This window comes from Bos taurus, chromosome 21 (genome assembly GCF_002263795.3).
Source record: "Bos taurus isolate L1 Dominette 01449 registration number 42190680 breed Hereford chromosome 21, ARS-UCD2.0, whole genome shotgun sequence".
NCBI classification, from domain to species: domain Eukaryota; kingdom Metazoa; phylum Chordata; class Mammalia; order Artiodactyla; family Bovidae; genus Bos; species Bos taurus.
In genome coordinates this window covers 44,933,932-45,076,960 of record NC_037348.1, presented here as the reverse complement: position 1 = coordinate 45,076,960, position 143,029 = coordinate 44,933,932, and the positions used below count along the sequence as shown (strand labels likewise).

The 143,029-nt window shown below is 42.6% G+C and overlaps 2 protein-coding genes, 2 long non-coding RNA genes, 12 other non-coding genes and 1 pseudogene across 20 annotated transcripts; 8 read left to right on the top strand and 9 right to left on the bottom strand.

Moving 5' to 3' along the window:
- Positions 1–9,788: 9,788 nt before the first annotated feature.
- On the bottom strand, positions 9,789–10,470 carry LOC781374 (cleavage and polyadenylation specificity factor subunit 5-like; annotated as a pseudogene).
- Positions 10,471–30,089: 19,619 nt separating this feature from the next.
- SNX6 (sorting nexin 6) lies at positions 30,090–79,100 on the top strand. Of its 3 annotated transcripts, XM_024981850.2 has the most exons (14): positions 30,090–30,121; positions 30,276–30,323; positions 41,487–41,591; positions 41,827–41,937; positions 45,009–45,130; positions 47,043–47,166; positions 54,269–54,364; positions 56,630–56,735; positions 60,312–60,387; positions 62,259–62,298; positions 68,965–69,051; positions 72,755–72,914; positions 72,997–73,082; positions 77,401–79,100. In XM_024981850.2, the coding sequence occupies exons 1-14, from the start codon at positions 30,116–30,118 to the stop codon at positions 77,452–77,454; spliced, it is 1,221 nt and encodes a 406-aa protein (XP_024837618.1). In that variant the 5' UTR covers positions 30,090–30,115; the 3' UTR covers positions 77,455–79,100.
- LOC112443347 (small nucleolar RNA U3) lies at positions 59,631–59,853 on the top strand. The gene has a single exon (XR_003031683.1). It is a non-coding gene; the product is annotated as a small nucleolar RNA U3 (small nucleolar RNA).
- TRNAW-CCA (transfer RNA tryptophan (anticodon CCA)) lies at positions 61,912–61,983 on the bottom strand. Its single transcript has one exon. It is a non-coding gene; the product is annotated as a tRNA-Trp (tRNA).
- On the top strand, positions 71,556–71,628 carry TRNAW-CCA (transfer RNA tryptophan (anticodon CCA)). Its single transcript has one exon. It is a non-coding gene; the product is annotated as a tRNA-Trp (tRNA).
- A 1,589-nt stretch (positions 79,101–80,689) lies between the features above and the next one.
- On the bottom strand, positions 80,690–80,853 carry LOC112443344 (U1 spliceosomal RNA). Its single transcript, XR_003031682.1, has one exon. It is a non-coding gene; the product is annotated as a U1 spliceosomal RNA (small nuclear RNA).
- Positions 80,854–85,289: 4,436 nt separating this feature from the next.
- Positions 85,290–95,438, bottom strand: LOC132343370 (uncharacterized). 2 transcript variants are annotated; one of them, XR_009492177.1, is made up of 3 exons: positions 94,622–95,438; positions 88,344–89,864; positions 85,290–85,670 (listed from the first exon to the last, which is right to left on the bottom strand). It is a non-coding gene; the product is annotated as an uncharacterized lncRNA (long non-coding RNA). The 2 variants fall into 2 exon arrangements; XR_009492176.1 differs by lacking the exon at positions 94,622–95,438 and adding an exon at positions 90,603–93,454.
- Positions 86,163–86,252, bottom strand: TRNAY-GUA (transfer RNA tyrosine (anticodon GUA)). Its single transcript is given in 2 exon segments — positions 86,163–86,198; positions 86,216–86,252. It is a non-coding gene; the product is annotated as a tRNA-Tyr (tRNA).
- On the top strand, positions 89,014–89,177 carry LOC112443337 (U1 spliceosomal RNA). Its single transcript, XR_003031675.1, has one exon. It is a non-coding gene; the product is annotated as a U1 spliceosomal RNA (small nuclear RNA).
- Positions 92,514–92,603, bottom strand: TRNAY-GUA (transfer RNA tyrosine (anticodon GUA)). The gene is given in 2 exon segments: positions 92,514–92,549; positions 92,567–92,603. It is a non-coding gene; the product is annotated as a tRNA-Tyr (tRNA).
- A 22-nt stretch (positions 95,439–95,460) lies between the features above and the next one.
- On the top strand, positions 95,461–95,619 carry LOC112443342 (U1 spliceosomal RNA). The gene has a single exon (XR_003031680.1). It is a non-coding gene; the product is annotated as a U1 spliceosomal RNA (small nuclear RNA).
- An 8,731-nt stretch (positions 95,620–104,350) lies between these two features.
- On the bottom strand, positions 104,351–117,869 carry LOC112443159 (uncharacterized). Its single transcript, XR_003031449.2, has 2 exons — positions 107,773–117,869; positions 104,351–105,736 (listed from the first exon to the last, which is right to left on the bottom strand). It is a non-coding gene; the product is annotated as an uncharacterized lncRNA (long non-coding RNA).
- LOC112443343 (U1 spliceosomal RNA) lies at positions 108,840–109,004 on the bottom strand. Its single transcript, XR_003031681.1, has one exon. It is a non-coding gene; the product is annotated as a U1 spliceosomal RNA (small nuclear RNA).
- On the top strand, positions 111,868–111,957 carry TRNAY-GUA (transfer RNA tyrosine (anticodon GUA)). Its single transcript is given in 2 exon segments — positions 111,868–111,904; positions 111,922–111,957. It is a non-coding gene; the product is annotated as a tRNA-Tyr (tRNA).
- LOC112443339 (U1 spliceosomal RNA) lies at positions 117,700–117,863 on the bottom strand. The gene has a single exon (XR_003031677.1). It is a non-coding gene; the product is annotated as a U1 spliceosomal RNA (small nuclear RNA).
- Positions 117,870–121,625: 3,756 nt separating the features above from the next.
- Positions 121,626–121,789, top strand: LOC112443327 (U1 spliceosomal RNA). Its single transcript, XR_003031664.1, has one exon. It is a non-coding gene; the product is annotated as a U1 spliceosomal RNA (small nuclear RNA).
- Positions 121,790–125,734: 3,945 nt separating this feature from the next.
- Positions 125,735–142,817, top strand: EAPP (E2F associated phosphoprotein). Of its 2 annotated transcripts, NM_001075800.1 has the most exon segments (6): positions 125,781–125,887; positions 128,863–129,044; positions 130,135–130,227; positions 131,519–131,636; positions 134,265–134,378; positions 139,939–142,817. In NM_001075800.1, coding segments are annotated over 6 exon segments (858 nt in total). In that variant the 5' UTR covers positions 125,781–125,813; the 3' UTR covers positions 140,216–142,817.
- The last annotated feature ends 212 nt before the right edge of the window (positions 142,818–143,029 follow it).

Below are 143,029 nucleotides of genomic sequence, written 5' to 3'. Positions count from 1 at the left end.
GAAAACCAGTAAAGGCAGGTGAAAGGAACGTCTGCTCTGTAGGCAGTTTCTTAAGACATATAACATATACACAAGTATATACGTGTATGTGCGATGCATATATATATACACACATGTGAGTGTGTATAATAATATATATGTACAAAATGTGCCCCACACAGGAGGCACTGCTGAATACAGAAGCATTCCAGGTTATTCAAGTAGGGGAGAACAAGAGAAAGTAGGATACTGACTACTAAATGTTGAAAAGAGGTTTTGAGGTGCTCTTGCTACCTAACAAGGAAATTTGTGCCAGAATAACTAGAATAAATAGAGCTTCCACAATGCACCAGCTTTGATAAGGTTGCAAAGCAGTATGAGTAATAGAGGAGAGGGAAGTGTCCTGACTCTGTTCCTGTTGTCGAGTTTCTCTGCTGTAAACTCTGCAGATACTGAATCACCAGGGAGAGGTTATTCAACCCTCTCCGCGTCTAAAATTTAACCCCATTGTACTTCAGTTTCCTGGCACAAACCTTACTGTAAAGTTGTTTGTAGGACCGTGAATGAATTTAACAGACTGTAAATTTAACCCTAAAAATATGTAACCTTATTTCCTCCAATTTAGTGTGAAAATAATCTGTGCTGCAGTTGGGAAGAAAGGGAGAAAGAAACATGTTTTCAGCCGTTTCACCTTCAAATTAAGAGCGTGATTGTTGACATGGAACATCCACCGTTCATTTAGAAACTGTTGTATTGACTACTTCTTTCCTATTCCTTGGATCTGCTCATCTGAAGGGGTGGTGCTGATGGGGATTCGAACAGCTGCACATTTCCAACATAGTATTCCCTAAATGGTGTCAAATGACTGGGAATGAAGTTTTGGTGACTGGATGATTTATTCACTTAGTCATCGTTGTTCCGTCAGGGGAAACAATAAGAGGCTTTTGTTTGTGTTTCTGAGTGTAGGGTGTGAGGGATGAAGAGAAGAGAATAGCCATATAATGAAACTTTGGTCCTTTTTCTCCCTCTCTCAAAAGAGGTCTTTATCTTCAAATTACTATAAATATATCATAAAAAGAGAACATATACTGCATTGTGGCCCCTTCTACATTGTTTTTTCATATTTTCCTGGAAAGGTTCTTTTTTTTTTCCTTCTCTATTAAAAATACTGCAAAAAATAATGCATAAATATGTTCAAATCATAAAATATTCAAACATTACAGAAATAACAGAGTGAAAAACAAACGTTTCTCTTCACTGCCCTTGCCCAACCCCCCTCTCCCAACAGTCAGCCCCTACAAAAAAAAGTTCTTTGTTTCTTTTTTTTAAACCTTATTACCCTGATTTGGGGCAGTTTCATAACAACAGACGGTATATTCAGTCAACAGGCAAATTCCAAAATACAAACAACCAGGAATCACTGAAAGTGAACCTCCCTGTGAAATATAGTCCCAGAAAGTGCCAGGGAAATTTGTGGCAGGGTGGCTGAACACACACCAGAGTCCCCGAGTGAAAAGGCTCCTGGGGCCAGAAGCATCTGCGTTTGCTTCTCCCCCCTCCGCCATTAGCTAGCTGGATGTCTTTGATCATCTTTGTTTCCCCAGCTGTAAGGTAGGCTTGACAATAGGAGTCCGAACTGAAGCTTATGGCCAGGAGACACCTAGCAAGTGCCTGACCTATGCTAGATCTTTGGCAAAAATAGTTTTCCTCCCAATTCCAGAGGAACTTTGGTGCGTCTAAAGCACATGTTGATTTCTGGTGAAATTCTAGTTTCATCTGCATGTTCGTGGGGAAGTTATAATCCTATTTGTGCACTGTTTATAAAAGGTGAAAAAAGAGCATGCTTTGTTGCCCTGCCAAACTGCTTGGAGTGCATCAGTGTTTTCACAGGTTAATTAAAGGCTGGCACAGAAATGCATCTGCACTGGACTTAGGTTCAGGCAATGGATGTGGATTCAGGCAAGAGTGTTCAGGATTATGCAATCCTGATAATCATGTGTAAGTTATCTCTGGGAATCCTGTATCATAAAAATAATTCAAAGACAAATTTGAGTAACTGGGGAACACTGATGCAAGAACATTGGATTTAATAAAAAAAATTACTTGTGTAATATTAAGACGGTTATCACCGACTCGATGGACGTGAGTTTGAGTGAACTCTGGGAGTTGGTGATGGACAGGGAGGCCTGGCCTGCTGCAATTCATGGGGTCGCCAAGAGTCGGACACGACTGAGCGACTGAACTGAACTGAACTGAAGACGGCTATTTGGGAGTTCATAGTTTTTTATTTTCTTCACACACACACACACACACACGCACGCAAAACTCAGCAGTCATCCAACAGGCAAGCTCATAATAAGGTGAAAAGTAACTTGCAGAAGGTAGAAGATAAGGCTTTTGGCAATTCTGGGGCTTTTCTGCAGTCTTTGAAGGTTAGAGTGCCCTCTACCGGTTACTTTCTAGAAAGGCAGGCAACTAATAGTCCACAGAGGACTCAAAATTTTTGGAAACATGTAAATACAATACTTAATCTCTGTATATTTCCTATTGAGTGATCCTTTTTTCTAAAGGCTTATCATCTGAAAAGGAGAAAAGTGCATTTTTTGTTCCAACTTGATTTCTTAATCAGAAATACCATATTAAGTAAATAAGTAAGCGTCAGTCGCTTAGTCATGTCCGACTCTTTGTGACCCCATGGACTGTAGCTTTCCAGGCTCCTCTGTCCATGAGATTCTGCGGGCAAGAATATAAATTTTGTCTGTTGGGTCCTAAATTTTAAAGTAATCAGCATTTCAGAAGAAAGATTAAATGGAGTAAAGTGGCCCCCAAATATTTAAAACTAGATTTTACATTAAAAATATATATTTTGTTGCTGGGTATACAGTTTCTAGTATACACTAGTCTCTCTGTACTAACTTTTCAATTTCCTGTAAATCTATGATTATTTCAAAATGAAAAGTCGGGGGAAAAAATCTAATGAGTTTACTATGCAGATTTAAATTATTTAAGTCTTTTTTGAGCTTGTTGTACTGTAATGGAAAGAAAATAACAAAGACGAAGATTTAAAATGTACATCAGTTGAAATTTTGACTTTTCTGTTCTTTTTCTTGCCCTACTCTCCTTTTCTTGCCCTACTCTTCCTGGCTACTGGCCAGGAAGGGTGGCCAGAAGCCTTAGCTGATAGTCCCTGAGGAACCTGCAAGAGGAATCTAGCCAGAACAGGTATGTGCATGCTTGTCAGGCACAGCAAACATATTGCCCATGTGAACTAGCTTACTGCTTTTCATTCATGTATTTAAAAACAGAATTCTTAGCTTGTAATGCAGTGTGACCCAGAATTCATCCACTTTTCACCCATGCATTAACTTATTCCACAGCTATTGAGCACCTATTATGTACTGCACACTATCTATATGTCATGAATACATGTTGCTTCTACCAAATAGGGGTCTAAAATTTAATCACATTCCTTTTAACATCAAAACAACACACAAACACATGCACACACCAGTCTCAGGAAAATCCTTTTTTCCTTCCCTCTGCAAAATTCCTCTGTGTTACAAATCCATGAACACCAGAGGGCTAAAACTCATGCTGGGACCCAGTCCTGCATTTAATTTGCCTACTGGTCTCTACTGGGAGTGTGGGTTGTGGGAAATCAGATTTGGACAGCTTCCACCACCCTGGAAACATTGCCTGATTGTCCCGCAACACAGATCCCTGCAATGGCTCCTAGAAAAGTGACGGGGGATTTGGTTCCCACCCAGTGTTACCGCACACAGATAAGACTTCCACGCTTTGTGACAGAAAGGGTGCCGCACTCTGTGTGTGTTCATCCCTCAGTTGTGTCCGACTCTTTGTGACCCCATGGACTGTAGCCTTCCAGGCTCCTCTGTCCCTGAAATTTCCCAGGCAAGAATACTGAAGTGGGTTGCCATTTCCTTTTCTAGGAGATCTTCCTGACCCAGGGATCGAACCTGAGTCTCCTGCATTGGCAGGCAGTTTCTTTACCACTAAACCACTAGGGAAGTCTGTTACTGTACACAGAGGGCAAAAATCCCAAACTGTTCTTTAAACACACACACACATATATCAAAGCCCACTTTTCCCTAGAGGACTGGCAGCAGGAATACCCAGTTTTGCATCCATGACCTGAGAAATCTCCAGAGCAAAGTAGCCTGTCCTTGATCTGGACTCCTCAGTCACATCCTTGGTTATCTCATTCCATGTAAAGCCTACAGCACAGCTGCCCTGGTTGGAGCAGGGCGGGGGGGGGGGGGGGGGGGGCAGTTCTGTCTCCATCTACCTATTTTTTTCTTTGCATCTCTCCCCTCCCAAGCTAGTGGACATTGAGGTACCTCTGTGAAGCTGTGGGGTTTTGTGAAATGCAAATTGAAAACTGCCGATCTATTTAAAAACTCTTACTTTATTGAAAAATGAGGCCCCAAAAGTGTTGTAAACTGCTGATCTAGAACTCAAACTGAGATCTCATTTCAAACCTCTTGCTCTTCCCGTTGCTTTGTGTTGTTTCTCTTTTATCTCTATGAAGCTTTATTTGTTGTAGGTCCCATTCCCTCTGAGCTCAGCCTTAGGTAGTTATATATTGAAAAGCAATCTCATAATTTATAATTGGATGTTTATGGCCAATAATAGCTCAGTAAATTGCTTCTATCAAGGAGTATCTGGCAAAGTCCCAGGAGAAAACAGATGGCACACTCAAATTAGGATAATTCAAGGTGGGTTTAATAAAGGTACTATTTACACAAGTACATGTAGTGTGTAAGGAGAGACCACAAGGACAGCAGTCCCAAGGGTATTCCCACTCCTACTCCCAGAAGGATGCAGCGAGTGAGCAGAATCTCTAGAGACGCATGGAGCTTGCCAGAAGAGGAGCTGTGACCTTTGGTCATGGGACCCAAGCTGCCCAAGGTGACCTTTCAGGCTTAAAGTTGGGCAGTTATAACAGCACCTCCTGGGCCTAAGAGTGGGCTCTTATCTTCCACTTGAAATGAATTGTCAGAGGAGACATAAGTGCTAACGAAGCAAGAGACTCTTGGGAAGAGGTGCCCAGGCGGAGAATAGTAAGGTAAGGGAACCCAGGAGAACTGCTCTGCCACGTGGCTCTAAGTCTCAGATTTAATGGTAATTTGGTTAGTTTCCAGTTGTCTCTGGCCAAACATTCTGACTCAGAGTCCTTCCTGGTGGCACATGGATTGCTCAACCAAGATGGATTCCAGGAGAAGGATTCTGGGAGATTGGTAGGACATGTGGGCTGGAGTCTCCTCTCTCGTTTTGACCTTTCCAGAATTCTTCCAGTTGGTGGTAGCTTGTTAGTTCCACATTCCTTACCAAGATCTCCTGCTGTAAGATAACTCATGTGAGTGTCTGGTTCCTGTGGTGCCTGACCAGGGCAGGTGGTTTCAGTCAGTGGTTCCCCAAACAGCTTCACTCTCCTCTCTTCCTCTGATCTCTCCCAGGGATCGTTGTTGGTTAAACCCAACTAGAAGTCAAAGGCTGGAGAAGGCAATGGCACCCCACTCCAGTACTCTTGCCTGGAAAATCCCATGGACGGAGGAGCCTGGTAGGCTGCAGTCCATGGGGTCGCTAAGAGTTGGACACAACTGAGCGACTTCACTTTCACTTTTCACTTTCATGCATTGGAGAAGGAAATGGCAACCCACTCCAGTGTTCTTGCCTGGAGAATCCCAGGGATGGGGGAGCCTGGTGGGCTGCTGTCTATGGGGTCGCACAGAGTCGGACACAACTGAAGCGACTTAGCAACAGCAGCAGCAGAAGTCAAAGGCTCTGAACCAGTCTGTAGGGGTCAGCCACCCTATTATAGAGCAGGCCGAAGGTGGGTGGAGAGTGAACCTAGGGGCAGTGGAAAATCTTTTACTACAAGGTGCTGAAATAAAATTCACATTTTATGGCAAGACAAGAAAAATTTTAATTTTTAAATTTAAATTTTTAAATAAAATTTTTCTTTGCCTGTTTGGGCCGTGGGCTTCTCCTTCAGTGCATGTTGTACATCTGCTTTAACCAGTTCTCTTTAGGAGATAAAATTCCTTCTTAAAGTCATAAAGGCTCACAGCTCCTTAGGAGATAACCTTCCTTCTTAACCTTGTAAAGGGCCAAGAGCCACATGTAAATCTGGATTGTGTAAACTGTCAATTGATTATAGCCCTTTGTCTTAAAGACTTATATCACTGTACTTCGACCTCTAAAGAAGGAAATATTCCTCGGAACTTTCTGAAAGATTGTTTCCCAGGTTATAATCCTCAGGTTGGCAGCAATACAATTTTCCATTTCTTTCTTAGATCTACCATTGATTAATTACTAAATTGTATGTGGCCTTTCTTGTTGACATATGTGACAAAGGTCACATACAATTTAGTAAGGGACTCTTGGAGTCATCTAATGATGATTCACTGTGATGTTGTCATTCATACTCAGAAATATGTATTTGGTCTTATCCTTGTTTCTAGCACAGAGCTCCTAAAACCCTTGGAATTTCCCAAGTGAAGAGAATGACCAAGGTGTCTTTTGTGATGGAGTGGTGACTTTCGGGCTGCACCTCAGATTGAAGGCAGTAGGCCAAGAGAACCAACCAAGTAATAAGAGGATTGGAACTTTCGGTCCCATGCTCCATTTCCAGGGAGGAGAGGAGAGCTAGAGGTTGATCAGTCACCAGTGGCCAATGATTTAATCATTCATGCCTATGTAATGAAGCTTCCGTAAAAACCCAAAAGGATGGGATTTGGAGAACTTTACATTGGTGAACCATAATGCTTTCACATACCACTGTGCTGGGCCCCAAACTCCATGGGGACAGAGAAGCTCCTTTGTTTAGGACCTCCCCCTATATATCTCTATTATCTGGCTGTTGATTCCAATCCTTTAATATCCTTTGTAATAAACCAGTAATCCAGTGAGTAAAGTGGTTTGAGTTCCCCGAGTCACTCTAGAAAATTAATCGCACCCCAAGAGGAAGTCATGGAAACCTCTAATTTCTTGCTGTTGGGTCAGAAGCACAGGTAACTGTCTGGACTTGTGATTGGCATCTGAAGTAGGGGCAGTCTTGCAGGACTGAGCCCTCAATCCGTGGGATCTGATGATGTTTGGTTAGGTGGTGTCAGAATTGAGTTGAATTTTAGGACACTCAGCTCGTGTCAGAGATTTGCTTAGTGTGGGGAAAAAACCTACCCATCAGAGTTAATGCTAGAATCATGCTTATCTAATAATGGGATCCCAGAATATGGAAAAACAAAGGAAAAGCAGTCACTGGAATGGAGCTTTCCAAGTGCCCTGAACTCTCACTACACAACCTGGAATGAACCTTACTGTGATCTGTGCTCTATATTTCTTTGAAATGATTCAAACACAGGGATGGTTTTTTTTTTTTTGGCCGTACCCACAGCTTGCAGGAACTTAGTTCTCTGGCCAGAGATTGAACCCAGGGCCACGGCAATGAAAGCACCAAGTCTTAACCACTGGACCGCCGGGGAATTCCCCATAGGGATTTTAAAAGATTCTTTTTAATTTTTATTCAACTATAGTTAATTTACAATGTTGTGTTAATTTCTGCTATATAGCAAAGGGACTCATATATATATATATATATATATATATATATGCTAAGTCGTTTCAGTCGTGTCCAACTCTGTGCGACCCGACCCCATAGACGGCAGCCCACCAGGCTCCCCCGTCCCTGGGATTCTCCAGGCAAGAACACTGGAGTGGGTTGCCATTTCCTTCTCCAATGCATGAAAGTGAAAAGTGAAAGTGAAGTCGCTCAGTCGTGTCCGACTCTTAGCGACCTCATGGACTGCAGCCTACCAGGCTCCTCCCTCCATAGGATCTTCCAGGCAAGAGTACTGGAGTATATATACACATATTTATATATATATTCTTTTTCATATTATTTTCCATTATGGTTCATCACAAGCTACTGAATATAGTTGCCTGTGCTAGATAGTAGGACTTGTTTATCCATTCTGCATATAATAGTTTGCATCTGCTAATCCCAAACTCCCAACCCATCCCTCTCCTGCCCCACCTCCCCCTTAGCAACTACAGATCTGTTCTCTATGTCTGTGAGTCTGTTTCTGTTTGATAGATAAATTCATTTGTGTCATATTTTAGATTCCACATATAAGTGATATCTTATGGTATCTCTTTCTGACTTACTTCACTTAGTATGATAGTCTCTAGGTTCATCCATGTTGCTGCAAATGGCATTATTTCATTCTGTTTATGGCTGAGTAGTATTCCATTGTGTGTATATATATATATATATATATATATATATACTACAGCTTCTTTTGCATTCGTTCTGTCAGTGAACATTTAAGTGTTTCCATGTCTTGGTTATTGTGACTAGTGCTGCTATGAACATAAAGGTCCATGTATCTTTTTAAATTATATGCCCAGGAGTAGGATTGCTGGATCATATGACAATTCTATTTTTAGCTTTTTGAAGAATCTCCATACTATTTTCCATAGTGACAGCACCAACTTACATTTCTACCAACAGTGTAGAAAGGGTCCCTTTTCTCCACACCCTCTCCAGCCTTTGTTATTTGTAGACTTTTTAATGATGGCTATTCTGACCAGTGTGAGATGGTATCTCATTGGAGTTTTGAATTTGCATTTCTCTAATGATTAGAGATGTTGAGCATCTTTTCATGTATTTGTTGGCCATCTGTATGTCTTCTTTGGAGAAATGTCTTTTTAGATCTGACCATTTTTCAACTAGGTTGCTTTGTGTTTATTTGTTTGTTAATTGATTTACATGAGCTCAAATGGGGGCTTCCCTAGTGGTTCAGATAGTAAAGAATCCGCCTGCAATGCAGGAGACCCAGGTTCAATCCCTGAGCCGCAAACATCCCCTGGAGAAGGGAATGGCAACCCACTCCAGTATTCTTGCCTGGAGAACTCTATGGACAGAGGAGTTTGGCAGGCTGCAGTCCATAGGGTCCCAAAAAGTTAGACACAACTGAGCAACTGACACTTTCACTTTTCTTTTCATGAGCTCAAACATGGTTTTTAAGCAGAAGTGTTATGTTTCTTAGGTTCACACAGGTAGCTGGGAAATCCCTAACAGTACCACTTGAGCAAAGAAAGAGAGTCTTGTTTAGGGTCAAAGCCACAACAGGTCAAGAATGGAGTCTGAGGTAAATGGAAAAAATTACTGAACTACAGATAAATGTTTGTTCAAAGTAAAAACTAGTTATTCCCAAAAGATTTCTCCAAAGTTAAAAAGAAAGCCTTAAAAAAAAAAAAAAAAAAAAAAACTTTAGGAGATTAATGTCCCTGTTTTTTCTTGGCTAATTTCTTTTCTTTTCTTTTAACAGCACAATCTAGCTTTTCATATTAATATTCATTTACTATTCAGACCACAGAAAGTAGGTGGTAATTTCAGGACTGGGAAAGAGATAATACCAAAAAAGCTCTTCCTGGACGTTTATTCTATGCTGTGTATAGCTGTGCTCACAGAGATGGCTTCTCTTACTTCTCTGTTGCTGCTGCTGCTAAGTCGCTTCAGTCGTGTCCGACTCTATGCGACCCCATAGACGGCAGCCCACCAGGCTCCCTCCTCCCTGGGATTCTCCAGGCAAGAACACTGGAGTGGGTTGCCATTTCCTTCTCCAATGCATGAAAGTGAAAATCGAAAGTGAAGTCGCTCGCTCAGTCGTGTCCGACTATTAGCGACCCCATGGACTGCAGCCTATCAGGCTCCTCCGTCCATGGGATTTGCCAGACAAGAGTACAGGAGTGGGGTGCCACTGCCTTCTCTGCTGTGCAGCAATTCAGTTGTATATAAAATTGACCCTGCTCAAAAGCTGGGGGAGACTAGAAATAATGGGTCCATATCCAGGTGCATTGTTACACAGTTCAAACAGTGGTGCAGCTACCAGCTTGTAATTTTTAGGGACTGCAAACAAGGCTTTCTCTTGAAGCTGAACCAAAAACAATTTCTTATGTTCCTTAGGTTTTGTATTATGTGCAGGAATATATGGATACTGAGGAGGTTCAAAATTTGGTCTACACCAGTTGCCAATGCAGTCATCAAAGACCCAGTCTTGCAGGACTGCATCTTGACCACCCGATATCTCTGTTATTAAGCGTTTTAGTCCTTCAACTTCATCTTCTCCTGGGTTAATAAGCTCACCACCAGGTAATTTGAAGAAGTTGTTCCCAGCTGTAGTAGTAACACATGGGGTAGCCCGTGCTCATGAACAATGAAAACCGTTTCTACAGCCCTCCTCACGCCAATTTTATCAAATTCCTTCCTCATGCGCTGAAATCTGGCTGCAACAGAGCTGTCCTCACAGAGGGGCTCTTTTGTACCAAAAAGGGAATTGGTAAGAGGGTACAGGTAGATGGTGCGCTCTAGGGTGAGGGGCTTGGTCTGCTGGATGTACTTGTTGCCGAACTGGGTGACTCCCGGGGCCAGCCATTCTGCGATCGATTGGGCGGCACCACGGCCATGATGACGAGCTTTGGCACTAGGAAAGCAGGAGGCAGGGAGGCTGCCTGTGTGGGCCGCAGTTACCTGCGTCCCACTCAGCAGCCGCCGCCCACCATTAACAAGAGAATGCCGAGGGAGGCCTTGGCTAATTTCTTAATGGGCATATGGGTAAGTTTGAATTTAAAGTAAGTCAATTTACTATTAAAACTTGATTACATCATTGATGTCTTAAAAATATTAAGTAACTTAAAAGAACATTTGAAATGAAGACTACATTTTTAGTGTTTCTTAAATAGAAAAATGCTGATGTAAGAAAAACCTTGAAGAACAAAATATTTTAAAGAACACTTAGTTTAAGGAAAATACTCACGTACTCCATCTTTCCCCCCAAGCTATGGGAAGATATTTTTATCTAGTACTTACTATATAAATCCACAAAGTGCAACTAGGTAAATACATTTATCTCAGATAAGAGTGAGACCTTCAAAAGGAGATTTCTGAGCTGAGATGGAGAAATAGCATGGGACTGACTCTTTCTTCAGCAAATAGCCAAAGCTGGGGAATCTGTACATTTGATTCTAGAAGGAAAAAAAAAAACACAGAAATCATTTTAGTCTCTATCTTTCCTGTTTCTTTTATAAACACTTCTTGATCCTGATGACAAAGAGAAATTATAATGGTGTCATCACAGTTCAGGCATACAAAAATGGAGTTCGGGAGCCATTTAGGATCTGGTCTCTAGCAGTCTCTCCATCAGTGAGAACCTGAATTTTACTAAACTATACCAGACCCAAGGACACCATCTGCCAGCTGGAACGTTATGGTCTCAGGGTCTCCCTTTGCAACTGTGTGACCATTTCAGACCCCAACCAATCCTTACTTAATAAGCACCCTGACTTCTTGGCAGTTCCAATTACAATTCTTGATAAAGGGCTCATTTAACTGACTCTAACCTTACAGTTTTTGCCTTTATAAGCCTCCCTCATTTTGTAGTATGGCGGAACACAATTCAAGTTCTCCTAGAACTTGTGTCTCCCCAGCAGCAGTGCTAACAAACCCCATATAAGCACTTTTTATTTCAATCAGGTCTCTGCTTCTGAAGTTTTCTCTAACCTCCAGCTTGATTGCCACATGGTCTCAGTCCCTACTTCCTCACTTGTGGATGGTATGATCCCTTCCTCAGTCGTGTCTGACCTTTAGTTTCTCAGTATCCACCCCCTTCATCTAACTTCTACCTCGAAGGCAGGATTATTTCTAGATGTATGTCTGACCATTTACTGCTCCACTTAGTAACCTTCAATAACTTAACCTCACCCCAATACATTCTGTATCTGTAATGAGTTATCCTAAAATGTAGTGGCTTCAAACAATAGTGATCACATATGGTCAGGAATTTGGAAAGGGCTTGGTTAGGAAATTCTTGCTTGGAATCTTTCATGAGGATACACTCAGATTTTGCCTGAGGCTGCTGTTACCAGCGGCAAGGATCTCTAGGAGCCCTCTTGAAAACTGGCTAGTACAGGTACCTAGGATAACCTCTAATCTTAAAGTGTCCTTCAAGGCCATTTATTCTTTATCATCAGGAACAAGGACCTGCCATGCAGCTCAGACAGTAATGAATCTGCCTGCAGTGTAGGAGACCTGGGTTCGATCCCTGGGTCAGGACACCTAGAGGAGGGAATGGTTACCCACTCCAGTATTCTTGCCTGGAGAATTCCATGGACACAGGAGCCTGGCGGGCTATAGTCCATATGGTCCCAAAGAGTTGGACACAACAGAGCGACTAACACTTTCACTTTCATGTCCTAGTACATTTTCAGGTTTGCTATTTCAGAAGTAGTGGGTAGGGACTTCCCTGGCGCTCCAGTGGTTAAGACTGCCCTGCAGTGCAGAGGGTGCAGGTTCAATCCCTAGTCAGGGGGCTAAGATCCTACGGGCCTTGCCGCCAAAAAAGCCAAAACATAAAGCAGAAACAGTAATGTAACAAATTCAATAAAGACTTTAAAAATGGGGGAAAAAAGAGATAAGGGGTAGTTTTTCATTCCTTTACTCCTTCTTGTTGTTCAACTGCTAAGTCATGTCCAACTCTTTGTGACCCCATGGACTGTGGCACACCAGGCTTCCCTGTCCTTCACTATCTCCTGGAGTTTGCTCAAATTCATGTCCATTGAGTGAGTGCTGCCATCCAGCCACCTCATCCTCTGTCACCCCCTTCTCTTCCATCTTTCCCAGCATCAGGGTCTTTAAAGTTGACTGAATCAGCTCTTTGCGTCAGGTGGCCAGGGTATTGGAGCTTCAGCGTCAGTCATTCCAGTGAATATTCAGGGTTGATTTCCTTTAGGATTGACTGGTTTTCTTCTAAGGAGCAAGATTCTTTTGTTATTTATTTATGTACTAACCAATACAGAATTATATCAGAATCATGTATATAAAACAGTATATATTAAGTATGTATATTTAAAGCAACATAACATACTTAATGTGTTGTTAGTCATTCAGTCATGTCTGATTCTTTATGACCCTATGGACTGTAGTCCACCAGGCTCCTCTAGCCATGGAATTAATTCTCTAGACAAGAATACTGGAGTGAGTTGCCATTCCCTTCTCCAGGGCCAGGGATCAAACCCAGGTCTTCTGCATTGCAGACAGATTCTTTACCATCTAAGCCAAGAGGGAAGCCCCTAACCTACTTAATACCTAAAGTTTAATATATTTGATAACTTAAGTATCAGTTCAGTTCAGTCGCTCAGTCCTCTCTTACTCTTTGCAACCCCATGAATCACAGCACGCCAGGCCTCCCTGTCCATCACCAACTCCCGGAGTTCACTGAGATTCACATCCATCGAGTCAGTGATGCCATCCATCCATCTCATCCTCTGTCGTCCCTTTCTCCTCTTGCCCCCAATCCCTCCCAGCATCAGAGTCTTTTCCAATGAGTCAGCTCTTCGCATGAGGTGGCCAAAGTACTGGAGTTTCAGCTTTAGCATCATTCCTTCCAAAGAAATCCCAGGGCTGATCTCCTTCAGAATGGACTGGTTGGATCTCCTTGCAGTCCAAGGGACTCTCAAGAGTCTTCTCCAACACCACAGTTCAAAAGCATCAATTCTTCGGTGCTCAGCCTTCTTCACAGTCCAACTCTCACATCCATACATGACCACAGGAAAAACCATAGCCTTGACTAGACGGACCTTTGTTGGCAAAGTAATGTCTCTGCTTTTGATGCTATCTAGGTTGGTTATCGGAGAAGGCAATGGCACCCCACTCCAGTATTTTTGCCTAGAAAATCCCATGGACGGAGGAGCCTGGTAGGCTGCAGTCCATGGGGTCGATAGAGTCAGACACGACTGAGCGACTTCACTTTCACTTTTCACTTTCATGCATTGGAGAAGGAAATGGCAACCCACTCCAGTGTTCTTGCCTGGAGAATCCCAGGGACGGGAAGCCTGGTTGGCTGCCGTCTATGGGGTCGCACAGAGTCGGACACGACTGAAGCGACACAGCAGCAGCAGCAGCAGCAGGTTGGTCATAACTTTCCTTCCAAGGAGTAAGCGTCTTTTAATTTCATGGCTGCAGTCACCATCTGCAGTGATTTTGGAGCCCCCAAAAATAAAGTCTGACACTGTTTGCATTGTTTCCCCATCTATTTTCCATGAAGTGATGGGACAGGATGCCATGATCTTCGTTTTCTGAATGTTGAGCTTTAAGCCAACTTTTTCATTCTCCTCTTTCACTTTCATCAAGAGGCTTTTGAGTTCCTCTTCACTTTCTGCTATAAGGGTGGTGTCATCTGCATATCTGAGGTTATTGATATTTCTCCCAGCAATCTTGATTCCAGCTTGTGTTTCTTCCAGTCCAGCATTTCTCATCATGTACTCTGCATATAAGTTAAATAAGCAGGGTGACAATATACAGCCTTGACGTACTCCTTTTCCTATTTGGAACCAGTCTGTTGTTCCATGTCCAGTTCTAACTGTTGCTTCCTGACCTGCATACAGATTTCTCAAGAGGCAGATCAGGTGGTCTGGTATTCCCATCTCTTAAAGAATTTCCCACAGTTTCTTGTGATCCACACAGTCAAAGGCTTTCACATAGTCAATAAAGCAGAAATAGATGTTTTTCTGGAACTCTCTTGCTTTTTCCATGATCCAGTGGATGTTGGCAATTTGATCTCTGGTTCCTCTGCCTTTTCTAAAACCAGCTTGAACATCAGGAAGTTCACGGTTCATGTATTGCTGAAGCCTGGCTTGGAGAATTTTGAGCATTACTTTACCAGCATGTGAGATGAGAGCAATTGTGTGGTAGTTTGAGCGTTCTTTGGCATTGCCTTTCTTTGGGATTGTAATGAAAACTGACCTTTTCCAGTCTTGTGGCCACTGCTGAGTTTTCCAAATTTGCTGGCATATTGAGTGTAGCACTTTCACAGCATCATCTTTCAGGATTTGAAATAGCTCAACTGGAATTCCATCACCTCCACTAGCTTTGTTCGTAGTGATGCTTTCTAAGGCCCACTTGACTTCACATTCCAGGATGTCTGGCTCTAGGTCAGTGATCACACCATTGTGATTATCTGGGTCATGAAGATCTTTTTTGTACAGTTCTTCTGTGTATTCTTGATGAGATAGGCACAGAACTCTTCTTTATTTTCTCCTATAGCACCTCCCTGGAGAAGGCAACGGCACCCCACTCCAGTACTCTTGCCTGGAAAATGCCATGGACCGAGGAGCCTGATGGGCTGAAGTCCATGGGGTCGCTAAGAGTCGGACACGACTGAAGCGACTTAGCAGCAGCAGCAGCAGCAGCATAGAACCTCCCAGCCCAATTCTTAGCATAAAGTGGATGGTCATGAAGTATTTGTTGGATTGGGTTGAATAGTACCAGGAATAAGTAACACCCCAGCCTTCTCTTTGCAGTTCCTTCTGAACTTCTGTGGAGCAGGAGACAGTATTGTGTTCCAGACACTATGCTGAGCACTTTACATGTGTTATTTCATTCAGTCTTCACACCTATCAGGATGGTGGTACTTTATTTTGCCTATTTTGTAGATAAGAAAACTAGATTTAGAGAAATTGTTCTCTGCTATTCATAGCCTCACCAAATTCTTTATATTCTGTAGTTTGAGTCAAGAAAAAGACTATTTGATTAACATTATGCCTAGTTTTGAATATACTGATTCTATCATTTCTATTTGAAAGCTTATTTTGCATGTATTTAGCAATACTATTATTGAAATAACTTTTTCTTCAGGATATAGAGGAATGTGCTATAGAAGACCTAAACAGAGAGGACAGTACTCCTTACTTCTAAGATACAGTTTTATTGTTCTCATTTTAAAGCTCCGAAATCAGGATGGATGTAACCTAATGCTGGTGTAAACATCTAATGCACTGCCTTTTTTCTTTCTCCCAAATGCTCTTGGTACACCTTAAAATCGCAGAAATACTTTATGTCAAAGACATGGCCCATGCCTCTGCTTCCTCTTGGTCTGTTAAAGAATGTGATGACAAGACATATGCTTCATAAAGCTGGGCTGACATCCTTTTGTCTTCCAGGAACTTGCTGGCTTTCTGCCAGACTTATACATTTACAGAATGCATCTGCAGAGATCAGCATTTTTAATTTTGAGAGCTTAAAGCACTTTAGAGACTCTGGTTTCTATTCTGTAGTATACAGGGGTATAATATAAACCTCTTACATGTCAAAGAAAGAACTATTGATTTTCCTGGAAAAGACCATTTTTCTCCTTATGTGATAACTTGTATTTACTTAAGGGCTATTGTCGTTATCACCGTCATCATGATGTACACGTAGTGACAGAAAAAAGTCAACACCCCAGGGTTCCTTTCGGAGTTCTAATTGTTAAAATTGAGCACATTTTAAAATTAATTATGAAGATGAAACCTTTGGGAATAACTTGGATGGCCTGGAGCCTGTAAAGAAAGAGCTAACCTGTTCTGTAGGAAATGAATGAGAATTTGAGGGATTGAGGACCAGTAAGGAAGGGAAGGATGGGGACTAAAGCAAGATGAAGGGAAACCAATGCTCAAATCTGGCCCACTTTCTGTTGTTGTGCTGAATATTGCAAAGGCTGCTGAAGAAGGGCTGCCTTAAAAAAAAATGTTCGCTAAAGTGTCATATGGGTCAACAGTGACCCCAAGAGGGACCCAGCACAACTTGGATGGAACAGGTATGGGGTGAATTCCCCATAAGAACAAATGGACCAGGAATTTTTAAGTTCAGAAATATTAAAATCCTCTTTAGGTCATTCTGCCCTGGAACATCATCTCCTCCATGGTTCTCTTCCTTTGACAATATCTGCTTACATATAACATGGATGAGTGATGTTTCAGGGTGAAGAAATTGGGGGACAAAGTTGGGGAAAAGGAGAAGAAACACTGAGTAGAAGGGCTGTAATGTTGCTGGAAGGAAGACTCAACCAGAGGACACCGAGAGAAGACTAAGCCCCAGAGTATCCTCAGAGACATGGGGGATGGGTGTTTGAACCAAACCTCATTTGAATTCCAAAGGGCTCGGGAACATCTATGGAGCTGACAGTTATATTATACAGATGTAAATATCATTTAAAAGCATTTGAGTTTTCAACAAATGGTACTGGAACAACTAGACATGCACATGCAAAAATATTAGACACAGACCTTATACCCTTCAAACATAAAAAACCCCTCAAAATGGATCATAATTTAAATATAAAATGCAAAACCATAAAACTCCTAGAGGAAAACATACATTAGTTAGTCATTGTTATCTAGTAAACCACTCCAAAATCTTTTGCCTTAGAACGACAATTTTTTTTTTTTTTTGACAATTATTATATACACAGATTTGTGGGTCAGCTGGAGTTTGGCTGATCTGGACAAGCTCAGGGCAGTGCAAGCTCATGAGAGTGGCAGAGACATATGAATACAAGTGGAAGCACAAGCAATGTCTTAGTAAAGCCTAGGCACACAGTCTGTCACTCCCACTCACACGTTATGGACCAAACCAAGTCCCATGGTCAAACTGAAAGTCAAGGGGCCAGGAAGTTCAAGGAACCACAGTAAGAGTGTGGACCCGTGGGAGGACAGCATATTAAAAAGCAGAGATATTACATTGCGACAAAAGCCTGTCTAGTCAAAGCTATGGTTTTTCCCATAGTTATGTATGAATGTGAGAGTTGGACTATAAAGAAAGCTGAGTGCCGAAGAATTGATGCTTTTCAACTGTGGTGTTGGAGAAGACTCTTGAAAGTCCCTTGGACTGCAAGATCAAGCCAGTCAATCCTAAAGGAAATCAGTGCTGAATATTCATTGGAAGGACTGATGCTGAAGCTGAAACTCCAATACTTTGGCCACCTGATGCAAAGAACTGACTCATTGTGAAAGACCCTGATGCTGGGAAAGATTGAAAGTGGGAGGAGAAGGAGACGACAGAGGATGAGATGGTTGGATGGTACCACCGACTCGATGGACATGAGTTTGAGTAAACTCTTGGAGTTGGTGATGGACAGGGAGGCCTGGCGTGCTGCAGTCCATGGGGTTGCAAAGAGTTGGACACAACTGAGCGACTGAACTGAACTGAGAGTTTTCTCCCTTATTTCACAGTCTATTTTGTGTGGTAGACAGGGAAACTCTGCTTACCCAGTCATCCAGCAACCCAGCCTCCTTGTGTTGTGTGGTTCGTTCATCTCTGTGGGCTTTATCATTCTCTCCTTTCAGCTCAAGGATATAGAAAGAGAGACAAAGTGTGTAGGATCACTGTGGTAGGCTGAGTAATGCCCCCAAGGATGTCCACATTCTCATCTCTAGTATCTGCGAATGTTGTCTTACACTGCAAAAGGGACTTTACAGATACAGTAAGGCTTTCAAATTGGGGAAATTATCCTGGATTATCTGCTGCTGCTGCAGCTAAGTCACTTCAGTCGTGTCCGACTCTGTGCGACCCCATAGACGGCAGCCCACCAGGCTCCTCTGTCCCTGGGATTCTCCAGGCAAGAACACTGGAGTGGGTTGCCATTTCCTTCTCCAATGTATGCATGCATGCTAAGTTGCTTCTGTTGTGTCCGGCTCTGTGCGACCCTATGGACAGCAGCCTGCCAGGCTCCTCTGTCCACGGGATTCTCTAGGCAAGAACACTGGAGTGGATTGCCATGTTCTTCTCCCACTGGATTATCTGGGTGCGCCCTAAATGTAACCACTCAGCAGCAGCAGCAGGGTCCTCATTTTAGAGGGAGGCAAGAAGGTCAAAGGAGAAAGAAGTAAGTAGATGTAAAGATCAGAGATTTCAAAGAGATATAAGAAAGGGATCAAGAATACAGTGGGTGGCCTCCAGGAGCTAAAAAAGGCAGAAATAGATTCCCTACTAGAACCTCCAGAATAAATGAGTCCTGCTAACACCCTGACTTTAGCTAGTAAAACTGATTTGGGAGGAATGGCCTCTAGAAATGAGAATAAATTTGTGTTGTGTTAAGTGACTAAGTTTGTGGTAATTTGTTGCAGAAGTAATAGAAAAATGATATAATTGCATAAGAGGTTTTTCAGGGGCAGACATGTGCACACCATTTTCACTCACAGCTCATTCATTCACCTTAGTCAGACAGTTACTCCCATGTTGATGGGGTCCCCGGAATGTAATCTCCTCGAATGGCTGGGGAAAAAAAGAGGGTTTGGTGAATATCTGGCCAGTCTCTTCCACAGCCTTTCATGAAAGCTTCCAAACCATGGAGCCGGCCAGTCAAACTTAGTGCCTAAAGAGCACCACATTCCTGCCTCACATCAGACCATTACAGTGACTGCAGCCTCAGTCTCGCAGTGAATCCTATCAGGGGGGATGGTGGTTTTCATCTGAATTTCTGGGAGCCTCCCATACCAAGTTTATACATCTCTGTTTAATTAAATACAAGAGGGCAAAAGAAATACCTTTAATGATTCAGAAATTAGTGTATGTTTCCAAGATGCCTTTAAAATGATGATAAACATGTTCTGACTTTCCTTTTTAGAAATTGCAAGCAAAGCAAAGGAAATTATGTAAATAGCAAGGTCAGAGAAGTGGCTAAAAATGTGGTTGTAGAACATAAAAGAGTAAATAATTCAGTACCTTTTCTGAGTCAGCGAGCAGAAAGAAAACTCAAGAGGTCGTTTGGCCCAACTCTCTGCTTCTGAGGAGACCCTGATAGAAGTCACGCCAGAAGGTGTGAGATTGCGGGTGGAGACACAAAGGTATCCTGTGTCCTACTCCCGGATCTTTAAGCATGGAGAAGATTGTATAGAACTTTCAAGGTATTGTCTGAGTCCTCATAGCTGACATACGCAATGCCAGTATCTGCTAGGTGCCTTGCCCATGGAAGACTTGCCAGCACCCAACTCAGCTGTCTTCTGACTTTGAGGAAGGCCTGAGGGTGGGGAAACTCTGGGCCTCAATCATATCCCAAGAGAAGAAAACTCACGACTTCTCTCTGCCTGGTGGGGCTGAACTGCTAGATTAACAAGGGGGCAGCCCTCTCAGCCCTAAAACTGAGCAAGAATCTCCCTACGTTAGCGTATGCCCCATGCATCTGATGCCCCATGCTTTCCAGACCTAAAGTCGGCAGAGAGGAAATCAAGACCCCTGTGACTGTCCATGCCCTCTTCTCTTCTCAGTTCCCTTTCTCTCCATCAAGGCTAAAAGGAACTGGTGATACTCTCTCCCTCTCCACTCCAGCCCCATGGCAAAGTCTTAGGAACAGGCAAGCATATTGTCAGGGAATTCCCTGGTGGTCCAGTGGTTAAGACTCTGAGTTTCCACTGCAGGGAGCAGGAGTTCAATCTCTGGTCATGGAACTAAGATCCCACCTGCTGTGCAGCCATAAAATTAAAAAAAAAAAAAAAATATATATATATATATATATCTATCTATCTTGCTTCAGCTGTTGTGGGCGCTCTATGTTATAACTACTTCCTCCTGTAAACGAGAGCAAGGGTCCACGCTTTCTTGCCCCGGGGCAGTCACCCTCTAGACTCAAGTCAGAGGTGGAAAGCTAGGGAACACAATTTAGGGATGTATTATATTCAGTGTTTTAATATTTATAGAAACAAGTCCTATTTCACCAAGAAATGACAGAGTAAGTACTCAAGTACAGTTCTGACTCAGGTCTTTGCGCTTGAAGGAGTCATTCTTTAACCTTTTTTTTTTGCTCATCATCAGCCTTACTCTATAACGTATTTCCCAGCTTTTTTTTCTTACTTTTTTATCTTTTAATTTCATATCATATGCAGCTAGGAGTTAAAAATTCCCATAATATATCTTGGAGACCATTCCATATATATTTCCCAGCTTTTAAATTCCAGTTTATTGCAATTTAGTTAATACTATTTGTGAGGATCCATTAAGGACTCCTTACTGTGCTATTGCTATGGTGGACTTATTCCTGTCCTCAAGATTTAAGTCCTTTGGGACTTCTGCTGGCTTGGGTTCTGCTGGCCCTAGTCCTGCCTTATCCCCACCCTCAACCTTGAACTTTTTCACTTTGTAAATGAACCCTTTTTGAATCTCTTAAGGAGTGTGACATCTGTTTCCTGTTAGAATCTTGACTGGTAGACAGGAAGTCTGTGACTCCACTGCTTGAACTCCAGTGGCAGATGGCTAGCTGAGTCACACGCCCTTCCAAAGCACGGAGTTGTTGCCGCTCAGCCCAGAGGTTACTGTCATTTCCCAGACCCTGTGCCTCAGGAGGGGCCTCGTGACTGAATGTGGGCAGAGGAGATGTTCCTGTTACCAGCCCTGGGCCACCAAAGCTTCCTATTTGATCCTGGTGCTTTCTCTGCCCTTGTTTAATAACATCTGAGCCTCCTGGGCAGGCGTTCCTATTTATTTTGTACCATCGATGCCTGCATTCCTTCTCAGAACCTTTTTCTTTTTTGATAAACTTTAGACTTTAGAATAATTTTAGATTTACAGAGAAGTGGCCAAGATAGTATCTTAGTCCTTTTGGGCTATTACAAAAGATAGATCCAGTGGCTTATAAACAACAGAAATTTATTTCTCACAGTTTTGGAGGCTGGGAAGTCCAAGATCAAGGCACCAGCAGATTTGGTGTCTGGTGAGGGCCTGCTTCTTACTATAGGAAGATAGTCATCTACCTACTGTAACCTTACATGGGAGAAGGGGTGTGGGGTCTCTCTAGGGCCTTGTTTATGAGGGTGCTATATGCAGATGACACCACCCTTATGGCAGAAAGTGAAGAGGAACTCAAAAGCCTCTTGATGAAAGTGAAAGTGGAGAGTGAAAAAGTTGGCTTAAAGCTCAACATTCAGAAAACGAAGATCATGGCATCTGGTCTCATCTCTTCATGGGAAATAGATGGGGAAACAGTGGAAACACTGTCAGACTTTATTTTTCTGGGCTCCAAAATCACTGCAGATGGTGACTGCAGCCATGAAATTAAAAGACGCTTACTCCTTGGAAGGAAAGTTATGACCAACCTAGATAGCATATTCAAAAAGCAGAGACATTACTTTGCCAACCAAGGTCCGTCTAGTCAAGGCTATGGTTTTTCCTGTGGTCATGTATGGATGTGAGAGTTGGACTGTGAAGAAGGCTGAGTGCTGAAGAATTGATGCTTTTGAGCTGTGGTGTTGGAGAAGACTCTTGAGAGTCCCTTGGACTGCAAGGAGATCCAACCGGTCCATTCTGAAGGAGATCAGCCCTGGGATTTCTTTGGAAGGAATGATGCTAAAGCTGAAACTCCAGTCCTTTGGCCACCTCATGCGAAGAGTTGACTCATTGGAAAAGACTCTGATGCTGGGAGGGATTGGGGGCAGGAGGAGAAGGGGATGACAGAGGATGAGATGGCTGGATGGCATCACTGACTCGATGGATGTGAGTCTGAGTGAACTCCGGGAGTTGGTGATGGTCAGGGAGGCCTGGCGTGCTGCAATTCATGGGGTCGCAACGAGTAAGACACGACTGAGTGACTGAACTGAACTGAACTGAATCCCATTCATGGGGACACTAATCACCTCCCAAAGAACCCACCTCCTAATACCATCACCGTGGGGCTCAGGATATGGATCTGGGGCATGTGAACATTCAGGCCATTGTAATAGTAGGATTCCCACATGCTGTCCACTCAGCTCTAGTTTCCTCTGACGTCATCATTTTACATTATTGCAGTACATTTGCCAAAACCAGCATTGGTACAGTATTATTAAGTAAACTCCAGAATTTATTCCGATTTTACCAGTTTTTCCATTAATATCCCTTTTTTGTTCTGGGATCTAATTCAGGATACCACATTGTCTCTCTAGTGGTTATGTCTCCTCAGCTTCCTTCAGTCTGTGACAATGTCTTGGTCTTCCCTGGTTTTCATGACTTTGACAGGTACTTTTGAGGAGAACTGGTCAGGAATTTTGTGGAATTCCAGAATAATGTTTTATACGCATAAAACAGGATTATAAAGAAAACAAACCACATTGAAATATAGGTATTGGAGTTTTTTAAAACTGTGATACAATAATTTATGTGCTTTCTCTTTTTTTAACACATTACATAACTAGATCTAGTAGCTACCTTGATTTTGAAATAGTAGTGAACATAAACATTATTTTGAGATTCTGTAACAACTGTAGTATAACATGAAAATATCTGTGAGTTGTCTTCATGGCAGTCATGGGTACTGAGATTTTTTGCCTACAGTAAAGGCTAGAGAAAATAGAGATGTAAATTTTTTCCCATCCAAGTTTACAGATTCTCTGAATTCTGTGGCCACCATGACTGTCTTAAAAGGGATGCAGAACCCCAGGATTGGAAGCCTGAGTTCCTGAATATCAATCTTCATGTAGCTGAGACTCTCAAAATAGCCCCCCGACACCCCCACCACTGCCAAATACATTTTGCCTAAGTTAGCAGTAAATCATACAGGGTTACACCATTGAAGTTTCAGGTTTATCTATTAAAGCAGTTGGCATAATCTCTAATAATATGGCTCTTAAACATTAAATTTTATTTATATGTACACTTGTATTAACTAACAATACAAAAGTACATATATTTGTATTCATTGAGACTTCTTTTCCTTACAAGTAACCAAAAGCTTAACCAAAGAAGGAGATGTTACTGGAAGAGAGCTGGAATATCTCACTGCATACAAAGGTAAGGTAAACCATCAGGCGTCTTAATGGACTGGAGTCAGAGAAGCTCTAGGAATCTCAGCAGTATTCTGGGGTGCCTGCCTCTTTTGACAGGCCCTGCCATTAATATGACTGGGCTTCCAACTCTGTTGCTGCATGTCTCGAAGACCCTTACCGAGAAGAATCTGATTGGCCCAGCCAGCTTCAGTCAGATATCCTTCTCTGGCCGAGTCATCTGTGACCAGGGAGTTACTGTCCATGACTGAAACATGGTTTTGGAGGCCCACTATCTCTTGAGTGGACAGATAGTTCTAAGCAAATGATAACAATAGCATTAAAACAAATATCTGAGCTTTTGCTGTAAGCCAGGTACTCTTCTGTGTGCTTTATAAGGATTATTTTAAACCTCTTCAACCACTTTGAGATAGGTATGTGCTATTATTTCCATTTTAATGAAGAAACCAAAGAACCAAAAAAGTATATAAAAGTGTTTGAGGCTCCATGATAATCAAATGGCAAAGGCGAGATTACACTCAGCCCATCTAACTCCAGAGTCTACATGAGCATTGCTATATTACAAAGCAAGGAAACAGGCTCAGAAAGACAACTTTCTTCACTCACAGTTATAGGATACAGGGCCAAGATTTGGACGGGGACTGTCCCCAAAGCCCATGTTCTTTGCTAACTATTCCAGGTAAAGTAGGGGTGGTGGTGGAGGCAACTTCTGGGCGCATCTTGAAGGATGGTAAGATTGGGGAGGCACAGATGAGGAGGGAAGTGAGTTCAGGCTGTGAGAACAGGGGAGGTCTTGCATTACCTGCACAGACTAAAATCTGGGCAGCTCCCCTTTCTGGGCCAGACCCAGTCTGATTCTATTCCCTACAATGAGAGGGAAAGTTCAGCACCACTAAGTGAAGGGTTCCTGGACCTGTCATTTTTTTCCTACTGAGTGCAGTGTTTAAACTGACTCCTAAAGTGGAGAACTTCATGTGTCTGGATTCTCTTGTGCCAGCTGGGGCCGAGCAACACTTCTGAAGAGACAGACAGAAGGAGGAGGAGGGCCTTGGGCTCAGCCTTTTGGAAGGATTTCTAGGCCTTTTGCTTGGGAAACTCGGAGAGTTTTCTAAATCCTGAAAGTTTCCTTTCTTGAGACTCCCATGACATAGCCATAGGCTGAGGCCAATTCACAGGATTCCTTAAACGGGGTTTAAGCCCGTTAGTCTTTGCTGGAAAAATGGTTTTTGCCCAGGTACTCTTAGATCTTAAGCAATGGGATAAGCTACTCCTAAAAAGATGAATGCAAAGAGTCAGACATGACTTAGTGACTAAACAACAACAACAAAAGATGAAAGCGGTAGGGAAGCAGCAGGTTTTCCAAGCAAGGCCTGGGATTTGTAAACATTACTCATCTTCCCTTTATGCAAAGATGCAGCTATCTTTTCACGAAACAATTCTGTGACCTTTTGGAATGTAATTCTTAAAAAAAAGACCATGTGTAGGATCCTAAAAAAGAAATTCCCCAAATCACTTCTTTCTTTCTTCTTTAAATTGAGAGATAATTCACATACCATAAAATTCACCCTTTTAAAGTATATGATTGCATGGTTTTTAGTATATTTACCTTGTGTAACCAAAACCACTAATTTTAGAACATCGTCATCACCCTAAAAATGTAACCCACATACCCTTTAGCAATCATTCCCTATTTCTCCATCCCTCAGCCGTTGGCCCGAGAAGGCAATGGCAACCCATTCCAGTACTCTTGCCTGGAAAATCCCATGGACAGAGGAGCCTGGTAGGCTACAGTCCATGGCGTCGCTAAGAGTCAGACACGACTGAGCGACTTCACTTTCACTTTTCACTTTCATGCATTGGAGAAGGAAATGGCAACCCACTCCAGTATTCTTGCCTGGAGAATCCCAGGGACAGGGGAGCCTGGTGGGAGGCCGTCTATGGGGTCGCACAGAGTCGGACACGACTGAAGCGACTTAGCAGCGGCGGCAGCAGCAGCCCTTAGCAATCACAATCTACTTTTCGAGATATATGTGTGTGAAGAGACAATCTTCAATTTATTTTCTAAACTTTCTCCTTAAAAAACACATCAATTAATATCTGGTACTTCTACAGTCCATTCTAAAGGAGATCAATCCTGGGTGTTCTTTGGAAGGAATGATGCTAAAGCTGAAACTCCAGTCCTTTGGCCACCTCATGCAAAGAGTTGACTCATTGGAAAAGACTCTGATGCTGGGAGGGATTGGGGGCAGGAGGAGAAGGGGACGACAGAGGATGAGATGGCTGGATGGCATCACTGACTCGATGGACGTGAGTCTGAGTGAACTCCGGGAGTTGGGGATGGACAGGGAGGCCTGGTGTGCTACAATTCATGGGGTCGCAAAGAGTCGGACACGACTGAGTGACTGAAATGAACTGAACTGAACTGCAATAAATGGTGTTGGGAAAACCAAATAGCCACATGCAAAAGAATGAAATTTTTTACACTATATTAAAAATTAACTCAAAATGGATTAAACACTTAAATGTAAGACCTGAGACCGTAAAACTCCTAGAAGAAAACAGATAGTAAACTTCTTAAACTTATTCTTTTATTTACTTATTTTTTGGCTGTGCTGGGTCTTAGTTGTGGCATGTGGGATTGAACCCAGGTGCCCTGCATTGGCAGGCAGATTCTTTATGACTGAGCCACCTGGGAAGCCCCTTCTTCATCTCACTTAAACAATTACTATTTCATATGTTTAAAATTTTTCTTCTAGAAAAAAAATCTTGACTTTTGTTTGACAAAATATGTTCAACCCCAATAGTCTATTTCCAGAATTTTAAAGTAACTCACTCATTATTCTCTGAAATCTTACTGTTCTTTAAAATCTTCCAATGCATGTCTTTTTTTTTTTTTGGCTGCATCATGCATGTTTGATCTTAGTTTCCTGACCAGGAATCCAGCCCACACCCCCTGCATTGAGTCTTAGCCACTCTACCACCAGGGAACTCCCCCAATGCATGCCTTTTGAAGCACACCACTGGGAAACTATTCATAATTATAACATTTTACTTTCCTGTTGAATCTGTGAAGTAATCAAATTGTGATTCAACATAATTTGCTCATGAAATTTATATAAAGTAGGTAATTTCATAGAAATCTATCAAAACAAGATGAAGATTGATTACTTGGTTTAAAGTATTAGGAAAGGGGTTAGCTTTAATATCTTCTTGATTTATTTTACAAGTAGTTGAAAAACCTGTTATGTAAACTTCTACCTTAATTTCTTTTCATATTCCTGAACTTCTATAACTGTCTTCTTGATAGTTATTAGTATCAGTTACTTATAACTCCTTTTTTTTATCATTTACAAAATATATCTTGAGACCTTTGCTCAGAAAGGAAGGCTCAGATGATAATGAACAACTTTATTTCAAGATTGGGTTCTCTATTCATGTGAGTTTTCAGCTATTGATTTTAGCTACAGTAAGTACTATATGTCTTTGTTGATCATTTTAGTTGGTTACTTATATCTTGTTTTAAAATTTTATTTTTATTTGGCTGCACCAAATCCTAGCTGTGGTATGTGAACTCTTAGTTGCAGCATCCGGGATCTAGTTCCTTGACCAGGAATCAAACACAGGCCCCCTGCACTGGGAGCTCAGATTCCTAGCCACTGGACCACAAGGAAAGCCCCAGTTCCTCATAACTTAAATCCTGCCCTTTTTTTTTTTCCCAGAACTAGTGATCTTAAAGTTTTGGCATTTGAGAATTTCAGTGTTTCTCTATAGTGTTCCTGGACTTGGCTTAAATATTGAAATTTAAAACCCTTGGTTGATGCAGAAGCATTTGAAATCATCTTATGTGGCACTTCTTGATCTTTGTCCACAAGAACACACCTGACCCTCCTACCAGTTGTGTACAAATCCTGAGCTCATTAATTGTAGCTCCTTGCTTCTGTCTCCACCTAGGAAATGTAACCTTATAGGCATTATCTTAAAACCCAAAACAAATTATTGGGAAATATTGACACATTTTATCAGCAACAAGTTACTGGGACATTCCTCCTGACATTTCATCACACTACACTGACACCACATGATGCCTCATGACTCCCAATGAAAAACATCACCCTAGTAGTTATTACATTGCACTGGAAACAAAAAACAAACAAAAAATAAAGTCACCCCCCCACCCCCCCCCCACCCCCCACCCCCACCCCCCCGCTCCCGTGTTGGAGAATAACCCTTGTTGGGGCAATAACGTAACTCTTTCTATGCCTCAATTCTTACGTATAAAATGAAACCTACAATTTCTCATGAAAATGTCTGGAAGTTTAACATTATTGTTTTGTAGAAATTCCCTGGCAGTCCAGCGGTTAGGACTGTGTGCTTTCACTGGAGAAGGTACAGGTTCAATCCCTGGTTGGGTAACTAAGATCCTGCAAGCTGCGGAACCTGACCAAAAAAAAAAACTGAAGCAAAATAAAACCCAATACTGTTTTGAGAGCTTAAATTTAATAAGATAGGATGGGAGGGCCTGGCAAAATAGGGACTCACAGGCTGAAGAGCTGAACTTTCACATAATGGAGACTTGGGAAGATTACTGAACAGGGTAGTAACATAATCACCAATATCTGTGTCTTAGGAGGAAAACTGGCAGCAGTATATATAGAATGGCAAAGAAGTTATGAGAAATATATAGAATATTTTATATATAGAATATATAGAAGTTATGAGAAATATATAGAATGGCAAGAGAAGTTTTGGCAAAGGGCCGGACAAGGGTGGGGAGAGATAAATATGGAGTTTGGGATTAACATATACACACTGCTATATATATGTGTGTGTGCGTGTATTAACGTATGCACACTGTTATCTATATAAAATAGATAAACAACAAGGACCTATTGTGCACTCATGCTCAGTCACTCAGTTGTGTACTACTCTTTGTGACCCCATGAACTCTAGCCAGTAGTCATGTATGGATGTGAGAGGTGGACTATAAAGAAAGCTGAGTGCCAAAAATTGATGCTTTTGAGCTGTGGTGTTGGAGAAGACTCTTGAGAGTCCCTTGGACTGCAAGGAGATCCAACTAGTCCATCCTAAAGGAAATCAGTCATGAATATTCATTGGAACGACTGATGCTGAAGCTGAGCCCCAATCCTTTGGCCACCTGATGCGAAGAGCTAACTCATTTGAAAAGACCCTGATGCTAGGAAAGACTGAAGGCAGGAGGAGAAGGGGACAACAGAGGATGAGATGATTGGATGGCATCACCGACTCTATGGACATGAGTTTGAGTGAACTCTGGGAGTTGGTGATGGACAAGGAGGCCTGGCATGCTGCAGTCCATGAGGTTGCAAAGAGTTGGACACAACTGAGTGACTGAACTGAACTGTAGCCCGCCAGGTTCCTCTGTCTATGGGATTTCCCAGGCAAGAATACTGGAGTAGGTTGCCATTTCCTCCTCCAGGGGATCTTCCCAACCCAGGGAACGAACCCATGTCTCCTGCATTGGCAGGCAGATTCTTTACCGGCTGAGCTACCAGGGAAGCCCGTGCTATACACTAGGGGCTCTACTTCAGTTTTTAAAAATGGTTTTTAAAAAGAGGCCAGACAGATGCTGAGGGTAATTATTGTGGAAGGGGGTTGGAAGGAGGAATGAGACCAGTTTAAGAGGTAATGGCAGATAATCAACTATACATGTAATGGGATTTGGTTACTAAATGATGTGAGGACTGAGGGAGAGGAAGGAAGGACTTGAATGGGACTTTTGAGGTTTCTGGCCTGAACATCTGAACATGCTGATGCCATAAACTGAGTGGAAACGTAGGATTGCTTGTTTGTACATGTGTGTGCACTTCTGTGTAACAGAAGTGGGGCAGGGGCTAAGGAATGGTTTTGTCTTGTTTCAAGTGCCTGTGGACACTTGTGTGGTGCTATAGAACTGGACAGGTAGAGTGGGCCTGGGGACAATTCTTGATATAAAGAAAAGGAATACTCTAGTAATGTGTACAGCTCATTTATATAGTGCTCAACTATTAGCGCACCACACCCTGCGGTAATTACCTTGCCAGCAGTAAAGCTTTATTACAGCCCCTGACCGATGACTGTATAAAGGGCCTTGGTTCCCACAACATCTACGGGCAAAATATTAATTGTGATTAATTATCGTGTGGCACCATACAAAAACTAGAAGTTTTCTTGTGGCTCCCGGAGGGCACTTGCTTGGTTTTCGCTACAGCTCTCAAGTAAAGGGAACTGGACAGCTCCCCGGGTGGCCTTCGGCCCTTCCTGGGTCTGAACCGGCCAGCCGCGAGCGGTCTCCAGACACGTGCGCCTGGGCCTGGGCGATCTCGGCCCAGGATGCGACGACCTTGGGCGGAGGGCACTGAGTCCTTCTTCCGCGCTCTCAGACCCTGGCCCCCAGCGTCTGGGCGGGAGGGGCGGGGCGGGGCGGAGTTGCTTCGAGGCCCCGCCCGCCTGCAGCCGCCGCCGCCGCCGCCGCCGGCTCCCTCCGGCCCGCGGTGCGGTGCGCGCCTGCGCTGGCCCTCGCCTCGGAGCAGCCATGATGGTGGGTGTTCGCGGCGCCGAGCCCAGGGCGCGCGGTGGGGGCGGCGGGCGCGGGGCGGGCGCGGGGGCCGCGCCGGCCGGGCACTAACGTCTCCCTTTGTGTCTCCCCTACTCCATCCTCTCCCCCGGCGCGCTGGGCCCTTCCGACCCCGCAGGAAGGCCTGGACGACGGCCCCGACTTCCTCTCGGAGGAGGACCGCGGAGTAAGTTCTGCCTCCTTCTGGCTCGCAGGACCCCCTTCCTCGCCTTGGCCCTGGGGTGGGTTACCGGAGGGGGTTCCCTTCCGCGCGGCACCCGCTCCCCGCCGCCCTCCTTTCGGTTTCCTCGCCGCACCGCGCCCCGCCCTCCTGCAGCCCTTCCTCCCTTGGGGCCGTGCGGTTCTGATTTCCCGGGGACCCGCGGCTGCCCTCGGCCCCCCGCCCGGGCTCCGACCCTCCGGTGGACTCCTTCCCCGCCCGCTCCGGGTGCAGGTGGGGAAGTGGAGGGGGAAGTCGGAGTTAGACAGTCCCCGCCCCCCGCCCCACGTTGGGGGCTATGAAACCCATTGTCAGACCTTCCTGCCCGCACCCTGAATTTCCCCTTGGGGACCTCTCGAACCCGTCTCCGCCTACCCTTCTCTCTCTCTAAAACATTGTAGTACTGGCCTGTTGTAAATTATCCTTTTGCAAGGGATTTTACAGTCGCCGGATCTTATCTCTTCTCCAGTATCCTACGAGATTTTGCAAAGTGCTGGTAGCCCACTGTACCTTTACTTTTCCTAATGTCCAAAAGACACATCTTTTGCGGAGATCCCTTGGTGGTGATTTGAGGCAAACTGCAGTTCCCTTCAGAAAGGGCCTTCAGAGCTGTGATTCCTCCCTTCCACCCTGCCCCCATTTACCTTGGCTGAAGGGTGGTAATCTCTATAGTGCCTTGTACAAGTGAGCACTTGAAAGATACTGATACATGATGATTGCAACTCAGCAGCGTTTCATGGTTCCTTCACATTTAACAGCGTGAGCTTTACTTTTCTTTTTTGCTTTTACTTATTTATCTTTGATAATGTGAGAGACACATTTGTTAGTCGGTTTTTGGCAGATGATAAAGTATTTTTATAAGATTTTATTCCTGTTTTTTTTTTAAGTAAAGATAAGGTAGTATTAACTGATGACCTTTATAAAGCTTTAACATAGAAAGATGCAAAGGGTGCAGTATACTTTTATAGATGAGGAATTAATACATTTATCTGTTTACACAAAACAGGAAAAGCAAACAGGATTTGCTCTCTTGTAAAACCTAATGTTCAGTAAAAGTATTAATTTTTTGAGTATTTATGTTGATGTGAAAAATAGAGTATTTTCTGGTGAATATTTGTGTTCCAAGCCTTATGCCTTTGATGAGATTTGCTTATCAAACTGGAACCTCTTAAGTAATGTGTCCAGAAACTTTTCATGTATTGCAGATTAAAGGCAGGGTGAGATGAAAGGCATGGGTGACCAGGAGGTTCTTACAGAACCTTGCAGATGAAAATTTTAATATGAAAATGGAAAAAACAACAACAACAACAACAAACATCACCAGGAATTTGAAAGCATTTAGAAGGTCATGATGAATATGTCTACATGTCCAGTTCTTCCTTATTTTTGTCCTGTGAGACTAGGTGAATCATAGTAATAGCCACAGCCGGACGGTGTGTTAGCACTGTGTAAGCACAGTTTCCTTATATCTTCTCATCATTCTTGTGAAGCTTTTGGTATCCCCCCTTTACACATGAGAAATCTGAACCTCAGGGAAACTAAGTAATAGTCTGAAGTCATATAGTCAGTGAGTGGGAGAGGTGGACTTTAAACCATGTAGCTGACATCAAAGCCAGTGCACATACTTCTCAAAGTCTCCTTGAAACACTTGCATCAGAATCACCTGGGGTGTTTGAAGAGCTAAAGTCAAAAGGTTGTGGGCCCACTGTCTAGTAAATCAGTCTCTTGAGATGGGGAGGGAAGAAAACTACTTTGTTAACAAGCAAGAAGATTCCACTGCACATGAAGTTTGATTATGGCTGCACAAAGTTATCCTGCTCTTTCCTCATTTCAGGAACAGAAATTGCAGGCCTGTTAATTTCTTTATATTGTGTTTGTCTTGATAGAAATAGATTAGTAGAACTTTTAGGCATTGCACTTTTAGTTCAGATTGTCTTATTCAGCCTTTTAAGAAAGTCTTGATAAAGAGAAAGTGTGAAATACCTATTTGATACAAATTACAGAGGGGAACATCACAGATTCAAAAATAATAGTGTAAGCACTTCATTCAAAGCAGCAAGTAAGCAAAATTAAAGACAGTATTTTTAAATATGTTTATAAGCAGCCTTGAATTTTCGTATTTGGAACAGAAGAGAATCTTAAAGCTTTAAGAAAATACTGTTTCGGGAGAAAACATAAAAAGCAGACTTTAAGAATACACAATATTGAAAATATTGGTCACGTTTAATCTCTTCGGTTACACCTCTACATAATAGGGTATTTTTTTCTTTCCCAAAGGCAGGACAGTAACATATTATTTAGTAAACAAATGAGCCCTTTGAACTGGACGCATTTTGCTCTGATGTCCTTGTTAAATAGAGCGGTAGGTGCCAGCATGATGGCATAGTTCTGTTAGCATTTGATTTGAACTCTAAATAATATGTTTATTGTTTTCAGAATTACTTCAGGTGGAGGAACTGCACCTCTCCTGGACTTCTCGCCTTGCTCCTCCCTCTGCATTTCTTATCTTCATTAATGTCATTTCCATTCCTGCAGGCAAGAAGCCTCTGAATCATATCCTTCATCCCCATACCAGAACAATCATCAAGGCCAGATAATTTCACCTCAGAAATATTGTTTAGCCCATCTTTTGTTTACATGACCCCAGTTAAGGTCCCTGCCATCTCTTGCAGGGCTTGTAGCAGTATCTGTTATTGGTCTCTATCTCTGGTCTTTCTGTTTTCCAGTCCAGACTTCACATGACTGCTAGTTTACCTAACTGAAATGATTGAATCATATGGCACCAGTAGTCACAAGGACTTACTTGGACCCAGTTCTTTTTGCAGTAAGGTCTAAACTCCTTATTCTAGCATTCAATACCGTTCATCATCCTTTCTGGCCGACTTCCTTCTCAAGATGCCCCAGCAGACATCCCCTCCCCAAAACACACGTGTAGGCATATTCTAGTCTATTTGTCATTGCTCAAGCATCTCTGCCCTCTCTAATGTCTATTTTATGCATGCTTGTCAGTGTTGTGGAGTGGTTTTTTCCCTTTACCTCTTTTTTTCAACATGAAATTTGGCTTTTAAGACTTGGCCCAGATGTGTACATTTTCTTTTGTACCTCCTCAGCATTTAGCTTGAATACATTCCACATTTATTGGTAGTTATTTCAGATAAAAATGTCTCATAGATTTTGTTAGCAAAGGATAAGATGAATGTTGGCAGAGGAAGAAGAGAAAGCTCCTGCCCTGGGACCATGGCAGTGTAGCATGAGATTTATGGTGAAGTGCTGAGGGAGTACCAAGGAGGGTGAATACGTAACGATTGCTACACACTGCTGAAGCATTTGCTGCATGCCAGGGACTTTCCATATATTAACTCACTTCTCAAATCCCTGTGAAGTAACTGCTTCTGTTATTCCTACTTGGAAAGGAAAAGTGAGATTTAGAAAGAGTAAGTAACTTGCCCAGATTCCCACAGCCAGTATGAAATAGATTCAAACTCAGAGGAAATCTAGCTATGGGTCCTGGGCTGTCATGTCCGACTGTTTTGTGACCCCATGGACTGTAGCCCACCAGACTCCTCTGTGCATGGGTTTCTCCAGGCAGGAATACTGGTGTGGTTTGCCAGTTCCTTCTCCAGGGGATCTTTCTGACCCAGGGATCAAACCTGCATCTCTTGCATTGCAGGTGGAGTCTTTACTGCTGAGCCACCAGAGAATCTCGTTAACCGTGGTGCTGTCTCCTAAAGGAGCTAAACCTTAAATGTTGATCAGAAATTGTGTAGGCTGTCAGGGAAGGGGAGGGCTTGTCAGCAGAGAAGATAACATGTGTAGATAAGCCATTTGGTTCCACCTGCAGCGCTTGTTCTTATTGGAGAGAAGTGAAGTGAAGTCGCTCAGTTGTGCCCGACTCTTTGTGACCCCATGGATAGTAGCCTGCACCAAGCTCCACCATCCATGGGATTTTCAAGGCAAGAGTACTGGAGTGGGTTGCCATTTCCTTCTCCAGGGAATCTTCCCAACCCAGGGATTGAACCCAGGTCTCTCACATTGGAAGCAGGAGTAAATACCAGTAGTACAGATAAAGTGCATAATGATAAAGAATCCAGCCAGTGGGAAGTTCTGAGGGTTCTTAGCTGGGAAGGACATATACCCAGATGAAAATAGCATTGTAGATGACTACAGTGTGGAAGATGGATTGCTGCCTTCTTGCAGAAAGCAGAGAAAGCAGTTAGCAGGCCCTTGTGGCAGTCCAGATGAGAAATGTTAAAGGTAGAACTAAGGCCGTGCAGTGGGAGAAGGGATGAAGGAGAGGACATAGCAGAGATGTCTAGGAGATAGAATGGACAGGGCATAGTGGCTTAAGAAATACATGGGCTGGGCAGAGGAGAAGGAGATGAGGAATATAGGAGAGAAGAGTAGAGTTAGAAGGTAGATAATAGGTTTGGTTTTCACATATGCTGGATTTGAAGTGCCTAATCCCTTTCCGCCAAAACTACAAACTAAGATCTGAAAGGACAAAGATTGTGTCTTTTCATCTTAGCACCTTTGACAGTAGTTGGCACACTGAAGGCACTCGGTTGTTTAATAAGTATTAAGAAATAAATATGTAAACACTAAACAACAAATACATCCAGGTGGATATATCTAGTTGGTAAGTTGAAATTATAATTGAGAACTTAGAATAAGAGATGTGAGTTGAAGGTATAAATTCAGGAGTTATTAGTCAAGAATGGCTGAAATTACAAAGGCTAGATACCCAGAGGAAATAAGATTCACATGCCAAGGGGAGAAAATGGACTAACTGATGGGGCTGAGATGGTCGGGAAGAAAATGAGAAGTGTTCCAGAAGCTGAGAGTTTTAATGGAAAGGATCAGAATGATCATTAAGGCAAATACTGAAGAGAGGTCAAAAACACTGCAAAGTATTGGATTTGGAAATAAGGTCCTCACCGTGTGGAGGTTTTGTGAGACCAGGGCTAATTTGACTAGAAGAGCAGTGCTAGAGCAGACAGGAAGGTTACATGCTCAGGTGGCCAGAAAGCTCAGTTCTCTGTAGGACACCATGTCTTCTGAGAAAGCAGAGGCATTGAGTCCATCCAAATCTATTTGTAGAAAGGTGTATTGATGGGTCTGAAGGGGTAACAGCTGCTAGTGTTTATTTCTTGGAGATGTGGGAGGCAGTGTCACTTATTGAGCATAGGCGTGGAAATGTGGTTGAGGCTTGAGACAGGAAAGGTTTGGAGTAGTTGCTCAGGGAGTCAGAAGGGGAGCTGAGCAGATCGGCCTAGGACTGTTGAATGATTTTAAGGATCTTATGCAGTTTGGAGACCAGTACTTTGTAGTGGACAAGTGCAACAAACAGTTGTGACTTTCCTCTAGCCACACTCAGCTCAGAAAGCAAAAAATGTCGATTGAATTGCTCCTCCAGGTGGGAATTTGCAAGTCAGGTATGGCAAAGAGCAGTGAGAGTTGACGAGACCTGTGAGAAAGGCATTGGAGTGACATCAAGTGACTTATTTTTGGTATGGTAGATGAAAGGAAATCTAGTTTCCAGAAAGTATATGTATGTATAATCAACCATTGATTTGACTGCTGAGTATACTGGGTATAATAATGGAAATAATTCATTACAGGACTTCCAAAATTATTTGTTGTGGTTCAGTTGCTAAATTGTGTCCAACTCTTTGTAACCCCATGGACTGAAGCACATCAGGCCTCCTTGTCCCTCACCATCTCCAAAATTATAACTGGTTGTAAATCAACTGTACTTCAATTAAAAAAAATTTTTTTTTCTTTTTTTAAATCCTAACTGAACTAGGAGTAAAATAGATTTAAAACTTGGCCAGAACTAGTGAACTTAACAATTTCTGTCTGTCTCATGGGGTCACTGATTGTACTATAATTCCCTAGAAATAGTTTCTTAGCACGATTACGGTTTGCGCCTTTCTTTCAGGGCTGCATTGAGCCAGAAGAATAGGGCCTGGGGGCCAGCTGTAAGGACTAGGCTTTTCTCCAAGTGAGAACCCCTTAGGTTTTGAGCAGAGGAATGTGTTCTAGTTTACTGGTATCGTTCCAGTGGCCCTATATGGAATATAGATTGAAGAGGCAAGAGGACAGAAACAAGAGAATGGTTGGGAAGCTGTGGCAATAATCAGTTACTTTGCTTCCTTCTTCCTCCTCCTTCCATCAGTCTATCTCTGTACATGTATTTACTTTTCTGACAAAAGATAAACAGTTTTTTAGGAATGTCATAAAGTAGGTACTTTAATGTGTAAACACATCAGTGTACTAAACTAGTAGTGAATGTCCTCCTTACTAATTTTACATGAATTAGTCAGCAGTAGGGCAGTGTCTTTATATTTCTAAGGATAGTGTATTTATGTTGCTTAATCCATTTCCTCTGCCTGGGCTTTCTCTTGACCATGACACAAATGTTTAACCTAGTAAGTCTTTGACAAAATAAAGTACAAAGTTTATTGACCCAGATAAGGATTAAACTGATGAATGTAGTCTAATTAGAATATCCTCAAACTGACCTGACTAGTTGCACAAAGTTAATTAAATGTTAATAAATCACAGTTGTTTGCTTCACTCCTCCCCTTAATAAAAGCTACCTAAAATTACTTATTTTTCTCTAAATCAAGAAGGTACTCTGCTTGCAAAATCTGGGGGGGTGTGTGTGTGTGTGTGTGAGGTCACTCAGTTGTGTCCAGCTCTTTGTGACCCCATGGAATATAGTCTGCCAGGCTCCTCCGTCCATGGGATTTTCCAGGCAAGGATATTGGAGTGGGTTGCCATTTCCTTCTCCAGGAAAATCAGTGCACATTGTATCTAATTAGCACTAAATTTACAGAAGTTCCCTGCAGTCCAGGGTTAGGACTCTGTGGTTCCACTGCAGGGGGCAGGGTTCCATCCCTGGTTGAGGAACTAAAATCCTGCAAACCGCACAACAGGGCCAAGAAAAGAAAGAGAAAAAAAAAAAAAAAAAAACCCACCAAATTTACAGTACGATATTTTATTAAATCTAAGGTGCAGTTGATTGGAAGATATATTTTCTTACATGTACCACTAAGGAAAAAATACAGCCAACTATATTAATTTGTCATCAATTACAGGGCATCCTTATTTCAGATGCATTAAAATGTGGAAAATATGTATCTGGAATTGATGAAATATGATATCAGATTATCTTTCTTTTTTAACTTAATTTTTTAAATTGAAGTATAGTTGATTTACAGTGTTGTGTCAACCCCTGCAATACAGCACAGTGACTCAGTTATACATAGATAGTAGTGAAAATAGCTCAGTGTGTCCCACTCTTTGGGACCCCATGGACTGTACAGTCCATGGAATTCTCCAGACCAGAATACTAGAGTAGGTAGCCTTTCCCCTTCTCCAGGGGATCTTCCCAACCCAGGGATCAAACCCAGGTTTCCTGCATTGCAGGTGGATTCTTTACCAGCTGAGCCACAAGGGAAGCACAAGAATACTGGAGTGGATAGCTATCCCTTCTCCAGCGGATCTTCCAGACCCAGGAATTGAACTGGGGTCTCTTGCATTGCAGGTGGATTCTTTACCAACTGAGCTATCAGGGAAGCCCATACACATACAGACATTCTTCTTTTTTTTTTTTTTTAATTCTTTCCCATTGTGGCTTAACCTAGGATATTGAATACAGTTCCCTGTGCTATACAGTGGGACCTTGTTGTTTATCCATCCAGATTATCTTTCAGCGAAAGTTTTGTGTTGATGTGGGAGATCATTTTATTGGCTGGCAAACCCTTATGTGTGTGAAACAAATCTTGTGGTCAGACAAAATAATCCTTCTCCATAGGCCCAGGAAATGGAAAAAAATTGAAGTCTGAAGTGTATATGGGAACTGACCATAGGAACATGCACTATCAAAAGGAATGCTTCTGCTGATATGTAGCTAACGTTCCTATGAGATATAAAGAGGAAGAATCAGAATCTTACCATCAGCGTTTTGCTGTGACCACATTTGTAATTTGTGTACATTTTCCTAAGATCAGTTCTAGAACTAAGAATGAAAGAAGCAAATGGCAGGTTGAATTAATAGCTATTAAGGCTATTATGTGGGATGCTTTAGTAAAGCATACAAGAAGAGAATTTATAGAAAGGTTAGAAGGAAGTAGAGGAATAAAAGCAAAGGAGGAAACTTCTGGGACTGATGGAAATGTTCCATATCTTGATTATGGTGATGATTACAAGGGTATAATCTATGTATTTGTTAAAACTTTTCAAATTATATCCTTAAAATCTGCATTTAATTATATGTAAACTGTGCCTAAAAAAATATAGAGTACAAGACCAAAAGTGAGATATAGGAGTATAGGAATGTATAATATAGCTATACTTTTTGTATATAGGAATACTTTTATTGATTAGTTGCAATTTTAAAAAGCCAGGTGTTTTACTGTCAGACTAAACAAAGCAAAAAGGAAATAGTGGATGTGGTATAAAAGGATACTGAAATGGAAGACAGAGAAGTATGTTAATAATTTGAAATAATCTTTAATTGGAAGAATAAATAACAGCTGTTCATATGTAGAACTCCTGAAAGATGTATTTCCAGATTAATAATGAAATGGTTAAAAAAATAAACCTGAAAGTTAAATTGTACTTAGAGACATGCAGTCTGGCAGAATGTTTTATATCATCATTAGCAACTGAGATAAAGTTTTGACAGAATGTAAAGACAGTCCGGAAGAATCTAGACTAATGTTCCCTCATATGGTTTTTAAGGCTTATTCTGAAAATTGTTTTGATATGTCTGTGGTAGGACATGGGATTCTGTGTTTTTTAATAAGCATCCAAGTTGAATCTTACCAGTAGTGTCTGAGAAATGCTAGACCAGGCAGTGAAAACATAAATGAAGAACTGCCAAGATTGTTAGTCCAAAATCCGTAAGATAAATCTATTAGTTTCCTGGGACTGCTGTAACAAGTTACCACAAACTTAATGGGTTAATACAACAGAATTTTATTCTCTCATGATTCTGCGGGCCAGAAGTCTGAAATCAGTATCACTGAGCTGAAATCAAGGTGTTGGCAGGGCCATGCTCCCTGACGCTCTAGCGAAGAATTAGTTACTTGTCTTTCCAGCTTTCTCGTGGCTGCCTGCACTCCTTGGCTTGTGGCTTTACCACTCTAATCTCTGCCTCCTTAGTTAAGTTGCTTTCTCTTCTTTTGTCTGTGTCAGATCTCCCTCTTATAAAGATACATGTAATTGTATTCAGGGCTCTCCTGGATAATCCAGGATAAACTCCACTTTTTTTTTTTTTTAAAACCATATAAGGTTACATCCACAGGGATTTGGACCTGGATGTCTTTGGGGGAGCTGTAATTCAGCCAACCACAATAAACATCTTAAGAGTGGCCTCAATATGAGTAAAAAGAAATAAGGAAACAGATTTCTTAAATTAGAATTAGGGTAAGGGGTTAGAGAAGAGGTAGGAAACAGTTTGAAGACCTGATAAGACTAAATAAAAGCAAGAAAACCAAAGAACAGCATACTCTCTAATGTTTCCAATATTGCAGAAGCAATGAAGTTATTGGAAAATAAAAAAGAAAACTTCTTTGTAATTCAGGACAGCCTTTAAATTTCTTTTATCAGACAATGGCTACATGTAGCAGAGTACAATAGTGATTTTTTAAAACATTTTTATGTAAGTTTATAGTGTTAACTTAAAAATATGATTGCTGATTGAAATTTAATTCAGTATAAACTTATTAAAGTTACCAATAAAGTTTTTGTTAAAGGCCATCATAGATAGTATCATGCTTTTTTTTTTTTGCTTTTGTGTAATAAAGTTTTATTAAAGTATAAAGGAGATAGAGAAAGCTTCTGACATAGGCATCAGAAGGGGGCAGAAAGAGTACCCCTCATGCATTTTAAATAATGATTCATTTCTTCTGTGACTGTTGTTAGATTGTAATGGTATTTATTTTTTAAAAATATGTCTACTCAATATAGAACCAGTAGTGCAAAAGTGAAATAGTATTTTACTTTCATTACTAATAAACAACTCTATTTAATGAGAAACTTCACAAAATTCATCTTTGAATAAGTCACAAGATTTCTTAAAGGCTTTTTTCCAGTTTTATAAAATTCATGCATATTGTGGAAAGTTGGGAGAATAAAAGAACATAGAGGAAAATCACTGCAACTCACATTTTGTTGTATTTCCTATACATAATAATTTTATGTGTGCATTTTTTAAAAATATAATTGAGATCATAGAGTGAACAATTTTGCTTCTAGCATTTTTTCCATTTGCACCGTAATTGAAATTTGAAACACTAATGATTAGGTAAGTTTCCAAAGGCAATCCTGCTTTTGCAGCTAGAGTATTTGAAGCAGGCTAGTTAGATTTTTAATATTTTGTATCTTTACATCTGGCTTAGACTTGATTTTATCTTTTAGTGTATTTGCTTTTGTAAATCTACAAATTACCTTAAGATGTTAGAATGTTAATCTGTTTAAAAGGGAAGAAAAATGAGTGATACTTAAGAATGAGAAAAATTGTGATTAGAATTATAAGTGACGTCTTCTCGTAGATGAGTAAATAGAAGCACTAAATAGGGAATATACCCAATTTTTCTAATGTACTAAAACTGTAGAGTAAAATTTAATACATATCACGGGAGTTAATTATTATTAGCATTTTTCTTAGCACTTTGCATATGTAGTACATTGAACTGTTATTTTATTATATATTCCTAAATTAAAATAAGCAATAAAATTTAAATGATTGGCCATTATTCTTTTTATTATTTTTCTTATTCTTAAAGGTAGATACATTTCTTAATTTTAGGACATTTGAACTTGTAAAGGAGCATCTTTTTGGGAAATAGTTTACTAGTTTACTTTTTGGGTGAAACTATAGTAAATCATAGTTAGCATGTTGACTCATACAAAGGATAGTTGAATGATGTAGAATGAAAATTGATTAAGATAACATACCCAAAGCACCTCCCCCAGAAGATAGATTAAATGAACTTGTGTACTTGTTAGATCTAAGATTCACTATTTTAGTTTTGTTTTTGCACTGTCTTATTGTCTAGGAGAAGAATGAATTTGCATAAAAACCTATAGAATTTTCACTGAGGTATTATTTTTTTCTAGCTTAAAGCAATAAATGTAGATCTTCAGAGTGATGCTGCTCTGCAGGTGGACATTTCTGATGCTCTGAGTGAGAGAGACAAAGTAAAATTCACTGTTCACACAAAGGTAAATGGGGTTTTTTTACTTGTGTTATTTTAATTATTGTGCTGTTATATATGTAATAGTACACTGACTAGAATTTTGGTTTTCAACATAATTAGAAATTGTATTTTAGTTTATAATTCACTGCTGCTTATTATCTTTCATTAAAGACTAAGTTTAGAAAATAAGGTATAAATGTTCATAGAAACTTTTATAGTCTAATCTTAATTTTTATTTGAGAAAATCTCTGTCTTTGCAGAGTTCATTGCCAAATTTTAAACAGAATGAGTTTTCTGTTGTTCGACAACATGAGGAATTTATCTGGCTTCACGATTCCTTCATTGAAAATGAAGACTATGCAGGTTACATTGTAAGTATTGAGGTTCCATTTTAATCCTATTTTCTAGGAACTTTTTAGATACTTTATTATGTGTGGAGATTTTATTCAACACTTCTAGTGAACTGATGTAATTTTTTAAAAAATTTCCAGCTATAAAACATAATTGACTGCCACCTTTTATCCCAAGTTGTCTTGTTTGGGAGTGTGGCGATATCGATATGTAATGCTCCCTCATTTAAACTTAAATTCTTACTGTTTATTAGAATTGAAATGGGCTTGTCCTGGGGGGTAATAACTAAGGAGGTGTTAGAGACCGTATTGGTCTTGAACCCTTAGGTAGACAGAGTTGGAGGGCTTAGGTAGACAGAGTTTAGAGTTGGAGGGCTCCTGAGAGGTTGTCTAATGTAAATATGCACCCGGTGTTATGGCTCAGCTGTGGACCACACTCAGATTTCTGTAACTGTTTCTTTTGATTTCCTTGAAATTGTCCTGACCTGATTCCATCTTTATCCTTGTGGCCCTTACTCTCAGTCATTTGCTTTTGTTTTTCTTTCTACAACTCCAGTTTGATGCACGAGTGGCGGTGCTTTTGTTGTTGTTAATTGCCAGTTTTTATCAAGACTACAACTGAGGGACAGCCCAGTAGAAAAGATGCACAGCATGAGATATTGGGGTGAGGGATTGGCACAGAACTCTCATGCCCTTTCCAGGATGTACCACCAGCATGTCAGTGTGTTTACTAGTCTGGAAGCTCTCCTGTTTCCACCCTTTTCCCCCTCATCTTCTTGTATGGTGTTATTTTCTTACTACTTTTTTCTCTCATAGACTAAACACTCCTCAAAGATCAAGACCATGTCTTATTTATCTTTATCTGCTGGTCGTTCAGCATCACGCCTGGCACATAGTAGATGTCGTGCATGGGCAGCAATGAATATGTGCCAGTCTGTACTTGGTGCTTCCTTCTCTGTTGCTTTCCTTGGTATAATCCTTTTCTTCTGGTCATTGCTGTTTAAACTTCCCCCTACTTACCTTTCTTTCTGTTTATTTGCTATCTTTGCTTTCCATCATTTCCCCTTCACAGTTCTTACTTGCAGGCTCTTCCTCTAAGATAGATTTTTTTCTTTTATCATTCCCTTGAGTGATACGTCTCTTTTAGACCTTGTGTTTTTATTTAAAGTAAGTGCTTACTTTCCCCCTCACTGTGAGAGAATAGGGGGAGGTTAGTCATTAGTCTGTGCCGTATTCTCTTGTAGTTAAGTCAGTGCTTTCTGCCTCTGGTACACTCCAGTCATACCATTTACATACTTTGGAAAAAATAGCATGCATATTTGCAATACATTTAGTTAGTGTGTACTTAGAGCTTATTGTGCATATACATTTGAGAGCTCTAGGTTGTCACGTAGGAGTCTACAGACTGAAGTTTGGGTTCAGTTCAGTTCAGTCGCTCAGTCTGGCCCGACTCTTTGCGACCCCATGAACCGCAGCATGCCAGGCCTCCCTGTCCATCACCAACTCCCAGAGTTTACCCAAACTCATGTCCATTGAGTCAGTGATGCCAACCAACCATCTCATCCTCTGTTGTTCCCTTCTCCTCCCATCTTCAATCTTTCCCAGCATCAGGGTCTTTTCAAATGAGTCAGTTCTTCGCATCAGGTGGCCAAAGTATTGGAGTTTCAGCTTCAACATCAGTCCTTCCAGTGAATATTCAGGACTGATCTCCTTTAGGATGGACTGGTTGGATCTCCTTGCAGTCCAAGGGACTCTCAAGAGTCTTCTCCAACACCACAGTTGAAAAGCATCAATTCTTCGGCGCTCAGCTTTCTTTATAGTGCAACTCTCACATCCATACATGACTCCTGGAAAAACCATAGCCTTGACTAGATGGACCTTTGTTGACAAAGCAATGTCTCTGCTGCTTAATGTGCTGTCTGCTGCTGCTGCTGCTGCTAAGTCGCTTCAGTCGTGTCCGACTCTGTACGACCCCATAGACGGCAGCCCGACAGGCTCCCCATCCCTGGGATTCTCCAGGCAAGAACACTGGAGTGGGTTGCCATTTCCTTCTCCAATGCATGAAAGTGAAAAGTGAAAGTGAAGTCGCTCAGTCGTTTCCGACTCTTATCAACCCCATGGACTGCAGCCCACCAGGCTCCTCCGTCCATGGGATTTTCCAGGCAACAGTACTGGAGTAGGGTGCCATCACCTTCTCCGAATATGCTGTCTAGGTTGGTCATAACTTTCCTTCCAAGGTGTAAGCGTCTTTTAATTTCATGCCTGCAGTCACCATCTACAGTGATTTTTGGCGCCCACAAAAATAAAGTCAGCCGCTGTTTCCACTGTTTCCCCATCTATTTGTCATGAAGTGATGGGACTGGATGCCATGATCTTAGTTTTCTGAATTGAGCTTTAAGCCAGGTTTTTCACTGTCCTCTTTTCACTTTCATCAAGAGCCTCTTTAGTTCTTCTTCAGTTTCTGCCTTAAGGGTGGTGTCATCTGCATATCTGAGGTTATTGATATTTCTCCTGGCAATCTTGATTCCAGCTTGTGCTTCCTCCAGCCCAGCGTTTCTCATGATGTACTCTGCATATAAGTTAAATAAGCAGGGTGACAATATACAGCCTTGACGTACTCCTTTTCCTAAAGTTTGGGTCCTACGATCTAATACCAGAATATAGTGCTGCACTCTGTTTCTTCCTTGGTGTTCAGGACCTCAAGAAACTTAATTTCTAGACTTAATCAACTTCTCTAACCTTAATTAGGATATTCCTCATTCATTCATCATGTCGTTAGCTCTCTCAGACAGCAGTCTTTTTTTTTTTTTTTTGAGAGGGAAACAAAGTAAGTTTGAGTGGGAGATGCTGTTAGAACAGCGGGCCAGCTCAAGGCAGAACCGACGAGACAACAGTCTTCTATAGTGGCAATAGTGCAACTACTGAAGGAAATAAAAGTCTTTAAAAACTAGTGGTTTAGGGGACTTCCCTGGTGGTCCAGTGGTTAAGACTCCATGCTTTCACTGCAGGAGGCGTGGGATCTATCCCTTTTCGGGAACTAAGATCCTGCATGGCACAGTCAAAACAAAACTAGTGGTTTTATTCTGTGACAGATCCCTCCAGCACCACCAAGACCTGATTTTGATGCCTCAAGGGAGAAACTACAGAAACTTGGAGAAGGAGAAGGGTCTATGACAAAGGAGGAATTCACGAAGATGAAACAGGAATTGGAAGCGTATGTGACTTTTGTTGTTATTTGTGCGTGTTTTTATGCCCTTTTTTTGTTTGGTTGGTTTTTGTTTTTGTTTCTCTGCTCTCTGATATCCCATCCTTTCAATCATTTCACCACAGTGACCCTTTCTGGAAGATGCAGGTTTAAGCCATACAACCAGTGTTAACTATCATGATCAGAGCCTACAGGAAAATTATAGAATAATTGTCTGCATTGTAAAATTCTTTAAATTACTGTTTTAAATAAACTCTGAAGATTGAAAACAGAAGATCCACAAGTCCATAAATGATAGTAGAAAGGGAAATAATGACTTTTTAAAACACACATGTAGATCATTTTTTACAAGGCCTTAGTCATTACCCACCTGGTTCTCTTGTTTGGACAAGTGCATACTACCAAGATTTCTGTTTCTCATATAAGTGTGCACTAAGCAACTCTGGATATTTTCTTCTTTCTTTTTCAAAAACGGTGTGTGTGTGTGTGTGTGTATAATTTTCCCACTCTTTTGTCTGACTATGGCTTCTGCCTGAAGGGAAAAGAATAGGAGCAAAGCAATGAGAGAATAGTTTTTTAGTGTTTTTTATTAAATGATGATTAGTTTCGTATATACTAGACATATATTAAATTCTTGAAAAAATTCTATTTCGTTTTTAGCATATTTGCTGAAAATACAGTTTTTCCCCTTCTCTTGAACATTTGAAATAATTTTGGATTGCTGCATATTGTTTTTCTGTATTTTGAGAGTTAAACAAGGAAATAGCTTTCCTTGCATTACCATCACCTCCATCACTTTTTCTGGTCATTTCTCCTGTTTGTGCATTTCCTTTTCTTCTCTTCCACTGAATTTCAGTTTTTAAGCATATATTCATGCTGCTACTAGACTCTTCTTCAAAATGCTAAACTCTTGACAAGAGAAATTAACAAAGTAGGTCTTCTTTGTTAAAGTGTAAGGTGACAGATATTTTAAGAATTCTGTCAATACTGAGTGCAAGCAGTAGCCTGATAGTGGACAGGTATGACTTCTATAGTTGATAAGCCTGACAGCTGGAAATGAGCAGCGCACATTAATATTGAGAGAATCTGTGGTTTTCCAGTGGCCCTGATCATGATTCTTTTGTGGTCTGGTTAGGGGTTGGATAACAGAGAACCTTTGGTTTATTCTACTGCTACCTCCATCCTCTGCATCCTTCTTTTTTGTCTTCACTGAATGACTACCCTCACAGAGATCAAACTTCTCCCAACATTGGTCCTGCTGGTTTGCTGGTATGTAAAACTTAACCTCCTTGCACGTAGTTGAAGCAAGAATATTGGGCCTTTTCCTTGAGTGTTCCCCCCCCCCCCCAAACTGACATGTATTACTATAAGATCACTGTGATTCACTGATGATATTAAAATGTTTTAAACACAGTTCTTCAATGTAATGGAAAACACTAGTCTCTCCATGGTGTGTTTCTTTCTTGTGTGTTTGGGTCTTTAGATGAAAATAGTTATTAAAGTTGAAAATATGTTTACTGAGGTTTGTTTTAGTTATTTGTATGAAGGTGTATAAAAGCAGTAATTATCTAGAAATTGAATCATTAAAATTGTATGCTATAATTTGTAATGTACTTTCTCTGAAGCTAAAAACAAAAAGCCCTATAGTTACCTTTAACATCAACTTGCATAGGAAGAAAGGTTCATAAAACTTAAAAATAATAACATTTATATATAATAAATACTATTAACTAGCATGAAGTCTTTTCAGAGCTGGGTTTTATATATTTTGTTAACAGTTCAACTAAAACCTTTGTTTACATGGATTATATCTTCGTGCCTCTAGTTTTGCATTTAGAATAATTCCTAGTATTTGGTTAAAAAACTGTTGCGGGTGTTTTTCTGCAGAGTTTTTACCTTTAATTTTGTGTATTATTTCTAGTGAGTATTTGGCAATATTCAAGAAGACGGTTGCAATGCATGAAGTGTTTCTGTGTCGTGTGGCTGCACATCCCATTTTGAGGAAAGATTTAAATTTCCATGTCTTCCTGGAATATAATCAAGATGTGAGTATTGAATTGATCAAAGCAGTGATCAAGGTTTATTTTTAAAGAGTCATTGGAAGGAGAAGGGAGTTGTTAGAAAAGGCTTAAGGCCTTATAAATACATTTTATAAAATGTTCTGATTTTTCAAGGCAGTTTAATATGACTTTTTTAATGATACAGTATTTCAGTAGAACTTAAGTAGATTAATTTTTTAAATGATGCTAAACTATGTTACTACATGAGATATTGATTTTGATCCTGAAATGTGAACTTCTTAAGAAATAGGGTTATTAAATTGGTTAATGTTTCTTAAATTTGAGTTTGGAGGCTTCTGAAGTCTTATGGAGAATTCAGAGAAGTTCTTAAGCTAAAGAATTCCCAGTTACTTTTGGGTTGATCATTGACTCTTAATCTGTTTAACCTGCCTCCTTCAGTGCTGGTTGCTGCTAATTTTCCTCCCTCCCAGCCTCAAGAGATTTCTTCATTCGTGGTCCTGGAAAAAATCTTTTTAGTGGATGGGTGATACAGATCTTGGAGTCTCTATTTGGATGACAAGATTAACTCATGATTTTAGCAGAAGAGAGATATTTCCTAACCTTCGTTCATTTCTTCCTATGGCATCAGTGACCACACCCAGGACCTCATCTCACCCCCGAGTTCCTAAACCCTGACCTTATGGACTCCAAGCGTAGCCCTCTGTCCTCACAACTCCCTTTTTCCCTGTTCCCACTGCAGTTGTTCTTTGATTCACTGCTGCATCTAGACCCTTGACTTCTCCTGCACTTTGACCCCGGCAGTAGCTCTTTTCTTTCTTTCTTATCTTGCCTAGCGTGCCTGCTCTGTCACTTATAGCAATGTTATGACTTTAGACAGATCTCTCGTTTTCCATTAAAGCTAATTTCAATAATTCTTCTAGATCAAATAATGACCTTGTTCACTGGGACTGGACACCAATCAGAAAGCAAAACACCCAAACCTCCTGTATCCCCCCATAGTCTTCAACCACTTTGGCAGCCACACTCATTTAATAGTTTTCTTTTCTTTTTTCTTTTTTACTTCCTCCTTTCCAATCTGGATGCCTTTTTAAAATTTTGCTTGCCTGACTGCCCTGGCTGGAACCTCCAGTACAGTGTTAAATAAGAGCAGACATCTGTTTTCTGTCCCTGATCTTAGGGGAAAAGCACGCACTCCTTCACTATCAAGTGTGATGTTAAATGTGGCTTTTTACATAGATACCTTTTGCCAGCTTAGAGAAGTTCTATTCCTAGTTTGTTGAGTGTTTTTATCATGAAAAAGTACATCTGTTGAGATGATTCATGTTTTTTATTCTGTTAATGTGGTAAAATGCATCATGCTTTTCCATTTTGACTGAGATACCTTTCTAGCTATGCTGACTCCCATGTTCTTGTGGATCTATGGGAATCCATCTTGATGTGTTCACCTCTTAACTCTATGGCTGCTTCCCAGTCTGCTTCATGGGCTTTTCCCGCCATATATCCGTTCATTTAAATCTGATTCTTCCAAGGTTCCTCATTGAGTTCTCTACAAATCTATAAGATTTCTAATTCTGTAAATTCTCTCTAATACCTGCTTCTGTGGCTCCAGTGATTCTAATATGCTATTAACTTAGAAATCTATGGGAATTCCTTGGCGGTCCAGTGGTTAGGACTCTGTGCTTCCACTGCTGGGAGCATGGGTTTGATCCCTGGTCACGGAACTAAGATCCCACAAGCCAAATGGGACAGCCCCGCCTGGCGGCTCCCTCCGCCCCAACTGTATCACTCCTGAGGCCCAGCACTATTCATTAAATAGCCTCCTGAAAAACCTCCATTTAGATGTCCCCTTGGCCTTTTACCCTCAGCTGAACCCTTCTTTTAAATCCATGCCTCCTTTTGTACTCTTTGTCTTATCTCAAAGAAGGCATCACTAACTCCCGTTCCCTTCCACCGTGAAAATTACTGAGGACTCCTACTGTCTGTTCCTGTCAGGAGTCACCAGATTCTCTCTGTCTTTTTACTGTGGATACTTGGTTCCATCACTAGACCTGAAGACTAGTCCAGACTTTGCCTGGGTTATTGAAGCAGACCCTGACTGGTCCGTCAACCTCCAGTCTTACCTTTCTCAACCCCTCAGTTGTATTGAGTTCTTTGGGTGCTTTGCTGATGCCCCATGAATAGCTTTAACACTATACTTCCCCTACTGTGTGTAATTATGTTTGCTTCTCTCTGTCTTCCTTAGTTACTTTAGGAGTAGGAGCCACCTCTTAATCATCTTAATATTTGTAACACCCAGCACAGTGTGTGGTTATAATATACATTCATTATGGTTTGTTAAATGAGTGAATTAGAGAAAGAAATGGCAACCCACTCCAGCGTTCTTGCCTGGAGAATCCCAGGGACGGGGAAGCCTGGTGGGCTGCCGTCTGTGGGGTCGCACAAAGTCGGACACGACTGAAGCAACTTAGCAGCAGCAGCAGTGAAATAATTAATATAAAAAATAAGGTTAAAAAAAAGCTGGAGTACTTTGAGGGGCCTAAGAGCAGTGAATTCTAACTGGGAATTTGAAAGGGTTTCATGAAGAGATGCCTTTTATTTTGAATATTAAAGTCCGACAGAGTTTTTGGTGGAAGAGGAGATACCATTTCAGATACAGAGGAACCTAAGAGTTCAGAGCCTCTTTCGAGAACAGTGTGGAGCATAAGGCTCTTTAGGGGTAGGGGTGGAGTTGGGAAGGTAACCTGAACCAGATTTTTTCAAAGTGTTGAGTATCTTGCTAAGGGGATTGGCGTTCAGTCTCTGAACATTATGAAACTCTATGAACTTATTTAAGTATGGAAGAGATGCTCAAAGTGTGATTTTGGAAGGAAAAAGAAAGAAGCTGTAGATTGTGTCAAGATTTTTATTGAAAGGTATGGAGTTTTCATAGTTGCATACCTTTACAGTCAGTTTCTCCCATCGGGAAGCTTCCATAAGTCTCTTATCTTTATCCATCAGAGGGAAGACAGAATGAAAACCATAATCAAACTAATCAAACTGATCACATGGACCACAGCCTTGTCTAACTCAATGAAACTATGAGGCATGCTGTGTAGGGCCACGCAAGATGGACAGGTCATAGTGGAGAGTTCTGACAAAATGTGGTCCACTGGAGAAGGGAATGGCAAACAACTTCAGTATTCTTGCCTTGAGAATGCGATGAACAGTATGATAAGGCAAAAAGATTTGACACTGAAAGATGAACTCCCCAGGTCGGTACATGCCCAATATGCTACTGGAGAAGAGTGGAGAAATAACCAGAAAGAATGAAGAGAGAGAGCCAAAGTGAAAACAATGCCCATTTGTGGATGTGACTGGTGGTGGAACTAAAGTCCAATGCTGTAAAGAACAATAAAAGAACGATACGGCATAGGAACCCGGAATGTTAGATCCATGAATCAATTGGAAGTGGTGAAACGAGATGGCAAGAGTGAACATTGACATTTTAGGAATCAGAGAACTAAAATGGACTGGAATGGGCGAATTTAATTCAGATGACTGTTACATCTACTACTGTGGGCAAGAATCCTTTGGAAGAACTGAAGTAGCCCTCATAGTCAACAAAAGAGTCTGAAATGCAGTACTTGGATGCAATCTCAAAAACGACAGAATGATCTCTGTTCATTTCCAAGGCAAACCATTGAACATCACAGTAATCCCAAGTCTATGCCCCAATCACTAATGCCGAAAAAGCTGAAGTTAAAACAGTTCTATGAAGACCTACAAGATCTTCTAGAACTAACACCCAAGATGTCCTTTTCATCATAGGGGACTGGAATGCAAAAGTAGAAAGTCAAGAGATACCTGGAGTAAGAGGCAAGTTTGGCTTTGGGGTACAAAATGAAGTAAGGCAAAGGCTAACAGAATTTTGCCAAGAGAACACACTGGTCATAGCAAACACCCTCTTCCAAACAACACTAGAGATAACTCTACACATGGACATCACCAGATGGTCAATACTGAAATCAGATTGATAATATTCTTTGCAGCTGAAGATGGAGAAGCCCTATACAGTCTGCAAAAACGAGATCAGGAGCTGACTGTGGCTCAGATCATGATCTTTATTGCCAAATTCAGACTTAAACTGAAGAAAGTAGGGAAAACCACTAGACCATTCAGGTATGACCTAAATCAAATCCCTTAATTATACAGTGGAATGTTGCACAGGAGGCAATGATCAAGACCATCCCCAAGAAAAAGAAATGCAAAAAGGCAAAATGGTTGTCTGAGGAGGCCTTACAAATAGCTGAGAAAAGAAGAGATGCTAAAGGCAAAGGAGAAAAGGAAAGATGTACCTATTTGAATGCAGAGTTCCAAAGAATAGCAAGGAGAGATGAGAAAGCCTTCCTCAGTGATCAGTGCAAGGAAATAGAGGAAAACAATAGAATGGGACAGACTAGATATCTCTTCAAGAAAATTAGAGATACCAAGGGAACATTTCATGCAAGGATGGGTACAATAAAGGATAGAAATGCTGTGGACCGAACAAAAGCAGAAGATATTAAGAAGAGGTGGCAAGAATAAACAGAAGAACTGTACAAAAAAGATGTTCATGACCCAGATAACCACAATGGTATGATCACTCACCTAGAGCCAGATATCCTGGAGTCCAAAGTCAAGTGGGCCTTAAGAAGCATCACTATGAACAAAGCTAGTGGAGGTGATGGAAATCTAGTTAAGCTGTTTCAGATCCTAAAAGATGATACTGTGAAAGTGCTGTACTCAATATGCCAGCAAATTTGGAAAACTCAGCAGTGGCCACAGGACTGGAAAAGGTCAGTTCTCAGTCCAATCCCAAAGAAAGGCAATGCCAGAGAATGTTCAGACTACCGCACAACCGCACTCATCTCACACACTAGCAAAGTAATGCTCAAAATCCTCCAAGCCAGGCTTCAACAGTACATGAGCCGTGAACTTCCAGATGTTCAAGCTGGATTTAGAAAAGGCAGAGGAACCAGAGATCAAATTGCCAACATCCGTTGGATTATCAAAAAGCAAGAGAGTTCCAGAAAAGTATCTGCTTCTGCTTTATTGACTATGCCAAAGCCTTTGACTGTATGGATCACAACAAACTGGAAAATTCTGAAAGAGATGGGAATATCAGACCACCTGACCTGCCTCCTGAGAAATCTGTATGTAGGTCAAGAAGTAACAGTTAAAATCGAACATGGAACAATGTACTCGTTTCAACATGGGAAAGGAGTACGTCAAGGCTGTATATTGTCACCCTGTTTATTTAACTAATAATGCAGAAAGCAAAGAACTAACGAGCCTTGTGATGAAACTGAAAGAGGAAAATGAAAAAACTGGCTTAAAACTCAACATTCAGAAAACGAAGATCATGGCATCTGGTCCCATCACTTCATGGCATATAGATGGGGAAACAATGGAAACAGTGAGAGACTATTTTCTTGGGCTCCAAAATCACTGCAGTTGATGACTGCAGCCATGAAATTAAAAGACACTTACTCCTTGGAAGAAAAGCTATGATAAACCTAGATAGCACATTAAAAAGCAGAGACATTACTTTGCCAACAAAGGTCTGTCTAGTCAAAGCTATCTTTTTTCCAGTAGTCATGTATGGATATGAGAGTTGGACTATAAAGAAAGCTAAGCACTAAAGAATTGATGCTTTTGAACTGTGGTGTTGGAGAAGACTCTTGAGAGTCCCTTGGACTGCAGGGAGATCCAACCAGTCCATCCTGAAGGAAATCAGTGCTGAATATTCATTGGAATGACTGATGCTGAAGCTGAAACTCCAGTGCTTTGGCCACCTGATGCGAAGAACTGACTCATTTGAAAAGACCCTGATGCTGGGAAAGATTGAAGGCAGGAGGAGAAAGGAACGACAGAGGATGAGATGGTTGGATGGCATCACTGACTCGTTGGATGGGAATTTGAACAAGCTCTGGGAGTTGGTGAGGGACAGGGAAGCTTAGCATGCTGCAGTCCATGGAGTCGAAAAGATTTGGACATGACTGAGCTACTGAACTGATGGGGTTTTAGGGACCAGATGAGAAGCTAAGAGACTGTATAGATGGGAAAACCATGAATAGGGAACCAAGAAGAGGGAAAACTTGGAGATCAGATTATAATAAATATTTTAAAAAATATTCAATGTGCGGTTAGCAGAATATATATGTAAAGAATACGATGTAGGCAATTTGAAATAGAATCTAAGATTCAGGAAAGAGCCTCTGCGTAGTGATTGAAATGTGCTAGTCACTTGCTTAATGGTGAGTATTGAAGCCATGGCAGCAGATAAGGAAGTTAGATGAGATGTTCCTTCATGGGGCACTGATGCAATAAGTGGTAAAGTCAGAGTTGACTGCTTCTCAGTTTTGCCTTTAGATATATACTATTCATGCCATTCAGAGTCATCGTTTGTGTCCTTTGTCTCATGAGTTTGCTGACCCCAAAATAGGTCGGGAGATGAGATTTGGAGTTCAGAGTGAAAAATTTGCAAAATATATTTTCAGAGTTTCTATAGAATCATATGATGGTATATTGTACTCCAGTAAATTTTACATGTTCAGAGAAGCTCCTGAGTGAATTTTTAGTTGACTTCATATGATGTAGTAGTGTTTGACAAAGTATGATGAAAGGGCTCCTTAGAGCAGAATTACCAACTACATTTACACAATTTGGAGGGGCTTCCCTGGTGGCTCAGCAGTAAAGACTGCCTGCAATGTGGGAGACTCGGGTTTGATCCCTGGATTGGGAAGATCCCCTGGAGAAGGGAACGGCAATCCAGTCCAGTATCCTTGCCTGGAAAATTCCATGGACAGAGGATTCTGGCAGGCTACAGTCCATGAGGTCATAAAGTGTCAGACACGACTGAGCGGCTAACACTTTCACTTTTGAGCCATACTGTAGATCAGCTGAACCTGAATCTTTGGGGCTGAGGCCAGACTCCTTTAAGTTCCCAGAATTTGAAAATCACTGATCATACATAATGAAATTGCCAAAAGTTTAAAAACTGGAGTCCTTTTGAGATTGCTGTTTTGATGACAGAGAATAAAGGAGGTATTAACTTCTCATTTGTAATCTTAAAAGAAATACTAACTTAAATTTACCTTTCTTTCAGTTGAGTGTGCGAGGAAAAAATAAAAAAGAGAAACTGGAAGATTTCTTTAAAAACATGGTTAAATCAGCAGATGGAGTAATTGTTTCTGGAGTAAAGGTAAGACACTATTTGGTTAACAGAGGTACTGCTTTGAGAATTTACTTCTTTTACGAGGGAGATACTTTGAGATTTTCCGATGTGTAGGCCATTATATTGGAATGGAAGAGAAGTTTGGATAGTAGACTTCTTAGGGCTGGGAAACTGGGCCCCTTGCCCTGAGTTCCCCTCTTCAGAGAGCTCCTTTCTCTAAGGGGTGATAGGTCTGCAGCTCCAAGGGAATTTGCCAACCCAGAGCCCACACCCCTGTCCTCCAAACCAGACCATTCTCCTTATCTAGAACCCCACATTTTCTTGCCCAAATTCCAAGCCTGCCTTCCAGTCCTGCTTGGACTTCCTCCTTGAATTCATCTGCTGGTGAGTAGACCGTGCCTCTGGTGGTCTGTCCTCCACGGGTAGTCATGGAGTAGACGGCCAGCACAGGGAAGAAAGAGCAGTGTGCGGGATGGAATGACTGTCTGGCCTTACCCTGTGACTCTGCCTTACAGAGTCACAGGGTGGGCACCGAGGGGCTGCCTCGGTTTGTACACGTAGCCTTGGCTTTACAAATGTTCGGGGCCGACTTGGGTTTAGATTTGAAGTTAGAAGAGCTCAGTTGAAGTTTTGGTTTTGTCTCATAGTAGCCACGTGACCTTGAGAAAAGTCACTTTTCTTTCTCTAAATCTCAGGTTTCCCATTTTGAAAACGTGGTTAGTAATGCTACCTAGCTATAGGATTGTTAGAAACACTGAGTTAGATTTAGAAAGAATGAGATGCTAGTATGCATATACTTATAATTACCTAGATAACACCTAGATTTTTCTTAATGATGGTCTGAAAATGGTACAAGAATTGATTTTTTTGAAAACTCTTACCATCAATATTGAGAAAAATGTTTATTGCAGAATGTATTTTCAAAGTTTATATAGAATCATATTATGGTATATTGTACTCCAATAATAATATTATTAAGCAAATAATAAAGCAATAAATAATGCCTTATCATCATTGCCTGTTTTTATGAATATATCTACACTAAAACTTTGGTGTAAAGTACTATTTGGTTTATACTTTGATTTTGTAGAGACAGGTCAGTTGATATGTTGACAGTGCATCTCCTTTGGCTACTTTTAATAAAGGGTTGACATGGGAATTCCCTGGCAGTCTAGTGGTTAGGACTCAGCGCTTTCACTGCCGAGGGCCTGTGTTCAATCCCTGGTCAAGAAACTAAGATCCCACAAACCATGCAGTGAGACCAAAAAAAGATTCAGGCTGGTTTTTTTGTTTTTTTTTCTTCTTCTTCAGATTATTTCCATTTTGATGCTACTTATGTTGAACTTTTTGATTAACATTAAGTATAAACCACTATACTGATTAGTAGTTTGATAATTTTATTAAAGTAATAGCTAACATTTTTTTGAACATTTGCAATGTGGTGTTTGGTAGCGCACATTTCATTAATCTTCACTACAACTCTGCAAGTTAGTTTTATCTCTGTTTTTCCAATAGACCTCACTATACTAGTTAAGAAAACTAGTACACATGCATTAACAGATTTTAAGTCACATTTTGTCACACTAACTTTTGCTACTATGTTCTGTTAATACGGGTCTCAAGTTACATCATTTCAGCTGGTGCTTTTTCAGTAAACAGTTGCTATTTTAGAAGGGAGTTCATTGTTTTTAGTTTTAATGGATTTCTAGCTTTGTTCCAAAAAAGATTGAAAACAGTGTTTAATACAAAAATTGCTCCCAGATAGCTAATTTGGCCAGGTTCCCCAAAGCAGTCAGAGAGGGCCAATGACTAAGGCTTGGCAGCATTCAGGAATGGTTCATGAAATGCATAACAGACCAAGAGAAGCAGATGTCTACTTGTCTGCTGGGCTTTTTCCCCTTTTTTTTCCTCAAAAGCAATTGATTGCTCCCACTGGAGGAAATAAATGTGTTGGAGAAGCAGGACTGTGGTGGAAGAGTACAGGCTGGAATAGGTTCAGGTACAGCATGGAAGCTTGGACCATGTGGGACCGTAAGCCTTCTGCTGTAGCACTGTGGAAGACCTCTTACTTGATAGAGAGATGGTTTTGAGGTTTGAACTTGTTTTTGAAGTTTGAACTTAACATGTTTTTGAAGTTTGAACTTGCTGGTGAAATCAATATAATGTCTGATTATTAGAGGATAGCTATGCTGTTTAATGATGATCTTTTATGATTATAAGGGAAGCAAAGTGTTATATGTTAGATTAAAGCAAATAAGTGAAAAAAGCTCATATTTTCTTTTGATCCCATAGGATGTAGATGATTTCTTTGAGCATGAACGAACATTCCTTTTAGAATATCATAACCGAGTTAAGGATGCATCTGCTAAATCTGATAGGATGACAAGATCCCACAAAAGTAAGGTTTTTCTCTGTGGCTCAAGTTTACATTGTTTAATGGAATAATTATCAAGTTATTATGTTATTTACAGTTTGTAAAAGTCTTGATATAGGGCAGTGATTTTCAAACTGTGGTCTATGAAGCTTTGATCTCAAGGCCCTTTTAAGCAAGTCTGTGAGAACAAAACTAATTTCATAATAATAACTAGGATGATTTTTTTGTCCTTTTCACCATGTTGACATTTACACCAATGATGCAAAAGTTGTGATGGATAAATTGCTGGTGTATTAGGACAAATCAAAGCAGTGGCACCAAACTGTACTAATAATCTTTGTATTCTTTCCCACAGTGCATTCAGAATTTTAAAAATTCAATTAAGAATGTCCTTGATGAAGCAGTGAAACTTATTACTTATTGAAAGTCTCCTCCCTTGAGTATACTTTTTTAATATGCTGAATGATGGATCGGGAGGTATGCATAAGGCACTTCGCATATGGATGTATGATGGTTCTTTCTAGAAAAGCAACTTGAGTTGCAGCTGAACTGGCTGCTTTTTTTCAGTACCATTTTTACTTGAAAGAACAACTGACAGACAAGCTGCTATTATGCAAACTTGTGTCTTGGTAGACATTTTATCAAAAATTAATTAAATGAGCCTCACACTTCATGGAAAACTACTGGCAGCGTTTGTTGACAAGGATGAAAATCAAGGTTTCCAGCAATTATTAGAATCTTGGAAAACTTGTGTCAGTCACCATGAGTTTGCTTTTCAGTAATTAAAGACTTGTCTGAGGAGATTGATGGTGATATTACTGAGTGTGATACTTTTTATATACTGAAGTGCATCTGCATTTGGAAGATGTGTGTGATTCATTGAACCAGTATTTTCTAAATAATCAAAATCATGTTAAGTACACGTTAGATTAATGGGTTTTTTTAACAGCTGTATTGAAGTGTAATTGATATCAATAAGCTGCAATGTTCAAAGTTTACAATTGGATAAGTTTTGACACATGTATGACATCATTACTAGAGACAGTATAATGAACATGTCCATCACCACACACAGTCCTCTTGTGGCCCTTCATAATCCCTCCATCCTGTCCCTGTCCCCAGGCCACTGCTGATAATGCTTTCTGTCTCTGTAGATTAATTTGCATTTTCTAGAGTTGCCAATAAAATGGAATCATACAGTATGTACTTTCTATGGTCTGGCTTTGAAATTCAACAAAATTATTTTGAGTTTCATCCATGTTGTTGTATGCTTCAGTAGTTCATTCTGTTTTGTTGTTGAGTGGTATTCCATTGTATAGATATACCACAGTTATCTATTCAGCTGTTGCTGGACAATTGGATTGTTGGCTAGCTTTCACCCATTCAAAATAAAGCTGACATATGTAAGTCTTTGTATGAACATAGGCTTTCATTTCTCTTGGGTAGTACCTAGAAGTAGAATGACTGGGTCAAATGTAAGTGTATAATTAACTTTTTTTAAAAAATTGCCAAACATTTTTCCAAAATGATTGTATCATTCTGCATTCATACCAGCTGTGCACAAGGATTCCAGCTGCTTCATATCCTTACCAACAAAGTCAGTCTTAAATTTTATCCATTCTGCTAGGCCAATATGGTTTTAATTTCAGTGATTGATGATATTGAACTTCTTTTCTTGTATAAGTCTTTCAACTTTATTCTTCTTTATCAAAGTTGTTTTGGGCCCTCTAGGTTCTTTATTTTTTTGGATGGATTTTAAAATCAGCTCGTCACTTTCTACAAAAATGCCTGCTGGGATTTTTTGATTGGAATTGTGTAGAATATAGATCAGTTTGGGGAGGATTAAGATCTCAAAAGTGTTGGTTCTTCTAATACATGAACAGGGTATATGCCTATTTACTTTGGTCTTCTCTCAGCAATTTTTTGTTGCTTCCTTTGTAAAGCTCTTATACATCTTTAGTTAGATCTCTGTTTTTTGATGCGATTCTAAATGATGTGTTTTCTACATTTGAGTTTCTAGTTTTTTTGCCAATATATAGAAATACATTGTATTTTCAGCATTGAGCTTATATCTTGCAGCCTTTCTAAATCAACTCACTTATTAGTTTATTAACTATTTTGTAGATTCCTTAGCATTTTCTACATAAAGGGTCATCTTTGAATAAAAACAGTTACCACTTCTTCCGTTCCAGTTGGAATGATGTTTATTTCTTTTCCTTGCCCATTATACTATAGCTGTACCCTTTAGTACCATTTTGGTAAAAGTGGTGAGGGCAAGCGGTTTGACCTTGTTCCTTATCTTGTGGGAAAGCATCCATTTTAATTGTGATGTTAGGTATAGGTTTTTCCTAGATGCCTTTTAGCAGGTTTCAGTTAGGAATGAATGTTGGATTTTGTCAGATGCTCTTTTTGCAACAATTAAGATAACCATACGGTTTTTATTTTTTTAGTCTGCTAATATGGTTAATCATATTGATTGATTTTCAGATACTAAACCAATCTTATATTCTTGGGATAAATATTACATATCATTGGAGTTTAATGTGATAGAGTACACAGACTTCACTGATAGGACTTTAGGTTCCCCAGTGTGACTAACCCTTAAAGAAACGACTGCTTGTTGAGTAGAGTATCCAGTTATCTGAAAATATTAGTAAAATACCTCCTGCTTTTCCAACAACATACCTGTTTGAAGCTAGATTTTTTTTCCCCCACATACTTGAGCAAAAATATTGTGTCACAGTACAGTGAGTGCAGAAGCAGATAAGAGAATGGAGCTATTGACTGTTAATCCAGACACAAAAAGGAGATTTGCAAAATCTAAGTGTCACCATGGTCACTGATTTTAAATATTTTTCATTTAAATATTATGTTAACATATAATGGTTTGAATACTGTTATTTTAAAATAGTAAATATTAAGACTGTACTTTTGAGGATCGTTTCTGTTGTTTGTTACTCTAGAAGTTTCTCTGAACATGTAGAGCACCTGAAAGCATGAGGAGGAGACATACTTCACACAGCAGTCTCTCCTCAGCGTGAAGCTGGCTCGTGGTGTTGCTTCTGCAGTTGCTGTTTGCTGTTGATGATTGTTCTCTTCCTCCTTTGGGAGAGTAAGAGGGAGAGAATGCTGTCTGGGTGGTTTCCTTAAGAAAAAAAAAAGTAAATACTTAAAAATTTTTTTGTTTTACTTTAAAAAAAAAATAACACTCTCTACAGTGCTACAGACCCAGAAGTCTCTCTGAATATTCTTTGCTCTTGTATGTCTCCCTGGTTCTTTTCCATGCCCTTCTCTTTATCTAGAATTCTTTCCTCCACTTTGCCTAGTAAAGATTTCCTCACCCTGCAAGCTCCAACACCTGCTGTAGTGTCTGTAAACCCTTCCCTGACATCCTCAGGTGGAATATCTGTTTCCCCTGCTCCTTAAGTAGTTTATAGCTACTTCCAGTTCCATATTCATCATAATGTATTATAGTTTGTGTGGTTTCTTTCTCTAGACTTCGGTATCTCATATTACATACACATTTTTTGGCAGGTACGTATTCAGTAACTTTTTTAATCCATGAATAAATATATTAAATCCTTAAAACTTTTTCCATAGGTGCTGCAGATGATTACAATAGAATTGGTTCTTCATTATATGCTTTAGGAACTCAGGATTCTACAGATATATGCAAGTAAGGATTCTGATTTAAAACATTAAATAAAACAAAATTTTTGTTGCCAGCTCGGGCACACACACTACTGCTGACCCAGCAGGCATTTTGGAATATTTTTGTCAAAACACATTGACAGTATAGAGCTTCTTTATAAAGTTAGGTTGGTGTTATTTTTCTCTTCCTTTTCTCTCTTACTTTTTTAATTCCGAGAAATAAAAGTCAACCTTAGTATATATAATTTTTAACATTTACAGTGTTTTAGTTGATGAAAATTTGCCAATTTATGTGTGTGAAAGAGAAACAATTTATATTAAAATGTTCTTAGATTTTAATAAAGTTTCTTTTAAATAAGAAATGCTAAAAAAAAAAAAAGAAATTCTGTTTTAGAATTAGAGTATATATATATTAATATATATTTTGTTGGAGGCCGAGTTTTACTCTTTGGCCACCTGATGCAAAGAACTGACTCACTGGAAAAGACCCTGATGCTGGGAAAGATTGAAGGCAGGAAGAGGAGATGACAGAGGATGAGATGGTTGGATGGCATCATCGACTCAATGGACATGAGTTTGAGCAAGCTCCAGGAGTTGGTTGTGGACAGGGAATCCTGGTGTGCTGTAGTCCATGAGGTCACAAAGAGTCAGACACGACTAAGCAACTGAACTAAACTGAAGTTTTAATCTAGCCATAAATCTTAGTTGCTCGTGTAATGTTGTTTAAACTTAACTCTCCTTTGAAAATAGCTCAAACATACTTTTAATATTTTAAGAAGAAAAACTGTTTTCATAGTCCATGCCTTTCTCTAAACCACATCCTTGAACTTTTCTGTAGTATATCCTGTCTCAGTAGACATGTCAGATCAAATTTTTCAGCAAAACAGGATACCATAGCCTACTAATTAACATGCTACCTTCCCAAAGAGTTAGTTCTTAAGTCTTTGATAAGGAAAAAAAGGCAACCTTGCCATGTGTTACCTTACATAAACTTGTCAAAGAGTGAAATGAAGTTCATAAAATTCAGCTTTCAATAGTATATACCCTAATCCAAATATAATGTTGTCTGTCATATTTTACAGAATACCCTTCAGTAGTTTGGCATTGGGATATTTTTTAGTTGGCATCAGCATTTGAAAGATGGACTTTCTAGTTAAAAGCGACAGTGGGGACTTGGTGGCCTGGCAGTTAGGGTCCGGGCTTTCACTGAGTTGGCCCCGGTTCAGTCCCTGGTCAGGAACATCCTGCAAGCTGCAAGTGCAGCTCCCCTACCCACCCCCAGAAAGTGAAAGTGAATCCTGAAATAGAAATTGGCTATTTGTTTCTATTGTTTTCCAAAACAAAACAGCTCCATTTGAAAATATTTAAAATGTAGTTCTTTGGATGTGATTGTTCTGTACTTCTATAGTATTTAAAGGTATAGACTTTATTTAATATTATGCAGCGTATTACTAAAGGATATCAAGACAAAGATGGTTGTTTTAAAAAATATTTATTTAATGTATTTATTTGGCCGCACTGGGTCTTAGTTATGCTGTGTGGGATCTAGTTCCCTGACCAGGGATTGAACCTAGGCCCTTGCATTGGAAGCATGAAGTCTTAACCACTGGACTACCAGGGAATTCCCAAGACAAAGTTTTTAATGTATGGCTTAGACTGTTACCTTGAAATGGGAGGATTTTCTATAACAGTACATCACGGGGAATCTGTTATATGGGTGCTTATACAAAGAAAGATTTTTGTCGAACTAGATGAAATCTGCAGTGAAAAAAATCATTATTATTATAATGAGATAAGAATGTTTATTATTAATATGGTTTGCGGTGTGTTCTCTGAACATTTGCAATAGAAAATTATTTCAAAGATAGCTTATGGTGAAATATTTTTCCCTTCCAGGTTTTTTCTTAAAGTTTCAGAACTGTTCGATAAGACGAGAGTAAGTACTAATAATTAACCTTTGGGAGTATAAGTCTCTGCAAACAATGTTTAACTTGTTGGGCTGTGTTTAACTTTATGAAAAAGATGAGTTATACTTTAGAATCATGAAGAGGCAGATTTAGATTTGAAAATAATGAGTTTTTCAGGAAATTCACTTTTTGTTACGGTATAAAAGTTCAAATTCTTTCTTTTATAAATTTATTTATTTTAATTGGAGGCTAATTACTTTACAATATTGTATTGGTTTTGCCATACATCAACATGAATCCGCCACGGCTGTACATGTGTTCCCCATCTGGAACCCCCCTCCCACCTCCCTCCCTGTACCATCCCTCTGGGTCATCCCACTGCACCAGCCCCAAGCATCCTGTATCATGCATCGAACCTGGACAGGCGATCCGTTTCATATATGATATTATACATGTTTCAGTGCCATTCTCCCAAATCATCCCACCCTAAGTTCAAATTCTTGATCAGAAAATGTGTTCAGTAGGAAACTGTTTATTTTTATGAAAAAAAATCATTTTTTCTTGGGGATTTTGTAAGCTAGAAGAAAATCTTGGATTCACTATAACTTTACCAAGATTATTGTTTTTGATCCCCCATGAAATACTGAGTTAAAAGTGAGTTGTATCAATGTAAAGCAAATATATAACTGCATGAAATTTTCATTCATTTTAGTAATTTAATACTGATACAGTCTTGGTTTTCAGAGGTCATATTTATTTATAATCATTATGATAGTTAAATAATATTTAACATTTTTAGAAATTGATAGAATAGTGAAAGTGTTTACTAAATGTTTAATGGTACTTAGCTAATTAAGATCGGTGGTGGCTAGTCCAAGTAGAAGTCTGGTTTCATCATGATCTTGTCAATTGAGCTATTTATACTGAAGACAAGTAGAAAAAGATAATATTCTCTGTCAAAGGAACAAGTTCTTAAATACGTAGATGTTATACTGGGGTCCATATAGCCCATTATTCTGCCTTTGATGTTTGTACCAGTGAGCATTTTCTGGAAAGATATAGTTGTTTTCTTGAGTCTATTTACATCAAAAGGATAGGGATCTATCACAAAATAGCCTTATGTGCCAGTTCTTCAAAAGTAGATGTAAGGATGGGATTAGATGCACAGAGGTTTATTGTGAAAAGCAAAAAGGAAGGAGCAGTAATAGACAGGAGGAGCCTTCAGATGACAGTGCCAGTCTGCACCTGTGAAAGGAGAGGAAGAGGAAAGAGGACTGGCTAAGCAGGGTTGCAGACTATAGCATAGTTCTGAGAAAGCTTCATCCAGGTCACAGGGGAGTCCCTAAGCCAGAGCTGCCTGTTAGAGGATTTCTGTGTCAGGCAAAAATGGGCTGGGTGGGGAGCATAGAACATATCTTTGGTATGAACATGATTCCAGATCCAGAGATAAAATAGTTGGGGCTATCAGCCAGCCAGCTATAATCCTTTCAGCAAGCATTTCTCTTGACCGAGGTCCGGGTGGCACATTTCGATAACCCCCAAATTCTTATTTCCTTTTGCATGTGCATGGTGTTCTGGTTACTATGGCTGTGTTACAAATCATCCTAAAATCAGTAGCTTTAAACAGCAACCATTTGATTAAGCCAGTGAACTCTGGTTCAGGAACTCAGAAAGGGCGCAGCAGAGATGATTGTGTCTGCCCCATGGTGTGCCTCCACAGGAAGGCTGTGAAGGCCAGGGCCTGGAACTATCTGAAGGCTCGATCATTCCTGTGTCCGAGGGTTGATACTGGCTAGCAGCTGGAACTTCTGCTAGGGCTGTTGGCTCTAACACCTACATGTGGCTTTCCCATGGAGCTGCTTAGGCTTCTTCATAGCTTGGTAAAGAGGTTCCAAAAGTGAGCATCCCCAGTGATGGGAAGAGGAAGCTGGGGCCTAGAAACTGGCGTGGCATCGTTCCTGTATTGGCCAAGCAGTCTTAGAGCCCAGATTCAAAGAGAGGGGACATACACCCTACTTATTAATGGCAGGAGAGGAGCCCCGTTTAAAAGCACCCAACATTAACTAGCATGTCAGGAAGTTAAGTTTGTTTCTCCACAAAGAAACAAAGTTTTTTCTAACTTTTTATTAAAGTATACTATACATGTAGAAAAAAGCACATAACAGAAACGTACAGCTCAGTGAAATGTTATTTCACACACCCATGTAATGAATACCCAGACGAAGAAATGGAGCATTACAGCAATTCAGGTACCCGACTCCCCTTTCAGCTGCCTTCTGAGTCACCACCTCCTGTAAGACTACCACTGTCCTAGCTTCTAACAGCAAAATTTGGTTTTATTTTCATATCTTATATAAATACATATGCAGTATATATTGTTCTTTGTCTGGTTTCTTTTAATTGTTATATACATGAGATTCATTGGTGGTGTTGCATGTAGGTATAGTTTCTACATTCTTACTGCTGTATTGTTTTCCATTGCAAGAATAGACCTAACTTTATTATTTGTTCTACTGGTGGGCATTTGGATAGTTGCCGGTTTGAGGTACTTTACACAGAGTACTGTTAAGACCATTTTTTATTTATCTTCAGCTGAACATAAGTACACATTTCTGTGGGGTGTATGTAACTTGGAGACGTGATAGTTCATAGGATACCCATGTGAAAAGCTTTTGTAGGTGAACTGTTTCCCTAAGTGATTGTGCCAACTCACATTCCCACCAGAATGAATGTGAGCATTGGGCTGCTGCACAGGGTTGTAATATTTGGTATCTTTTTTTACTTTAGCTGTTCTGGTGGATGTATAGGATTTTTTTTAAAATTTTTTATTTTGACAACAATTTCTGACTTAGATTGCAAGAATAGTACAAAGAATTCCTGTACACATGTCACCCAGATTTCCTTTCCTTTTGTTGTTGTTCAGTCACTAAGTCTTGTCCAACTCTGCAACCCCATGAACCTGCAGCAAGCCAGGCTTCCCTGTCCTTCACCATTTCCCAGAGTTTGCTCAAACTCATGTCCATTGAGTCAGTGATGCCATCCAACCATCTCATCCTCTGTCACCCTCTTCTCTTGCCATCAGTCTTTCCCAACATCAGGGTCTTTTCCAGTGAGTCAGCTCTTTGCATCAGGGGGCCAAAGTATTGGAGCTTCAGCTTCTGCACCAGTCCTTCCAATAAATATTCAGGGTTGATTTCCTTTAGGATTGACTGGTTGGATCTCCTTGCACTTCAGGGGACTCGTAAGAGTCTTCTCCAGCACCATAGTTCCAAAGCATCAATTCTTCAGCACTCAGCCTTCTTTATAGTCCAACTCTCACATCCATACGTGACTACTGGAACAATCATAGCTTTGACTAAATGGACCTTTGTTGGCAAAGCAATGTCTCTGCTTTTTAATACACTGTTTTGGTTTGTCATAGCTATTCTTCTAAGGAGCAAGTCTTTTAACTTTGTGGCTACATTCATTGTCTGCAGTGATTTTGGAGCCCAAGAAAACTAAATATGACACTGTTTACTTTTTCCACATCTGTTTGCCATGAAGTGATGGGGTCAGATGCCATGATCTTTGTTTTTTGAATGTTGGGGTTTAAGCCAGCTTTTGCATTCTCTTCTTTCACCTTCATCAAGAGCTTCTTTTTTTTGTTGTTTTGTTTTGTTTTTTAATGATTTTATTTATGGTTGTGCACGGTCTTCATGCTGCGTGGGCTTTTCTCTAGCTGTGGCTCCTCTTGTTGCGGAGCATGGGCTCTGGTGCCCACAGACCTCAGTTCTGTGGCTCCCGGTCTCGAGAGCCCCGGCCCAGTGGCTGTGATGCATGGGCTCAGCTGCTCTGCCACGTGTGGTCTTCCCAGACCAGGGGTGGAACTCACGTCCCCTGCTTTGGCAGGGGGGCGATTCTTTACCACTGAGCCGCCAGGAAAGCCCTCAGGCGTATTTTAGACTAGTTTTCCACGCTCCTATCTGGTGAGAGAGGCCTGGGAGCCGGGAGTCCACTCAGCCACAGTGCTGGCTCTGCCATCAAAAGCTCTGGGGCCTCTAGTGAGCGCCTGCCCCTCCCTCAGTCGTGTCTGACTCTGCCCACCAGGTTCCTCTGTCCATGGGATTTCCCAGGCAAGATTACTGGAGTGGGTTGCCATTTCCTTCTCCCATCAAGAGGTTCTTTAGTTCCTCTTCACTTTCTGCCATTAAAGTGGTATCATCTGCATATCTGAGGTTGTTGATATTTCTCCCAGCAGTCTTGATTTCAGCTTGTGATTCATCTAGCCCAGCATTTTGCATGATGTACTGTGTATATAAGTTAAATAAGCAGGGTGACAGGATACAGCCTTGACGTACTCCTTTTCTTTTTTTTTCAGGGGTAAAATACTTTTAATAAATTTTTATGGGATACTCCTTCATTACAAACAGTATTGGAAATGTAACCAAAAAATAATAAAGATAAATAGGCCAATAACAAAATCTTAATTTTTTTTAAATTTTATTTTATTTTTAAACTTTACGTAATTGTATTAGTTTTGCCAAATATCAAAATGAATCCACCACAGGTATACATGTGTTCCTCATCCTGAACCCTCCTCCCTCCTCCCTCCCCACACCATCCCTCTGGGTCATCCCAGTGCACTAGCCCCAAGCATCCAGTATCGTGCATCGAACATGGGATGTACTCCTTTTCCAACTTGAACCTATCCATTGTTCCATGTCCAGTTCTAATTGTTGCTGCTTGTCCTGCATACAGATTCCCTTAGATTTGGTTGACATAGTACATTCTTCTTTATCCTCTGTCTCTCCAGAGTGAATGAAGAGTTCTCATCTTTTTAGTCTGACATGGCTGCTTCCCACTTCACCTCACCTCAGACTCACCACACCACTTTAGTTTTATGTTTGTTTGTTTGTTTGTTTTTAACTTTCACTCTTTGGTATTTTCAGGCACATTTTGTTAATGTTTTAATGTTGTTTTGTGGTTGTCTGCAGCAGGGGGATTGGTTTGAATTACCTAGTGCAGTACTCCTGCCAGCCTCTATTACTTTATAGTCTGTGTACGTATCAGTTGCTATTAAAATGAATAGAAAAATACAGGTGAACCTAAAAGATGATATTGAAACTAGTTACAGCCAAGAACTTGAGTCAAATATAGAGTCCTTCCATAAATTCACTAATCTCATTTGATCTCATCATTTTTCTATTAATTTTTTTTTGTCAGTTACATACAAAGACAAAATAACAGGCTCATAGAAAGAATGGAAGGAAACTTAGCTTAACTAGGAACTGATACTGTAGTTACTTATAACTTTAATTTTTTTATTTTCATTTTTTATTATTTAACTGGAGGCTAATTACTATACAATATTGTGGTGGTTTTTGCCATACATCGACATGAATCAGCGATGGGTGTACACGTGTCCCCCCATCCTGAACCCCGCTCCGACCTCCCTTCCCACCCCATCCCTTGGTTGTCCCAGAACACCAGCTTTGAGTGCCGTGCTTCTCGCTTTGAACTTGCACTGGTCATCTATTTTACATATGGTAATATATGTATGTTTCAATGCTAATAACTCAAGTCGGCCCACCCTCACCTTCTCCCACATAGTCCAAAAGTCTGTTCTTTACATCTGTCTCCTTTGCTGTCTTGCATATAGGGTCATTGTTAACCATCTTCCTAAATCCATATATATGCGTTAATATATTGGTGTTTCTCTTTCTGACTTACTTCACTCAGTATAATAGGCTCCAGTTTCATCCACCTCATTAGAACTGACTCAAATGCATTCTTTTTTATAGCTGAGTAATCCATTGTGTATATGTACCGCAACTTCCTTACCCATTCGTCTGCCGATGGACATCTAGGTTGCTTCCATGTCCTGGCTATTGTAAACAGTGCTGCAGTGAACATTGGGGTTACACGTGTCTCTTTCAATTCTGGTTTCCTCGATGTGTATGCCCAGCAGTGGGATTGCTGGGTCATATGGCAGTTCTATTTCCAGTTTTTTAAGGAATCTCCACACTGTTCTCCATAGTGGCTGTACTAGTTTGCATTCCTACCAACAGTGTAAGAGGGTTCCCTTTTCTTCACACCCTCTCCAGCATTTATTGTTCATAGACTTTTTGATGGCAGCCTTTCTGACTGGCATGAAATGGTACTTCATTGTGGTTGTGATTGCATTTCTCTGATAATGATTTATGTTGAGCATCTTTTCATGTGTTTGTCAGCCATCTATATGTCTTCTTTGAAGAAATGTCTGTTTAGTTCTATTGGCTCATTTTTTGATTGGGTCATTTATTTTTCTGATGTTTATCTGCATGAGCTTGTATATTTTGGAGATTAATTCCTTGTCAGTTGTTTCGTTTACTGTTATTTTCTCCCGTTCTGAAGGCTGCCTTTTCACCTTGCTTATAGTTTTCTTTGTTGTGCAAAAGCTTTTAAATTTAATTAGGCCCCATTTGTTTGTTTTTGTTTTTAATTTCATTACTCTGGGAGGTAGGTCATAGAGGATCTTGCTGTGATTTATGTCAGAGTGTTCTGCCTATGTTTTCCTCTAAGAGTTTTATAGTTTCTGGTCTTATATTTAGATCTTTAATCCATTTTGAGTTTATTTTTGTGTATGCTATAACTTTAATTTTTTTACAATAAGAAAAAAGTACTGAGTGTAGAATGTAAATACTGACTAAATACTTAATTTTTTTTTCCTATTTTAGAAAATAGAAGCACGAGTGTCAGCTGATGAGGACCTCAAACTTTCTGACCTTTTGAAATATTACTTAAGAGAATCCCAAGCTGCTAAGGTAATTTTATTCATTGTTTTTTAAAATGGACTGCTTTACAGAAACCCATCATCTCTTTAGAAGTTGTTAGACTTAAGATGGTTTAAGATGACTTATCTCTTGATTTTAAATCATATTTTCAAGTGTGATTTTTTTTTTTCTCCTTTTATAGATTGTAGGTCACAGAACCCCACGTTAAAGTCTCCTCTATTAACTTCTGATACAGTTTGTCTAGAACTTATCTTTTTTTTGAATTTGATATATTTAGCCAGGTGAAATACCTGCAGAGACAAAAGGAAAACGCCCAAATAACAGTTGTACAGTTAGAGGATTCCTAATTTGGCCTATCTAAGTCCTCTGTTGGGGGTGTCTGCTCAGTTGTGTGCAGCTCTTTATGACTGCATGGACTGTAGCCTGCCAGGCTCTTCTGTCCATGGGATTTTCCCAAACAAGAATACTGGAGTGGGTTGCCATGTCCTCCTCCAGGGGACCTTCCCGACCCAGGGATTGAACCCACGTCTCCTGTGTCTCCTGCATCACGGGCAGATTCTTTACCACTGATTCACCAGGGAAGCCCTCTGTTGAGGGTGAGCGAGTCATAAAACAAGGATATGTTTTATTTTAAGGCATCTCAAATTTCCTTTTGGAAATCTGTCCATGTGTAAAACTAAAACTCTTTACTAATCAAAAAAATGTTTAACAAAAACTTCTAAAAGCACTGAAATGTTAGTGACTCAGATATTCCAATTCAGTGTTAATTTATGAATTGAGATGTACAGAAAATTCCCATCTGGTCCCTGTTGCTTTGAATACCCTTCTTTTATTTCTCATCAAATTATAAATAACGCTTTTAACTTTGAGGACTTAAGTACTTGCAGATATACTGTCCATATCGAATTTGTTTTAAATCAGATTGTGTATTATGAACTGCTTAACATTGGTTGGGCAGGGTTAAAATAAATTGTTCACTTTTGAAGACTTATTATTATAATATGTAATTGTTTGTAATATATTCATAAAAGGGAAGGCTGCTCAACAAGTAAAAAGGAATAAGCTATGCATATATGCAACAAGATGGGTCACTCTCAAAATAATTTTGCTGAGTGAAAGAAGCCCGGCAGGAAAGACTGCAGTTTACATTAGCGCTCACTCTTGGTGGTGTACTTTCTGTGGGTTTGGACAAGAGTGTAGTGACATAAGTATCATACAGAATAGTTTTCCTGCCAGAAACCCTGTGTTCCATCTGTTCATTCGCCTTCCTCCTAACACTTTTTGATACTTTAATTGCCTCCATAGTTTTCCCTTTTCCAAAATGACATATTGTTGAGTCTTGTCATACTGGTTTCTTCACTTGGTAACGTGCATTTAAGTTGCCTCTGTGCTTTTCAGGACTTGATAGCTCTTATCTCTTCAGCAGTTAATAGCCTCTATCCATCAAATTTGTTTATCCACTAACCTTACTGAACGGTTGCTTCTAAGTTTTGGCAGTTATGAGTACAGCTGCTATAAACATCTGTGTGCAGGTTTTTGTGTGAACATAAGTTTTCAACTCCTTTGAGTAATTAACAGCAAGGAGGGTAATTGCTAGAACATATGATAAGAGTAGTTCTGTCAAACTGTCTTCCAAAGTGGCTATATCATTGCATTCCCACCAGAATGAATGAGAATTCCTGTTGCATAACATCCTCACCAGCAATCGGTATTATCAGCATTGTAGATTTTGGCCATTCTGACAAGGTGTGTAGTGATACCTTGTTCTAATCTGCATTTCCCTGATAACATTTGATGTGAAGCATCTTTTCACAAGCTTATTTGCCATCTCTGTGTCTTTGCTGAGCTACCTGTTCTAAAAAAAAAGTTATTTGTGTATTTTGGATAGCAGTCCTTTCTATCAACATTTTTAACTGTCAGGGAAAGGAAAGTGTTAGTCGCTCAGTCATGTCTGACTCTTTGCGACCCCATGGACTGTAGCCTGTCAGGCTCCTCTGTCCATGAGGATTCTCCAGGCAAGAATACTGGAGGGAGTAGCCATTTCCTTCTTCAGGGGATCTTCCCAGTCCAGGGATTGAACCCGGGTTGCCTGTATGCCAGGCAGATTCTTTATCATTTGAGCCATCAGGGGAGCTCCTGAGCCACCAAATACACATCAAAACCATGGAGTTATATCACTTCACACCCACTACATAGCTCTAATCAAAAAGACAACAGTGTTGACAGGCATGTGGAGAAATGAGACCCCTCATAGTTCTGGTGGAAAAATGTAAATGGTGCAGTCACTTTGAAAGTAGTCTGGCATTTTCTCAAGAGGTTCAACATAGAGTTACAAGTTGACCCTGCAATTCTACTTCTAAATAATGAGCTATGAAAGAGAAGTGAAACATGAAAACATATCCACAGAAAAGCTTAAACACACATGTTCGTAACAGCATTTTTATGAAATAGCCAAAAAGTTGAAACAAACCAAATCTTTCAGCTGATGAATGGATCAATCAGTGTGGTATATCCATACAGTGAAATATAGAGCTTCCCTGGTGGCTCAGAGGTTAAAAGCGTCTGCCTCCAACGCAGGAGACCTGGGTTCGATCCCTGGGTTGGGAAGATCCCCTGGAGAAGGAAATGGTAACCCACTCCAGTACTTTCGCCTGGAGAATCCCATGGACAGAGAAGCCTGATAGGCTACAGTCCACGGGGTCGCAAAGAGTCGGACACGACTGAGCAGCTTCACTTTCACTTTGATATCCATACAGTGAAATATTTAGCAATCAAAGGTATGAAATACTGATTCATGCTACAAATAGATGAACTTGAAATTTTATGCTAAGTGAAAAAGCCAGACAGGGGAGTTCGCTGGCAGTCCAATGGTTAGGACTCTACTCTTTCACTGCTGAGGGCCCAGGTTCATTCAGTCCCTGGTCAGAAAACTAAGATCCCACAAGGCAAGCAGCCAAAAAAGGAAAAAAATAAATAAAAGCCAGGCACAAAAGGCTGCATATGAAATGATTCCTTTAAGAAATCTGTTTATTTGGCTGTGCTGGGTCTTTGTTGCTATGTGGGCTTTTCCCTAGTTTGGCAAGTTGGGGTTCCTCTCCGCTTGTGGTGCACGGACTTCATTGTGGTGGCCTCTCTCGTTGCAGAGCACGGGCTCTGCAGCGCACGTGCTTCAGTAGTTGTGGCTCCCGGGCCCCAGAGCAGACTCAATAGTTGCGGCACATGGGGTTGCTTGTCTTAGACAGGTGGGATCTTCACGGATCAGGGAGGGAAACCGTATCTCTTGCATTGGCAGGCACATTTTTTTAGCCTTGAGCCACCAGGGAAGCCCAGGATTCCTTTTTTAATGAAATGTCCAAAATAGGCAAATCTGTAGAGACAGCAGATGAATGACTGGAGGTGGGGGCTGTAGGAGGAAATGGAGAGTGATTGCCATGGATATGAGATTTCCTTTTGGGTGACAGAGATGTTCTAAGATTGAGTGTAGTGATGGGTACACAACTCTGTGTGCATATTAACCATTGAATTGTGCTCTTTAAATGGGTGAATTACATGGTGATATGAGTTATACCTCAATAAAGCTGTTACCAAAAAAATGTGGAAGAGTAACTGACCTGTGGCATTCCGTGTGTAAGTGTTAGCTCCGATGATGGTTGTTAGGGGTGGGTGGGGGGAGGTTGGCAGCAGCTACTAGACACGAGCAGCATGTGTTATCATGCAGCATTCTGTTTTATAGGATCTCCTCTATCGAAGATCTAGGTCATTAGTGGATTATGAAAATGCCAATAAAGCACTGGATAAAGCAAGAGCGAAAAATAAAGATGTTCTGCAGGCTGAAACATCCCAACAGTTATGTTGTCAGAAATTTGAAAAAATATCTGAATCTGCAAAACAAGGTACTCTTATATTAACCTTTAGTCATCAGGTATGTTTTACACTGTTACACAAGTAGTTAATCCTAATTTGTTTTGTTCACAGAACTTATAGATTTTAAGACAAGAAGAGTTGCTGCATTCAGAAAAAATTTAGTGGAACTGGCAGAGTTAGAACTGAAGCATGCAAAGGTAGTGTCATATTAAAGATATAACAATTTAAGTGACTTAAAATTTAGGAATGAGTCTGTTATGATACTTTATACTAATTTTAAAAATAGGAAATCTTAGACTTGAGAGGGATTTTAAAGATTATCTAATTTCAGCAAGAATAGTATCTGCAGTATCTCTAATAGTATCTCTAATGGTTAGCTCTGCAAGACTCCAGTACCTAATATGGAGAAACAGTGTCATTTTTTGACTAGTTAAAAAAATAAATTTTCTTTACTGTCATTGCTCATTTAAAATACTATACCTGAAAATGGGAACACTTTTGCATGTGTGAAATGATTATTGTACACATTTCTTGTTGCAGCATGTTTTTTTAATTGAAGTATATAGTTGATTTAGAATGTTACGTTGATTTCAGGTGTACAGAAAAGTGATTCAGTTTTATACATATATGTATATATTCTTTTTCAGATTCTTTTCCATTATAGGTTATTATAGAATATTGAGTATAGTTCCCTGTGCTATCCAGTGGGTCCTTGTTGTTTATTTTATATATAGCAGCATGTGTATGTTCCCTTGTGGCTCAGCTGGTAAAGAATCCGCCCGCAATGTGAGAGACCTGGGTTTGATCCCTGGATTGGGAAGATCCCCTGGAAAAGGGAAAGGCTACCCATTCCAGTATTCTGGCCTGGAGAATTCCATGGACTGTATAGTCCATGGGGTTGCAAAGAGTTGGACACAACTGAGCAACTTTCAAAAAAAAAAAGTGTGTATATGTTACTCTCAAATTCATATTTTTTGTGGTTAAAAAACATAAAATTTCCCATCTTAACCATTTTTAAATGTGAAGTTTGAGTAGTGTTAAGTATATTCACATTGTTGTATACCGGATCTCTAGAACTTTTTCATTTACTGAACATTTATTTTAAAAATATAATTGCAGGCCACATGTGTGTCTGTTAAATTTTAGCTTGCTAGTCATAGCCTAGCTCATTGAGATCTTTTGGAAACTTGGGTTTGATCATGTTGTATTTGACTATTACACTAGTTTTTCCTGTCAGTTGTTTGATATTTGCAATTTGTATGAACTTCCTTTTTATGTCTTCATCTAAGTTTTGATTTAAAAGGTTGATCAGGATTAAAGGAATCAGTGTTTGTTAATCTAATTTATAAAAGTGACACCAAAAAACTTTTAGTTCCCTTCTGTTCTTTCTATACTAATTGATACTAACTTATTAATATTATTTGGTTATATTTATTTGAATGGTTATGAATTCACTTATTTATACTATTATCCACCATTATTTCTCCATTTTATCTGTGAAGGACATTAGGATCGAGCCTGTGTTGGTTTTCTGATGTTCACTGCTTATGTTCTTTTTAAAGACCTTACAAACTATCACGGGTTTTGTTATAGATTAAGGATGAGTTGACAAACTATAACCTGTTTTTGTACAGCCTGTGAGTCAGAAATAGCATTCATGTCTTTAAATGATTATAAAAAGATCAAAAGAATAATACTTCTTGACATGCTAATTATATGAAACTCATTTAACCTATAAAGTTTTATTGAAATTTAACCTATAAAGTTTTATTGAAATACAGCCAAGCTTATTCACTTACACTTTGTCTATGATTGCTTTCATACTACTGCAGCAACGCTGAGTAGTTGAAACAGAGACCAAACGTCTCTGAAAGTCTAAAATGTTTACTGTTTAGCGCTTCACAAAAAGAGTTCACTGACCCATGCTATAGGTTGGTGTTAGCTTCTGGTTTCCAGATTTTGTACTTTTTCAAATTCTTTCTGAGGTATGTTCTTTGGGTGCCAGTTTCTCACAGCTGTTCTAGTCCAGTTGTTCTGAACTAGTAGTGATTTTGCCCCCCAGAAGACATTTAGTAATTTCTGGAGACATTTATGGTTGTCACCAATCAGGATGGGTAGGTTATAGAGAGGCCAGAGGCCAGGGTTGCTACTCAGCATCCTCCGATGCACAGAGAACCCCCACAAGAGGGGATCACAGCCCCCGTGTCAGGAGTGCTGAGCTTGGAGAACTCTGTTGTCTCAGATTTCTTACTGATTTTGTAAGTCCGAACAAAATCTCATTTTGGTCCCAGGATCCAAGTAAACCATTCCAGAAAGAGTAGATAACGGTTAAATTTACAGCAAGATGTTTGAAACTACTTTGGATTTTATTTATTATAACTGACATATATGACTCTACCACATAACTGAAGTCTAGTTATAACAGAAAACTCGATAGTTAGGTCACTTTTGTTTCCTTGAAAATAGGCTCAGATTCTTTATTAAGGAAATAAAAAATGTATGATGGGGCAGTAACAAGAGAAAGTGATGAGCCAGCTGTGGGGGTGTGACGTGAGTCCCCACGTACCCTACTGTAGGTGCAGAGCAAGGTACACCTTTTGCAGGGCATCTGGTGTCAGCCTGCAGCACATACATCTCGTGACTCGGCGGTTCCCATTGGGGTGTGCAGCTGTAAGAAGGTAATTTCATGACGATAGGCAGGCTTAGAGTCATTTGTCACAGTTCTGTTCTTATACCAGCCAAAAATTGACAGTAACTTAAACATCTAAAATTGTTTATTTTCACTTAATTTTAGACTTTCAGAAATGTTGCAAGGAAAGTACAAAGAATTTCTGAATACTCTTCACCCAGATTCCCCAAATGTGCATGTTATCACATCTGTTTTGTCTTTTTCTCTCCCTTCTTCCCTGTTTCTCTTTACACACACATCCGTGTACATACCTATTTTTGTCTTAAACCGTATGAATAAGTTGCAGATTCTATGCTTCTTCCTTTTACATGTTTCAGTGTGAATTTCCTAAAACCAAGTAATTCTCTTAAAATAGTCAGTTATAAAGGTGAGGAAATTAATATTGACATAATTCTGTTATCTAACCCAGAGACCTGTATTCACATTTCCCTGGTTGTGCCAGTAATGTCCTTAATGGCAGAAGGAGTGAAGAGATCGTGTGCATTCAGTGCACCTGTCGTCTTAGACTTCTGGTGTCTGGGAAAGTTGCTGAGTCTTTGTGTTTTGTAGCATTGAATACAACCCACTCCAGTGTTCTTGCCTGGAGAATCCCAGGGACGGCGGAGCCTGGTGGTGGGCTGCCGTCTTTGGGGTCACACAGAGTCGGACACGACTGAAGCGACTTAGCAGCAGCAGCAGCAGCAGCAGCATTGGATACAGGCCCGTAGAATGTCCCTCATTTTGGGTTTGTCTGATTCCTGGGTTTGGGTTTTGCACTCTGGGAAGGTGTCCCACACAGAAGTGATGTTCAGATGGTCTCATTGTATCGCATGTGAGGAGATACATGCTGTTGATTAGCTGCCTTACTGGCAATGTACAACATTGATCATTTGCCTAAAGTGATGTCTGCAGGCTTCACAGTGGCCGAGTTGCTGTTTTATACTTTGGAATTAAGAGGTATACTGTGGGGAGGTACTTGAAACTGTTAAATACCCCATCACTCAACCAGCACTGACCAGTAGAACTTCGTGCCATGGAGGAAGTACTCTCATTAGCACTACCCTTGTGGTTGGCGTTAGTCACGTGTGGCTGTTGACCCCTTGAAATGTGGATAATGCACCTGAGGGACTGAGTTTTCATTTAATTTTAATTAACAGAAATTTTAATTATGCAGCTGTACATAGCTAATGGCTATAGTATTAGCATTTTAAGTCTCATAGTAGCATCCATTCATGTTTTTTGCCTGAGTCAGTTAATTTGTGATGATTGCCAAATGGTCATTTTCTAATTCCATCTTTATACATTTTAGTTGACTTTCTAAGGAGAAGGATTTCCTTCACTCCTGTTAATATATTACTGTAACGTAAATATACTTAAATTTACTTTTGTATGTTCCTAAATTTGGATGCCAGTTCACATGTTTTATAAATGGGCATTTAGGTATGACTTTTGTAGAATACTTCTGTGTGATCTTACTATTTTTATAAAACTGCTATAAGTCTAAGGTAATGTATATTTTAATAGCTAAAGAATAAGAACCTGCCTTACCATCAGAACATGCTCAGTAGTTTAATCGGTATACAAAGGGCATATTTTATAACCCTCACTAGTGCATGCCAAATATTAATATATTAGTCTAGATAGAAACTTACTGAAGCATCTAGTATGTGGAAAATATTATTGTGCATGGAACAGATTCTGTAATTTTATGTCTTTAAACCTTTATTTCTACATAATGACTATTTTCACAATTCTGGTATTTTAATGTGATTTCTAATGCCATGTGTTTTCAGTAAGACTTTTTCACACTATTTGAAGCTCACTGTTGCTGTTCCCTTCCTTTGCAGGGTAATCTACAATTGCTGCAGAACTGCCTGGCAGTGCTCAATGGAGACACATAAGCCACACTCTTGCCTTCCAGTTAAAAAGGGCTGCCTTCCTTCAGATTTTATTTTTTATTAATGATGTTAGGCATTTACTGCTCACTGGAAACGAAAGAAACAGCTGACAGAGTGCATCTCCTCTCCCTTTTTCTGAAAAATAATGGATCAGTGCCACCCACGGGTCTGCGGGCTGCGTGGTGGCACCTGCGCACCTGCGCCCTGGACAATTGCCCATCATCGTGCCCTCCTCCTCTTCAGAAGTCCAAAGTTCTGTCTTTTTTAAGTAGCCTCTATAACTGTTTATTTTATGAATAGTATTCCTTTTGGCTACCAATCTTATTTACCTTTAAATAATTTCTGAAGTTGAACCCTTTCAAAAATACATGGTTTAAACAAAGATAAGGATTGCCATTACCTTTTTTTTTTTTTTTTTTAATTTTGTTTAAAAAAACATTATACACCACCATAGTTCACTCTTGTATCCTGGTAAAGCATCTTAATCAGACTTATTTTAATTAACGTTTCTTAGAACTTTTGGGACAGGCTTTATGTACTCTTTATAAGTATGATTTCTGAAGAAAAGCAAATGCATTAGTATGTTTGCCTTAAACTTGTAGACTAAACCAACTATTGTCAAATAAACAGTGATAACAGTGATAGTTTTTAACTCTGGTCATTGTATCACTCTCAAATTTGGAGTAGCTATAATCTACTCCTATACTATGCTTTTACAGTGCAGGTCTTAGCTTTTCTTTCTTTCTTTTAAAATGGCATATGGAACCAAGTTCACCGCTTTACAGAAGAATGAACTGCTTCTCTGGGTGCTTTGAGCACTTTGTGTAAGATGGAATTGGACAGAGACAGGTTAGAGACCGCTGTTTGTAAAACTGGAACAGAGACTCTGGTCTAATTTCCAGGATTCCACCTCTAGCTCAGCCAATTAACCATGAGACATATGCCAGAGTATAGATTGGTATGTAGAGAGAAAGAGGCCTGCTATAGGGAATAGTACTTGTCAGTGGGGAAAAGTTGGAATATTTGGAATAAAAGTTAGGGTACAAAGTTAAGGTAATGTCAGTAGCTACTTTACAAATATGATAGACCTTTCTAATGTGAATGAACATTATGTTATTCCTGGTTTAAAATTAGCTCGAGTGGTTGGATTTTTCCACTCTAAGTTGTCTCCCATGTAGAAACCACAGGCATTTGGGTTGGTCACCCCTCCAGTGTGTTCCTAATTGTTTTTGCAAACCATTCTGAAGACCACCTGCCTGGGTCTCAGGGCTAGTTACTACGGTTCCAGACTTCCTCTGCTGCTTGTCTCTTGCCTTGCTGGTGTGCTGCTCAGTGTTCCTCTCTGTTACTGTTGTTCCTCAGTGTGTTTGAATTGTCCATGTTTGTGTTGGCTGAGAGATTGTGTTTTGTCCTCCTTGTGCCCTTCACTGGTGAGAATATGCCCCTGTGATGCCCACCAGTGGGTGAACGTGGGGTGGAGGGCCCCAGCCTTTGGATTCAAGGGCAGTCCCTTCACCAGCTGCCCTTGTGGCCTCAGACCATAGGGTTCACTTGAGCTCTTTGCCTGTTTCTCCACCATGAAGGATATACTGACCTACCTCACAGGGGTGTTGTGAGGATTAATAAATGTTGGTACAGTGCTTTGGAAATGTGAAGATGCTGTGTTAATGCTAAAAAATAGCAAGTTCACAATTTTCTACACAGCCATCAACTAATCTGTTTCTACCAAGGTGGCCTTTTTCTAGGAAGGAAGTACAGTGGAAAGTACATCCCCTGACCTTTTGGTTTACATTTTAGAATGCTTGACGGAATGGGGTAAACTGGAGGTGACGATTATGGGTGTGGGGAGGTGAGGCGTGCTTAATAAATACATGTATAAATGAGTTATTACTATCCAAGGGTCTTGGGAAAGAATGTGTGTTACTCCTTTGAAGTCTTAGGGCAAAAATTTACTTTGTACCTCCAGAACAATTGAAGCATTCCATAGCTCACTGCTAGTCCCTGTTAAAAATAGCCCACCCTGGATTCACTGCTGTCGATTGAGTTGTGGCATTCATAAAGCTTTAGCGTGGCAGAGGTGCAAGAGGAGGACACCTAGTGGCAGAGACAGGACAGCAATGGAAAAAAATGGTTTCCCTCAGGAGATACTCTATGCTTTGAGAGGAAGAGGAGCAACCTGGTCTGTGGAAATGGCTTGGGGAGTCATTGTTGGTTGCAGTGGGAACCAATGATGTGAGAGATTAGGAGTTTATGTGGTGAGCAAGGACAGTGACCAGAGGAAAAGTGAAAAAGGTGAGGCAAGCCTGCCTGAGGCCAGTGAGGCTCCAACTGGATGAGTTTTTTCCAGTGGGCACATAGTGTAAAAGGAGTTGATTTTTCACTGCTTATGGGTAGAGGAGAAATATCAATAACCTCAAGTATGCAGATGACACCACCCTTATGGTAGAAAGTGAAGAACTTAGAGCCTCTTGTTGGAAAGAGTGAAAACACTGGCTTAAAACTCAATATTCAAAAAACAAAAGATCATGACATCTGGTCCCATCCCTTCATGGCAAATAGATGGGAGAGGAGAATGAAACAGTGACAGACTATTTTCTTGGACTCCAAAATTCTGTGGTTGGTGACTGCAGCCATGAAATTAAAAGATGCTTGCTCCTTGAAGAAAAGCTATGACAAATCTAGACAGCATATTAAAAAAACAGACATCACATTGCTTACAAACGTCCACATAAAAAGCTATGGTTTTTCCAGTGAGATGTGAGAAGTGGGCCATAAAGAAGGCTGAGAGCCAAAGAATTGATGCTTTGGAAGAAGCATCAATTGGTGCTGGAGAAGACTTGAGAGTCCTTTGGACAGCAACGAAATCAACCCTGAATGTTCATTGGAATGACTGATGCTAAAGTTGAAGCTCCAGTACTTTGGCTACCAGTGGAAAAGACCCTGATGCTGGGAAAGACTGAGAGCAAGAAAAGAAGGGGGCGACAGAAGATGAGACATTTGGATGGCATCACTGAATGGACATGAGTTTGAGCAAACTTCTATAGATGCATGGTGCAGTTCATGGGGTGGCAAAGAATCAGGAGGACTGAGGCACTGAACAACAACAATAGCTAACAGAAAGCAAGTTTATAGCAGAAAACAAAAAGAGCACCGCTACAAATCCCTTTGGGTATAAAACATTGAAACACACATACCCAGACACCAAGCAAGTCCCTTTTTATCTGTATTCACAAATTACCAGAAGAAAGGACGAGCACACTCCCCCACTACCCCAAGTTATGCAGTCGAGCTTCCCACATTTGGGGAAGTCACAGGAGTCAGCACATCAAGAGTACAATGAATAAGCCTCGCCCTGGGAAGACCACCTTCGTGATTATGGTATCTCCCCTACCAGGTAAGTATGAGTTTCCGCCCACGCACCGCCCAGCACACTCGCGCTCGCTCCATTCTCCAGGCACGGTCACTTCCTCAGCCGACTCTGCACACTCCGGGCCCTCCGCCCCTGCACGCCTGTCGCCGTGGCCTCGCTCAGCCTTAGACCAACCCCAGGAGCCTCCGCGTGTCCACACGCAGGACGCGCAGACCCAGGTGAAGCGGGACCAGCAACCTCTGCATGCCTGCTTATCTACATACCCCACGCCCCTGCGTGGGTGTCTCCGGCGTCCTTTGCTTCGCCTTGGGGACCGCGGAGCCCACTGACCCCACCTGAGACGCGCCGATCTCCGATGGGGGGGGGGGGGGGGGGGAGGCGTGGCGCGTGGCGACAAGTCTGGACCTGCAGAGGGGACCAGGGAAGACGAGCTCGCGGCGTTCGGCGCCCCGCAGTTGAGGGGGGACTGGGTGGGTCCCGGCTTGGGTCTGGTTTCACTTTTCTTTTACTGAAATTGACACGCAACAGAATGTCAATCGGACGTTAAATAGTTAAGAGCAGAGTTTCGTCATAAATTTAGCATGAAATTTAGTCCTCGTCCATGATCTTTCTTTCAGATTATGTAGTAATCTAATCTTGCAACAGCGAAAGAAAATCAGACTATCAGGGCAAAGCGTCCCTGTAAGGGGTAGATGTGTATGGGCTGGGTGAGGCGTTGGATGGTCCCTGAAAATCAAATACACGCAAATATCACGTTTTCATCCTGAAGGACTAGGCTGCCCTTTCAACCGCCAGATTTGTCTTTTCCTCTTCCGTACATGAAGATTATTTCTCGGAATCAAGTGGCTCCTCCCCAAACGTGAGCAAAACGACTGAACGAACTGTTGCGCGATCATGGGTGGTCCGTGCTAGGGAGCAAAGGGAGGCGAGAGGCATGACTGGTGATGTTAAGATTAGGGAAGGCTTCCTGAGGTCCTGACTGCTCAAAGATCCTAGAACACGTGTTATAGCACCCTTTGTTTTCTTCTTCCTTTTTTCTTTTTCTGGTGGGGGCAATGCTAGTTCCCGCGACAGGGATGGAATCGCACGCCGGCGCCGCCCTGCAGTGGAAGTATGGAGTTTTAACCACTGGACAACCCGGGAAGTCCCAAGCACCCTTTTTGATTATTGGTTGTCTCAGGAAGTTTTCTTTCTTAGTGAATATTTCCTAAAAATAGAGGATTTTCTTATCTAACCCCAGTGTTTCTTGATAAAAGTCAAGAAATTAACATGGATACCTTATTTATTCTATAGACATTATTCCATTTGCTCAATTCTCCCAGTAATCCTTTATCAGATCAGATCAGATCAGATCAGTCGATCAGTCGTGTCCGACTCTTTGCGACCCCATGAATCGCAGCACGCCAGGCCTCCCTGTCCATCACCAACTCCCGGAGTTCACTCAGACTCACGTCCATCGAGTCAGTGATGCCATCCAGCCATCTCATCCTCTGTCATCCCCTTCTCCTCCTGCCCCCAATCCCTCCCAGCATCAGAGTCTTTTCCAATGAGTCAACTCTTCGCATGAGCTGCCCAAAGTACTGGAGTTTCAGCTGAAGCATCATTCCTTCCAAAGTAATCCCAGGGCTGATCTCCTTCAGAATGGACTGGTTGGATCTCCTTACAGTCCAAGGGACTCTCAAGAGTCTTCTCCAACACCACAGTTCAAAAGCATCAATTCTTCAGCACTCAGCCTTCTTCACAGTCCAACTCTCACATCCATACATGACCACAGGAAAAACCATAGCCTTGACTAGACGGACCTTGGTTGGCAAAGTAATGTCTCTGCTTTTGAATATGCTATCTAGGTTGGTCATAACTTTCCTTCCAAGGAGTAGGCGTCTTTTAATTTCATGGCTGCAGTCACCATCTGTAGTGACTTTGGAGCCCAGAAAAATAAAGTCTGACACTGTTTCCACTGTTTCCCCATCTATTTCCCATGAAGTGGGGGGACCGGATGCCATGATCTTCGTTTTCTGAATGTTGAGCTTTAAGCCAACTTTTTCACTCTCCACTTTCACTTTCATCAAGAGGCTTTTGAGTTCCTCTTCACTTTCTGCCATAAGGGTGGTGTCATCTGCATATCTGAGGTTATTGATATTTCTCCCGGCAATCTTGATTCCAGCTTGTGCTTCTTCCAGTCCAGTGTTTCTCATGATGTACTCTGCATATAAGTTAAATAAACAGGGTGACAATATACAGCCTTGATGAACTTCTTTTTCTATTTGGAACCAGTCTGTTGCTCCATGTCCAGTTCTAACTGTTGCTTCCTGACCTGCATACAAATTTCTCAAGAGGCAGATCAGGTGGTCTGGTATTCCCATCTTGCCTGTGTTTCGGCCTCACGAAGCCACCTTGGCCCAGAGCAGGCTTCCTGCAAATGTCCCTTCCACCCGCCGCACTGTCCCCGCTGCTTGCGCTGCTGGTGGGATGTTTTTAAGTGAGTGATCGAGGTCCACGCCAAGTGATGTTCTAAAATGACAGAAGTCTCTTTACAAGGAGTCGTCTCCTGAGACCTCTTGGGAAGAGAGAGAACCAGTTCCTCTCGAGTATGGGACCCCCCAACACCCTATCTGCTTACAAATAATGCCCATTTGGGAAAGAAACAGCTACCAAGTGGGGCAAGCAACTTGGCTGTATTCCAAGCCCTGGTTTCACCTGTTCCAAGCTCCTCAGGCTTCTACCTGTACTTTCTTGTCTGGATAACACATAGTAACATCTGGAGCAGCAGTGAAGAGATACCCCATGCCCAAGGTAAGAGAAACCCAAATAAGACGGTAGGTGCTGCAAGAGGGCATCAGAGGGCAAACACACTGAAACCATACTCACAGAAAACTAGTCAATCTAATCACACTAGGACCACAGCCTTGCCTAACTCAATGAAACTAAGCCATGCCCGTGGGGCAACCCAAGATGGGCGGGTCATGGTGGAGAGATCTGACAGAATGTGGTCCACTGGAGAAGGGAATGGCAAACCACTTCAGTATTCTTGCCTTGAGAACCCCATGAACAGTATGAACAGTAATCCTTTATAGCAAAGGGAAATTCAGAATCACGTGTTACATTATGTATCCTGATGTTTTAACAAATTTTAATCTGATATAACTCCCAGCCCTGTCTTTTTTATTTCATTATGCAGGCATTTTTGAAAATTACAGGCCAGTTATTATTGTGTAGAATAGCCTTTGATTTTTAAATTGTCCTGTATGTCCTCCTAATTACATTCAAGTATGTATTTTTTGACAGGTAGACAACATAAATGATACTGTATCCGTTTACAGGTTGAATTATGTCTGTGTCCTGCCACCCCTCCCCCAGGAAAAAAAAACAACACACCTCAATATACTAATCCCTGGTACCTATGAACATGACCTTATTTGGAAATAGAATCGTTGTACATATAATTCAGTCAGTCCAGTCACTCAGTTGTGTCCAACTCTGTGACCCCATGGACTGCAGCAGGCCAGGCTTCCTTGTTCATCACCAACTCCCAGAGCTTGCTCAAACTCATGTCCATTGAATTGGTGATGTCATCCAACCATCTCAGCCTCTGTCCCTTTCTCCTCCTGCCTTCAATCTTGCCCAGCATCAAGGTCTTTTCTAATGAGTCAGTTCTTCAAATCAGGTGGCCAAAGTATTGGAGTTTCAGCTTCAGCATCAGTCCTTCCAATGAATATTCAGGACTGATTTCCTTTAGGATTGACTGGTTGGATCTCCTTGCAGTCCAAGGGATTCTCAAGAGTCTTCTCCAACACCACAGTTCAAAAGCATCAATTCTTCGGCCCTCAGCTTTCTTTCAGTAAAAGTTCAGTAAGGTGGGCCCTAATCCAGTAAGAATATTGCCCTTATAAGAGGAAAATGCTGTGTAAGGACAGAGATATATAATGCCATGTAATGACAAAGGACAGATTGCAGTGGTCTTGTAGTGGTGGTCTTGCAGTGACTTGTAGCTGCAAGTCACGGATTGACTGTTACCTCTAGAAGCTAGGAAAAAGCAAGGACAGAGTCTACCCAGAATCTCAGAGGGAGCATGGTCCTGCTGACACCTTGAGTTTGGATTTCTAACTTTCGTAACTGTGAAAAAATTAATTTCTGTTGTTTCAAACCACCCAGATTGTGGTACTTTATTATGATAGCCCTATCAAGTTAATCCAGTGTCCTCCTGTGGGCATCACATTGGCAGCATGTGAAGCCAGTTTGTTCAGTTACTGATGGTGTTAACATTCATTATTTGGTTAGGGTGGTGTATCAGCCATCTACTGCTGTGTAACAAATTACTCTAAAACTTAGCAATTTAAAATAGTAACCATGTGGGTGACTTCCTTGGTCCCCTGGTTAAAAATTGCAGAGAAACTAAGCCTAGGCAATGGTGACTAAGACCTGACTCAGGCAAATAAATAAAGTGATTAATTAATTTAAAAAATAGCAACCATGTTATTTGCCCACCATCCTTTGGGTTATCAATTGCAGTTGGGCTCAGCTGGGCTGTTCTGTGGCATTGACGTAGGCTCACTAATACAGCTGCAGTCAGCTTGTCGGACAGTTGAGGCAGGTTGGTCTAAGGGCCTCAGCAGACATATTTCATCTTCACTCCCATATTTCATCCTCCAATAGGCTAAGTCAGACGTCTCATGGTGGTCTCAGGACAGCAAATAAGAGCAAATCCTGATAAGCAACTACTTTTCAATCTTCTGTTTCCATCGCATTTACTGTTCCATTAGCAGTGGTTCCGAAGATCTCCGGGTGGTAGCTCTGCTCCATAAATAGATTAAGATGGTTGGGAAGGTTTTCTGTCTCCCCGAGTCTGCACCTGCAGAGACCATATGAAAGACAGGGACGGAGAGACAGAGATTGGGAGGTTGAAGCATTATGACTGGGAGTAACAGAGACTGTGACCTTCCTTTAGGGGGCAGAGCTGGGGGCTGAGCCGGCATTGAGGGGGTTTCAGAAAGGGTGCCCTGCTGTCCCTGACTCTGTGACGGCCTGGGTGCTTGTTGGCCGCGCTCCAGGGCTTTTGGAGCGCAGCTGCTGTTTGCTGGGCCTGGGCGGGAGTGGGGGTGGGAAAGCGAATAAAAGCCCGCGGCGGAGGCCACCACGCTGTGGGCCTGTGTGCGGCCTATGGGCAGGAGACGGCGCAGGCGAGTCCCCAGGCCACGGCCAACGCGGGATGTGCGGGTGTCCCCGAAAGGCTTTCCCGCCTCTGGCCAAGAAGGAAGGTCGCTGCGCTGCCGCAGGATGTCGGGCGGGGCAGAGGCGCCGGGGGCGGGGTGCCTTTCTCTGGGGAGCAAAAGCAACCAGCACCTCCTTCGAGCCGGAATCGAACCAGCGACCTAAGGATGACCACACGTGTCGGATCTACAGTCCTCCGCTCTACCAGCTGAGCTATCGAAGGGTGCGCGCCACCAAGTGGCCGGGGACCTTACTTTTTCCAGAAACGCTGCAACACCACACTGGGACGCCCGAGGTGAGACCATCCGGGCTGGTCGGAAACCCCTTTGAAGAGAGCGTTTAAGTGCCCTTTAAGTGCTCTTCAAGTGTCGTTAGTTCAAAATACTCCTTTGAATAAAATGGTATTATTTGCTGTGGCACGTTGTGCCGCCCTTCAAAGCCAGTATCATCTTGCCTGCACTCCGCGGATCGCCTATGGATCTCCCTGCTTTAGCTCTATCACCTTTACAGCCAGAGTGACCTTCTCTCATTTTTTAGGAGTGTGGGAAAGAGGGTTTAGATGAAGCCGCTTCTCTTCTGGAAACTTCTGGTTCACTCAGACTTGAACCCTTACAATGGTCTACAAGACCCTCAGTTCTTGTCTCCACACAGTCACCTCTCTCAGTTTCGGTACCACTCTTAAATTTTGTTCTGTATTCAGGACCTCCTTGCTATTCTCCAGACCCACTGGTCTAGCTGACCTTTTGCTAGGGATGCTCTTCCCAGACAGCCCCATGACTAGCCCCCTCCTCCCTCCAGTCTGCTCACGTTGTCACCTTCGCCAGGGAGCCTTTCTGACCACCGAAATCAACACAGCAACCTGCCTCCTTATAGCAACTCCCATCCCCTTTTCCTCCTTGGTTTTTTTCTTTTTTTTCTTTTTCATAGCTCTGGTCACACAGAGTCGGACACGACTGAAGTGACTTAGCAGCAGCAGCAACATACTAATTAATTTACCTACTGTGTCTCTTGTCAATTTTCTCCCACCCCACACCCCTTTCTCTAAGTAAAATATGAGTATCAAGAGGCCTTTTTGTTGCCAAATTCCTGAACAGTGTCTGGCATGGGGTATTCAACACATAGTTGTTGAGTGGAAAAGTGCCCAGTACTGTCAAAGAGAAGATCAGGATATAAAAGAAGGGGCCAGTAGCCAGGGTTTGCCCAGGGGGATGTGCAGAAGTATCTTCTTTGGTCACAAAATAGAGCAAGGTAGCAACCCCTCCAAACCATTTCCTGCACTAAGAGACTTGACCAGACTCAAGCCTGGCTTTCAGCAGCATAAGGTCCTGTCCCTGCCTTGACCTCCACCCCCATTAAAATGTCTGTCTGATCCCAGACATAGAAAACAAACTTATGGTTACTAAAGGGGAAAGGTGGGGAGAAGACAGAACTGGGGATTAACATATCCACACTACTATATATAAAACAGATAAAAGAGCACCTACTGTATAGCACACAGGACTATACTCAATATTCTGTAATAACATGCGAATAGAGTCTACAGTATATATAATACATATAATCCTGTCTCAAAAAATCTAACACCTGACACAGGCCCCTGATCTCCGTTTTTTCTTTCTTTCTTTCCTTTGGCTTCTGTATGCTGCATTTTAGTTCCTGGCCAGGGTAACCCCTGCCCCCATGCAGAGCTCAGAGTCTTAACCACTGAAGCGCCAGGAAGGTAGCCTAACTGCCCTTTGTTAGAGCATTTAACAGGGTTTGCAATTGTAAAGATGGTTCTCTTACGGCCCAAAGGGTCTCTCTCAAAGACTGGGAGCCATTCCTTTGAAGTGTAAGCAAGAAGGATAGGGCATCTGTCTCCCACTTTCTGTGCGAGGACCCATCCTAACTTCAGTAACTGCCCGCTGACAAACACGGCTGGCCTGCCTCTCTACTGACCACCTCTGTGGTTTTTCACTGCTGCCTCTTCTGAGCCCCCTCCCCCTCATCCTCCCTTTAAAACGCTCCGATCCCCTCGCCCATTTCGGAATGGAGCTCGATCAGCTCTTTCCCCTGCTGTCAGTATTCACTGAATAAAGTCTGCTTTCAGCACTTTCTCTACGGTCTGCTGTGTTTCTCTTTGACCGAGTCAGATCGGAAAGGACCAAAGGACACCTGGGGGGCCGCTCAGTGTCTGCCCGTTGGGGCAGCAGGCGGGGGTGGGGGTTGGGGTGGGATACGGGGGCGAGGCCCAAGGTCAAGGGCTCCTGACCCCGAGCACCGCGCTCCGGGAGCCCCCGCCTGAGGCGGTGGAGGCGAGCGCTCGCGCTCTCACCTGGTTTTCTCCCTGCAACAGAATCCCGAGTTTTCCTTCCAGCATCACTAGGATAGGCTACATTATCCGAAGCACTTTCGTCACTTTTATTTAGAGAGACACCGTGAATAAACATAACCACGCTTTCCTATTAAGGAGGCTTTAGTGCTTAATGTCAACCGGTAAATAGGTCTTTTCTGAGCTTTCCATGACTAGAAAATGAGTTCAGACAGGCGACTGCAAAAAAGGCCTGATATTTTCTTCTTGCTGAAAGGAAGGTGAGACCAGACCCGAGTCCAGACCCACCCCTCAACTGAGGGGCACTGCGGTCTCGTGTCTTCCTAGGTTCCCACTCCAGGTCCAGACGGGTCGCCGCTCGCCCACCGGCGAGTCTCGGGTGGGGTTAGTAGGTCCCGCGCCCCCGCGTGGAAGAACATGACATCCGGGGCATCCCGGCAGGGGGCGTGGCGTATGTAGATGAGCGGCGCGCGGAGGCTGCTGGTCCCACTCCTCCCGGGTCTCGGTGTCCTGCGTGTGCACACGCGGAGGTTCCTGAGGTTGTTCCCCGGGTGGGCGAGGCCGGGCCGGGGACGAGCAGGAGCTGAGTGTACGGAGATGGTGCGAGGAAAGTGACCGTGCGTGCAGAGTGGGGCGAGCTCGAGGGTGCTGGGCGGTGGGTGGGCATCAACTCATACTTACCTGGCAGGGGAGATACCATGATCACGAAGGTGGTTTTCCCAGGGCGAGGCTTATCCATTGCACTCCGGATGTGCTGACCCCTGCGATTTCCCCAAATGTGGGAAACTCGACTGCATAATTTGTGGTAGTGGGGGACTGCGTTCGCGCTTTCCCCTGATTAATCTGGTTTGATTGTAATAGAAGAATATGGATAACTGCGTATTCGTGTTTCTTAGTTTTCTAGTGTTTTCTGATATAGTCTTTTCTGATATATTTTGTTTTTCTAACTTACAGTTTTGTGATTCTTCGGTTAATAAAATAAACTGTTTTGAATTGGAATTTTTGGCTTTATCTCATTTTTCTCTCAGAGATTCTTTTGCAAGCATTATTTTTCCAACAACTGTGGGTTTTTTCAGCGTTACCTGGTTAGGTGGGAAAAGGGGTTCCTGTTTGATTAAAGACCTCTCGAAGCAAGCTTTGCCGTTTGTAGTATTAAAAAGGCGAGGGAAAGACATACAATATATGTAAATCATTTATTGTTTCAGTCATGCCTAATTGCGATCACTTGTACGGCAGCAAGCCAGGCTTACCTGTTCTTCACTATCTCTGCTCATCAAGTCGGTGGTGCAATTCAACCATTTCATCATCGTCCTGTATGTCACCTCTTTTTCTCCTGCCTTCAATCTTTCTCAGCATCAGGGTCTTTTCAAATGAATCAGCTCTTCGCATCAAGTGGCCAAAGTATTGAAGCTTCAGCATCAGTCTCTCCAATGAATATTTAGGGTTGATTTCATTTAGGATTGATTCGTTTGATCTCGCAGTCTAACGGACTCTCAAGAGTCTTCTATCACTTACATGTGGAATCTGAAAAAAAAAAAAGTCTTTATAAAACGAAAACAATCACAAACAAATCTGTGGGGCAGGGATAAACTAGGAGTATGGGATTAATAGGTAGAACACTGTATAAAAAATAATATACTACATAGCAATTGAACTATATTCAATACCTTATAATGGAAAATAATCTCAACTGTACACCTGAAATTAACACAAGATTGTAAATCAACTAGTTTAATACATTAAAAAAAAAAATTTTTTTTTTAAGAACCTGGAGGGAATTCCCTGGAGATCCATGTTTAGGACTCCAGGTTTTCACTGATGGGGTAGGACATCAGTCCCTGATAAAAGAACTAAGATCCCTAAACTTGTGCAGGCCCCACCAAAAGGCAGGTTTTTTACATGTACAAGAGAACCCCCAAAGGAAGATGGACTGTAGCCCGCCATGAGATTCTTCCGGCAAGAATACTGGAGTGGGTTGCCATTTCCTTCTCCAGAGGATCTTCCCGACCCAGGGATCGAACCCACGTCTCCTACATTGCACGCAGATGATTTACCAACTGAGCTATGAGGGAAGCCCTAAAGGAAGATAAATACCCCCAAAGTGGCTAAGTGCTTCCGTTTATTGGCCCTGGCTCCTTTTGCTGGAGAATGATACTTAGAAACTAAAATCTGAGTCCTCTTGTTGATGAATACTGGTGTGTCATTGCTATTAAGTCCTGTACCTATTTTATTCAATGGATTATATTCCATTATCATCATTACCCTGATTTGGCAGTGGGACTCCTTTGAAACTGGCTCCTGTGAGCTTGATATGCCCACAAACCAGTCACCGTACATTTCTTCACTTTTTGGCACATCGGCACTTTTCCAGGTTTGCATGTTCCGAAACTAAGAGCCTCACTTCCCGTGGAAGCTGATGTGCCCCTTCGCCCTCCTGCCCACCATGACTTCCGGTCGCAGCGAGGCTTCCTGTGAAGTGATGGAGAAGGCTATCAGGCTCAGAGCATCCAGGCTTAACCAGGCCTGTAGGTATCCAGCCTTGGCTGCCCTCCTTCGCCCACCTACCCCAATTCCTGGACATAAGGGGCTGCTTCCTGGAAGAGGTCAAGGTTCTGTGGACTTCCTGGAGACGGGGCTGGAGTCCAGAGGGAGGGGCAGAGGGCACGGGTGTCCAGGTTGGACTCTACAAACATTTCAGATCCCACTGGTGTGTGTCCACCACCCAAGATCGCTAGCCCACCCAGCAAAAGTCCTCCAGAGGCACAGCAAGCCACAGTGAAGTGGCCTTCCCTCAGCCCAGTGTGTTGCCACTCCCTGACCAGGCAGCGGGCACCTCTGCCCCTTTGAGGTTGGGGGACAGTGCCTCAGAGCATCCCTGCCAGTTTCTGTGACACCCGGACCAGAATAGTTGGCCATGCTGGTAACCAAAACCCACACCCCTTCCCACTTCCCCAAACCCAGGTCCCCATGGATTCTACACCTCCACATCCCTTCGGGAATAGATCCAACAAAAGCCTAAGGTTCTTTTTTTTGGCCCCATCTGCTGGTCTTTACAGATGGTATCATTCGAGGCTGGGGTCTCTGCATCCGCAGAGCAACGGACCTTTCTGGAAGGGCACCGGTCAGACTGCAGCGGCACAGCCCTCTAGGCCCGGGCAGACTCCAAAGACTCCAGGTCGGCGCATATTAGCAGTGGGACGATTAGAAGGGCTGAGACCAACAGGGGGTGGGGGTGGGGGTGTGACCACGGGAGTTTGCCAGGAGAGGAAGCAGAAACAGTCTCCAGTTTGAGAGGCAGTTCAGTTCAGTTCAGTTCAGGCGCTCAGTAGTGACAGACTCTTTGCGACCCCATGGACTGCAGCACGCCAGGCTTCCCTGTCTTTCACCAACTCCTGGAGCCTACTCAAACTCATGTCCATTGAGCCGGTGATGCCATCCAACCATCTCATCCTCTGCCTTCCCCTTCTCTTCCTGCCTTCAATCAGAACCAGAACCAAAAAAGGCCTCAGGGGTCGGGGACGGCAGCTGCGGGCCCCTGAGGTTTCAGAGAGCCACACTGCCATCGGCTGGTGAGTTTGGGTAGAGCAGGGGCTTAGGGGACGAGGAGGATCACGGGAAGGGGGCTCAGCTCACTGGACGGCCCGCACCAGCTGCTCGAAGGCCTCATCCACGTTGAGGCGCAGTTTGGCAGAAGCTTCGAAGTAGGCCACGTGGTGGGAGGCACTGAAGGTGGAGGCTTCAGATCGGGGGACCTGGGGCGCGAGGGGGGGATACGGAGGAGTCAGGGGCCTGCAGTCAAGGCTAGTCCCAGCCGGGGGTGGGGGGAGGCAGAAAGACGCACTGTGTGCTCTAACTGGGGTAACATACTGCGGAGGCTCAAGTGTAGAGTCCTCTGAGATGGACTCCACCTGTAAGCAGTCTCTGGAGTTTCCCTCCCACAGGAAGGGAGGGAGAAAGTACCACTCCCTGCTGTTCTCTGTACCCACACCCAAACCAGTCTGTCCCCAAAGTGAAGCTGCTCCTTCTTGATGACAGTCCAGCCCATTTCCTTCTGGGTGCTCTCTCCACTTCAATCTCTTTCTCCCAATTTAGCCTTAAGGACCCAGCACTAAAGTTAGCCACCTGGTGAGAACCTCCCCTGCTTTTCACTGGGGAGCAAAAGCAACCAGCACCTCCTTCGAGCCGGAATCGAACCAGCGACCTAAGGATGACCACACGTGTCAGATCTACAGTCCTCCGCTCTACCAGCTGAGCTATCGAAGGGTGCGCGCCACCAAGCGGCCGGGGACCTTACTTTTTCTGGAAATGCCGCAACACCACACTGAGACGCCCAAGGTGAGGTCGTCCGAACTCGTCGGAAGCCCCTTTGAAGAGACCGGTGTGCTCGCCGCCAGGGCGCCAAGTGCGGGTGCGAGGACCCGGCAATCCTGCGGGGTGGCTGCGGCCCGGCCTTTGTGTCGGCTGGCATCGGGGCAGCGAGTTTCAAGATGCCTCGTTTTCTCTCCGCCGTCCCTCTTTCTACAAGTGGGGACCGCTCCCTGAAAGCGCGGAAGAGAGCTAGGGGAGAGGCGTTGGGAAATGGATGCGCGCGTGGGGGCGGGAGGCCGGGCCGAGGAGAGGGCACCGCGGAGCCGACTGCCAACCGCCTAGGCAGCCACCTGGTGCTCTTTAAGTGCCGTCAGTTCAAACTACTGTTTTGGTCAAAATGGTATTATTTGTTGTGCCGCCCTTCAAAGCCAGTATCATCTTGCCTGCACTCCGCGGATCTCCTATGGATCTCCCTGCTTTCGCCCTCCCACCTATACAGCCAGAGTGATTTTTCTCTCCTTTGCTAGGGGAGTGTGGAAGAGGGGTGAGGGTGGGATGTGGAGGGTTTAGATGAAGCTGCTTCTCTTCTGGAAACTTCTGGTTCACTCAGACTTGAACCCTTACACAGGTCTACACGACCCTCAGTTCTTGTCTCCACGCAGTCACCTCTCTCAGTTTCGGTACCATTCATACATTTTGTTCTGTATTCAGGACCTTCATGCTATTCTCCACACACTGCTCTGTCCTTTTGCTAGGGATGCTCTTCCCAAACAGCCCTATGACCAGTCCCCTCCCAGCCCCCCCCACCCCCCAGTCTGCTCACATTGTCACCTTCTCCAGGGAGCCTCCCCTGACTACCGAAATCATCACAGCAACCTGCCTCCTTATAGCAGTTCCCCATCTCCTTTCCTTCCTCCATTTTTTATTCTTTTTTCATAGCTGTTAACATCTAACATACTAATTAATTTGCCTACGGTGTCTATTGTCAATTTTCTCCCACCTCCACACCCTTTCTCTAACTAAAATATGACATTTTAGTCTAAAACATTTTGCCTTACACCTGAAACTAACACAACGTTGTAAACAACTATATTTCAATTAAAAATAATTTTAAAAATTCCTCTCTGAGAAAGTCCGAGACCTGACACAGGCCCCTGTCATCCTTTTTCTTTCTCTTTTGTCCGCGCTATGCTGCATTTTAGTTCCCTGGCCAGGGTAACGCGTAAGCCCGCACTGGGCGCTCAGAGTCTTAACCACTGAAGCGCCAGGAAGGTCGCTTGACTGCCCTTTGTTAGAGCATTCATTTAAAAGGGCTTGCAATTGTGAAGATGGTTCTCTCTTAGTCCAAAGGGTCTCTCTCAAAGACTGGGAGCCATTCCTTTGAAATGTAAACAAGGATAGGGCCTCTGTCTCCCACTTTCTGTGCGAGGACCCATCCTAACTTCAGTAACTGCCCGCTGACAAACACGGCTGGCCTGCCTCTCTACTGACCAGCTCTGTGGTTTTTCACTGCTGCCTCTTCTGAGCCCCCTCCCCCTCATCCTCCCTTTAAAACGCTCCGATCCCCTCGCCCATTTCGGAATGGAGCTCGATCAGCTCTTTCCCCTGCTGTCAGTATTCACTGAATCAAGTCTGCTTTCAGCACTTTCTCTACGGTCTGCTGTGTTTCTCTTTGACCGAGTCAGATCGGAAAGGACCAAAGGACACCTGGGGGGCCGCTCAGTGTCTGCCCGTTGGGGCAGGAGGCGGGGGTGGGATGCGGGGACGAGGCCCAAGGGCAAGGTTTCCTGACCCAGAACACCGCGCTCCGGGAGCCCCAGCCTGATGCGGTGGAGGCGAGCGCTCGCGCTCTCACCTGGTTTTCTCTCTGCAATAGGACCCCGGGCTTTCCTTCCAGCGTCACTAGGATAGACTACATATCCCGAAGGACTTTAGTCACTTTTACTTAAAAAGACACCGTGAAGAAACGTTACCTTGCTTTCCTATTAAGGCGGCTTTAGGGCTTAACGTCAAAGGCAATGGCAACCCACTCCAGTACTCTTGGCTGGAAAATCCCACGGACAGAGGAGCTGGTAGGCTGCAGTCCATAGGGTCGTGAAGAGTCGGACACAACTGAGCTACTTCACTTTCATTTTTCACTTTCGTGCATTGGAGAAGGAAATGCCCACTCCAGTGTTCTTGCCTGGAGAATCCCAGGGACAGGGGAGTCTGGTGGGCTGCCGTCTATGGGGTCGCACAGAGTCGGACACTACTGAAGCGACTTAGCAGCAGCAGCAGCAGCGCTTAACGTCAACAGGCAAATAGCTCTTTCCTGAACTTTCCATGACTAGAAGATGAGTTCAGAAAGGGGAGGGCAAAAATGGGCTAACATTTTTGCCGAAAGGAAGGTGAGACCAGACCCGAGCCCCGACCCACCCCCTCAACTGCGGGGCACCGCGAGCTCGCGTCTTCCCAGGTCCCCCCGACTGGTCGCCAGTCGCCCACGCGCTCCCCTCACGAGACACTGGCGAGTCTCGGGTGGGGTTAGTATGTCCCGCGCCCCAGCGTGGAAGAACATGACATCCGGGGCATCCTGGCAGGGGGCGTGGCGTATGTAGATGAGCGGCGCGCGGAGGCTGCTGGTCCCGCTCCTCCCGGGCCTCGGTGTCCTGCGTGTGCACATGCGGAGGTTCCTAAGGTTGTTCTCTGGGTGGGCGAGGCCGGGCCGGGGGACGCGCAGGGGCATAGGGGGCGGAGGTGGTGCGAGGGAAGTGACCGTGCGTGCAGAGTGGGGCGAGCTCGAGGGTGCTGGGCGGTGGGCGGGCATCAACTCATACTTACCTGGCAGGGGAGATACCATGATCACGAAGGTAGTTTTCCCAGGGCGTATCTATTGCACTCCGGATGTGCTGACCCCTGCGATTTCCCCAAATGTAGGAAACTGAACTGCATAATTTGTGGTAGTGGGGGACTGCGTTCGCGCTTTTTCCTGAGTCTTTTTTGGTCTTAAAGGCAGCTGCTACCATAGGTCTCGCGGTGGAGTTTTTGTTTACGTTTAATAAGCTAGTAGTCTTAAAAAATGTACGCAAGTGTAAAAATTGTGTTCTTGGGGAAAAGTGGGAAGTAACTATAGAAAATACAAGTATATGCTCTTTTTTTTTTTTCTTTTTTTCTTACTGTACTCACTTCACTGTAATGCCCTATCACTCCCTATTTGGAGAAAAATAATGTGAACAGCTTAAAGCGTCTGCCTGCATTGCGGGAGACGTGGGTTCTAATCCCTGGGTAGGGAAGATCCTCTGGAGAAGGAAATGGCAACCCACTCCACTATTCTTGCCTGGAGAATCCCATGGAAGGAGAAGCCTGAGGGGCTACAGTCCACGGGATCGCAAAGAGTTGGATAGGACTGAGCGACTTCACTTTCACTTTTCTTCAACTACCTATTTTTCTTCATTCCCAATATCCAGTCACGTCTTGACTTTTGTTAAAATTCTTGCCAAATGTCGAACTTGTCTCCCATTCTCATCTTCATGGCGACTGAGTTCAGGTATTTATCTAATTACAGCCTGTGTGAAACTTTCCTTGTAATTCATGCCTCCCAAAACTTACTTTTTATTTTTTTTATTTTTAAACTTTATATAATTGTATTAGTTTTGCCAAATATCAAAATGAATCCGCCACAGGTATACATGTGTTCCCCATCCTAGACCCTCCTCCCTCCTTCCTCCCCATACCATCCCTCTGGGTCGTCCCAGTGCACTAGCCCCAAGCATCCAGTATCGTGCATCGAACCTGGACTGGCATCTCGTTTCTTACATGATATTTTACGTGTTTCAATGTCATTCTCCCAAATCTTCCCAATGGGGAAGTAAAAATGGGGGAAAAAAATGGGAAGTAACTATAGGAAATAGGAGTGTATGCTCTTTTGTTGAATAGCACCACGGACTCACTGCATCTGCGTTTGCTTGAATTCTAGGAGTTTGTGAAGTACGATTGAGCAATTGAACTGAAGTATACGTATTCTGACATTTTTGTCACATGCTTTGCTAGGTTATGATCTTTTGCTTTTTAACCTTGTTAATTTGCTGTTTTGTAGAGGCAATGGCACCCCACTCCAGTACTTTTGCCTGGAAAATCCCATGGACGGAGGAGGCTGGTAGGTTGCAGTCCATGGGGTCGTTAGGGTCGGACACGGCTGAGCAACTTCACTTTCACTTTTCACTTTCCTGCATTGGAGTAGAAAATGGCAACCCACTCCAGTGTTCTTGCCTAGAGAATCCCAGGGTCGGGGAAACCTGGTGGGCTGCCGTCTATGGGGTCCCACAGAGTTGGACACGACTGAAGCGACTTAGCAGCAGCAGAGGTTTTTCAGGGGTTTTCAAGGCAAGAATACTGAAGTTGTTTGCCATTCCCTTCTCCAGTAGAACATATTCTATCAGACCTCTCCAGCATGACCAGTTTGTTTTGGGTGGCGGCATTGCTTAGTTTCATTGAGTTAGGCTGTGGTCCGTGTGATCAGATTGGCTGGTTTTCTGTGATTAAGGTTTCAGTGTGTTTGCCCTCTGATACCTTCTCGCAACACTTGTCTTAACTTGGCTTTCTCTTACCTTGGACGTGGGGTATCTCTTCACGGCTGCTCCAGCAAAGTGCAGCCGCTGCTCCTTCCTTTGGATGAGGGGTATCTCCTCAGGGTAGCCCCTCCTGACCTTGAACGTGGAGTATCTCCTTTCAACCCTCCTGCACCCGCGCAGCTGCTGCTCCTTGGACGTGGTGTTGCTCCTATTGGCCACCGCCCGTGACCTCAAGTGTGGGATAGCTCCTCTCCGCCCCCACCCCTGACCTCGGAAGTGGGGTAGCTCCTCTCGGCCGCAAGATGGTTAAACAGTGGAAACAGTGTCAGACTTTATTTTGGAGGGCTCCAAAATCACTGCAGATGGTGACTGCAGCCATGAAATTAAAAGACGCTTACTCCTTGGAAGGAAAGTTATGACCAACCTAAGATAGCGTGTTAAAAAGCAGAGACATTACTTTGCCAACAAAGGTCCGTCTGGTCAAAGCTATGGTTTTTCCAGTGGTCATATATGTATGTGAGAGTTGGACTGTGAAGAAAGCTGAGCGCCGAAGAATTGATGCTTTTGAACTGTGGTGTTGGAGAAGACTCTTGAGAGCCCCTTGGACTGCAAGGAGGTCCAGCCAGTGCATCCTAAAGGAGATCAGTCCTGGGTGTTCATTGGAAGGACTGGTGCTAAAGCTGAAACTCCAATACTTTGGCCACCTCATGCAGAGTTGACTCATTGGAAAAGACCCTGATGCTGGGAGGGATTGGGGGCAGGAGAAGAAGGGGCTGACAGAGGATGAGATGGCTGGATGGCATCACCCACTCGATGGACATGAGTTTGAGTAGACTCCGGGAGTTGGTGATGGACAGGGAGGCCTGGCATGCTGCGACTCATGGGGTCGCAAAGAGTCAGACACGACCGAGCGACTGAACTGAAGGTTTTTCTTTTAAGCTTTCTAATTTGCCTGCCATCGAGTTGTTTTCTATTGCCTGATACTCCCCCCCACCCCCCAGCCCAGTAAATAGCAGTTGTGTATTCGGCAGCAGGAGAAAACCTCAGAGCAAAAGACTGACTTGTACTTTTGAGATGTTTGAGGCGAAAAAGGCAAGTTCTGTGTCTGTGCAAAGAAGGCTTAGCAGTGAGTGAAGGTGATGAGCTTCTATATAGCAGTGGGGTTGGCTTCTCTGGACAGGAGCAGATCGTGAACAGGTTCTAATCTGGTGCTGCAGGTATTAATAACTTGGTTGTGAGGTTTGGAAGGACTCGTTGGATGGGACCGGGTTCTGTAAGTTGCCAGTCATTTGCTCGTCCTGGAGGGTTGGCGGGTAGAGAGTATATAATACACAGCTGTGGACAAATTCTAGGCTTTCAGAAGGGGCTGGGACAGCATTATCCCCACTCTCAAGATGTAGGCATGTGATGACAGCGAAGACCTGTTTATGAAGCCCTTCCAAAACAAGGGGCTTGTGCTTCTAATGGACTCAGAAGACCAGGCAAAACCCTGGCCATTTGCTAAGGTTTTTCATAAGTGCTGTATAGAGTCTCCTGACTGCCCAGGAAAAAAAAGGAGACTGCCACTGTAAGACTTGGAATCACAATCCTGATGTGGGCCTTTCCTCTAGTGATAATGTTGCCCTTCCCCATCCTGATAGCTCAGTTGATAAAGATAAAGCTATCAGGCAGGCTTCCCTGATAGCTCAGTTGATAAAGAATCTGCCCGCAATGTGGGAAACCTGGGTTTGATCCCTGGCTTGGGAAGATCCCCTGGAGAAGGGAAAGGCTATCCACTCCAGTATTCTGGCCTGGAGACTTCCATGGACTGCATAGTCCACAGGGTTGCAAAGAGTCGGACACGACTGAGAGACTTTCACTCACTTCATCATCCAAGTCAGTTCTGGCCCAGGCTCTCTGGCCCCATAGGCACTGGGACATGTAATGTGTAATGGAAGATGAATACTAAATCAGAAAAAAAAATTCCCCTGTGCAAAAAAGGGAAAGATATTTACTCCTCTTTCTCAAACTGTTTATTCTTTTGTTTTTGTTTTGGTCTGTGCCAGACTTAGTTTTGGCTTTCGGGCTCCTTGTTGCAGCGTGTGGGATCTAGTTCCCTGAGTAGGATGGAACCCAGACCCCTGAATTGGGAGTGTGGGATCTTAGCCCCTGGACCAATAGGGAAGTCCTCCCCGTTTCTTAAAAAATTTGCAAATACATGTTCTGTCCTTTTGAGATACATAGATACATAGTGTTTTTAACAGCTAAACAAATCTTTTGTCAGTGTTGCAACCTAAGAATGTTTGTTTTGGGCCTTTGAAGCCATCTTTTTGAAGTGTGAACATCAAGGAAATGCTCCATCTCCCTCTACCTCAGGGAGTTTAGCTAAAGTGGCTGGCTCCATGTTGTAATGACCTGCTTGCCATGGAGATACGAGTTTTATTTCCTTTTGGATAAAGGCACACGGATGGCCACTCCAATTACCAGTTGAATTTAGAATGAACTGTGTAGCAAATGGTGCTGTCAAGTCCTCCTATTGAGGACAAGTTCTTGAAGACGTATATGTAATGAGTTGTATCTGCCTGCATATATAACAGGCAACATTCTTATTGTTATGGGGTGAATTGTGTCATTCCCCCTGCCCCAAGATTCATATATTGAGGCCCTGGCCCTCACGTGACTGTATTTGGAGACAGGGCCTTTAAGGAGGTAAATTAAGATTAAAATGAGGTCATAAAGGTGGATCTCTTAATTCAATATGACTGATGTCCTTAATTGGAGATGTGAGGGACAGCTGCAAGCCAAGAAGAGGCCTCATGAGAAAGCAAAGCTGCCAATATCTTGGTCTTGGATTTACAGCTCCTCAAACTGGGAAATGTTCGTATTATTCAAACCTCCCTGGCAGTCCATGATGTTTTATTACGGCGGCCCAAACTGAATGATATCCTGTCTTTGCAGTCTATTTGGTGCATTTCTTGTGATGTACATTACAATGTGGTTTAGTAGTTTTTCAGTAAAAATATTTTCTTTCTTTCTACTTTCGTGGAGAGGATTCCCTGGTTTGACAGGAGATGGTATTCTCAATGGTTTGGCATCGAGGACAAGTGTTGGTTTGGTGGTTCTTGACTTGACTGAATCGGGTAAACGTCTTGTGGTCTCACAACAGTCAGGTAAGAAAAGACCCTGAGTTATTTTAATTTAAAAGTCTCCCTTTTAGGACTTCCCTGGTGGTCCAGTGGTTAAGACTCCATGCTTCCAGTGCAGGGGGCATGGGTTTGATCCCTGTTAGGGAAACTTCTGCATGCCATGTGGTGTGGCAAAAAAAAAAAGAAAGCCCTTTTTCAGCCCTCTGCTCTTTTCAAATTCTAGCTGGAGGAACCACCCGCTTCAATATCAACATATTAAGTAAGCATGGGTAACATAGGTTCTAAAATTCTCAGGATCACTATTAGCATTGAAGGTAAAAGAAATATGTCTGTGTGTGTGTGTGTGTATGTATGTATATATATATATATATATGTATATATATATATATATATATATATATATATATATGCCAGCTTCCCTGGTAGCTCAGATAGTAAAGCATCTGCCTACAATGCGAGAGACCTGGGTTGGATCCCTACGTTGGAAAGATCCGCTGGAGAAGGAAATGGCAACCCACTCCAGTATTCATGCTTGGAAAATCCCATGGACCGAGGAGCCTGGTAGGCTAGAGTCCATGGGGTCCCAAAGAGTCGGACACGACTGAGTGACTTCACTTTCACTTTTCATTGCTCTCATCAGGGCTTCCCTGGTGGCTCAGATGGTAAAGCGTCTGCCTGTAATGAGGGAGACCTGCGTTTGATCCCTGGGTCGGGAAGATCCCCTGGAGAAGGAAATGGCAACCCACTCCAGTTCTCTTGCCTGGAAAATCCCATGGATGGAGGTGCCTGGTAGGCTACAGTCCATGGGGTCACAAAGAGTCAGAAATGACTGAGCGACCTCATGCATATCTAACTATCTATCTATCTATATATATATATAGTCAGTCTGTGGCTCAGATCATGAACTCTTTATTGCCAAATTCAGACTTAAATTGAAGAAAATAGGGAAAACCACTAGACCATTCAGGTCTAAATCAAATCCGTTATGATTATACAGTGGAAGTGAGAAATAGGTTTAAGGGCCTAGATCTGATAGATAGAGTGCTTGATGAACTATGGATGGAGGTTCATGACATTGTACAGGAGACAGGGATCAAGACCATCCCCATGGAAAAGAAATGCAAAAAAGCAAAATGGCTGTCTGGGGAGGCCTTACAAATAGCTGTGAAAAGAAGAGAAGCGAAAAGCAAAGGAGAAAAGGAAAGATATAAGCATCTGAATGCAGAGTTCCAAAGAATAGCAAGGAGAGATAAGAAAGCCTTCCTTAGCGATCAATGCAAAGAAATAGAAGAAAACAATAGAATGGGAAACACTAGAGATCTCTTCAAGAAAATCAGAGATACCAAGGGAACATTTCCTGCAAAGATGGGCTCGATAAAGGACAGAAATGGTACGGACCTAACAGAAGCAGAAGATATTAAGAAGAGGTGGCAAGAATACACAGAAGAACTGTACAAAAAAGATCTTCACGACCCAGATAATCACGATGGTGTGATCACTGACCTAGAGCCAGACATCCTGGAATGTGAAGTCAAGTGGGCCTTAGAAAGTATCACTACGAACAAAGCTAGTGGAGGTGATGGAATTCCAGTTGAGCTATTCCAAATCCTGAAAGATGATGCTGTGAAAGTGCTGCACTCAATTTGCCAGCAAATTTGGAAAACTCAGCAGTGGCTACAGGACTGGAAAAGGGCAGTTTTCATTCCAATCCCAAAGAAAGGCAATGCCAAAGAATGCTCAAACTACTGCACAATTGCACTCATTTCACACTCTGGTAAAGTAATGCTCAAAATTCTCCAAGCCAGGCTTCAGCAATATGTGAACCATGAACTTCCAGATGTTCAAGCTGGTTTTAGAAAAGGCAGAGGAACCAGAGATCAGATTGCCAACATCTGCTGGATCATGGAACAAGGAAGAGAGTTCCAGAAAAACATCTACTTCTGCTTTATTGACTATGTGAAAGCCTTTGACTGTGTGGATCACAATAAACTGGAAAATTCTGAAAGTGATGGGAATACCAGACCACCTGACCTGCCTCTTGAGAAACTTATATGCAGGTCAGGAAGCAACAGTTAGAACTGGACATGGAACAGACTGGTTCCAAATAGGAAAAGGAGTACGTCAAGGCTGTATATTGTCACCCTGCTTATTTAACTTCTATGCAGAGTACATCATGAGAAATGCTGGGCTGGAAGAAGCACAAGTTGGAATCAAGATTGCCGGGAGAAATATCAATAACCTCAGATATGCAGAGGAGAAGGCAATGGCACCCCACTCCAGTACTCTTGCCTGGAAAATCCCATGGACGGAGGAGCCTGGTGGGCTGCAGTCCATGGGGTCGCCAGAGTCGGACACGACTGAGCGACTTCACTTTCACTTTTCACTTTCATACATTGGAGAAGGAAATGGCAACCCACTCCAGTGTCCTTGCCTGGAGAATCCCAGGGACGGGGGAGCCTGGTGGGCTGCCGTCTATGGGGTCGCACAGAGTTGGACACTACTGAAGTGACTTAGCAGTAGTAGCAGCAGATATGCAGATGACACCACCCTTATGGCAGAAAGTGAAGAGGAACTCAAAAGCCTCTTGATGAAAGTGAAAGAGGAGAGTGAAAAAGTTGGCTTAAAGCTCAACATTCAGAAAACTAAGATAATGGCTGCTGCTGCTGCTGATGCTAAGTCCCTTCAGTCATGTCCAACTCTGTGCGACCCCATAGGCGGCCTCCCACCAGGCTCCCCCATCCCTGGGATTCTCCAGGCAAGAACACTGGAGTGGGTTGCCATTTCCTTCTGCAGGAAAGTGAAAAGTGAAAGAGAAGTTGGTCAGTCATGTCCGACTCTTAGGGACCCCCCATGGACTGCAGCCCACCAGGCTCCTCCATCCATGGGATTTTCCAGGCAAGAGTACTGGATTGGGGTGCCATTGCCTTCTCCGAAGATCATGGCACCTGGTCCCATCACTTCATGAGAAATAGATGGGGAAATAGTGGAAACAGACTTTATTTTTTTTGGCTCCAAAATCACTGCAGATGGTGATTGCAGCCATGAAATTAAAAGACGCTTACTCCTTGGAAAGAAAGTTATGACCAACCTAGATAGCATATTCAAAAGCAGAGACATTCCTTTGCCAGCAAAGGTCTGTCTAGTCAAGGCTGTGGTTTTTCCAGTGGTCATGTATGGATGTGAGAGTTGGACTGTGAAGAAAGCTAAGCACAGAAGAATGGATGCTTTTGAACTGTGGTGTTGGAGAAGACTCTTGAGAGTCCCTTGGACTGCAAGGAGATCCAACCAGTCCATTCTGAAGGAGATCAGCCCTGGGATTTCTTTGGAAGGAATGATGCTAAAGCTGAAACTCCAGTACTTTGGCCACCTCACTCGAAGAGGTGACTCATTGGAAAAGACTCTGATGCTGGGAGGGATTGGGGGCAGGAGGAGAAGGGGATGACAGAGGATGAGATGGCTGGATGGCATCACCAACTTGATGGACATGAGTTTGAGTGAACTGTGGGAGTTGGTGATGGACAGGGAGGCCTGGCGTGCTGCGATTCATGGGGTCACAGAGTGGGACATGACTGAGCGACTGAACTGAACTGAACTACTCTTCAATTTCTTGGAAGTGTTTTACTTTCCATCTGGTGATAGCATAGTAGAAACCCGGTTTTTTGGGCCACCTTTCTACTTGTTCCTTTTCCTCCATGGTTCTCATATAGAACAAGTTCTCTGACTTGAGAAACACATATTATTTTTTTCTCCTTTTAAAGTACCGGGGAGACCTGCTGTACATATTAAAAGCTATCATGTCCTGTGCTATAGATGCCATGTTAGTGGAGCTCCTTGGAGAAAAAGACCCCTAATTTGGTAACTATGTACCTCCTGAAAGAAGAGATGGATGGCCAAGAGTGACTATCTCACACTTCACTGGAAAAGCCCTCCAAACAGAGACAAATCCATGTATGGAGCTGGGCCTTAGCAAATGACGACACTTTTTTAGTTTGAGATAGAGAACAATTAACAAAACTTAACAATCAAATTAAGGAGAAAAAAGAGAATTTTATTCTAGTCAAACTGAGGATTATAACCCAGGATAAGCTCTGAGACAGAAATCCAAGGCACAGTCACATATATTTTTCAGAACAAAGAATCATACATCAAAATAACATACTGACATTTTACATAAAGTTCACCAAAGATGCATAGTTCAGGTAAGCATGTACAAATCAGGCAGCAAGCCACCATACCCTTTGACACAGCTGGGAAAGAATGCCAGCCTTCTGAGAAGTTACATCGCTGTTGTCAGAAGAAAGGGAGGGAAAAAATGGTCTTTATGGCCCAGCAGGCATTTCCACCTCTAAGGAGACCTGGTTAATGTATAATACACGTCACACACTAGGGAGGGCCCAATATGGGCAGGGACTATGTTATGCTTAAATTTTTTGTCCTGTTTATACATTCAGTTCCATCAGAATCAATAATTTACCAAAAGGATAAGCTATGGTCAGGTGTAAAACAATATCCTTTGTCAAGAATTCAATTAAAAGGGGGCTTCCCTGGTGGCTCAGTGGTAGAGGATCTGCCTGCCAGTGCAGGAGACACAGGTTCCATCCCTGGTCAGGGAAGAAACTACATGCTGTGGAGCAACTAAGCCCGTGCGCCACTACTGAGCCTGTGCTCTAGAGCCCATGAGCCACAACTACTGAGTCCATGATCTGCAACTACTGAAGCCCGCGTGCTAGAGCCTGTGCTCCAAAACGAGAGAAGCCACCACAATGAGAAACCCACACAGCAACTCAGACCCAACACAGCCAAAAACAACTAAGTTTTAAAAAAGAATTCAATTAGAAGGAATAAACCAGTTTTTAAAAAATTAGAAAAATGAGAATTTTAAAACAGCGCTCACCTTGTAAAGAAGTAACAAATTTGATAATTGACTAATATGTAGATTTATACAAGATCTCAGAAAAATTAATTTATTATTCCGTTAATGTTAAGGCCTGTAAGCTTCTGCTGCTGCTAAGTTGCTTCAGTCATGTCCGACTCTGCGCGACCCCATAGACGGCAGCCCACCAGGCTCCCCCGTCCCTGGGATGCTCCAGGCAAGAACACTGGAGTGGGTTGCCATTTCCTTCTCCAATGCATGAAAGTGAAAAGTGAAAGTGAAGTCGCTCAGTTGTATCCAACTCTTCGAGACCCCATGGACTGCAGCCTACCAGGCTCCTCCATCCATGGGATTTTCCAGGCAATTTTAACCCTGCAGTTATCCTGACTTCAGTACCATCGTCTGCGAGGTTTATCTGTGTAGTTGATCTGAGTTCTGGTTATTTTTCTGTCCCCCTAATGGCAGAGTCTTTGTTTTCAAACACAGAGTCCTATATTGATGGCAAAGGATTCCTCAAGGGTTTCAGGACTCTTCTATTTTCTGTAGGAAAAAAACAGAAATTTATGGGAAAACTTACAGAACTATGTCCCAGCAGAAGGGTCTGTAATTGTAGATGATTTTCTAACAGTCTCCTAAAGGACACTGGAAAACCAACACCTCAGCTTTGTTCCAGCTCCTTGCTTCACAGAGAAACAAGGCCTCACTAGACAAATTGTAGGATTGTGAAACAGAAGTAAAATATTGCGGATTCATTTTGATATATGGCAAAACCAATACAATATTGTAAAGTTAAAAAATAAAATAAAAATAAAATGGCAAAAAAATAAATAAATAAAATATTTAGGGTATGTTGTCAATCGAAGGCTGCAAAGTGTTACAAGCTAGGAGTCACCTAATTTTTCAGTGAAGCATCTAGTACAAAAAAGAAAAGACAGTTTGGGGTCAGGTACAAGTACTAGTCAGGTAGGGACTTCCCTGGTGGCTTAGCGGTAAAGAATCTGCCTGCTATGCAGGAGACCTGGGTTCAATCCCTGGGTCAGGTAGATCCCCTGGAGAAGGAAATGGCAACCCACTCCAGTATTCTTGCCTGGGAAATCCCATGGGCAGAGGAGCCTGGCGGGCTACAGTCCATAGAATCACAAAGGGTTGGAAACAACTGAGCGACTAAACCACCACCAGCACTAGTCAGGTACTTAGATGGTAGGTTTCAGCTTTTCCAGAGGCAAAACTTCTGACAAAGCACTGCGTGGGAATTCCCCAGATCAGATTCAGTTGCTCAGTCATGTCTGACTCTTTGCGACCCCATGAATTGCAGCACGCCAGGCCTCCCTGTCTATCACCAACTCCTGGAGTTCACGCAGACTCACATCCATCGAGTCAGTTATCTACTGGTTTGGTCCCTAGAAAAAAGATTTTGAAGAAAAATCAGCTATTTCCCCCCAACTTTGGGTATTCCAATTTTTAGAAAGAAAACTTTTCACTTATTTTGTTATGAAAACAAAGTTGTGTTAATGGAATTTTAAGTCAAAAGTTGGGATTAGGCTATAAACCTAATAGTATGGTTCTCAGTTCTTGGTTTTAGTGTCCTGGAAGTGCCTACTTGTGTGCTTTTCAGCTGCAGCAGCAGCTGCCACACTTTTTGAAGGCTCAAACCCTGACCTTGGGTTGCTTATTTGCTATCAAAGTGAAAGAGAAAATCAGTTGGATTCATATTTCCCATGTGAAGCCAGTTAAATACCTTAGGAAAACCAAAGGGTGATTTACACAAGAACTTGACACTTAAATTTTCTGGAATAACTGACATTGGAACTGAGCTGTACTGAAAAGGTAATGATTCTTTCCTACAGATACATGTTTCCAGTCAATGCCACTTTGCACTCTCAGAAATGGTTTGTATTGAAGTTGAACAGCTGTCATTGGTGATTATTGGCAGAGCACTTTTTATAATATCAAAATAAATCTAACTTGAATCCATGTCCTCAAGCACTAAATTTGACATGAAAACAATTTTAATTGAGTACAATGTTGTGTTAGTCTACTCTACAGCAAAATGACTGTTATATATACATTTTAAAATATATATTTGCTCCAGTCAATGTAAGTACTTGACTTAAATATGAGGTTAACTCTAAAAGCTGACTTAAATAAAACCCAACATTCAAAAAAACTAAGATCACATGGCATCCAGTCCCATCACTTCATAGCAAATAGATCGGGAAAAGTGGTAACAGTGACAGATTTTATTTTCTTGGGCTCCCAAGTCGCTGGAGAGGGTGTCTGAAGCCACAAAATTAAAACATTTGCTCCTTGGAAGGAAAACTATGACAAACCTAGACAGCGTATTAAGAAGCAGAGACATCACTTTGTTGACAAAGGTCTGTATAGTCAAAACTATGTTTTTGTTTTTCCCCACTAGTCATTTATAGATGTGGGAACTGAAAGATAAGAAACATCAAGCACCAAAGAACTGATGCTTTCAAACTGTGGTGATGGAGAAAACTCTTGAGAGTCCCTTGGACTGCAAGGAGATCAAACTAGTCAACCTGAAAAAAAGAAAGTCAATTCAGAATACTCACTGGAAAGACTGATGCTGAAGTTGAAGCTTCAACTTGGTCCACCTGATGCAAAAAACCTGATGCATTGGGAAAGAACCTGATGCCGGGAAAGACTGAGAGCAAGAGGAGGAGGCAACTGAAGAATGAGATAGTTACATAGCATTATCGATTCAATGAACAAAAACGAGTTTGCTCAAACTATGCTCAATGTGTTAAGGGACAAAACACCTGACATGTTCATAGTACCTTAAAAATAGACACGACACACCAAGTCTCAAATAGCTCAAACACTGCAGACTTAAAAGAACATCTGAAATAGTCAAAAACTCAGATATGCTCTATCACTTGTTCAAGTGAACAAGTAAAACTTTTTACTTGGCAAAATCTCTCATTGCCTTAAAATCTGTTTAACAGAAATTAAAAAATAGTTCACAAGTATTAATTTTATGTTTATCACAAGCCTGAGAACAGTTCAGTTCAGTCGCTCAGTCGTGTCCGACTCTCTGCGACCCCATGAATCGCAGCACGCCAGGCCTCCCTGTCCATCACCAACTCCCGGAGTTCACTCAAAGCCAGTCTGTCGCGTCGGTGATGCCATCCAGCCATCCCATTCTCTGTCGTCCCCGCCCAGCATCCCGCCGCCGACCCCTCCCAGCATTATGGTTTTTTCCAATGAGTTAACTTTTCCCATGAGGTAGCCAAAATACTGGAATTTCAGCTTTAGCATCATTCTTTTCAAGAACACCCATGACTGATCTTGCAGTCCAAAGAGTTTTCAAGAGTTCCCACAGTACAGTTTAAAATGCATTAACTCTCCGGCGCGCAGCTTTTTTCCACAGTCCAACTCTCACATCCGAGCATGACTACTATAAGACAAACCTTAACTACACAGACCTTTGCTGGCAAAATAATCTGTTTCTGAACATAATACCGATATAACTCACAAATTTCTAAGGAATAAACTTCTTAAAAGAAAGTTGGTAAGGACTAATCTTTATATTACCCATTATTCAAAAAAAATTGTAATGTCACAAACTGTAAAATAAACCTGAAAACGCTTGAGCTTATTATTTATAACACTTATGTATCAGGGGAAAGCACGAACGTAGCCCCCACTACCACAAGTTACACAGTCGAGTTTCCCACATTTGGGGAAATCGCAGGAGTCAGCACATCTGGAGTGCAATGGATTAAGTCTTGCCCTAGGGAAAACCACCTTCGTGACAATGGTATCTCCTCTGTCAGATAAGTATGAGTTGATACCCACCCACCGCCCAACACCCTCGAGCTCGCCCCACTCTGCACGCACGGTCACTTCCCTCGCACCACCTCCGCACACTCAGCTCCTGCTCGTCCCCGGCCCGGCCTCGCCCACCCGGGGAACAACCTCAGGAACCTCCGCGTGTGCACACGCAGGACACCGAGACCCGGGAGGAGCGGGACCAGCAGCCTCCGCGCGCCGCTCATCTACATAACCACGCCCCCTGCTGGGATGCCCGGATGTCATGGTCTTCCAGGCGGGGGCGTGGGACCTACTAACCCACCCGAGACTCGCAGGTGTCTCGTGAGGGGAGTGCGTGGGCGAGTGGCGTCCAGGCGTGGGGGGGGGTACCTGGGAAGACGTCAGCTCACGGTGCTCCGCAGTTGAGGGGGTGGGTCGGGGCTGGGGTCTGGTCTCACTTTCCTTTCAGCAAAATATCAGCCCATTTTTGCCCTCCCCTCTCTGAACTCATCTTCTAGTCATGGAAATTTCAGGAATAGAACTATTTGCCGGTTGACGTTAAGCCATAAAGCCGCCTTAATAGGAAAGCGTGGTAATGTTTCTTCACGGTGTCTTTTTAAGTAAAAGTGACGAAAGTGCTTCGGGATATATAGCCTATCCTAGTGATGCTGGAAGGAAAGCCCGGGGTCCTATTGCAGAGAGAAAACCAGGTGAGAGCGCGAGCGGTCGCCTCCACCGCCTCAGGCGGGGGCTCCCGGAGCGCGGTGCTCGGGGTCAGGAGCCCTTGCCCTTGGGCCTTGCCCCCGCATCCCACCCCCCACCACCCCCGCGTGTTGCCCCAACGGGCAGACACTGAGCGGCCCCCCAGGTGTCCTTTGGTCCTTTCCGATCTGACTCGGTCAAAGAGAAACACAGCAGACCGTAGAGAAAGTGTTGAAAGCAAACTTTATTCAGTGAATACTGACAGCAGGGGAAAGAGCTGACCGAGCTCCATTCCGAAATGGGCGAGGGGATCGGAACGTTTTAAAGGGAGGATGAGAGGGAGGGGGCTCAGAAGAGGCAGCAGTGGAAAACCAGAGCTGGTCAGTAGAGAGGCCGGCCAGACGTGTTTGTCAGCGGGCAGTTACTGAAGTTAGGATGGTCCTCGCACAGAAAGTGGGAGACAGAGGCCCTATCCTTCTTGCTTACACTTCAAAGGAATGGCTCCCAGTCTTTGACAGACGCTCTGGGTTGTAAGAGAACCATCTTCACAATTGCAAGCCCTTTTAAATGAATGCTCTAACAAAGGGCAGTCAAGCGACCTTTCTGGCGCTTCAGTGGTTAAGACTCTGAGCGCTCAATGTGGGGGGCGGGGCACGGGTTACCCTGGCCAGGGAACTAAAATGCAGCATAGCGCAGACAAAAGAGAAAGAAAGAAAAAGGGATGACAGGGGCCTGTGTAAGGTGTCAGACTTTCTCAGGAATTTTTTTTCATAACTTTTTAAATTGAAATATAGTTGTTTCGGAGAAGGCAATGGCACCCCACTCCAGTACTCTTGCCTGGAAAATCCCATGGACGGAGGAGCCTGGTAGGCTGCAGTCGATGGGGTCGCTAAGAGTCGGACACGACTGAGCGACTTCACTTTCACTTTTCGCTTTCATGCATCGGAGAAGGAAATGGCAACCCACTCCGGTGTTCTTGCCTGGAGAATCCCAGGGACGGGGGAGCCTGGTGGGCTGCCGTCTATGGGGTCGCACGGAGTCGGACACGACTGAAGCGACTTAGCAGCAGCAGCAGCATAGTTGTTTACAACGTTGTGTTAGTTTCAGGTGTAAGGCAAAATGTTTTATATATCATATTTTAGTTAGAGAAAGGGGTGTGGAGGTGGGAGAAAACTGACAATAGACACCGTAGGCAAATTAATTAGTACCTTAGTTGTTAAGAGCTACAAAAAAAGTAAATAAAAAAAATCGAGGAAGGAAAGGAGATGGGGAACTGCTATAAGGAGGCAGGTTGCTGTGTTGATTTCGGTAGTCAGGGGAGGCTCCCTGGAGAAGGTGACAATGTGAGCAGACTGGAGGGAGGAGGGGGCTGGGCATAGGGCTTCTGGGAAGAGCATCCCTAGCAAAAGGTCAGCTAGACCAGTGTGTGGAGAAGAGCATGAAGGTCCTGAATACAGAACAAAATTTATGAATGGTACCGAAACTGAGAGAGGTGACTGCGTGGAGACAAGAACTGAGGGTCGTGTAGACCTGTGTAAGGGTTCAAGTCTGAGTGAACCAGAAGTTTCCAGAAGAGAAGCAGCTTCATCTAAACCCTCCACATCCCACCCCCACCCCTCTTCCACACTCCCCTAGCAAAGGAGAGAAAATCACTCTGGCTGTAAAGGTGACAGAGCGAAAGCAGGGAGATCCATAGGAGACCTGCAGAATGCAGGCAAGATGATACTGGCTTTGAAGGGCGGCACAACGTGCCACAGCAAATAATACCATTTTGACCAAAAGAGTAGTTTGAACTGACGGCACTTAAAGAGCACCAGGTGGCTGCCTAGGCGGTTGGCAGCCGGCTCCGCGGTGCCCCTCTCCTCGGCCCGGCCTCCCGCACCCCACGCACCCATCCATTTCCCAACGCCTCTCCCCTAGCCCTCTTCCTCACTTTCAGGCCGCGGTCCCCACTTGCAGAAAGAGGGACGGCGGAGAGAAAACGAGGCATCTTGAAACTCGCTGCCCCGATGCCGGGCGACACAAAGGCCGGGCCGCAGCCACCCCGCAGGACTGTCTGGTCCTCTCACCCGCACCCGGACTCTGGCAGCGCGCGCACCGATTTCTTCAAAAGGGCTTCCGACCAGAGTCCCAGTGTGGTTGTGCATCGTTTCCGGAAAAAGTAAGGTCCCCGGCCACTTGGTGGCGCGCACCCTTCGATAGCTCAGCTGGTAGAGCGGAGGACTGTAGATCCGACACGTGTGGTCATCCTTAGGTCGCTGGTTCGATTCCGGCTCGAAGGAGGTGCTGGTTGCTTTTGCTCCCCAGTGAAAGGCACCCCGCCCCCGGCGCCTCTGCCCCGCCCGACATCCTGCGGCAGCGCAGCGACCTTCCTTCTTGGCCAGAGGCGGGAAAGCCTTTCAGGGACACCCGCACAGGCCCGCGTTGGCCGTGGCCTGGGGACTCGCCTGCGCAGTCTCCTGCCCTTAGGCCGCACGCAGGCCCACAGCGCGGTCTGCCGCCGGCCGCGCCCTCTCCGCTTTTATTCGCTTTCCCACCCCCGCCCCCGCCCCCGCTCAATGCGCCCAGGCCCACCAAACAGCAGCTGCGCTCCAAAAGCCCTGGAGCGCGGCCAACAAGCACCCAGGCCATCACAGAGTCAGGGACAGCAGGGCACCCTTTCTGAAAACCCCTCAATGCCGGCTCAGCCTCCAGCTCTTCCCCTCAAAGGAAGGTCACATTCTCTGTTTCTCCCAGTCACAGTCTTTGAACCTCCCAACCCCCCTCTCTCTCTCTGTTCCTTTCATATAGTCTCTGCAGGTGCGGGCTTGGGGCGACAGAAACTTTCCCAGCCATCTCTCGGGGCAGAGCTGCCACCCCAAGATCTTCCGAACCACTGCCTACCCTAGTCCTAGGCACCCGCAGGAGCAAAAGTCAGCAGGGCTCTCAGTGGGCCTGACAGTCTTGATGAGAAATTCCGCGGCTAATTCAGGTGTCCTGTCCGTCTGAGGACCGGAAGTGCCCCCCGGGGAAGCCTCAGCTTTCATAGGCCGTTGCACCTATCCCTGTAGCCGCTGGAAGGTTCAAGTTCCTGCGGAAAGAACAAGGATTGCTCCCACTCTGTAGAAGGTGGGAAAAGCGCCCCCACCATTCTGCTACATTTGATGGAGGAGAGATCAGTTCAGTTCAGTCGCTCAGTCGTGTCTGACTCTTTGCGACCCCATGAACCGCAGCACGCCAGGCCTCCCTGTCCATCACCAACTCCCGGAGTCCACCCAAACTCATGTCCATCAAGTCGATGATGCCATCCAACCATCTCATCTCTGTCGTCCCCTTCTCCTCCTGCCCTCAGTCTTTCCCAGCATCAGGGTCTTTTCCAATGAGTCAGCTCTTCGCATCAGGTGGCCAAAGTAGAGATGACAGCAGAAGTACAGACAAGAGCTCAGAGAGCCCTGAGTCGGGAGCAACGGGAGCTGATGGCAGGGAGAAGGGTGGAGGGTGGGATGGGGGGCATGTGGGGAGATGTTAGCATGAGGGGCACATAAATTCACCTAGTTGCACATACCACTAGCCTGTGGGTTCTGACCAGGTGGCTAACTTTAGTGCTGGGTCCTTAAGGCTAAATTGGGAGAAAGAAGAGGATGAAGTGGAGAGAGCACCCAGAAGGAACTGGGCTGGACTGTTACCAAGAAGGAGCAGCTTTATTTTGGGGACAGATTGGTTTGGGTGTGGGTACAGAGAACAGCAGGGAGTGGTACTTTCTCCCTTCCTATGGGAGAGAAACTCGAGACTGCTTACAGTTGGAGCCCATCTCAGAGGACTCTCGGCAGAACACCGAAGGCAGCGAGGCTCTCTGAAACCTCAGGGGCCCGGGGCTGCTGTCCCTGACCCTTGAGGCCACAAGCCATATTTTGGTTCTGGTTCTGATTGAAGGCGCGAGGAGAAGGGGAAGACAGAGGATGAGACGGTTGGATGGCATCACTGGCTCAATGGACATGAGTTTGAGTAGTCTGCGGGAGTTGGTGATAGACAAGGGAAGCCTGGCGTGCTGCAGTCCATGGGGTCGCAAAGAGTCAGACATGACAGTGCCTGAACTGAACTGAACTGCCTCTCAAACTGGAGACTGTGTTTCTGCTTTGTCTTCCTCTCCTGGCAAACTCCTGTGGTCACCCAGCACTTCTCATCTCAGCGCTTCTCATTGTCCCACTGCTAACTAACATGCTCTGACCTGGAGTCTTTGGCGTCTCCCTGGGCCTAGAGGGTTGTGCCACTGCAGTCTGACCAGTGCCCTTCCAGAAGGGTCCATTGCTCTGCGAATGCAGAGACCCCAGCCTCCAATGATACCATCTGTAAAGACCAGCAGATGGGGCCAAAAGAAAGAACCTTAGGCTTTTGTTGGATCTATTCCTGAAGGGATGTGGAGGTGTAGAATCCATGGGGACCTGGGTTTGGGGAAGTGGGAAGGGGTGTGGGTTTTGGTTACCAGCATGGCCAACTATTCTGGTCCGGGTGTCACAGAAACTGGCAGGGGTGCTCTGAGGCACTGTCCCCCAACCTCAAAGGGGCAGAGGTGCCCGCTGCCTGGTCAGGGAGTGGCAACACACTGGGCTGAGGGAAGGCCACTTCACTGTGGCTTGCTGTGCCTCTGGAGGACTTTTGCTGGGTGGGCTAGCAATCTTGGGTGGTGGACACACACCAGTGGGATCTGAAATGTTTGTAGAGTCCAACCTGGACACCCGTGCCCTCTGCCCCCCCCTCTGGACTCCAGCCCCCTCTCCAGGAAGTCCACAGAACCTTGACCTCTTCCAGGAAGGAGCCCCTTATGCCCAGGAATTGGGGTAGGTGGGCGAAGGAGGGCAGCCAAGGCTGGATATCTACAGGCCTGGTTAAGCCTGGGTGTGCTGATTGCTTTTGATAGCCTTCTCCATCACTCCACAGGAAGCCTCGCTGCAACCCGAAGTCATGGTGGGCAGGAGGGTGAAGGGGTACATCAGCTTCCACGGAAGGTGAGGCTCTTAGTAGTGGAACATGCAAACCTGGAAAAGTGAAGAAATGTACAGTGACTGATTTGGGGGCATATCAAGCACACAGGAGCCAGTTTGAAAGGAGTCCCACTGCCAAATCAAGGTAATGATAATAATGGAACATAATCCATTGAGTAAAATAGGTACAGGACTTAATACCAGTGACACACCAGTATTCATCAACAAGAGGAACCAGATTTTAGTCTCTAAATGTCATTCTCCAGCAAAAGGAACCAGGGCCAATAAAAGGAAGCACTTAGCCACTTTTGGGGGTATTTATCTTGCTTTGGGGGTTCTCTTGTACATGTAAAAAAATCTGCTGTTTTTGTTTTCGGGCTGCACAGCTTTCAAGATCTTAGTTCTTTGACTGGGGATTGATGTCTTGCCCCATCAGTGAAATCCTGGAGTCCTAAACACTGCACTGCCAGGAAATTCCCTCCACATTCTTTTTTACATTTTTTATATATTAAACTAGTTGATTTACAATCTTGTGTTAATTTCAGGTATACAGTTGAGATTCCTTACCATTATAAGTTATTATAAGATATTGAATATAGTTCAATGTGCCATGTAGTAAAATCTTATTTTTTTTATAGTGTTCTATAACTGTTAATCCCATTCTACTAGTTTATCCCTGTCTTTTGCCTCCCCCTCTTCTCCCTACTCCCCCTTGATGCCTGTTTTCTGTTTGTGATTGTTTCTGTTTTATAAGTAAGTTGACTTCCTTTTTTTTAGATTCCACATATAAGTGATATAAAAAAAACTCTTGAGAGAGTCCCTTAGACTGTGAGGAGATCAAACGAATCAATCCTAAAGGAAATCAGTCCTGGGTGTTCATTGGAAGGACTGATGCTGAAGCTGAAACTCCAATACTTTGGCCACCTGATGCGAAGAGCTGACTCATTGGAAAAGACCCTGATGCTGGGAAAGATTGAAGGCAGGAGGAAAAGCAGTGACAGAGGATGATGAGCTAGTTGGATGGCATCACCGACTCAATGCACATGAGTTTGAGCAACCCTGGGAGACTGTGAAGGACAGGTAAGCCTGGCATGCTGCAGTCCATGTGGTCGCAGAGTCAGGCACGACTGAAACAGTAAGTGATTTTACAGATATTATATTTGTCTTCATCTGATCTGCTTAGTATAACCTCTAACACCTATTCAGTTCAGTTCGGTTCAGTCGCTCAGTCGTGTCTGACTCTTTGGGACCCCATGGACTGCAGCACGCCAGATCTCCCTGTCCAACTCCCGGAGTTTACTCAAACTCCGTGTCCATTGAGTCGGTGATGCCACCCAACCATCTCATCCTCTGTCGTCCCCTTCTCCTCCCGCCTTCAGTCTTTCCCAGCATCAGGGTCTTCTCCAATGAGTCAGTTGTTCACATCAGGTGGCCAAAATATTGCAGTTTCAGCTTCAGCATCAGTCCTTCCAATGAATATTCAGGACTGATCTTCTTTAGGATGGACTGGTTGGATCTCCTTGCAGTCCAAGGGACTCTCAAGAGTCTCCCCCAACGCCACAGTTAAATTCTTCAGTGCTCAGCTTTCTTTATAGTCCAACTCTCACATCCATACATGACTATTGGAAAAACCACGGCTTTGACTAGAGGGACCTTTGTTGGCAAAGTAATGTCTCTGCTTTTTAATATGCTGTCTGGTTGGTCATAACTTTTCTTCCAAGGAGCAAGCGTCTTTCAATTTCATCGCTGCAGTCACCATCTGCAGTGACTTTGGAGCCCCCCAAAATACAGCCTGTCACTGTTTCCATTGTTTCCGCATCTATTTGCCATGAAGTGATGGGACCAGATGCCAGGATCTTAGTTTTCTGAATGTTTTGTTCCAAGCGAACCTTTTCTCTCCTCTTTCACTATCATCAAGAGGCTCTTTAGTTCTTCTTCGCTTTCTGCCATAAGGGTGGTGTCATCTGCATATCTGAGGTTATTGATACCTCTCTCTTCCTTTCCCGATTTGGAACCAGTCTGTTGTTCCATGTCCAGGTCTAACTGTTGCTTCCTGACCTGCGTATGGCTGACCTCAAGAGGCAGGTCAGGTGGTCTGATATTCCCATCTCTAAGAATTTTCCAGAGTTCGTTGTGATCCACACAGTCAAAGGCTTTGGCATAGTCAATGAAGCAGAAGTTCTTCCTGGAACTCTTGCTTTTTCCGATGATCCAACGGATGTCGGCAATCTGATCTCTGGTTCCTCTGCCTCTTCTAAATCCACCTTGAAGAGCTGGAAGTTCAGGGTTCACGTACTGCTGAAGCCTGATTTGGAGAATTTTGAGCATTATTTTACTAGCGTGTGAGATGAGTGCACTTGTGCGGTAGTGTGAGCATTCTTTGGCATTGCCTTTCTTTGGGGTTGGAATGCAGACTGACCTCTTCCAGTCCTGTGGCCAGACTGCTGAGTTTTCCACATTCAGCACGTTCACAGCATCTTTTAGGATTATGAAATAGCTCACCTGGAATCCCATCAACTCCACTAGTGAAGGTCCTAAGGCCCACCCACTTGACTTCGCAGTCCCGGATCTCTGGCTCTAGTTGAGTGGTCACTGCTGCTGCTGCTGCTGCTAAGTCGCTTCAGGCGTGTCCGACTGTGTGCGACCCCATAGACGGCAGCCCACCAGGCCTCCCTCCTCCCTTGGATTCTCCAGGCAAGAACACTGACTGGAGTGGGTTGCCATTGCCTTCTCTGAGTTGAGTGATCACACCACTTCACTACTTTCTGTGTAACACCTATTATTCAAAGTGTTGTAAACTTAACAGAGACCCTTTCCCCAAATGGGGAAAGTGACAAGCGTTCGTAAGAAGAGTTACTACTGGAAGTACAACTGAGAAGATTCCATGGTTTGAACGATTAAGCACATCACACTCAACTTTTCTGTGCATCACCAGTACAAGTAACGAAACACACTGCGTAATGCCGAAGTGATAGAAACTTTATTAGAAATACGCAGCAACCGCCGAGAGAGCAGACTACGTAGCCACTATAAGCTCGTCTATTCTTCATAAACCGTGTTGATCAGGGGAAAGCGCGAACGCAGTCCCCCACTACCACAAATTATGCAGTCGAGTTTCCCACATTTGGGGAAATCGCAGGGGTCAGCACATCCGGAGTGCAATGGATAAGCCTCGCCCTGGGAAAACCACCTTCGTGATCATGGTGTCTCCCCTGCCAGGTAAGTATGAGTTGATGCCCGCCCACCGCCCAGCACCCTCGAGCTCGCCCCACTCTGCACGCACGGTCACTTCCCTCGCACCACCTCCGCACACTCAGCTCCTGCTCGTCCCTCGGCCCGGCCTCGCCCACCCGGGGAACAACCTCAGGAACCTCCGCGTGTGCACACGCAGGACGCCGAGGCCCGGGAGGAGCGGGACCAGCAGCCTCCGCGCGCCGCTCATCTACATACGCCACGCCCCCATACCGGTTGTGTGACCAACCAATCCCCAACCTAGACAAGTTGCCTTGAGGTTTCTGGGCCCGCAGCGAGAAGACGCGACCTGGAGGGGGAGCCCGGGAAAACAGGAGTTCTGGGCGGCCGGAACCCCGCATTTGAGAGTGAGGATGTGAGTCGCGGCTCCGTTCTAGTCTCACCTTCCGATTTTGTTTTCACAGCCAGACCGAACTCATCCCCACTGGGCATGGTTATTATGAGGATCTTTCCCTCCTCCGACCCCCGTTAAATATTTAAGTAATAAGATTTCCGCAGTCAATTTAAAAGCGATCGCTTTATTCGTAGTGTCTTCCTGAGTTAGCATCTCCATCAACTACTTCAACACATACCTGCTTCAAGATACACACTAAACCAAGTGAAAGTTAGAGGGAAAAAAAGTCAAGAATCTAACCTTGAAGAAAGTAAACCAGGGCAAGGTACAAACTTCTTCCACTTTGCAAAGAATACAGTGCTTGAGTCAAGTATATAGTACTGGCAAATACAAAGTTTTAAATTTTATTTTGGCCGTTGCCCTGCGATTTGCAGGATCTAAGTTTCCCCACCAGCGACTGAGCCTCTGCTCCCTGCAGCGCAAGCACCATCCAAACCCTACCCGTCTTTCAATATCCATCTGCAAGCAATGCGTGGCTCAGTAACTAGATAGAAAGATCCTTTAGGATTCCTTTCAGCCACGAGATGCTGCACCTATGGTTACTCCAACTGTATGATTGCTGTGATACCTTTTCAGATTCTCCCTCTGCTTGTGCTCTTTCTATGCTTTGAAATCTTGTAGGATAATGTACCACTCATATGCTATATATTTCTGTGGTTTTGTTTGTTTCTAGACTGTGCCTCTTGGCTTGTGGGATCTTAGTTTTCCAACCAGGGACTGAACCCAGACCCACTGCCCTAAAAGGGAGGAGTCCTACTGGACTGCCAGGGAACTCCCTTCCCTGGTTTTCAACTATTGTTCCACCCAGCTTTCTTGGGAGGTACAATACTCTCCTGTGAGTAACAATGACATGAAAGAGACACCTGTTAGGAAACCCATTTTTCTTTTTCTGAGAATTGTGGCCCTGATCAGGGCCACAATTCCATCCATATTCATTCTGATCCACAAAGTTAAGTCATTACTTATTTACTCCCATAAATTTAAAACTAAGAATTGGAAATGCTAACGAGTTGGTTTTGATTCTAGGACTAGGACTTTGATTTTAGGACAGAACAAGTAAACTCAGGGGCTGAGCCTGTCGATTTTTGGTGGTTACATGTGCTAATGACAAGCAAGCAAAGGGAAGCAGGAGTATGTAGCAAACTGAAACAGAGAGGCTTTCCCTGACCCCCTTGTCAAACACTGTAAGCCCTCACCCCAATCCCTGCTCTCCGTCGTGTCTTCTCTATCCCTTAACCCACTTTTCCCCCTTCTACTTCATGTTACTTGTTTGCTTACTTCTGTATCCCTCTTCCATTTCTCTATTGTTGCACAAAAATATCACCCCCCACCCAAAAAAAAAAAAAAAACACCCCCAAAGTTAAGAGCTTTGAAACAAAACCACTCATCTATTTTCATCCAAATCTGCAGTTTGGGAAGGGATTTCTCTCTTCCCCAATGTCTGGGGTCACAGTTTGGGGCTGAAACCTGAGTGTGTCCCTTTTCCATGTATGGCTCTTGGATTGTGGGATCTTACTTCTCCAACCAGGAACAGATTGGAGACAAAACTTTGGTCTTCTGTTGAAGAAGATGATCGGTAGGCTGTGACCACTGGTCTTTGAGCTAGACTCAGGCAACCATTCCCCTGTCCTTGGAATGTACCCTCTGCCTACTACTCCCACAGTGGGAGCTATCCCAAGGAAAAAACCTTGAGGAAGTAAGGCGTTGTTGAGATCCTCTGAACAGTATACCTGACAACCCAGTTAAGGCCTTTTTATAACTTTTAAGATTTGGCAGGTAGGGGTAGAGAGCTACTCCTCTTTCAGCCACCCAAGACAATCTTAGTAAGTTCCTATGCTTCTTGGACCTGCCATCTACCAACTTACGGTGGCCTACCTCTATCTTAGAGAAAGCAATGGCACCCCACTCCAGTATTTTTGCCTGGAAAATCCCATGGATGGAGGAGCCTGGTGGGTTGCAGTCCATGGGGTCTCTAAGAGTTGGACACGACTGAGCGACTGCACTTTCACTTTTCACTTTCCTGCATTGGAGAAGGAAATGGCAACCCACTCCAGTGTTCTTGCCTGGAGAATCCCAGGGCCGGGGAAGCCTGGTGGGCTGCCGTCTATGGGGTCGCACAGAGTCGGACACGACTAAAGTCACGCAGCAGCAGCAGCACCTCTATCTTTACTCTCTCCTTAGGGAGGGAGAAGAGTCAGGTTCTAAAGCAGCAGCTTCCTCGCAACATGGCAGCCCCAGTGTTGTCAGCCTTCTTATTCACAGCTCAAGTCGGCCACACAAGGTTCTCAGAGACACAGAGGAAGATGTAAGGCTTCTGCTGACCTAGCCTCAGAATCCCCTGAAAATCACTTGGGCCTCATTCTATCGGTCAGCCTAGTTACTGGGATTCCAGGGGAAGGGTAGACTCTAAGTGGGCAGAGTAGCTGGGATATAAAATGTTTCATTTACTCTCTAAAAATTGTTTGGAATTCCCTGACGGTCCAGTTGCTAGGACTCTGTGCTTGCGCTGCAGGGAGCAGAGGCTCAGTCGCTGGTGGGGAAACTTAGATCCTGCAAATCGCAGGGCAACGGCCAAAATAAAATTTAAAACTTTGTATTTGCCAGTACTATATACTTGACTCAAGCACTGTATTCTTTGCAAAGTGGAAGAAGTTTGTACCTTGCCCTGGTTTACTTTCTTCAAGGTTAGATTCTTGACTTTTTTTCCCTCTAACTTTCACTTGGTTTAGTGTGTATCTTGAAGCAGGTATGTGTTGAAGTAGTTGATGGAGATGCTAACTCAGGAAGACACTACGAATAAAGCGATCGCTTTTAAATTGACTGCGGAAATCTTATTACTTAAATATTTAACGGGGGTCGGAGGAGGGAAAGATCCTCATAATAACCATGCCCAGTGGGGATGAGTTCGGTCTGGCTGTGAAAACAAAATCGGAAGGTGAGACTAGAACGGAGCCGCGACTCACATCCTCACTCTCAAATGCGGGGTTCCGGCCGCCCAGAACTCCTGTTTTCCCGGGCTCCCCCTCCAGGTCGCGTCTTCTCGCTGCGGGCCCAGAAACCTCAAGGCAACTTGTCTAGGTTGGGGATTGGTTGGTCACACAACCGGTATGGGGGCGTGGCGTATGTAGATGAGCGGCGCGCGGAGGCTGCTGGTCCCGCTCCTCCCGGGCCTCGGCGTCCTGCGTGTGCACACGCGGAGGTTCCTGAGGTTGTTCCCCGGGTGGGCGAGGCCGGGCCGAGGGACGAGCAGGAGCTGAGTGTGCGGAGGTGGTGCGAGGGAAGTGACCGTGCGTGCAGAGTGGGGCGAGCTCGAGGGTGCTGGGCGGTGGGCGGGCATCAACTCATACTTACCTGGCAGGGGAGATACCATGATCACGAAGGTGGTTTTCCCAGGGCGAGGCTTATCCATTGCACTCCGGATGTGCTGACCCCTGCGATTTCCCCAAATGTGGGAAACTCGACTGCATAATTTGTGGTAGTGGGGGACTGCGTTCGCGCTTTCCCCTGATCAACACGGTTTATGAAGAATAGACGAGCTTATAGTGGCTACGTAGTCTGCTCTCTCGGCGGTTGCTGCGTATTTCTAATAAAGTTTCTATCACTTCGGCATTACGCAGTGTGTTTCGTTACTTGTACTGGTGATGCACAGAAAAGTTGAGCGTGATGTGCTTAATCGTTCAAACCATGGAATCTTCTCAGTTGTACTTCCAGTAGTAACTCTTCTTACGAACGCTTGTCACTTTCCCCATTTGGGGAAAGGGTCTCTGTTAAGTTTACAACACTTTGAATAATAGGTGTTACACAGAAAGTAGTGAAGTGGTGTGATCACTCAACTCAGAGAAGGCAATGGCAACCCACTCCAGTCAGTGTTCTTGCCTGGAGAATCCAAGGGAGGAGGGAGGCCTGGTGGGCTGCCGTCTATGGGGTCGCACACAGTCGGACACGCCTGAAGCGACTTAGCAGCAGCAGCAGCAGCAGTGACCACTCAACTAGAGCCAGAGATCCGGGACTGCGAAGTCAAGTGGGTGGGCCTTAGGACCTTCACTAGTGGAGTTGATGGGATTCCAGGTGAGCTATTTCATAATCCTAAAAGATGCTGTGAACGTGCTGAATGTGGAAAACTCAGCAGTCTGGCCACAGGACTGGAAGAGGTCAGTCTGCATTCCAACCCCAAAGAAAGGCAATGCCAAAGAATGCTCACACTACCGCACAAGTGCACTCATCTCACACGCTAGTAAAATAATGCTCAAAATTCTCCAAATCAGGCTTCAGCAGTACGTGAACCCTGAACTTCCAGCTCTTCAAGGTGGATTTAGAAGAGGCAGAGGAACCAGAGATCAGATTGCCGACATCCGTTGGATCATCGGAAAAAGCAAGAGTTCCAGGAAGAACTTCTGCTTCATTGACTATGCCAAAGCCTTTGACTGTGTGGATCACAACGAACTCTGGAAAATTCTTAGAGATGGGAATATCAGACCACCTGACCTGCCTCTTGAGGTCAGCCATACGCAGGTCAGGAAGCAACAGTTAGACCTGGACATGGAACAACAGACTGGTTCCAAATCGGGAAAGGAAGAGAGAGGTATCAATAACCTCAGATATGCAGATGACACCACCCTTATGGCAGAAAGCGAAGAAGAACTAAAGAGCCTCTTGATGATAGTGAAAGAGGAGAGAAAAGGTTCGCTTGGAACAAAACATTCAGAAAACTAAGATCCTGGCATCTGGTCCCATCACTTCATGGCAAATAGATGCGGAAACAATGGAAACAGTGACAGGCTGTATTTTGGGGGGCTCCAAAGTCACTGCAGATGGTGACTGCAGCGATGAAATTGAAAGACGCTTGCTCCTTGGAAGAAAAGTTATGACCAACCAGACAGCATATTAAAAAGCAGAGACATTACTTTGCCAACAAAGGTCCCTCTAGTCAAAGCCGTGGTTTTTCCAATAGTCATGTATGGATGTGAGAGTTGGACTATAAAGAAAGCTGAGCACTGAAGAATTTAACTGTGGCGTTGGGGGAGACTCTTGAGAGTCCCTTGGACTGCAAGGAGATCCAACCAGTCCATCCTAAAGAAGATCAGTCCTGAATATTCATTGGAAGGACTGATGCTGAAGCTGAAACTGCAATATTTTGGCCACCTGATGTGAACAACTGACTCATTGGAGAAGACCCTGATGCTGGGAAAGACTGAAGGCGGGAGGAGAAGGGGACGACAGAGGATGAGATGGTTGGGTGGCATCACCGACTCAATGGACACGGAGTTTGAGTAAACTCCGGGAGTTGGACAGGGAGATCTGGCGTGCTGCAGTCCATGGGGTCCCAAAGAGTCAGACACGACTGAGCGACTGAACCGAACTGAACTGAATAGGTGTTAGAGGTTATACTAAGCAGATCAGATGAAGACAAATATAATATCTGTAAAATCACTTACTGTTTCAGTCGTGCCTGACTCTGCGACCACATGGACTGCAGCATGCCAGGCTTACCTGTCCTTCACAGTCTCCCAGGGTTGCTCAAACTCATGTGCATTGAGTCGGTGATGCCATCCAACTAGCTCATCATCCTCTGTCACTGCTTTTCCTCCTGCCTTCAATCTTTCCCAGCATCAGGGTCTTTTCCAATGAGTCAGCTCTTCGCATCAGGTGGCCAAAGTATTGGAGTTTCAGCTTCAGCATCAGTCCTTCCAATGAACACCCAGGACTGATTTCCTTTAGGATGGACTGGCTGGACCTCCTTGCAGTCCAAGGGACTCTCAAGAGTCTTCTCCAACACCACAGTTCAAAAGCATCAATTCTTTTGCGCTCAGCTTTCTTTAGGGTTCAACTCTCATATCCATACATGACTACTGGAAAAACCACAGCTTTGACTAGACAGCCCTTTGTTGGCAAAGAAGGGACAAAGGAGTCCAATCGATTCCAAGACTTTCAGTCTATGGCAACTCTAAGGATGTCAGGAAGTGGTAAGAGCAGAAATTGAGTCAAAAGTAGCTATTGGCTGAGGCATAGGAATGGGGTGAAAGATGCTGTGCCGGTTTGGGGCCACATTGATTGAATTGCAACAGGCGGAGGTATCTAGCCAAGCAAGAGGAAATTCGACAAAGTATCAGAGGAAAGGGCAAGGATTAAATAAGACAGAGTAGTCATCTGAATTGGATCATTAAGAGGGGTCACTTGTCCCTAAGGGGGCAGACGCTTGAATATAGGCTGGTAAAGAAACAGAAGAAACGGTCTTACAGTCAAGACGCTGTCATCTGTCTCATCTGACATATCCAGTGAATGTGTAAGGTAAGGGCTGAGAAAAGATTGGGACTAAGAAGTCATGGAGAAGGCAATGGCACACCACTCCAGTACTCTTGCCTGGAAAATCCCAAGGAGCCTGGTGGGCTGCAGTCCATGGGATCGCTAGAGTCGGACACGACTGAGCGACATCACTTTCACTTTTCACTTTCCTGCATTGGAGAAGGAAATGGCAACCCACTCCAGTGTTCTTGCCTGGAGAATCCCAGGGACGGGGGAGCCTGGTGGGCTGCCGTCTGTGGGGTCGCACAGAGTCGGACACGACTGAAGTGACTTAGCAGCAAGAAGAGGTCAAGAAAGGCAAATTAGGAAGTAATGACAGGTTGGTGCTTTTGAACTGTGGTGTTGGAGAAGACTCTTGAAAGTCCCTTGGACTGCAAGGAGATCCAACCAGTCCATCCTAAAGGAGATCAGTCCTGAGTGTTCATTGGAAGGACTGATGCTGAAGCTGAAACTCCAATATTTTGGCCACCTCATGCGAAGAGTTGACTCACTGGAAAAGACTCTGATGCTGGGAGGGATTGGGGGCAGGAGGAGAAGGGGATGACAGAGGATGAGATGGCTGGATGGCATCACCGACTCGATGGACACGGGTTTGGGTAAACTCCGGGAGTTGGTGAAGGACAGGGAGGCCTGGCGTGCTGCGGTTCATGGGGTCTCAAAGAGTCGGACACGACTGAGCGACTGAACTGAACTGAATTGAATGACAGCTTAGCAACTTTTTGGAAGACAGAAGAGGGCGGAAGTCAGACTGAGAAGGGAGAACTGTGAAACCAAGGCAGTAGCGCGAGAAAAAAAGGCAGAAGTGTTTCAGGCGACGAGGCTGGAGGGACGTCGAATGCTAGTGTCTGGAGACCTACTGGCCCTGATCTAAGGCTACAAGTCCCTCAGCATATAGATTTCTGGTTTTTCATGTCACAACGTGAAACACGGCAAGTGGAGTGTTTATCTCACATACTGCCACTTATGAGGGTGCTGACTGCAACTTCCAGTAATAAGGTAGCGGCTTCCTATGTTCCAAATAGGAACATATTCCTGTTGCGAAGGGTAGCAGCAGGTCTTTGGGACCCGCCTGCCGTACCAGCCCTTCGCTGGGAATAACCGCGCAGGCGCGCATTAAGGACTCGGAAGTGCGGGCGGAAGTTGTGTCGGAGCACTTTAGGGAAGGGACCTGCGGAGTAAACAGTCATTCGGCAGACGCCTGTGGATGGTATCGGAGGGGCTAGTCACTATGAACCGCCTCCAAGACGACTACGACCCGTACGCAGTTGAGGAGCCTAGCGACGAGGAGCCGGCTTTGAGCAGGTGGGCCCCTGGCCCGCCCCGTCCCCCTGCCTCTCCCCGGCCCCCGAGGCTTCGGACCAAGGTCGGACCTCAGCCTCCCGACTTGCTGCGCTTTCCGGGCCCTTTCGGATACTCCGGCCAGCGGTTCGGGACCCTGTCGCACCCCGCTGTCGTCTGTGGAACTCCGCCGGGGGTTCTGGTGAGGTCTTGCAGTCACGGGGGAGGCAGGATCGAAATTGGCGCAGGGAAGGGCCATAGTCCATATTCTGGAATTAAGCGTAAGATTCAAAAGCCGTGAGGTCGAATCCTGCTTCTGTAGCTTACCAGCGCTGTGACTGAGGGCCAGTCTCTTATCGTCGGTTTCTCGTTTGTAAAAAGGAAGTATAATAAACATCTCGAGTTTGTTGTGAGGCACTTGGGACTTAACTGTGAATTGAACATCATGAAGATTAAACTGCCATAAACAGAAATTAGGCTATTGTATGCTTGCTCTGGGCTACAGAGATCAGACATAAGATTTTTTGTCTTCGACAGGTTTAACGGTAAAGTAGGGGACATAAGATAGATAAGTATCTTGCGAGATACAGGTCTTGGAAATAAACGTGTATTGCAGAAGAGCGCTGTAGAAAAAGATGACCTGGGATAGTTACAGATGAAGTTCCACGGGAATTTCCAGAAGGGAGGGATTAATCCTACCTGGGGGAAACTTGCAATTATGTTGACTAGGTATTTCCAGGCAAGTTTAGCCATTTTTAAAGCTGTCAGCAGATCCTGTTCATAAACTTAAAAACATTCTGTCCGACTAGTTTTCTGTGAAACCGTTTTTCTCTTAATCACAGTGCTTCCTCATACTATCCTGAGGAAGGTTTATAGGATGGGAGATCAGACTGCTGTGAGGATTTCTGTTGTGGGAAGTGAGGATGGATTCCAGGATTCCCTTATGAAGAGTTTCACTTAGGGGCCCAGTCTGTGAAAGTAGGTCTCAATTAGTAATTCAGTTTGATTGGTTTCAGTGTTTCCTGAACTTGAGTTATTCTTCCATTATCATTCCCATATTCACCCTTGTTATTATTCATTTAATATTTTTCTTTAAGTCAGTTTACATTTTTGTAGTTAAATGCCTTTTTTTTTTGGCTCACAGTTTGTGAGATCTTAGTTCCCTAACCGGGGATTGAACCTGGGCCCCCAGCAGTGGAAGCACAGAGTCCTAACCACTGGATCACCAGGGAATTCCCATGTAGTTAAATATTTGTAAGGAGACTTTATATTCCTGTGATGGTTGCCACTGGTAAGGTAACTGTAAATACTTTGAAAACAAAACAGTGTTATTAGGCAGTATTGCCTGCTGAATCCAATGCTTGTTTTGGAAAGGGAAATTGTGTTAGAGAGGTGTTTAAGAGGTGTCTGTCAGGATTTGATTTTACTCTATCTAGAAGTGACTCCTTTATCGCCTGTTACTGTTTCATGGAAGCTGGCAGAACACATGAGTCTCCCGAGTAAGAGACACCTCACAGTAGAGCAAGCAGTCTGAGCATCCCGTTTGTGTTGGTTGCTCTTGCTTCCAACTCCCATCTATAGGAGTTACTTGGAGAGGCCCACATGGCTGCTACGTGTTCAGTGGGTTGGTATCATAGCTGAGGACCACTTGGGCTTGGAGAATGCACCTTTTACAGCAGGCAGTAAATATGCCACTAGATGCCAGTAACCCCTCCTCCCACATCCCAGTTGTGACAATCAAAAATATCTCTAGCTGTGCCATATGTTCCCTAGGAGGCAAAATTGCCCCCAGTTGAAGAGTACTGTGATAGTTCAAGGGTAACAGTGAAAGATAAGCCTGAAAAGATAAGTTGAAACCAGATTGTGGAAGATTCTTTTGAATGCTGTACTCGGAGTTTTGGTCATGGATGATTTTCTTTTGGATTTGGGTAGTGATGTGATAACAGTTCTTTAGGAGTAATATGCTGGCATCAGGGTTCAGGGTGGAAGGAAGCAGAAGAGTTTTGAGACCTGGAGATCATTAGGCCTTGATGGTACAGGCAGAGATAAGAGAACCTGAGTGAATATAGAGGTGATGAAAAAGGGAGCATGCTGATCAGGATGGGGAATTTTCTTGGGAGTAAAATCTGGATAAGGCCTCTGTCATTAGCAAAATTGATTGGCATGAGTTGTATTATTCTTATTTACCTTCTTCTGGTGTATTAATAGAAGAGAAAAATAGTGAAGCAAAACCCATGAATAGTCTGTAACTGTTCATCAGACCATGAATCATTGAACATTATATATGTACTATTGACTGTATTAGAAATGTCTTAGGCATTTCATCTGGATAACATTTCATTTCTTCTGATACCTGGTTTAATTCCATACTGCTATTGATGGGGAAACCCAGGCACAGAAGGGCAAATCGGCATACATTGCTCAGGAGAATTTGGAATATACTTTAGGTCTCTCTCTCTTTTTATAGTTCCCTGTAGCACTGTGCCTTTTAAACTGTGATATTTATTTACTGTCTGTTAACATTTTGTGTGGATATATTAGCTGTCTGTTACGTATATTAAGTTTTATTTAAGTGTCCAGACTTTGAAACAAACGCCCAGTAAAATTTTCATTGCTGATAGAATTACGAATTGGTGCAATACACTTGAAAAGTAGTGTGATAATTCCAGAAGTCAGAAGGATGTTTATGTCTAATTTTAGACATTTAACCTAAGGAAATCAACAGAAACAAAATTATATATCCAGAGCTATTCATTGTATGTGTTTAATAGCAAGGACAAATAACTATACAGCATCTGCAAGAGGAAATGGTATGCAGACATTAAAAAATATGTTTGGAAATATGCAGAAATGGTTGAAGTCAGAAGAGCTGTATGTAATGACAGCTGAATCCAGTGCAACCTTATGAAACTTAAAATTGTTGGGCAATGGGATGATAGGTGTTCAAGTTATTTTAATACTTTAATGTTCATGTTCTTTGTGATTTAAATGTGTTCTAGTTCTGAAGATGAGGTGGATGTGCTTTTACATGGAACTCCTGACCAAAAACGAAAACTTATCAGAGAATGCCTTACTGGGGAAAGTGAATCCTCTAGTGAAGATGAATTTGAAAAAGAAATGGAAGCTGAATTAAATTCTACCATAAAAACAATGGAGGACAAGTTATCTTCTCTAGAAACAGGTAAACTTTTAGTTCGATTCTCACATAGATATTTTTCTAAGCTCCATAACGGCAGAGACCCTTATTTGTGTTCTGTTGTGTCCCCAGCACTTTCAGTCCGTGCCCAGTAAACACGTCTTGAGTGAATGAATAAATGTACTTGGCAACCTGAGCGTGCTTTTCTTTCATTGCTAGTGCAGACTTTTCCTGTGGTGCTGGAAAGAGGCTGTTAAGCGTTGTTTACTTATATGATTTCCTTTTGTACTTTTTACCCTAGGATAAAGAAAGACACATTAGCTTATAGAAGTACTTTTTAGGTTATGTAACACTGATATAGCAGATTGAGCAATGTGTCACCACAAATTCCTATCTTATTTTAGTAAGTAATGAAATATACTTAATTCTGGTGCGTGGTCTGTTATGTAAAATGTACCTGCCTTGAAAACTTTTGTGAAAGTAGGACTCCTCAACATTGGTTTCCATATTATTATGCCATATATTAACTATTAAGAATTGAAAGAATATATGATAATGATCAAAGCAAAGGCAGATATTAATTAAGAGGAAGAATTAGGGATGTACGCATATGATGACAGAAGTGTAGGTAATGTCACAGCACTGGGCACTACTGAGGAGAGGAAGAACATGTCCTTGACTCATTCCTCCTGACTCTTTATAGAGCTCTTACCCTCTTTTTTCTAAAGTCCCTTAAAACAAGATGTTTATTTCCTGTTCTCTACAGTATACTGCATGGCTGAAAGGTAGAGATATATATGCTGGTAACTTGAAAATATGGCTATTTTGTTTAATTAGATGTGCTTTTATCATTATCATATGTGCTTTCAGTCTCTTTCTGGCAAGAGAGGAAGAATAATTTTCTCATGATTTGGAACACATATTCGAGGACGAGAAGTTCTCTGTAATTGCATAGGGCACAGAAATACAGTAAGTCATTGACTCCAATAAGTCATTGATGTGAAAGTATTTTTCCACTGAAATGAAATTGGGAATGAGCCGATAGCAGTTTGAAGTGATGGAAGAATGTATGGAGTTTTTTATCTTGTCAATTCTGTATTTTTTAGTCTTTAAACTTCCTTTATGGTTTGACTAGGGTCTTCAGGAGATGGGATAGTTGGAACAGCTCCGACAAAGTACTATGACAATATATATTTTGATTCTGATTCTGAAGATGAAGACAAAGCAGGTAAGGAACATGTTCACCAGGTTTAGCAGCTATATTTTATGAAAGAAGTGTTACCTAGCAATTTGATATTAGGTTTTCCCTTTGAGTTTTATCTTTTAAGAAATTGCAGGCGGTTGATGTGAAAACAAAAGCAGGATTGTGCGTAGAACAGATGGAAGCACACACACCTGAGGGCCTGGGACTAGGGCAGTGTGCAGAGGCGCATCTGGGGAGAGGAGGAGAGTCCTGACTCAGTAGCTCTCTGCTCAAGGCTCTCGGCCTCTTTTTCCTTCAGGGTTCTTTAGCACAGCAGCATTTGCTTTCACAACTGCAGATAGTTTCTAGGTTTTACTCTCTTGTAGAATTTTCCCTAAGTTGTTGCTTTTTTAAAAAAATCAACCTCTCTGTTCTTTGAAATTGATTTTGTATAAATTAGAATTTTTTTTGGCTGTAGTGAGTCTTCATTGCTGCGTGCAGGCTTCCTCTAGTTGCGGCGAGCAGGGGCTACTCTTGGTTGCAGTCGTGGGCTTCTTATTGCAGTGGCTTCTCTCGTTGTGGAGCATAGGCTCTAGGCACCGGGCTGAGGCTGTAGTTGCTCTGCGGCATGTGGGATCTTCCCAGACAAGGGATGGAAGTGGTGTCTCTTGCATTGCAAGGCAGATTCTTAACCACTGGACCACCAGGGAAGCCCCTGATTTTGTGTAAATTTTGAGCAAAGTTGAGCATAATGACAAGAGCTAAAACTAAATTATATCAGTAGTTATGATGGAATACATACATAACATATTTATAAGGTAAAGAAATGATTTTATATTTTTATATATTGTTGCATAAATATTGACTTGTTCAAGTTGGTCTAGTATATGTATATGATCATAGTGTTCCACTCATTTTTGTTCTGAAATCAGTCGCATTTAATGTATGAGAACTTATGGAAAATTTAAGACATCAAAAATAGTTTCTAAGGAATTCCCTGGTGGTCCAGTGGTTGAGACTCCATGGTTCCACTTCTGGAAGTCTGGGTTTGATCCCTGGTCTGGGGAGCTAAGATTCTGCAAGCCGAGCAGTGCAGCCAAAAAAAAAAAAAATTAGTGTCTGTTCTTGACTTGATTTGGGTGGCTTTTTTGAGACTCTGACTTCTCATTATTTGAACTCGGTTCTGAACTTTATTTGGAGGAATAGTTTAAAAAAATTTTTTTAGGAAGATAGAAAAAATGTATACCTTAGGAAATAGGATTCTTCATTTTGTGTAAAAGAAGGTGTGAATTTTAGACATGCTACTTAGCCATATTCTTAACATTTTCAAAATTAGCACAAGTGACCAAGAAAAAAAAGAAGAAACAACACAGAATTCCAACAAATGATGAATTACTATATGATCCTGAAAAAGATAACAGAGATCAGGCCTGGGTTGACGCACAGAGAAGAGGGTAAGAACTTAAATTTAATATTTCAGATCTTTAGGGAAAATGATTAAAAGATGATTTTCACTGTACTCACGTTTTGAGTGTATGTGTGTATGTTTATAGAGACTTTGCTGGTGGCTAAGATGGTGAGGGATCTGCCTGTAATGCAGGAGACCCGGGTCATGCATAAAGAAAGTTTGAGAAAAAAAACTACTGAATATTTTGAAAATGAAAAGCAAATTTCAGTCAGGCCATTGGTTATTTATTTATTTTTATTTGAAATATAGCATCATGGACTCAATAGACATGAATCTGAGCAAACTCTGGGCAATAGTGAAAGACAGGGAAGCCTGGTGTGCTGGAGTCCATGGGGTCACAAAGAGCTGGACACGACTCAGTGACTGAAGAGCAACAGCATAGTTGATTAACAATGTCGTGCCAATGTCTGCTGTACAGCAAAGTGACTCAGTTATATACATTCTTTAGACCATATATTTTTTAAAAACTGTTGTTGAATTCAAACTGCTGTAGTTAGTCAAGTCTCTCCCTTCAAGAAACAAAGCTGACTTTTTTCAAATAAGCAGTATAAAATTACTTAGAGATTAAAAGTTTATATGGGAAATTCCCTGGGGGTCCAGTGGTTAGGACTCCACGTTTCCACTGCAAGGTGCTCAGGTTCGATTCCTGGTTGGAGAACTAAAATCCCGCATGCCTCAGCATGGCCAAAAGTAAAAGAGTTTATGTGGATTAAGAGTGGATGTGATGTTTTCTATATGAATACTCGAATCATGTTTACAAATTTGACTTTTTAAAGTTGAGGTAAAATTCACATGACGTAATGTTAACCATTTTGAAGTTAGCAGTTCAGTGGCATTTAGTGTGTTCACAGGGGTGTGCAACCACTTCCTATGTTGTTTCAAGTCATTTCCATCATTTCAAGAGGAAACTCCACACTCTATTTCAAATTTGATTTGATGAAGATCGATTTATCATAAAAATGAAAGCTGAAAGCTTATCACTGTTACCTAATGTTACCCTAGCCTGCCTGAGCTTCAGAATCACTGGTGAGAGTGAAATGCAAACCCTTGAGTCCTACTCCAGGAAGTTTCGATTCATCGAGGGTGGGGCCCAGGAATCTATAGTTGTCCAGTCCAGAGGGAATGTGATGCTGTGTGGGTCTTTGTGTACCACCTTTTAGCTTCCACTCTTCCACTTTGTTCTCTTTTCTTCTCTCAGTTTCATCCGTGCACCACTTACAGCTGTCGCTTGCATTTAAGTGATGAGTAGTTTTCACACCTACAGTGTGAGATGAACATTTTAAGTGCTATGAGCGCTGTTGAAATAATTAAGGAGCTTAAGATCTAGCTCCTGATTCCGGTAACAGAAGTTGTCAGTGACTTAAGATGGAATGTATTTTCATTGTTATGTAATCTTGAGAAGTAACATCTATAAGCCCCTTTTAAGAATATATCCTTTTATACTTTAGTGTCTTTGTAAGTAAATTCATACTTTATTTTTTCAATCAGCACATATTTGTTGAGCACTTACTATACGCAAAACACTGTTCCAGACTCTTGAAATACAAAAGGGAACAAAACAGACTAAGATTCTTAGGCACTTAGAGCTTACAATGCTTGCTTTTTAAAAGTAGCTTTATTGATGTGTGTGTGTTTAATTAGTAGACTTTTTTAGAATAATTTTAGAGGTACAGAAAAATTCAGCTGGTAATACAGAGAATTTTCTTATTACTCCCTGCAACCAACAGCAAGACGACCTGACCACTGGACTGCCAGGGAATCCCCCCAGATTTCCTTAGTTTTTATCCTAATATCTATATTCTCTTCCAAGAGCCCATCTGGGATACCATGTTACATTTAGTTGTCATGTCTACTGAGGCTTTTCTTGGCTATGAGTTTCTCAGACTTTCCTTGGTTTTGATGACTTTAACAGTTTTGAGGAGCATGGGTCAGGAATATTGTGGGAGGGTCCTCTATTGGAATTTATCTAATGCTTTTCTCATGATCAGACTGGAATTAGAGGTTTTGGGGCGAAAGACCATAGACGTAAAGTGCCGTTTTCATCACTTTGTATCAAGGGCACATACTATCAAGCATGATTTAGTTTCTCAGCTGTAAAGTTCCTCTTTCCACACCTTTCTGTACCTTCTATTTGGAAGGATGTTATTATATTTAGCCTAGACTTAAGGAGTCATGTTCCGTCTCCTTTAGGGGAGAGTATCTTCATAAATTATTTGTAGTTCTTACATATGGGAGATGTGTCTGTTCTCCCCATTTATTTACATATTAAGTCATTTATATCAGCATAGAGTCATGGGTATTTATTTATACTTTGCTTATAATTTAACTCTGTTTTATTTCAATGCTCTAATTGTTTTAATTTCAGTCATCAGGGGCTCTTTGAGTTGACTCCTGTGCCCCTTTAACATACTGTCTCATGGATTTTTGGTTTTGTTTTTTCTTTTTGAGTACCGCCTTACTTTCTGGCACTACAGGATGTTCCAGGTCTACCTTATGTGCCCCATTCCTAGAATTAACCATTTTTCTAAAGGGTACTGATTTCTTTTATTGGAAAGTGGCCTTAGAAAGGAAGATCTGGCTTTAATGTGCTTCACCCTTCCTCTTTCTGTTCTAGCTACCATGGTTTTGGAATACAGCGACCACGTCAACAACAGCAGCCTGTTCCGAATAGCGATGCTGTCTTGAATTGCCCTGCCTGCATGACTACACTATGTCTTGATTGCCAAAGGTAACTGATAAAGGGTAACAACACACACACACACACACACGCATGAAAATAAAACCACTTGGTGGTCCTTGTTTAAATAGACTTTTGAGGTACTTAGGAATTCTGATAAAGTTCTGTCCTCATATATCCCTTGTGCTGCACGACTAATCTTTATAGAAATAATTTTGATTATATGTAGTCTAACTAGGTTTTCTAATAAGTACTTGCCAGTGCTGATAAGGATTCAGTAAAACTGCATATATATTTTAAGATGATGAAATCTCTCAAATAGACTCATTCTTTTTTTCTATTGTGATAACATAAAATTTACTATTTTAAGCATTTAAAAATGTTGCTGTAAGAGTATTTCATTTGAATATTCAATTTATTGTTAGCTAGACCATTTAAGAATTAAATCTTTTCCCAGCTTTATTGAGATGTAATTGACATATATCATTGTATAAGCTTTAGGTATACAGTATACAGTGTAATGATTAGATATTCAAATATATTGCAGGATGATTACCACAATAAGGTTAGTTAACACAGCCATCACCTTACATAGTTCCTTTTTTTGGGTGGTGAAAACTTTTAAGATCTACTCTCAGCATTTTTCAAGTATGTGATACAGCGGGAGGCTTGGGTTTGATCCCTGGGTTGGGAAGATCCCCAGGAGGAGGTCATGGCAACCCACTCAGTGTTCTTACCTGGAGAATCCCTATGGACAGAGGAGCCTGGTGGGTTACAGTCCATGCAATTGCAAAGAGTCAGACACGACTGAGCAACTAAGCACACACACACACACACACACACACACACACACACACAACTAAGCACAGCACATTGTTAACTATAGTCATCATGCTATACATGCATCTCCAGAGCTTAATCATTATAACTGGAAGTTTGTATCTTTTGACCACCTTCATCCACCTACCCTCCCCCACCAACTTTTTTTTTTAATATAAATTTATTTATTTTAATTGGAGGCTAATTACTTTACAATATTGTATTGGTTTTGCCATACATCAACATGAATCTGCCACGGGTGTACACGTGTTCCCCATCCTGAACCCCCCTCCCACCTCCCTCCCCATACCATCCCTCTGGGTCATCCCAGTGCACCAGCCCCGAGCATCCTGTATCATGCATCCAACCTGGACTGGTGATCCATTTCACATATGATATTATACATGTTTCAATGCCATTCTCCCAAATCATCCCACCCTCACCCTCTCCCACAGAGTCCAAAAGACTGTTCTATACATCAGTGTCTCTTTTGCGGTCTCGCAATACAGGGTTGTTGTTACCATCTTTCTAAATTCCATATATATGTGTTAGTATACTGTATTGGTGTTTTTCTTTCTGGCTTACTTCAGTCTGTATAATAGGCTCCAGTTTCATCCACCTCATTAGAACTGATTCAAATGTATTATTTTTAATGGCTGAGTAATACTCCATTGTGCATATGTACCACAGCCTTCTTATTAATTCATCTGCTGATGGACATCTAGGTTGCTTCCATGCCCTGGCTATTATAAACAGTGTTGTGATGAACATTGTCTCCCCCACCAACTTTATGAGTTCAGTTGTTTGGTTTCTTTTTTTTTTGGATTTCACATATAAGTGAGATCATACACTATTTGTCTTTCTCTTTCTGACTTATTTCACTTAGCATAATTCCTTCAAGCTCCATCCATGTTGTTACAAATGGCAGGATTTTTTTCTTTTTTCTTTTTAATGGCTGAATAATATTCTATTGTGTGTATATACCATATTTTCTTTATTTATTCATCAGTCGATGGACATGTATGTTGTTTCCACATCTTGGCTGTTGTAAATGCTGTAATGGGTTTTTGGGAGGAAGACCACTGAAGTAAAGTGCCATTTTCATCACATTATATCATAGGCAACAAGCTATCAACATGATTTATGGCTATTAATGTTGACCTTGATCACCTGGCTAAGGTGAGGGCTCAGATGTCTCTTTGAGAGAGTATTTTCATTCCTTTGTATACATTCCCAACAGTGGGATTGCTAGATCATATGACGGTTCTCTTTTTGACTTTTTGAGGCTCCTCTGTACTGTTTTCCATGGTGGCTGTACCAATTTACATTCCTACCAGTAGTACACAAGGGTTCACTTTTGTTATCTTTTGACTTTTTGATCATATCTATTCTATGAGGTGATATCTTACTGTAGTTTTGAGGTGATGATCTTGCAGTAGTTTTGATACGTAGTTCCCTGATAATATTGAGTACCTTTTTGTATACCCGTTAGCCATTTGTATGTCTTTTTTGTAAAAATGTCTATTCAACTTCTTTGCCCACTTATTAATTGGATTTTTTTATATTGAGTTCCTTATATATTTTGGAGATTAACCCTCTATGAGATATATAATTTGCAAATATTTTTTCCCATTCCATAGGTTGCCTTTTTATTTTGTTGATTGTTTCTTTGCTGCGCAGAAGCTTTTTAGTTTGATGGAGTTCCCATTTGTTTATTTTTGCTTTTGTTGCTTGTGCCTTAGGTGTCAGCTCCAAAACATTGCCAAGACCAGTGTTAAGGAGCTTTTTTTTAGGTTTTCTTTTAGGAGTTTTACGATTTCAAATTTTAAGTTGTAGTCTTTATTTCAAATTAATTTTTGTGAGTGGTGTAAGTTAAGGGTCCAATTTCATTTTTTTGCCTATGAATATCTAGTTTTCCCAATACCAGTTATTGAAGAGATTGTCTTTTCCCCATTGAATATTCTTGACTCCTTCCCAAATATTAGTTTATGGTACATGCATGGGTTTATTTCTGGGCTCTTGGTTCTGTTCTGTTGATCAATGAGTCTGGTTTTTTATGCCAATCCCATACTGTTTTGATTACTGTAGCTTCGCAGCATAGTTAGAAATCAGGAAGTGCGATGCCTCTAGCTTTGTTCTTCTTTCTCAAGATCGTTTTGGTTATTTGAGGTCTTTTATGGTTCCATACAAACTTTAGAATTTTTTATGTTTCTATGAAAAATGCCACTGGAATTTTGATAAAGGTTGCATTGACTCTATAAAATGGCTTTGGGTAGCATGGACATTGTAGCAGTCTCTGAGCTTGGGATATCTTTACATTTATTTGTGTTTTCTTCAATTTCTTTCATCACTGTCATAGTTTTCAGTGTATAGATCCTTCACCTCCTTGGTTAAATTTATTCCTAAGTATTTCATTATTTTTATGTTATTGTGAATGAGATTGTTTTCTTAATTTCTCAGTTTGTTGTTAGTGAAAATGCAACAGATTTTTGTTGATTGCTTGTGTATCCTGAATCTTTGCTGAATTCATTAGTTCTAACATTTTCTTTTTGGAATCTTTAGAGTTTTGTATACATAAGATCATGTCATCTGGAAACAGGGATACTTTTACTTCTTTCTTTTCTGTTTGGTTACCTTTTCTTTTTTTTAACCTGATTGCTTTGACTAAGATTTCTAGAAATATATTGAATAGGAGTGGTGAGAATGGACACTCTTATCTTGTTGCCTGTTTTAACCTTTTTTTTTTTAACTTTAAACTTTTTATTTTGTTTTGGGGTATAGCCGATTGACGATGTTGTGGTAGTTTCAGATGAATAGCAAAGGGACTCAGCCATATATATATATTTATCCGTTCTCCCCCAAACCCCTTCCCATCCTTGCACATAACGTTGAGCAGAGTTTCCTGTGCTATATACAATAGGTCCTTGTTGGTTATCCATGTTAAATATAGCAGTGTGCACCTGACCTTCCAGTGTACATTTAAGTGACATGAACTACAGTACAATTGTACAGCCATCATGACTCTCCATTTCCAGAACTTGTTCATCATTCCATTTAGGAACTGTTTCCCCAGTAGACAGTAAGTCACCATTCTCCATCTGTACCTATCCCAGCCTCTGGTAATCTCTATTCTACTTTCCTTTTGGATTGTTCTTTGCTAGTGTATAGAAACAGCAGATTTTTATGTCTTCATTTTGCACTCTGCAACTTTGCTGCCTTAATTTATTAGCTCTGATAGTTTTTTGTGTAATCTTTATAGAACTTTAAACATATAATATCATGTCATCTGTGAACAGAGAAGATTTTACTTCTTCCTTTCCGGTTTGGATGCCTTTTATTTCTTTTCCTTACCTCATTGCACTTATTATAACTTTCAAGTTGGATAGAAGTGGTAAAATCAGGTATTTTTTGTCTTGTTCCCTTGTCTTAGAGGAAAAGTTTTGTCTTTCATCATTGAGTATGATGTTAGCTATAAATTTTTCATATATGGCCTTTATTATATTGAGTTCCTTATATTAGTTTTTGGGTATTTTTTATTATGAAAGAGTGTTGAATTTTTCAAATGCTTTTTATGCATCAATTGAGAAGATCATGTATTTTTTTATCCCCGTCATTCTATTAATCCAAATATACTCTTGCCTTTTTCCTCCTTTTTTTGCCAGTAGCCTTATAAACGTCTAACTTAGTCCGTGTTCTAAATCAGGTTAACTGAAACTAAATGATGATGCAGGTGGTAGATTTGTTCTAGTCACTGAGTAGCCAGATGTAGTTTTACTCTTACTAGCTAACTTGAGGTTTCTGATCATCTGCAACAATGAATTTTTGTACTCTCCATTTGAACTCTTAAGTTTTTTGTATATAAATTGACACCTAGAGTGGGAAATAAAGAAAAAGTAAAGTACCTGTGTATTTAAGTTGCTTCTCTTTTAAATTAAACCATACTGCTGTGTTACAGGATTCCTATACCCAAAAGAAGTTGCTTCAAGATCTAACAGTAGAAATTGGTCTTGGTAAAAATTGTGTTCCATATGAATACAGGATTCCAATATGGTGGAGTATAAATGTAATTTTTATGGTCTCACCTAGAGAAGCACCAGCCTGGTGGTTGGTGGAAGAGGAAAAGATCAGAGTTTAGAACCAGTGGAGGCATAACTTGACTTCACTGTTTTTAGCCAAATAGATATTTCTGTTGCATGAGCTTTAAGGCAGAGAAAAGAAAAGTAACAGTAATTACTAAGTCAAGAAAAGTAGGAAAAAACATTAAAAAAGTTATTTGAGGAGAACAAAGAAAGCATTATTTATTCTTTAGACTATTGGAGTGAAGCCAAGAATGGACATTATAAAGTCAGGTGCTCTTTAAGCATTTAAAATTGTAGCTTTTACTAAAATAGTGACCAGAATGGCACCACCTGTAATGAGAGGAGGGCAGAGTCTCAGGCCACAATAGGAAAAGATGCAGTCAAAGAATTTTTAAACATTACCTCTCAAGTTTCCAACAACTTTTCTTGTCTTTCTGTGTTGGAAGAGCAAATCAAAAACTTTTTCTACTGATGTAAAAGTTAGTTTTAGAGCAGTAGAATATATTCATTCTTTATTATCTATTTTTGTAACAGGTCCCTTCCTGTTCTTAAAATAACTCTTAAAAGTTTTTGAATTTCTTGTTTTGTTCTCATGTTTTAACTTTGTTTGGTATTTCAGTAAGTTTTTGATAGATAGTCTTAAATTTTTATCTAAATGTGTAACTATTAAAATAGAACATACATCCAAATTCTCCATTTCATTTTCCTCTTAGGCATGAATCATATAAAACCCAATACAGAGCAATGTTTGTAATGAATTGTTCTGTCAACAAGGAAGAGATTCTGAGATACAAACCCCCAGAGAACAGGAAGAAAAGGCGAGGCCATAAGAAGATGAGGTCTAACCAAGAAGGTGCTGCGGAGGAGGCAGAGACAGATGTGGAAGAAATCTATCACCCAGTCATGTGCACCGAATGTTCCACTGAAGTGGCAGTCTATGACAAGGATGAAGTCTTTCATTTTTTCAACGTTTTAGCAAGCCATTCCTAAATAGCCATGCTGGCATTTAATTGCCCAATACTGTACACAAGGCAAATACACATTTATGTTCTTCTTGCCTACTCATCTCAATGACAGTCTGAGTGGTTATTTGAGGAAGCAGTGTTTTATCTTTATCTTTTTGAAAGAAAATGGTTATCTGCTCTCATTCCCCCACTTCCTTTAAAGAAAAAGAAAATTTCCCCAGTTCTGATGGGATTCATTATTCATTCCTTTTTTGGATAGATATTTGGAAGCTGGGGCCTTTTATTTATTAAAGCTCTGTAGAATTAAAATGTTCTAGAGTTACAGGTAACTTTTGTTTCAGAGTATTACTTTTATTTTCTGTTTTGGATATACCCTTGGTGTACTTAAACTATATTGTTTCTGCTTAGAAGAATGTTTATTTCTCTTCTCCCCCATAGGATAGAGTGAACAGTATTTAGTAACTGTTAAAATTAGGTAGAGTTAGTATGGGGGTGCCTTGGGTAATTAACATAGGTCTTCCCTTAGAAGGATGGTAGTTACAAGTATTCTAAACTAAATGAATTAACATAGTAAAATAGAAAGTTGTGGTAAGGAAGAGCAAACTAACCCTCTAGCTTTAGACTTAAAAATTCTGTTGCTCTCTCTTGTGCTGCCATTTATTTCAGAATTGCTGTTGTAAGCAACCAAGGTATGTTTGTTTTTGCTCTTAATAATAGAAAAATCATTAGTGGCAGCTTGAAGGAAATTGCAGTGTAGGCATCTGTACATATTTAGCTTTTTAAAAAAAATATGACTGGACTCATTCCAAAAACAACATTAGGAAACTCAGGGTCCTCTTGTTATTTTAATAGACATGTGATAGAGTGAAAAAAAATCAGGAAATAGGTTTTAATTCAGGCTCTACCATGCTAATCTTTGGCAAGTCTGTTCCTGTGAGCTCCAGTTTTCTCATCTATAAAATGAAAAGATTAGAAAAGAGCAGTGATTTTCCACAGAGGTCAGGGCTCAACAGAGCTTGAGTGGGACTTCTGCTTTCTTCCTCAGAGAACGATATACCTCCAGGAGGGAAAACATATCCTTTCCACCTCCCTGCCTTTTGCACTTTCTAAAAGGCTACACATAAGGTGAACTGGAAACAGTGATAGTGTGGTATTTGTAGGAATTGGATGGAGGCAGAAGAATGATAAAGAATTTGCTTCTAGGAAATTTCCAGTGTCTTAATATCATAGTTGATCATTTTTGTGATATGCTGATATCTATCCAGTTGAATTGTGCTGGAGAAGACTCTTGAGAGTCCCTTGGATTGCACGGAGATCAAAGCAGTCAACCCTAAAGTACATCAACCGTGAATATTCATTGGAAGGACTGAGGTTGAAGCTGAAACTCCAATACTTTGGCCACCTGATGCAAAGAGCTGACTCATTTGAAAAGACCCTCATGCTGGGAAAGACTGAGGGCAGGAGGAGAAGGGGTGACAGGGGATCAAATGGTTGGATGGCATCATTGACTCAGTGGACATGAGTTTGAGCAAACTCCGGGAGATAGTGAAAGATAGGGAAGCCTGGCATATTGCAGTCTGTGAGGTTGCAAGGAGAGGTTGCAAGGAGTCGGACAGGACTGAGCAACAAAAATCCAGTTGAAAGAAATATGTATACTTTTAAATGTTTCAATATATATGCTTTTAAATGTTTCAGTCGACAATATATATGCTTTTAAATGAGCGACTGATCTGATCTGATATACTTTTATGTTTCAACATATTGCCAGATAATACATTACAAAATACTACTACTAGTCTACTTACTTTAACCTTGTATTTGTCTTACTGTAGCTTTATAAGATCTTTTTCTGTCTTACTATCATTGTGTCAGGAGTCTGGGCGTGGCTTAGCAGTATCTTCTACTGAGGGTCCAAAAAAGTTGTAATGCAGTTGTTGGCCAGGTTGTATTCTCATGTGAAGACTTGCCCAGGGAAGATTCCACTAACTGCTGCACTTGCAAGCTACTGCACATTGTGAGGTTGTGGGACTGAGGTTGCTGTTTTCTAGCTGGATGTAAGCCAGGTGCTGCTCTCTAGAAGCCTCCTGCCAGGATGTATCTATGCTTCTGTTTTGTGTTTTCATGTGTATCATTCATGAACCCTTTGTCCCCTGCATTGGAAGCGTTGCAGTTTCTTAACCACTGGATCACCGAGGAAGTTCCTGTGATTTCTTCTTTTCTAAGCCCCTTATCCTCCTTACCCCTAAATGTTTCGTCCTCACAATTCCCTAGCCCTCCCTTGCAGGAGTCACTGCCACCCACCTCTGAACTGTTATGTAATTTGGAAATGAAGGAGGCAGGCAGTTAGGGAATGGAGGGAGAAAAGGGAGACCCTACCCCATGTCATCAAATATTAAGATGCATGCATATCCAATGTTGAATATCTTTTCTCAAAAAATTTTCTGAATGGATTATCCTGGTTTTGGAAATTAATTGACTGTGTTGACTCATTAATGATTTGATACGCATTTTAAGCAGTCATGGATATGTCAGAATTCTTGAGAAATGTAAAACTCTAATGTGCTAATTATTTTCAAATGTGAGGAAATTCATATGTTTTAAAATGAAAAATTAAGTTTATATATGAATTTAATGGAACATTTTAAAATTTTGTAGTTTAATTTTCTTAAATTGGTGTCTGCCCTTTTCATGCCTAGATCTCAGGCATTTTCTTGTATGTTTTCGTTTCTGGAAAAGTTTGCAGGCCCTGGGCTTCCTGCCTACAGTGTGAAATGGACAAATTGGATTTGATCAAGTCTTCCTATAGGAAGGGATCAGTAAGGGAACAAAAAGTTGGCAG

Bases quoted from the DNA above. Each gene is read 5' to 3' on its own strand.
- EAPP (XM_059879062.1), top strand. From the start codon at position 125,790: ATGGTATCGGAGGGGCTAGTCACTATGAACCGCCTCCAAGACGACTAC. The intron at 125,888-128,862 runs GTGGGCCCCTGG...AATGTGTTCTAG, and splicing joins GAGGAGCCGGCTTTGAGCAG to TTCTGAAGATGAGGTGGATG. The intron at 130,228-134,264 runs GTAAGGAACATG...TTTCTGTTCTAG, and splicing joins TGAAGATGAAGACAAAGCAG to CTACCATGGTTTTGGAATAC.
- SNX6 (XM_024981850.2), top strand. The intron at 62,299-68,964 runs GTAAGTACTAAT...TTCCTATTTTAG, and splicing joins AACTGTTCGATAAGACGAGA to AAAATAGAAGCACGAGTGTC. The intron at 72,915-72,996 runs GTACTCTTATAT...TTTTGTTCACAG, and splicing joins ATCTGAATCTGCAAAACAAG to AACTTATAGATTTTAAGACA.